Source organism: Panthera onca, chromosome B1, assembly GCF_046562875.1.
Source record: "Panthera onca isolate mPanOnc1 chromosome B1, mPanOnc1 haplotype 2, whole genome shotgun sequence".
NCBI lineage: Eukaryota > Metazoa > Chordata > Mammalia > Carnivora > Felidae > Panthera > Panthera onca.
The window spans coordinates 103,297,423-103,429,416 of NC_138342.1; the positions used below are offsets into that span (position 1 = coordinate 103,297,423).

At 35.5% G+C, this 131,994-nt stretch overlaps 2 protein-coding genes across 5 annotated transcripts; one reads left to right on the top strand and one right to left on the bottom strand.

The window, feature by feature from the left end:
• The first annotated feature begins 3,121 nt into the window (after positions 1 to 3,121).
• On the top strand, positions 3,122 to 106,033 carry ADAD1 (adenosine deaminase domain containing 1). Of its 4 annotated transcripts, none has more exons than XM_078445775.2 (13): positions 3,123 to 3,210; positions 3,769 to 3,948; positions 4,678 to 4,866; positions 7,891 to 8,058; positions 13,959 to 14,027; positions 18,241 to 18,366; positions 25,864 to 25,987; positions 28,326 to 28,496; positions 30,297 to 30,526; positions 38,084 to 38,321; positions 43,052 to 43,184; positions 52,340 to 52,445; positions 105,695 to 106,033. In XM_078445775.2, the coding sequence occupies exons 1-13, from the start codon at positions 3,159 to 3,161 to the stop codon at positions 105,793 to 105,795; spliced, it is 1,887 nt and encodes a 628-aa protein (XP_078301901.1). In that variant the 5' UTR covers positions 3,123 to 3,158; the 3' UTR covers positions 105,796 to 106,033. The 4 variants fall into 4 exon arrangements, with proteins under 4 accessions (XP_078301904.1, XP_078301901.1, XP_078301903.1 ...); XM_078445776.2 differs by lacking the exon at positions 3,123 to 3,210 and adding an exon at positions 3,243 to 3,422; XM_078445778.2 differs by lacking the exon at positions 52,340 to 52,445 and having other exon boundaries at positions 3,122 to 3,210.
• Positions 75,462 to 79,992, bottom strand: IL2 (interleukin 2). The gene is made up of 4 exons (XM_060654254.2): positions 79,846 to 79,992; positions 79,696 to 79,755; positions 77,423 to 77,569; positions 75,462 to 75,572 (listed from the first exon to the last, which is right to left on the bottom strand). Exons 1-4 carry the CDS (start codon positions 79,990 to 79,992, stop codon positions 75,462 to 75,464), a joined length of 465 nt encoding a protein of 154 aa, XP_060510237.1.
• Positions 106,034 to 131,994: the final 25,961 nt, after the last annotated feature.

Sequence of the window (131,994 nt, forward strand, 5' to 3'; positions counted from 1 at the left end):
AAGAAATTGCCACATCCACTCAAACTTCAGCAAGGCCATCCTGATCAGTCAGCAGCTATCAATATCAATGCAAAACTCTCCACCAGCAAAAAGATTACTACTCAGATGATGGTAGCATTTTTTTTTTTAATTTTTTTTTTCAACGTTTTTTATTTATTTTTGGGACAGAGAGAGACAGAGCATGAACGGGGGAGGGGCAGAGAGAGAGGGAGACACAGAATTGGAAACAGGCTCCAGGCTCCGAGCCATCAGCCCAGAGCCTGACACAGGGCTCGAACTCACGGACTGCGAGATCGTGACCTTGGCTGAAGTCGGATGCTTAACCGACTGCGCCACCCAGGCTCCCCGAATGGTAGCATTTTTTTTTAGCAACAAAGTATTTTTAAGTTTGTACATTGTGTTTTTAGACATATTGCTATTGCACATTTAATAGACTACAGTATAGTATTAACATTACTTTTATATGCACTGGAAACCAAAAAACTCATTTGACTTTCTGTATTGTGACATTTGCATTATCACAGTGGTCTAGAACTAAACCTGCTACATCTCTGAAATACACTAAAAGTTGCTAAGAAAGTATATCAAAGTATATCTCAAAAGTTTTTACCACAAAAAAAGAAAAAAGATTTGGGGGATGGATTTTAAATCGTCTTATTGTGGTGATCAATTCATAGTATATACAGATAATAAATCATTACACTGTACACCTGAAACTAATTTATGTCAATAGTATCTCAATAAAAAGGAAATTTAACTGAGAAAGCATATTTAAAAAAAAAAAACACCAGTGATAACTGCTTGAGGCAAGATCCAAAGATGAATGAAAATTAGTGAAACTCCAGGGTGAAACAAGATATTTGCATAACCTCAAAATATCCCCTTCAAAATGTTTATTAATATGGTGGTTTTAATATATGTCCACAAATTCTGTGATACTCTTCTCTCTGGGATGGAATCCTTCTAACAAAGAGTACAGAAAAGGAAAAATGGTAACTTTACAGAAGAGAAACCGGAGACACAACCTTAACCAAGTCATCAAAGTTAATATCAGCAATAGCTGCTAACATCATGTACTCCCAAATATGCTATGAGAAGTGAACTTCACCTAGTCATCTCCCCAAATACTCTTAACTCTTGCATAACCATGAGAAAACATTAGGCAAACCCAAATTTAGGGCCATTCTACAAAGTATTCAATCACTACTCTTCAAAAGTGTCAAGGTCATGAAAAAAAGCAAAAACTGAAAACTATCACAGGCCACAGAAGACGGGACCACTAAGTGCAATGTAATATCCTGGATTGAATCACGGAACAGAAAATGGACATTAATTGAAAAACTAGTGAAATCCTAATGAAGTGTATAGTATAGTTAGTAGTGTTGTATTAATACCAATTTCTTAGGTTTGAAAATTGTGCTATTGTTACATATAATGTTAACAATAAGGAGGGGCACCTGGTGGCTCAGGTTAAGCGACTGACTTTGGGCTCAGGTCATGATCTCACGGTCTGTGAGTTCAAGCCTGTGTTGAGCTCTGTGCTGACAGCTTGGAGCCTGGAGCCTGCTTCGGATTCTTTGTTTCCCTCTCTACCTCTGCCCCCTCTCCTGCTTGCCCTCTCTCTCAAAAGTAAGTAAACATTAAAAAAATAATGTTGACAATAAGGAAAACTGAATGGAAGAGTATAAGGAAACTCTGTGTTATCTTTACAATTCTTCTGTAAATCTAAAATTATTTCAAAATAAAACATTATATACACTTTAAGAGTAATTTTTATGCATTCCTTTAACTTCTTGGCCCTCTATTTCCATTCCATGTCCCTCCTCAAATTTGATCCTAATGTAATTACATGTTTTTGTACTCAGAAGTTTTATTCATCCCTATCATACTTCTTGGCAACACCATTTGAATTTTTTAATTTCCTGTAAGCAAAAGTCTCTAAATGTTAAGGCAAAAGAATTCTGCTTTGAATTATCATTACAATTATTAATGGGCATTTGATCAAAGCGACATATCAATACATTTTGGTAATCACTAAAGAAAAATATGCCTTTACTGAAAATGCATTACTTATAAGAGGAATTAAGGTTTTTTTTTTTCTTCCAATTAGCCCACGTATTTGTGGACGGATATTACTCCTTGCTATAATGAGGTAGAATACCATCAATTATATTGTTCTTTTTCTTTTAAAATGATTTAACCCTTGAGAAATCTTGCCTATATAAAAAAAATAGGGGAGCATTTATATATTGTAATAATGCTATCACTCAATTCTTCAATTCCTTCTGCGTTACATGCCAAACTCCATTGGTAATTTACTAAAGAAAAATAGAGCCAGGCATTAGCCAGAAGGTAAATTAAGTAGTCACAGGTATAGTGTGGTCTTAATATTCTCCTTAGGAAAGAGGGGAGGGCTTGAGTCTTTACAAGGTGATTCTTTTAAGGTTATTTCATTAAAAAAAAAAAAAAAAATCAGCTCCCTTGGATTTGGGCCAAAATGGATTTAGCATACATCAAAATCCTATCTACAACACCATAATGTATATAGATTAAAAAACAAATTGCCTTCATGGGTAAATTTATTTAATTTACCATCTGTCAGCTAACACCTCCATTAGGGTCTCCTTCAACCTTCACGAGTGCAAAGAATTGAAGAAAACACCCACAATGGGTTTATCACTCAGATATTACAGCCATTAGCTTTCAATGTCCCCACCTGTTTTCATGATTGTTCATTGTTTGGTACCAGCAGTGAAACTAATGCAAAGTCCAAAGTTTTTTTTTCCTGTAAACAGTAAAGGCACTGTTGAGGCCAATCCTTGTCCACAGGGGCCTTCTCAGCATAACCAGAGATAAAACGAAAAGTTTCTTTGAAACCATCCACACATTGATACCCCAGGGACACCCCCAAGCACCCCGGCTCTAACACAGTGCTTCATGAAAATGGTAGCGCCAGGTGTGTGGAGGGCATTGGGTACGACAGTAGAAAGGCCTGGCTGCGCAGCTTTACCTGACTTCCGTGGTTGTGAGGGCCCCTTAGGGGGTACTGGGTACCCACGCTCAGAGAGAACAAGGTCGGCATCACAGGACGTCGAACGCGTGACGCCCTACGTCTCTCCGTTTGTTGACGCAGGCCGCACAGCCCAGAGGGCACCGCCATGGCGCTGGCGCAGGCGCGAGCGCGGGGGCGGGAGCACAGCCCCGCAGACGGTTGGTGATTGGATGAGGAGGGTTGTGGGGTGTTAGCCTGCGTACTGCTGGGACGCCACCAGGCAGCTTTTGAAAGATGCAATTCTGGCCTCGTGAGCCTTGAAGCCCGAGATCGAACCGGGAGGAGGAAGCAACGGCGGCGGCAGCTGCGGCTGGCGAGCCTCCGGCCTGCCACTAGGTCTCCGACCTACAGGGCAGGAAGGACAATTTTGGTGGGTGGGAGTTGGGCTGGAATCGGCCTTTGAGAGTCTTATGTTTTTATGTTTTCTTTTCTGTTTTTCTCTGACCCCCGGGTAGATGTAAGGGCTTTTCCGGCCAACTGTTTTGACTCTTCGTTACCCTTTTGTAGCAGCACTTAGGGAAGGGCTGTAGGGGGGACGAGCCCCGTGCCTGTTAAAACTCTAGTTACAAAGCAGTCATGACATAAGTTAACGAGATTTAGTTCTATGTCGTGTGTGTTCAAGCCATTTATGGGAATATACATTATTTTTAATTTCAGATTATTTTTATCTAGTACTTTGTTTTTTTGTTCTCTGCCAATTTTCGTATGATTTATAGGCGAGAAAATGTCTGGCAACAATGACTGGTTTCAGAGTTCCCGGGTCCCTAGCTTTGCTCAGATGCTGAAAAAGAACTTGCCAGTTCAGCCATCAGCCCAGACGGTAGCTACACCCACAGGATATTCTTCAGAAAGTTACAGCCTGTCGAATATGGCATCCAAAGTTACGCAAGTGACGGGTATGACTTCTTTTTCATTTGCAATAATGTCTGAGTTAAGAATCCGGGATGGCCAGTAAGTATTGTTGAGCCTCCAGTTTAAATGTTCCCTGACTATATATCCATATACCAGTGGCTGTGTCCCATCTGGAACTCAGATTTGACTCTGAACACTGAAGGAGGCCTGTAGAAATCCTTCCCCTTGCTATGCAATTAATTATTTTACTATTTAACCACTCAAAGGGTGTCTTGCTTTTTTGAGGTGCAGTTGTGTTAGCCCCTTCAGGGAAGAGACTGAACTTACACTGGTTTCTATTCCATATATCACTGAGATTAAGTATAAAGCAGGGACAAACACCTAAAGTCAATTGAATTCGAAGTGAAAAGTAATATAAAACAGTGAATGGGAAACAAACTTGTCTTAGTCCCAGGACTATGTCCTCAGTCTAGGTCTTAGTGACATCATGTGTAAAAAAATGACTTTTGAGAGACTCTGAAAACCTTGACCTCACTTAATGTTATGACAATGATAGTACTTCTTTGCAAATAGTTTGAGTACTCCAAAAGGTATTTGCTTCAACAGGTTGCACTTGTCATGTGTGCCAAAATTTTTTAGTAGAAACTTACCTGTAATGAAAAACAATTAGATATATCAGGGACAATCTTCCATTTTAGTGGAGGATTTAGTGCTTTTACTTTTTTTATTATTATTATTTTACAGAACTGACCACTGTAAACATTTATTTTTAGGTAATTTTCCAGAACCATTGCTTTCCAAAGGTCTTTCATCTACTTCAAATCCTGTCCTTCCTCCAAAAAAAATACCCAAGGAATTTATAATGAAATACAAACGTGGAGAGATAAATCCTGTGTCAGCTTTGCACCAATTTGCACAAATGCAACGAGTTCACCTTGACCTTAAGGAAACAGTAACAACAGGCAAGTGGAAAGTTGTATCTGGTTATTGCAGTACTGGAAAATACTTTCCTATGAAAAGCATAGCAAACGGGCGCCTAGATGGCTCAGTGGATTAAGTGTCCAACTTCAGCTCAGGTCATGATCTCATAGTTCATGGGTTTGAGCCCCATGTTGGGCTCTGTGCTGACAGCTCAGAGCCTAGAGCCTGCTTCAGATTCTATATCTCCCTCTTTCTCCACACCTCCCCTGTTCGTGCTCTGTCTCTCAAAAATGTTAAAAGAACATTTTTTTTAAAAGCAGAGAGTACAAGTGGTACTAAATTTGGTTATTTTCTATATTCATGTAATGTTGGGGTTAGGTAACTAGTATGTTTTGACAAATATACTTCAGAAATTTTTATATTCATACTTTTCTGCAAATAACGTACATGTACAAAATTTTTCTAATCACTGAATTTTAATTTTTTGTGTGTGGCTAGTTGAACTGAAATCCCGTTAGTGAAATTCAAGTGAAATGAACTGAAATTCAAATGAAATTCTGAATTTCACTTCTAAAAGTGAAACTAGGACTTGGATAGTATATCGAAAATAGTATATGATGGATACCCTTTCTGCAGATGTGTGTGACTATTTTCTCCATTCTCGCTTAAACCACCTCCCAACCAGAAGGATCTTTTACCACATTGTGCCTGTGGAAGGCTGCAGGAGTAAAGATCAAATAAAATGCAAACAGCAGCCCCTGCTCTCTTTACCTTATGACCAATGATTAGATAGAACTTTCGGAAAGTAGAGGGATAAGAAAATCAATGCTCTTGGGGTGCCTGGGTGGCTCAGTTGGTTGAGTGTCTGACTTCGGCTCAGGTCATGATCTCGCAGTTCATGAGTTCAAGCCCCACGTCGGGCTCTGTGCTGGCAGGTCAGAGCCTGGAGCCTGCTTCAGATTCTGTGTCTCCCTCTCTCTCTGCCCCTTCCCCATTCATGCTCTGTCTCTCTCTGTCTCTCAAAAATGAATAAATGTAAAAAAACTTTTTTTAAGAAAATAAATGCTCTTAACAGGTATTGACAGGCTAAAAGTATGAGTCAAACACAATCCTTAAAAATATATATATATGTGTACACATATGTGTGGATTCCTATGGGTATTTGTATATAAAAACATTATTAAGTAGCTTGGTTTTTAAATTTTCTCTTACTAACTTTTGCCAACATGGGTCTCAAGGTATCTTTGCAAAAGGATTTAAAGTTTTTGAGATTTTAGCAAAGATTGTCATAGTGAAGTCAAGTTTCCAGTCTGTTGTTTTGAATGAAATAACTGGTAAACATGTGACAAAAATAGTCTTAATATCGCAGGTGGGAGTTTTCCAAGGTCTAGTCACTGTAGGTGGGATTACTTCATGACTGGTACTGTGGACTTAATTTTTGTGTCACCAGTTGTGTTTCCCTCCATTCTTCTCAGAATGCTCTTGGAAAATGTAAGCTGTTGGTCATAGTAAGAAAAAAAATGTGAGAGCAAATCTTCATTGAACTTAGTAAAAGCTGCTCACAACTACAACCCATTGATAAGTAATGATATTTACTTTATGTGTATACTACTAGTTGAATAATCTGAATGAGTAGGTTTAGTAATGACACCAGAGTATATTTTAACAACTCTACAGGTGATTTAGATACATACTAAAGTTTGAGAACCTGAAGCATGATGGGATGAAGCTTAAAGGCTCAGTACTCTGACACAGAGGTCTTATTCACAAATTTGGTGGGTCATATCTCACACATAATAATCTCACCCTTGTTAAATAAATATACAAAATATTACAAGGTTTAGTAAGTTGGGACGGGAACCTAGGTGATCATAATGAAGGAATTTGGGAAACTGAAGTCATAGATGGTGGGAGGAAAGCAATTTACTCAAATGTAGTCAAGAGTTACTTGTAAAACTTTGATATATATGGAAACCCAGAAGTTAGTGTAATATGTAAGGAAGTAATAATAACAGTGATGATGAGGCTTATGTGGAGTGACGCTGTACCTAGCCATCCATAACGAGTAGAGACTTGCATTAACTAGAGAACTTCTAAAGTCTGAATACCAACAAGTAAAACTTGAGCTGGAAAAATCTTTGGCCTATAAATTTAGATGATTCCACTTCAGTTTTCATTAGGCAAATATGAAAACTAGGTAAAAGTAATTGTGTAAAACTAATCCTTCTAGGAATTTTGGATGACTGGACATTCAGTATAAAACTGTTGTTTGTTTTGGTTTTCCTCGTGAATTCTCTCCCCTCCACTTGCCTTTAAAGTTAAGGTGGTTTGAATTGCTTACCATGACACCCTGATTGTTTCACAGGATTTCTTCAAAGGGATATTTTTGTTCTGGGGCTTACAAGAGTATCAGAGTACTCAGAAGGTGGGAGAAGAGAGATGTTGCCAGAGGCTCCACATTTTACCTCTTGTTGGTCATTCAGTAGATATTTGGGTGCTTGCTATTGCCAGGTATTTCTTTATACAAGACCCTGTCCCTCCATGTATGATCTATACTCTAAAGCTGGCCCTACTGTTCATGCTGAATTTGGAGCTAACCTGGCTGCTTGATGAATTCCTCAGAACTGGTTCAGGGGTTCATCCAGCTTTGCTTTTAACCTGCATTGGCTGTGGGGCGTCTGGGCGTCTCAGTCAGTTAAGCGTCCGACTTGAGCTCAGGCCACGATCTCACTGTCCATGGGTTTGAGCCCCGCATCAGGCTCTGTGCTGACAGCTCAGAGCCTGGAGCCTGCTTCGGATTCTGTGTCTCCCTCTCTCTCTGCCTGTCCCTCTGCTTTGCATGCTCTCTCCTTTGCACTCTCTCTCTCTCTCTCTCAAAAATAAAGAACATAAAAAAAATATTTAACCTGCATTGGCTGTAATAAATAAAATAAAATAAAACACAAAACTAATAGGCCAAGATAGTTTTCCACAGTGTTTGTACTAGGATATTTTTCTTTATAAAATGTCATTTGCAAGAACATATTATGAATTGTTTCAGCATTCATTCTGACTTCTTTTTCAAGGTAACGTTATGGGACCATATTTTGCTTTTTGTGCTGTGGTGGATGGTATTCAATATAAGACTGGACTGGGACAAAATAAAAAGGAGTCTAGATCCAATGCAGCAAAATTAGCTCTTGATGAGCTTCTACAATTGGATGAACCTGAGCCAAGAATTTTAGAAACATCAGGTAAATACTCTTGATTATAAAGTGTTTGTAAAATTAATCTTTTTCCAGAAGGAATCACCGAAGGATTTGTTAATGAAGAATTATTTGGCAACTACAGGAGAGAAATGGCAGAATTTATTTTCTTCCATTGCTGATTGCTGACATATTTAATATTAGTTAAAATGCTCCTGTATAGGGGATTGAGTACACCCGTTGTGATGAGTACTGCGTAACAAACGTATAGAATTGTTGAATCACTATATCATACACCTGAAATTAATATAATGCTGTATATTAATTATACTTGAATTAAAAACAAAATAAAAATAATAGCAAAGGAAAGAATACAAAGATTTTATATAAAAGAAAAAAATACTCTTGTATATTTCAGCACCAAATTATATGAACATGTTGGCTGAATTATCTGATAATTTGTCAGATTCTCAAGAGCTTCATATCCAGAAACTTGATTTTCTCTGTAGTTCATTGGATTCTTATTATGCACTTTAATACTGTGCATTTAATGCTTAGAGTTTTTAAATGCAATTTTTGTGAAGTTGGCTTATATTAAATTCAGTGATGGTAGAGTTATTGGAGAAAATAATGGCCTAAAGTAACACAGCAAATAGGTTAAGTGTAAATTCCAGAATTAATTGCTGAAGTTGGAATATTGACTCTGAACAGACAAGTTATTTGCCCTCTAAATGCAAGCTTCATCATTTAAAAAGGGAGGACATTAAAAAAAAGAATAAATAAAAAATAAAAAAAACATAAAAAGTGGGGGCACCAATAGTAACTGCCTCCTATGCTGTTATTAGAATTAACTAAGTAATGTATGCAAAGCCCTTACCTAGTGTTTAGTGAATAATTTGTAATAAAATGATGGTAGCTTTTATTACTATTAATCAATTTGAGGAATATGTTACCATGTTATATATGCTAGCATAGTAAGCAAATTTTGTCATAGTGAGCAATTTTTGCTCATTTAACGGTAGATTACATTTTGGTTCATCTGTAAATGATAACTTTAAAAAAAGAAAAATCTGATTTAAACAGTGATCATAAACTCATTCTTTTTAAATACAAATCATCACTTTATTTATTTTACTACTGGGCTTTTTTTTGGTTTTTAGTCTATTCATTTTGTCTTTCTTAATACTTAAACTTTTTGTTCTATGTTCTTCTTTCATGTATCTTTATTTTTGTTGTTTAAAACTAATAATTAAAAATGATTTATTTTGCCACATCTTGTGAGTTTTGATGTGTGGTTTTTTTCGTTGTTTTCAAATAGTTTGTCATACTTTGGATTTATTAAGTACTTAAGAACGTACTTTGTTAATTTTTACGTTATTTTCTCTTCACTATTTTTCAGGTTTATTAATTAAAGGGCTAGGTATGATGATTCTGGTATATGTCTTATACATGCTGGCACTATAAATGTCATTATCCTTATTTTATTGAAATGCTTTCATTTTTACATGTTATTTGACCTATAGAGCAGTGATGCAGTGATTTCATGTTGTTACAGTGTATATTTTTTAAATTCAATATAAAATAACTTTTTTATCTTGTATATTTTATGTTATATATGTTTTGGTCTTGAATTTTTTAAAATTCTCAGATTGATACTTTGTTACATTTTGTATTGGTCCAGTGTCTTTATCCTGTTGTTTTGTTTTTAATGATTTTCTTTTGTGCATAAAATTAGATTTTTTGACCTAGTCAATAAATATTTCAATAAAAAGCTTTAACATTTGCACTTATTATGAATGTCTGATGTCATGTTATGCATTTTTTTCCTTTTGTCCTGTGGATAATGTTTTGACTTTTTTTCTTTTAAATATTTAGAAGGTACTGATTTTAACCTAGAAATTCCTTCCTAATATTAAATCACTTTTGATAATTTTGAGTTCTGATTTTATCATTTGATAATTTTGTCATCTTTACTAGTATTAGTTTTTGTCCATCATTCATTTATCCATTCTCACACTGCTTTATGCCCTGAGTGAACAAATTTTACTCACCTAGAGCTTAGTGTGACAAGTGATTTATTTAGATTTATTTTTTTATAGATATGCCTTTGCCTTTCCAGAGTCTTTAACAAATTAATGTAAAATGTAGAACCTGTGACAAATAATATTCTTAAGACATTCTTTCAGTTTATTTATTGAAATCCTTTATATGTGATTATTTTATCAGCTATCAACCCATCTAGGTACGTCCCCAGCAATATTTTGCCAGTTTCCTTCCAATAGTAGCATGCAGCAGAATGAATAAATAAATCAATAAATGTTTTCAGGATGTACTATGTTCCAGGGCCTGTGGTAGGTGCTGAGGATCTAGAATTACATAAGACCTGTCCTCTACTCTCAGGGAGCTAAGATGTAAAATGCTTTGTTGAAATTAAGTTAAAATCTATCTACACAATTTCCCAAGCATCTAACTTAATCATCGGAAAATGTTTATGGTTAGCTTCTAATGATAAATACTTCAAAATGCTTATTTAGGGCTAGCAAATGTTTTGCCTGGTGGGATACAATTTTTAGTTTTTAAATATTTATCTTTTCCGTTTTTTGTGAAAATTAAAACATTTTCCCATCTCCACTGGTACCACTTTTATTTTCAATACCATTGTTTTCTCAAAAAGTGCCAATAGTGCCTTAATTATGACTAAAAGTTTTTAATAATGTATTTTCTGTGGTCACAGAGCCTGGTAAAAATTTAATTAAGTCACCTTTTTCTTTACAGTGAGTTACATTTTCTTTAAAATGTCCTAAACATTTAAAAACCGTATTTTTAATTTTTTCAAAATTCTGAGCTCAAAAAAATTATTTTCCACGTATTGCTTCTTTCATATTTTGTACATGGTGTTTTTTAAGTATAATCATAATTGTTAATTAACTGTATAATGTTGCTCTAAGTTTTTTCAAGGACAGTGTTATTAATAATACTCTGTTAGGTTTTGAAAATCTTAACACTTTTTATACAATGATTTAAGAATCTGGTTCTAAGTTTAGCTTATTTCAATACTGCTTTTTTAAAAAATTGAGGTTTTTAGTGTGGTAAAATAAAATTTTGTACTGCATATATATAAAATATAAATTTTAGTATCGTAATTAAGTGTACACTTTCGTGTTAAATATATTCACTTTGTTGTGTATCCAATATCCAGAGCTCTTTTCATCTTGAAAAACTGAAATTCTATACCCATTAAAAAATTACTCATTCCTTCCCCACCCCCACTCCACACCAAGCTCATGGCAATTACCGTTCTATTTTCTATGTGAATTTTTCTAGGTACCTCAAATGGAATCATACAGTATTTGTCTTTCATTGCTGGCTTCTTTCACTTATCATTATGTCCTCAAAGTTTTTATTGTAGCATGTATCAAAATTTCCTTCCTTTTTAAGGCTGAATAATATTCTCTTGTATGTATATACCACATTTTGTTTATCCATTCATCAGTTGATACATACTTGGGTTGCCTCAAATTTGGCTATTGTGACTAATGCTGGTATGAACATAGGTGTACGAATATATCTTTGACATTCTGGTTCCAATTCTTTGGGATTTATACCCAGAAGTGGAACTGCTAGGTCATATGATAATTTTATATTTAAATTTTTAAGAGCTGCTGTACTGTTCTTTATAATGGCTGCACTATTTGACATTCCTGCCTACAGTGTGGAAAAGTTCCAGTTTTTCCACATCCTCACCAATGCTTGTTATTTTCTGGGTTTTTTAAATAGTAGCCATCCTTTTGGGTGTGATGTGGCATCTCATTGTGACTTTGATTTGCATTTTCCTACTGACTAGTGATGGTGAGCATTTTTCATGTGCCACTTTGTATATCTTCTTCAGACATATGTCATTCTCCATTCTTTTGCCCATTTTTGAATTGGGTCATTGGTCTTTTTGTTGAGTTTTAGGAGTCCTCTATCCAGTAGTTCCCTTCTTATTCACAGTTTTACTTTCTGTGGCTTCACTTACCTGTGGTCAACTGTGGTCTGGAAGCAGATGATTCTTCTTCTGACATGTCATCAGAAGGTCAATAGTAGCCTAACACTACATCACAATGCCTGTGTCATTCACTTTACTTCATCTCATCACATTTTATCATCTCCCGTTGCAAGAAAGGTGAGTACAGTACAATAAGATATTTTGAGAGAGAGGACTATATTCACATAATTCTTATTACTGTATGTATATTCTATTATTAATTTCTTACTATTATTAATTTTTTTCTAGTTTATAAATTAAACTTTATCATAGGGATGTGCGTATAATATACATATTAAAACATAGTGTGTTTGTGTGTGTATATATATATATGTATATATATATATAGGGTTCAGTATTATTTGCAGTGGAACTAATCACCTCAGATAAGGGGAGGACTGCTGTATATTCTGGATGTCAATGCCTTATCAGATATGTGAGGTACCTATGTTTTCTCCCTTTTTGTGATTTACATTTTACTCTGTTATTAGTGGTTTTTGATTCACAAAAGTATTTAATTTTGATAAAATCGCAGGTTTTTATTGCCTGTACTTTTAGGGTCATATCCAGGGAATTATTGCCAAATCCAATGTCATCATCAAGCTTTTCTCTTTGTTTTCTTCTAAGAGCTTCATGGCTTTTGGCCTTATGTTTGGGTCTTTGATCCATACTGACTTAATTTCTGTTATGTAGTGTTAGGTAGGTGTCCATCTTTAATCTTTTGCATGTGAATATCCAGTTTTTCCAGCATCATTGAAAAGATTGCCTTTTCTGTTTTTGAATGATACTGGCACCCTTGTCAAGAATCATTTGACAAAATAAGTGAGAATTTATTTCTGCATTCCCTGTTCCATTGGTCTGTATGTCTTTATGCCATTACCATACTGTTTTTATTTACTGTCACTTTGTATTAAGTTTTGATATAGGGAAGTGTGAGTCTTCCACCTTTGTTCTTTTTCAAGACTATTTTGCTTATTTATACAGTGCCTCTTAAGATCCAGTGCAACTGGTACAGTCACATTTTCTTTATTGAAATTATTTGTGCTTGATAAATAGGATTTAATATCTGTGTTTTTCACTCCACTTGTGCCTAGTGCACTAGTAAATGGAAAAAAATCATCTTTCTTTGAGTTTTTAAGGTTCTGCTTTTCTAAAGTCCAGAGTGTATATATCTATAGTTAGCCTTTGCTTAACTAACAAGATGACATCGCCAATCTTTCCTTGCTAACTTTTATGTATTTGGCCAGTATTTCATTTTAGTCAAAATGAAGTCCAGGGGAGCAGCTTTTTTGCTTCCTTTGTCTTTATGAATGATTCTTGAGAGATCTAATATCTTGAACCTTTGCTCCTGGAGCCTCTTCATTTAAACTTTTATAATCTTTTTTTGTTTCTTTGATTTAGTGTTCTTTTTTGGTTTGTTTTTCCTAGATTCCCTAACTTGGGAAACAAATTGGAAAGCCATTGCAAAGAATGAGACTAACAGCTTTGAAAACTTTGAATGAAGTATCCCCCTAGGAAAAATGATAATTCTCACATATTAAATTTTTGATAGGATAATAATTTTAAGTATTTTGCGTAGTATTACTGTAAATAGAGAATTGTTCATGGGCATCTAAAACAAGGTTTCATTTTAAATGTTTTTCAGAACATTGCATCTATTACAACACCAACTATATAGTAGGAATTATGCTTGTGCTGATAAATTAGGAAATCCAGAAATGTGTTTGTATAATTTCAGTAAGGCAGGACATTTACTAAGGCTGAGCTAATAGAGATTTGATGGCCTAGAGTTGGCAGAACTATACAGAAAAAATAATCATTTTTAGATAATAATCTAATATGTGTGTTACATAATAGTAAGGTACCTGCTTTTTGGAACATGGAAGCTTCACGTTTCTTTACATTTTTATTTTATTTACAGGGCCTCCTCCTATCCCTGCAGAACCTGTTGTTTCACCTGAACCAGTCTATGTCTCAAAAATACATTATGGTAAGAAAGTCCTTCATAATGATATTTTTTTAGAAGGGGAGCCCAATTAAAAAGTTATAACAACATATAATTAAAATATGCTCAGGTGGGGTGCTTGGATGGCTCAGTCAGTTAAGTGTCCGACTCTTGATTTCAGCTCAGGTCATGATCTGACGGTTCATGAGTTCAAGCCTGACATCGGGCTCCATGCTGACAGCATGTAGCCTGCTTGGGATTCTCTCTCCCTTCTCTCTCTGCCCCTCCCACACATGAGCTCTATCTCAAAATAAACTTTAAGATAGTTTAGGTATGAAAATACATTAGTATTTTATCATTCAAACCTTTCAGACTTCTACAAGGAGAAGAATTTCCTTCTATATTGTGCTAAAAATGAGAAATGAGGAATGGAGAGGAAAAATTGAAGAAATGGCTTTTTTCATATGAGGAGATGGTTCATCAATTTCATATATCTTCTCTTTTGAGAACGCTTTTCTTTGGTAGGCTTGTCATTAATGAAAACCAACAGCTTTCTGGTAGCGCTTAATGGTTGGGCATTCATTTTAAATAATCAGTTTCTTAATGGCAGTTATTTGTCACACAAGCTCAGGAAAACTATGACTGCAATTGCAGTTACTAATTACATGACCAAAGATCAACTACTTCTCCATGCACCTTAATTTTTCCATTTGTAAAATGTCCATAATAATAATTACCTTATAGGGTAATTGCGAGGATTCCGTGTAATCATATATGTAAAATACTTAAAGCAGTGCCAGTAGATGCTTCCTAAATAGTAACGTTTTATTATAATACTTTGTCATATTCAATACTGTGTGGTAGTTATTGTATACTTTTCCCATTCATTGGTTTATGAATCCTCTGAAAGTCAGGGAATTACTCTTTACTTCTTCATTGCCTACATAGTGGTAACATTTCAGACTTCAAAGTTTAGAGTATTTATAGAATTAAAATGAAAAAGAGCCTACCTTTCTCTTTTCTATATCTGCAGATTAGGATTTGAAAAATGGGTTTTATGCTTAGTCAAACTTGTTTTCTGTTGTCTTTTTTTTCTCATTGTTATTGTTATATCTCTTTCTCTAAAACAGAGAAAGACCCTGCACATTTATGAGTTTGTTTGCAGTAAAAGGACCAGACCAGGGAAAGTAGGCACATTCAAATGGCAAAGTCTACCAACAGTTTAATATAGTCACTTGATCTAACAATCATAAGAATTGATGAAGAGAAGGGAAGTGAGGGATCAATCCAGCAATAGTCATCTCTTAATATGGGAAAGGGCTCTGGTCTGTCTTTTCAGCCTCTGTGGGCAATTTTAATGAATAGTGGGAATGAATCTCCAGTCAATGATTGACAAATAACACAGATTATGATTACCCTGAGAAAACAGATCAGTCTGTGGGAAAGAAAGAACATATGTTAACAGTATGTTTAAAGAAATACAAGATTAGGGTCAGCTTTGGTAGGCTCAGACAGGAGTCAAGTGTCAGAAAAAGGAGAGCAAACATCATCCTTCAAACACAGGAGTTGGATGTTATTGCCTTTGAAGAAAAAAGATTTGAGACTCACAATAATTTCCGAAACAGATTCTGCTATGCCAGTTATAGAAGATACCACTATTTCACAGCCTGTTTGCTCTGCCATATCTCTGACTGGACCATATCTTCATTAAAAACAGTGATATTTTGGGAGGCACCTGGGTGGCTCAGTCTGTTGAGCATCCAACTTCAGCTTAGGTCATGATCTCACGGTTTGTGAGTTCAAGCCCTACATCAAACTCTGCTGACAGCTCAGAGCCTGGAGCCTGCTTCAGATTTTGTGTCTCCCTCTCTCTCTGCTCCTCCCCTGCTCACTCTCTGTCTCTGTCTCTCAAAAATGAATAAATGTTAAAAAAATGATATTTTGGCTTTGAAGATAAGTTCAGGTTACACATGATACTAAAAACATGACACTTGAAATTGGCAACTTGAAATCAAAGAAATGGTGTTACTTGGCATTATGTATGTCATGTTCTTATTCTTCATTTTCAGTCATTTGTGAAATCATTTTATTTCCTCAATAGCTGGAACACATGTATAAGGAAAATGATACTACTTATTTTTTTACATGCATGGTACGAAGAGATACAATTTAATACCTAAGATTTGATTATATTCACGATATTATTTCCTTCAACACTGAATGAAGATCAAGAGGATTACTGATACGTTGTTAAGACCCAAGGGTTCTTTATGATATTTAGGTGCAATCATTTAATGGGTAGCAAAACATTCTCTTGCCCCATACACGATTCTTACTCTAGCAGTACTAATTGCAGTGTGGTTTTCTACTCCATATCGTAATACAAAATAATTGCTAACTACATGTGGTATAATTAAACAAATTATAGTACATTTATTCTATAGATCCATTAGGAAGGATGTGGTAATTACTATGTCTATCCTTGAGTGATGGCCAAGACCAAGTAAATGCAAAGGGTGCATTTCAGCATGTCCCAGTTTTTATATTTTGAAGTGATACATGTTTATAGATTCTAAAAATTTCTGTTAAGAACTGAAATAGTGCCCACATTTGGTGAGGGAACCTCTGAATGTATATCTTTATATTGCTGTTTCAGTTTAAAAAAACAGTAAAATTTTAAAATATCCTTAAATGAATACTGCTTCTGTATGATGAGTTTTTGGTGATAAGCAGAGCCAAGATGCTGAGAATTTCTCATTTATATTTTTACTGCATAAGGACCAAAAACTAATTTATACACCACACATTGATGGTTTTGACCAATTTTAGGTAAATGTATGCTAGCATGCAATTATAATAATTTTTATCTCCACATTGTATGCTTTGTGATGAGATAAAAGAATATAGCCGTTACTTTATTCTTTTTTCTCTCAGAGCTTCATTTTGTGATTAATTTTATGATTGTTCTCATTCTTCTTGATAATGTGAATTTGGAGTTTATTTTGGCCAATAAAATAGCATTAACAGTATTAACAGAAAAATTAAATATTAACAAATATAAACAAAAACATGCAAATGACCTAACTACAATGTGTTGTATCCAGTTAGCAGAATGTTAGCTGAGACCAACATCAAATTTTTATTACTTGTGTGCTTTTAATGTAATTTATTATTGAGCAGGTCAAAAGAATTTCTATGAAAATTATAATCACTTATTCATTTCGTATATGCATAATGCATGATAGAAAAGTTCTTTCATTGCTTTTTTTCCTCTGAAAACATGAAATGGGCTACAGACTACTTGGTAGACTGCTTAGCAGCCATCATGAAACATGAGGAACCGTCAGCGTCTTACAACTAAACTTTGAGAAACACTGTATGGTATCAGGTGATTCTGCAACCTCTCATTCTCTAAAACAAGGGTCCTTCAGTAGGGATACACAAAGCAACAAATGGCCAGGGCCCTACCCCAGAATCTTAAGTTCTGTCATGTTTTTAAAAATTTTTTTAAATATTTTTATTTGAGAGAGAGAGGGAGAGGGGAGAGGCAGAGAGAGAATATGAAGTGGTCTCCACACTAAGAGTAGAGAACCATATGTGGGGCTCGAGCTTATGAACCATGAGATCATGGCCTGAACTAAAGTTGGACGCTTAAGCAGCTGAGCCACCCAGGTATCCCTCTGTCATGTTTAAAAAAAAATCCATGGGTAACTTCTGATGTATATTCTTGATTATAAACTGTTCTTTGGTAATCCTGGTTACTTAACACTGTCTTTATCCCCTTTCAAAGTTTAGGACTTTTTAGTAGGAACATGGAACTATATCAAGGGTCTAAGTGCTCCGTGTTTTTCAGTGGTTCTCAGTGGGGCAAATACTAAGGAATGTATTTCAATTATCACAATGATGAGGGAAGACTACTGGCTTTCAGTGAGATGTTGGTTGTCTGGCAATGTAGAATAATCCTATACAACAAAGAAGTGTGTCTTATAGGACTTTTGAATATTTCAACAAATATAGATCAGTAACTCTCTAGTGTGTAATATGAAGACATTAAGAGAAATTTTCTATAAAGCTCAACAACGTGTTTTATTTGGAATGGAATGCTTTAAAATATCAGTCATGATGTAAGTTATAATTTGTTTACACATCTGTAAGTTACAAACTCAGTTGTTAAGGTTGTAATTGGAATAATAGAGGTCTCTGCAAGAAAGCACAGTGTTTTTCAAATTCATACTCCATTTGATTTTTTTTTTTCCAGAAGGGAGACATATTCAGTGTGGAAAGATATCACAAATTGTTAAAGAAACATTTAATCAACTAATATCCAATCATTCAGAATATCTGAAATGTAGCAATTCATTGGCTGCTTTTATAATTGAAAGAGGTAAGTCCAAATACATGGGATGTGTTGGTTTGTAGAAAAGCTATTAAATATCCTAATTTTAAGATGTGTATAGTAGTATTTTAATTAAATAACTTTGACCCTTTTTACAGTGGTATTGCATTGATTTGAAGTGGCCTTTTCTAGTGGGTGTGTATCATTTTTTTAAATATAATTTATTGCCAAATTGGCTAACATATAGGGTGTAAAGTGTGCTCTTGAGTTTTGGGGTAGCTTCCCATGGTTCATCGCTTACATACATAGTGGGTGTATATCATTAAACACAAAGGCTCTCAAAGTTAAAATATACTGACCAGAAACTAATAGAGAACTGCAGAATGGTAAAATGCCTAACATTTTAAACAATAACTCTATTAGAACCACTACCAAACTGAATTCTAATTTCCATTATGACAAAGAGAAAGACTCTATATAATAAATGACCAAATTTTCATTTTAAAGTAAGAAAAGATTACTATGGAAAATCATGAGCTTCTGGTTTTTCTTGTGGATATTATGATGATTCCAACTACATTTTATCTTTTATTTACCCTTTAATGTTCTATGTTGATCATTAAAAGTATTTAAATCTTATACTTATTTCAGTTAAGAGATTATAGATGATATAAAACAAATTTGAGGTTTGGTTCCTGGTCTTAAAGAGTTTTTATAATTTAAATGGGGAGAGAAGATATATATACTGTTGTGAAAGTCTAAGATGATAAAAGTTAATTATTTTCTATGATCAAAAGATGTATGAAAAATTCATAGACAATAGAAACCTGATAGAGTTAAAATCTTTGGGAACAAGTGGGACTTAAGCTGAAACTTTAAGGATTAATAAGGCTTATTTAAATAGAGGAAAAGAAGACACTTCTGCAGAAAGATATGAGGGAAGAAAGCAGCAGTGAGAAAACTTTTTATGGAACAATGAAAGAAATTTATTACTAGTGTGGAAGAGATATACATATATACATATACATAATGTATATATGCACACACGTGCATGCGCGCACACACACAGGAGTAATACAAAATGTTGTTAGGTTGATAAGATGTTACCAGATTATGGAGTCATTTATTTATTTATTTAAAAAAATTTTTTTGATATTTATTTTGAAGGAGAAAGAGAGACAGTATGAGTGGGGAAGGGGCAGAGAGAGGGAGGCAGAATCTGAAGCAGGCTCCAGGCTTCAAGCTGTCAGCACAGAGCCCCATGTGGGGCTCGAACCCATGAACTGTGAGATCATGACCTCCAATCAGGAAACAAACGAAAATGAAAATACAACAATCCAAACGCTTTGGGATGCAGCGAAGGCAGTCCTGAGAGGAAAATACATTGCAATCCAGGCCTATCTCAAGAAACAAGAAAAATCCCAAATACAAAATCTAACAGCACACCTAAAGGAAATAGAAGCAGAACAGCAAAGGCAGCCTAAACCCAGCAGAAGAAGAGAAATAATAAAGATCAGAGCAGAAATAAACAATATAGAATCTAAAAAAACTGTAGAGCAGATCAACGAAACCAAGAGTTGGTTTTTTGAAAAAATAAACAAAATTGACAAACCTCTAGCCAGGCTTCTCAAAAAGAAAAGGGAGATGACCCAAATAGATAAAATCATGAATGAAAATGGAATGATTACAACCAATCCCTCAGAGATACAAACAATTATCAGGGAACACTATGAAAAATTATATGCCAACAAATTGGACAACCTGGAAGAAATGGACAAATTCCTAAACACCCACACTCTTCCAAAACTCAATCAGGAGGAAATAGAAAGCTTGAACAGACCCATAACCAGCGAAGAAATTGAATCGGTTATCAAAAATCTCCCAACAAATAAGAGTCCAGGACCAGATGGCTTCCTAGGGGAGTTCTACCAGACGTTTAAAGCAGAAATAATACCTATCCTTCTCAAGCTATTCCAAGAAATAGAAAGGGAAGGAAAACTTCCAGACTCGTTCTATGAAGCCAGTATTACTTTGATTCCTAAACCAGACAGAGACCCAGTAAAAAAAGAGAACTACAGGCCAATATCCCTGATGAATATGGATGCAAAAATTCTCAATAAGATACTAGCAAATCGAATTCAACAGCATATAAAAAGAATTACTCACCATGATCAAGTAGGATTCAGTCCTGGGATGCAGGGCTGGTTCAACATTCGCAAATCAATCAACATGATACATCACATTAATAAAAGATAAGAACCATATGATCCTGTCAATCGATGCAGAAAAGGCCTTTGACAAAATTCAGCACCCTTTCTTAATAAAAACCCTTGAGAAAGTCGGGATAGAAGGAACATACTTAAATATCATAAAAGCCATTTATGAAAAGCCCACAGCTAACATCATCCTCAATGGGGAAAAACTGAGAGCTTTTTCCCTGAGATCAGGAACACGACAGGGATGCCCACTCTCACCGCTGTTGTTTAACATACTGTTGGAAGTTCTAGCATCAGCAATCAGACAACAAAAGGAAATCAAAGGCATCAAAATTGGCAAAGATGAAGTCAAGCTTTCACTTTTTGCACATGGCATGATACTATACATGGAAAATCCGATAGACTCCACCAAAAGTCTGCTAGAACTGATACATGAATTCAGCAAAGTTGCAGGATACAAAATCAATGTACGGAAATCAGTTGCATTCTTATACACTAACAATGAAGCAATAGAAAGACAAATAAAGAAACTGATCCCATTCACAATTGCACCAAGAAGCATAAAATACCTAGGAATAAATCTAACCAAAGATGTAAAAGATCTGTATGCTGAAAACTATAGAAAGCTTATGAAGGTAATTGAAGAAGATATAAAGAAATGGAAAGGCATTCCCTGCTCATGTATTGGAAGAATAAATATTGTCAAAATGTCAATACTACCCAAAGCTATCTACACATTCGATGCAATCCCAATCAAAATTGCACCAGCATTCTTCTCGAAACTAGAACAAGCAATCCTAAAATTCATATGGAACCACAAAAGGCCCCGAATAGCCAAAGTAATTTTGAAGAAGAAGACCAAAGCAGGAGGCATCACAATCCCAGACTTTAGCCTCTACTACAAAGCTGTCATCATCAAGACAGCATGGTATTGGCGCAAAAACAGACACATAGACCAATGGAATAGAATAGAAACCCCAGAACTAGACCCACAAACGTATGGCCAACTCATCTTTGACAAAGCAGGAAAGAACATCCAATGGAAAAAAGACAGTCTTTAACAAATGGTGCTGGGAGAACTGGACAGCAACATGCAGAAGGTTGAAACTAGACCACTTTCTCACACCATTCACAAAAATAAACTCAAAATGGATAAAGGACCTGAATGTGAGACAGGAAACCATCCAAACCCTAGAGGAGAAAGCAGGAAAAGACCTCTCTGACCTCAGCCGTAGCAATCTCTTACTCGACACATCCCCAAAGGCAAGGGAATTAAAAGCAAAAATGAATTACTGGGACCTTATGAAGATAAAAAGCTTCTGCACAGCAAAGGAAACAACCAACAAAACTAAAAGGCAACCAACGGAATGGGAAAAGATATTTGCAAATGACATATCAGACAAAGGGCTAGTATCCAAAATCTATAAAGAGCTCACCAAACTCCACACTCGAAAAACAAATAACCCAGTGAAGAAATGGGCAGAAAACATGAATAGATACTTCTCTAAAGAAGACATCCGGATGGCCAACAGGCACATGAAAAGATGTTCAACGTCGCTCCTTATCAGGGAAATACAAATCAAAACCACACTCAGATACCACCTCACGCCAGTCAGAGTGGCCAAAATGAAGAAATCAGGAGACTATAGATGCTGGAGAGGATGTGGAGAAACGGGAACCCTCTTGCACTGTTGGTGGGAATGCAAATTGGTGCAGCCACTCTGGAAAACAGTGTGGAGGTTCCTCAGAAAATTAAAAATAGACCTACCCTATGACCCAGCAGTAGCACTGCTAGGAATTTACCCAAGGGATACAGGAGTACTGATGCATAGGGGCACTTGTACCCCAAGTTTATAGCAGCACTCTCAACAATAGCCAAATTATGGAAAGAGCCTAAATGTCCATCAACTGATGAATGGGTAAAGAAATTGTGGTTTATATACACAATGGAGTACTACAGGGCAATGAGAAAGAATGAAATATGGCCCTTTGTAGCAACGTGGATGGAACTGGAGAGTGTGATGCTAAGTGAAATAAGCCATACAGAGAAAGACAGATACCATATGTTTTCACTCTTATGTGGATCCTGAGAAACTTAACAGAAACCCATGGGGGAGGGGAAGAAAAAAAAAAAAAAGGTTAGAGTGGGAGATAGCCAAAGCATAAGAGACTCTTAAAAACTGAGAACAGGGGCACCTGGGTGGCTCAGTCGGTTAAGTGTCCGACTTCGGCTCAGGTCACGATCTCATGGTCTGTGAGTTCGAGCCCCACGTCGGGCTCTTGGCTGATGGCTCAGATTCTGGAGCCTGCTTCCGATTCTGTGTCTAACCTCTCTCCCTGCCCCTCCCCATTCATGCTCTGTCTCTCTCTGTCTCAAAAATAAATAAAAACGTTAAAAAAAAACAAACCTGAGAACAAACTGAGGGTTGATGGGGGGTGGGAGGGAGGGGAGGGTGGGTGATGGGTATTGAGGAGGGCACCTTTTGGGATGAGCACTGGGTGTTGTATGGAAACCAATTTGACAATAAATTTCATATATTGAAAAAAAAATAAATAAAATCCAATCAGAAGTTGGATTTAATGAGATGTAGATAGTAAGTGGTGAAAGATTTTTGGTCATGGATTGATACTGTACTATAATTGTTGGAAACAGCATCAGACGTAGCTCTGAGACTTAAATGACTTGGGCACATTTTGTACTTAACATCTCTCTGCTTTAGTTTTCTTTTAATTAAAAGTAGAAGTTATAACAATCTCTACTTCATAGAGTTATTAGGATTAGGTATAATACTGTAAACTATTTGGCAAAGTACTTGGTATTTAAGAAAACATTGATTTATATTTGTGATAATTAAAATAAGTTGATGTCTAAGCAATAATTGCCAACAACTTTTTAAAAATACTACACAGGTTGTACCTGAATTAGGGAATCATAAATTAGATGGTTATGATGGAGGTGCTTAGAGTTGAGATAAGTATGAACAGGGAAAGAAAATAATATTTTTTTAGAAATTGATGCGATAAGATGGAGTGACAAATGATAAATGAAGTGAGATGAGTAAAACATTTCAAGTTTACATAAGGGGAATGGTGTTTCCACATACACGGGAATCTGGAAGCTGATGTGAAGTTGAGCGAATAGCATGAATGAGAATAATAAGTCTGGTTAGAAATATGATTACAAATATGGGTTGGGGAAAGCCTAAGTAAAATTAAGTACCTGTTGCTGGAGTAACTTGTACAGTCAGTACCTACTTAAAAGGTATTAGAAAATCTAATTGGTGTTCCTCGCTGCCCAGCCAGCCTGTGTCTCCAGTAGGGTGTGTCACACACTCCCTGGAATGGCTGTTTCATACTTTTCTTTGTCCTCAAGTACCCTACATCCTCTTTTCCATCCTTGCTTTCAGCTTTTGGCCTTGCCTCATAATTTTTAATTTTGTTTGTAAGAAGCTTTCAAATCCAAACTTCCTTCCATCCTCTTCCACCAACTCTGTGCACTTCCTTGCAATTGTGCTCATATTCTCTACTGTGAGAGTGGAGGCAGGCTCTCTCATAAAACCAATTCCTTCACTTAAATTTTGGTTTCATTCCCTCGCACATCTTAATGAATACCTTCTTTGGGTTATTCCCTTCTTTTTCCTGCATTATCAAACTAGCATCTCCCTGAAATATGGCAGGTCAAGTTAGAGTTGCAATAGAAACTGACTTCTTGGCTACCCTATTGCCCTTTATAACTCAAAACTTAACATCACCATCCCAGAACTTACACTGACTCTATATAATTCACTTTTCCCACCACCATCCACTCCTTCCTGGAGCAGCTACATTTATGATAATGGAACTTTTTATTTTTATTGTCTTATTTTCTTTTCTCCAGCTTTCTCCATCTCAGTAAATGACTTAAGACAGACTGAAAATCTAAGTGCTTTCCCTAAGACCCAAAATTTTTCTCTAAGTTCTATTGTATCCCCAAACTTTATCTCAGATCTGATTATTCTTTTTCCAACTACCCTTCATTATTTGAGTCTTAAGTCATGATCTCTGGTTTCTTGGACCCTACATATAGCATTTTCCAAATAAAGGAGTGATCTTAAAATGTAACCCAATACGATTTTCACTCCCTTACCTCAGTAACTTCACCACAGCTCCTGGGTAAAATCCACAAATCCTTAGCATGTTTTATGATGCCTCTTTCTCTAACCTCATCTTATGCCATTCCCTTCACTCTTTACTGGAGCAGCTGTACTGGTCTGTCTTTTAACTCCAGTACCTTTTACCTCCTCATGTTGCTCACTCCTCATACTGAAACTTAAATTTCAGTTTCATAGGGAGGGATTCTGCAACTAGTTTGCATAGGGTAACCTCTCCCCCCTCCCCCCGAAACGCACTTTTTCTTACAATAAGAATGTAATCATTCTTTGCATTTGCCCCATATTTTTTCTCCTCAAAGCACATATCACAGTTTGTGGTTTGTCTTTTTTCTGTCTCTCCTATTAGAAGCTTCATGAGGGCATATCTTGCTCAATATTTTATTCTTACCATCAACCTCAGCACCTGGAACTTGGTAGGATCTCAGCTGCTTTTGTTGAATTAATGAAAGTCCTTTAGGTATTTGCAAATGTGAAATTGAACTTTCTCTGAAAGACTAAGACTAGAGATTTTTTTAAATCATCAACAGAGGTAAAAGATTTAAAAGGCACAATGTTCAGAAGAGAGTATCGAGAGAAAAGAGCTAGTGACTAGGCTATAGAAAGGCCTCATAGGATGTGAAAGGAAAAAAGAATTGTGTAATTTGAGCATAGAGTTTCAAGGAAATCTCAAATGAGGTACAGCAAAAAGTAAATGGAGAAAAACTGTTAGAAAAAGCATAAGGTGCTTGTTTCTCTAAAAAAGCAGTTTTAGTAGAACAGAAACTATAATTTTATTTGTAGAGAGTTTGAGTATATTAAGAAAAAAGGAGCCACTATGTGTAGATAACTTGTTTAAGGCAGAAATAGAATGGCCAGTGAAATCTCTAGTAAGCCAAACAAATCTAGATGTAGAAGAAATAAATGGAAGTTTTCAACCTAGGATATCTAATGATTCTGTTGATTGTAGTAAAAGTTCAGATGAACTATCATAAAATATCTGAATTTTTAATTGAAATTATTGAACTTTTAAAAAATTAGTTCTTAGAAGACTCTCAAACTCTTACTTGAAATTGAAATTGTGTAAGTTTTGCATCTCTTTGGTCAATATATTTTAGTAACTTTAAAATGGTAAGGTAGAGGTTGAACATAGTTAAGATGGAGGTGAAAATAACCTACTATTCTTAACCTTTTCCTTTCAGCTGGACAGCATGAAGTTGTAGCTATAGGCACAGGTGAATACAATTATAGCCAGTGCATTAAGCCAAATGGAAGAGTGTTGCACGATACTCATGCTGTTGTTACAGCAAGAAGGTCTCTCCTTAGGTAAGGTGACAAATATATTTAATGCTATCAAACATTAATGCTTTCAGCCCAAAGTAACCACATATCAGTGTCTTTATTTACAAATCACTGAGCCATGGATATGACATTCTTTTCCTTATGCAGGTCATCTGATTATTTCCATGTCATTTTTGAAAACCTTACTGTAACTGCAGTGTCTATAATCTGTGGATTTTAGTGGCTTCTATTATCAAGACCTTATGAGCTCCATTTTAAGTCCTGCAACTTTTTTAATATGACATGTTTATCACTGATCAAAGTAATTAAGAGTATATAGCTTTAGATCTGGACCAAGTTGGCTTGGTAATATTTCACCCCTAAATTAGCCATATTTACCCAAAGTATTGCCAGAAAACAATGTTTCCATTCATGAAGTCTATGTAAAGTTTACTATATAGCAGAATATAGATAAGGTATTCTTTTTTTAAGTTGTAATATAGTTGACATGTACAGTATTATACTATTTGCATGTTAGTTTACAACACTCATGCACCCACCACCACCATAGCAAATATGGTTACCATCTGTCACCATACAAAATTATTACAATATTATTGACTCTGTTCCCTATGCTATATTTTCATCCCCTGACCTATGTATTTTATAACTATAAGTTTGTATAGGCTGGCAGATCTTAAAGAGAAATAAGGGGAACTTGGATGGCTCAGTCAGTTTATCGTCCAACTCTTGATTTTGGCTCAGGTCATGATCTCAAGGTTCGTGAGATTGAACCCCACATCAGGCTTTGTGCTAACAGCACAGAGCCTGCTTGCGATTCTCTCTCCCTGCCCCTCCCCAACTCATGCTGTCTCTCTGTGTCTCAAAATAAATAAATAAACATTTTTTAAAAGAGAGAAGGAAAAGGGCTGAGGTGAGGAGGCCTACTTTCTTCTTCCAAACTCATCAGTCACTCTGCTCCTTGTGAAAGGAGTTAGTAGCAGGTAGGAGGGAGAAGTCAGGAAGGTTACTCGTTGGAAGTCCCTTCATATGAAAACATTAAGAAATGTGTTACTTTCTCCAGTGTCTGCCAGATTTTGGTTCCATTAAGACATTAAGCTTACTTTTTATAAAACTTTTTTGTGGAAATATTCAAACCCTAGGGAGAATAGGATAATGAGTTCCATCATTCAGTTATCAGCATTCTCATACCAATATCCAATGATCAGCATATCCAGTTATAAGCTTCCTTTTTATTAATTAAAAAAAAAACTTTTTAAAATGTTTATTTATTTTTGGGAGAGAGAGAGAAACAGAACATGGGTGGGAGAGGGGCAGAGAGAGGGAGACACAGGATCTGAAGCGGGCTCCGGGCTCTGAGCTGTCAGCACAGAGCCCCACGCAGGGCTCAAACCCACAAGCCGTGAGATCGTGACCTAAGCTGAAGGACACTTAACCAACTGAGCCACCCAGGGGCCCCCAGTTATCACCATTCTGCATTTAATCTCTGCATCCTCATTTTTTGTTGGTGGTATTTTCTCTGCTAGAGTATTTGAAAACATATTTAGACATTAGTTTGTCTAAAAAACTTAAGCACGTATCTCTAATTATAAGGAAAGAATCCTATAATCTTAAAAGATAAGTTTTAGGGAAGTCCGTGAAGGTAATGTAACTCATTGTTCTCTAATCCCCATTGGTGCTTATTGAATTATTTGACCTCTTTAAAATTATCTGATATGTGTATTTCTTCCCATGCTTGGCCTTGTTATATACTGGTGCTTAATTTTTCATTATTTCTGAAGAAAGTACTAAAATCATGTTTTTTATTTAATAAGCAAAATAATATCTGTCTCCTGATTTGATTAGTATTAGTTTTTCAGGAGATCGTTTCACTTCTATAACTTATGGTCTTCATTGTGCTGTTCTGTACTCTTGTGTTTTTGTCTTCACAACCGCTAAGAAACAGGAACCACAGTTGTTTGTCTGTTTTGACAGGAAGAGGAAATAGAAATAAGACAGAATATTGACACCTCATGCAGGAGGCTGAGAACAGAACTTGTGAGAAAAGGAGGAATCAGTGGAGAAATGTGTATTTTGCAGGATATGACAGATGCAGACTCAAATGTGAAATGAGTGGAGTGGTAATCAAGGAATGGTGCTTTAAGGCAAATCACATGGCAGACTGGGCTCCAGCTGAGGAGTTCCCATACAGTTTAACTCTTCATTAAATAAGACTAAAGTTATTTTAGGAGCTCTTATCAGGTATCAAAACTTTCAACACATAGGGAGAGACATTGCTCACAACACATGTATAGATATGATACTTAAGATATATAATTTAAAAATTCTATTACTTGATAAAGTTATAACCCCTTTATTTTAGGTACTTTTATAGACAACTTCTGCTCTTCTACAGCAAAAATCCTGCTATGATGGAAAAATCAGTATTTTGTACAGAGGCAGCTTCTAATCTACTCACTCTCAAACAGAATGTCAACATTTATCTCTATATGAACCAGTTGCCTAAAGGGTCAGCCCAGATTAAGTCACAATTGTAAGTATTATGGAAGTTATTTTTCAAAGCAGTGAGGATGTCTATGTCATATATTCTGTATACATAACAGCAATAGAACAAGTAACTTCATATCTATCCTTGTTCTCCCTCTGTCTTGAGGTGTTATTTGTGGCTAGCTAGAGGCCACAGATTCTTTCTCCCTCCCCTCCACTTAATCTCCTCTACCTTACCACTTTCTTTCTATGATGTTGAAAATTTCCTTTCAAGTTTGAAGACTTCATAAACGGTAGGGAAGCATGGATTTATGCACTCTTCACATGTTATTACAGAATCAAGAAATGCAGTTTGCTTTTCTGGTCGATCTGTGGCCAAAACTTCATTATCTTGATGAATGGGTAGCATCAGAAATTTAAACAGTACAGACACGCACAAAGGAGAAAGCAAAATTCACTTCAAGTCTCACCATATAGAGAGAATAATGGTTAATATTTTGTTAAAAATTCTTACAGTTATACCTTTGAAAACGAGGGCAAGGAGTATTCCTGGAGGGAAAATTCAAGAAAAACTATTTTACATTTTTTAACATATTTTATTGGAAAAGATCTTGAACACAAATTGTCAGGATTTTTTTTTTTTCATTCTCTTTGTAGTTTAAAAAAATACTCATACAGAGAAAGAAAATAGCTTAGGAACTGTGGTAGGAACAAAAATTAGGTATTCATTTGATTTTAAGGGACACAAAGATAGTAAAAAGAATTTATCTTTGCCAGAAGCTCTAAATATGGTTAATTTATGTTTGGTATTAATCTTGTAGAACTATGTTACTCCATTCCTACCTTGCTTTGGTTTTGCATCTATTTCTGTTCGTGAAATTAAATGAACACTGGCAAGTTAAACATGTCTGAAAAAAATTCTATTATTTTAAATAATAAAATTTATTATTTTGAGACATAGCATGCATGTGCGAAAGGGGAGGGGCAGAGAGAGAGAGACAGAATCCCAAGTAGGCTCCACGATGTCAGCACAGAGCCCGATGTGGGCTTGAACTCACAAACTGTGAGATCATGACCTGAGCCAAAATCAAGAGTCAGATGCTTAACTGACTGAGCCACCCAGATGCCCCCCGTTCTTTTTTTATTTTTTTATCTTTTAATGTTTGTTTATTTTTGAGAGAGAGAGAGAGAGACATAGAGCACTAGTGGGGGAGGGGCAGAGAGAGGGAGACACAGAATCCAAAGCAGGCTGTCAGCACAGAGCCCTGTGTGGGGTTTGAACTCATGGACTACAAGATCATGACCCAAGCCAAAGTCAGATGCTCAACCAACTGAGCCACCCAGGCACCCCACCCCCAGTTCTTAAGTACATAAAGATTTTTACTTTGTCAACTTTTTAAAAACATTTTTTAAAGTTTTAATTTAAATTCCAGTGTAATATTAGTTTCTGGGGTGCAGTATAGTGATTCACAATTTCCGTTCAGCGTGCAGTGTTCATCACAAGTGCACTTCTTAATCCCTATCACCTATTTATTCCATCCCCCCATCCACCTACACTCTGGTAACCATCATTCTCTACAGTTAACATTCTGTTTCTTTGTTTGCCCCCCCCCCCCCCGACCTTTTCTCGCCTTTGCTCATTTGTTTTGCTAAAACACTAACTGAGCTTAAATTCCACATCTGAGTGAGATCACCTGGTATTTTTCTTTTTCTGACTGACTTTCACTTAGCATAATACTCTCTAGCTCCATCTGTGTTGCTGCAAATGGCAAGATTTTGTTCTTCTTTATGGCTGAGTAATATTCCACTATTTTTTTTTAAAGGGATAAAACTTTTCTTTTTCTAGGCGTCTTAATCCACATTCTATATCTGCATTTGAAGCCAATGAAGAGCTGAGTCTCCATGTGGCTGTTGAAGGCAAAATTTATCTGACTATCTACTGTCCTGCAGATGTTGTTAATAGAGTAAGCAGTATGTCTTCAAGTGACAAATTGACAAGATGGGAAGTGCTTGGTGTACAGGGAGCATTGCTGAGTCACTTTATACAGCCAGTTTATATCAGCAGTATACTTGTTGGTGAGTGGGATTTCAGTACCTCCTGACCTCTTTTACTAAGTAAATATATTAATTAGTGTAAAACCAGATTTTTGCACTCTTGAGCCTTTATTTAAGGTAAAAAACACATTCACTGTTTTGTTGAGATTTTCATTTCATGGTAGCTTGTAATCATACTTAGTATAATATGACTTCTGCTTTCTTATCAGGAGGAGAAAAATTAATATTTTAAATTAGCCATTTAGATATATTATACCTTAGATACATTATACCTTGAACTTACACTTTTGTTTGCACAATATTTAATTTTTTTTCCTTTTCTTTTGGAAAAAGGTGTTTCCTTAAACTTCTCAAATCTAAAAGTTTGTCTTTAGTTATCCTTGAAATAAGAAAAAATATTAAGTGCCCATTTTGGTTTTTTTCCTACCTTTTTCATACATTTGGTTATGATCTGGATCCTTTAAATTGGTCAAATGAGTAGGAAGTAGCTAGAGCACAAGATAAATAACGTGAATTAGCAATTTACTTCTTTCTGTGGTGGGAGGTATTACAGAATGCTGTATTTATATTTGAATGGTTATTTCAGGCATTATTTCAATAAACAGTTTTGGGGCTCAGTTTTATAGTTTTCATAAAGCCCTAGGTATTGTAAAACTTTAATTCCCTTGTGAAACACTTTAAATTATACTGTTACTTGGTTCTTCTTTGCTTACCATTTTTAATAACAGTTGCATGTACAAGCTTTAGATCCTCACATGGGTAAAATTTTTGTTTTTAGGTGGTACTATTTCTTATATTTTTTTCTTGTTTTTTTTGTTTGTTTGTTTGTTAGATATACCATTTCTTAGAAATTTCTCTTATAGGTAAAACTTTTTCAGTTCCATGTGTATATAAGATTCTGTATTTTCTTCCTATTTTTGTTTGGCTTTAATAAATTGTAAAAAGGAAAATGGTTATTTATTTTCTTTTTTTTTAATTTTCTAATATTAACCTTATTTTCTTTGTATAGGAAATACATTATTTGATTCACAATTCAAAAGATTCAGGAGGGTTTTCAGTAAAGCTTCCCTCCCATCCTAGAGCCCCAGGCACCCAATTTACTTCTGTGGCATTCATTGTTACTAGTTTTTTGTTTTTCTTTCCAAAGATAGTTTATGCTTATAGAAATAAATGAATACATTCTTTCCCTTCTCTTTTCTTTTCTATTCTGTATTTTATGTGAATAGATGATAACAGCTCATATTGTTTGCATCTTTTTTCATTTAATAATGTATCTTGGAAGTTTTTCCATGTTGAGTATGTAAAGAATTTCCTCATTATTCGTGGCTCACTGTAATATTTCTTTGTATAAATGTATCATAATTTATTTAACCATTTTTAGGTTGTGGTAATTTTAGGTTGTTTGTAGGGTGTTTTTTTGGTTTGTTTTTTTTTTTTTTTTTTTTTTTTTTTTTTTGCCACTGCCAAAATGCTACAGTGAATGACCTTTTTATATTTATTATTTATGCATGTAAAAGTATATTACTAAGATGAATTCCTGGAAGTAGAATTGCAGGCAAAGAAGTATGCATTAGCAGTTTTGAAAAATATTACTAAGTTAACCCTCCAAATCATATTGCCCCTGGTAAATATGGCAGTGCCTGCTATTCTTACCCTCAAAAGTGCTTACTTCTAAATCTACTTTTTCCAAATACATATTCATATAGATGATACATTTCTTAGATTTAATTTAGTTTCCAAGGTTCTTTGCAATATTTTCTTTTAGTCATGTCAGATACTCTCTCAGACACTTAAACTTTCCTCAATCTCCTTTAAGAAAGGCTCTTTTTCTTTTTGAATGTCTATTAAGTATCTAAGAATTATCTATGCTTTCTCTAGAATCACAGCTTTCTTTGACTCTGGTGAAGAAGGTATTTTAAAATATGTCATTTATATGACATAACTCCATACTGTGGTTTCTCAAAAGGATGGATATAGGTTCTTGTAAAATTACTTGGAATTTAGCTAGTGGTTGGGGCGCCTGGGTGGCTCAGTCTGTTGGGCGTCTGACTTTGGCTCAGGTCATGATCTCACAGCTTGTGAGTTTGAGCCCCACGTCGGGCTCTGTGCTGACAGCTCAGAGCCTGGAGCCTGCTTTGGATTCTGTGTTTCCCTCTCTCTGTCTACCCCTCCTCCGCTCACGCTCTCTGTCTCAAAAATAAATAAACATTAAAAAACATTTTTTTAATTAAAAAAAAGAATTTAGCTAGTGGTTTAGGATAGGAACTTAAAAATTAAATCTTGTCATTTTGAGTTCATCTTGCACCTAGCAATGGGGAACACCAGGTAACGATAAAACACTATATAAGACTTTGTAAAATTGTTTCTGCTCTCTTTTCTTGGCATCTTTGTGAGACACATCTAAAGCTAACTGATGTTCTGTCTGGTATAGTCTAAATGATTTTAATGCGTATACATTTGTAACAAAGGCACATTTTTGGACTTCTTATGATCTCTATTTTGTGTCTGGTGGAGGAGGTAGGAAGTTTTGAGGCAGAGAAATATACATTTTAAAAGAGCACCACTGGGTGATTCTTATACAGATGATGTGAATGGCTCTTTGAGAAATACTCATTTAAAGTGTCCGTACACTAAAAGAATGTGATTTGGAGAGCTAAAAGAATCCTGAGTTCACTGAACTGTATTAGTAGTCTAGTATAGCTGCTCATTTAATAATAAACTCTTTTTATGTCATTCCTGATAGAGGATCATCTGACCTTAGTTTAAAAGCATCTAGTAATGTGGAGCATAGGATTTAAAGCCAATCTATTCTATTAATTGAATAGCTCCAATTGTTTTAAAGACGAATTTCTCTGTATTTAGAATTGAAATTTACTTCCCTTTAATTAAATCTAGTTCTTTGAGAATAGTGACCTCATCCCATTCTCTTTTAATAAGTCTCATGAAAGTTTTTACAGTTCTTTATTTTGATTCTTAAAAACCTAATTTACTAGATCAGTTACCAATGGAGAGTATTATATTTTAAGACTTATTTAACATTTTAAAAAGTTTACGGAAACAAATTTTATGTTCTAGATATTGTCAGATATTTATCACTTTATGGTAGTATTCTTTTTCTTTTTTAGGAAAAAGTCTTAGACTTGCATTTAAAAATACATTTACTATTATTTTAATAGAAAGCAATCCAGACTAATATGGAAGAAATTTCACTTTGCTTAGGTACTTAAAAACAGCTGGATTTATATTTTCAAGGTTTTTAAGATATATTTTGCAAATTTGGTATTCTGGTAAGGTAAGGTCATCTGTCTAAACATTTCAAGAGTGTTTGTCCAGAGGTATTTCCATCCAGGAGTGCTTTTCATATGCTGATTTGAATTGTACATTTGGATTGTAAAGAATACTAATTGCTGATTCCCTCCTAGTGAAACTGTTTTAAACATAGATTTACACATTTCATAACCTTAGAGATTATGTTACCCCCCCCTTTTTTTTTTTTAAGATCAGTGATTGGAGGTTCACAATGTTAATAAAAGACTTGCCCAAAATCATTCAGTTTGCCTATTGGCAGAGCCAAGACTCAAACCTAGTCTTATAACTTCTCATGCTGGTGCTTTTTTTTATTAAATTGAGCTCTGACAGCTTTGTCTGAGCATAGCCAGTGACTAGAATTTCACTGCTATGTCTCTTAAACTTGACGGTCTTGAAGGCAGATGCTATGCCACACTCATCTTGGTCTGGATTATGTTCCCTAGCACAAATGTAAATGTTTCATGAATAAATGGTTTGAGTCAGCATGTTTTATTGTTGAAAGTGCTTTTATTTTTCTACTTAAAACGTATTCTGTCTGGAACAGTTAAAAAATAAATTTTTTTTTTAAATTCTTTGCTCTTGTTACATTTGATGATCATCTGGGAAGCTTTTAAAATAGTATGGGAATTAAGCATTGGTATTAATATTCCAATCCCTAGTGATTCTAATGTGCATCTAGAATTGATAATTATTGCTTTCTGGTAATCTAATCTTTTATATTCCTTTTTCATCAGATATTTATTGAGCCATCTACTAAATGCTAGGTGCTGTGTACTGTTGTGTTACCCTCAGGGGTGCCCTTTGTGTAAAATACAGAGTGAGTGTTATGAATATACACACAGGATGCTTCTTGCCTTATGTCTTCTTCTAGCCACACATTTGTGTTTCACAGGAACATGATTTGTTTTCTCCAGATGTTCTGTGGTATATGGGTGGTGGTGGTAACAATGTAATGCTTCAGACTAATTACAATGTTCCAGATGTGGTAGGACCAGTGCACAGTTCTCTAATGTTTGATTTAGATACTTCGTTCTTATTCATGCAGCTTCAGTTTTTATTAGCTATTTCAGGAACTATTTCCTTTTTTTTAAAATATATGTAATTTATTGTCAAATTGGCTTCCATACAACACCCAGTGTTCATCCCAAAAGATGCCCTCTTCAATGCCCATCACCTACCCTTCCCTCTCTCCCACCCCCCCCCCATCAACCCTCAGTTTGTTCTCAGTTTTTAACAGTCTCTTATGCTTTGGCTCTCTCCCACTCTAACCTCTATTTTTTTTTCCTTCCCCTCCCCCATGGGTTTCTATTAAGTTTCTCAGGATCCACATAAGAGTGAAAACATATGGTATCTGTCTTTCTCTGTATGGCTTATTTCACTTAGCATCACACTCTCCAGTTCCATTCACATTGCTACAAAGGGCCATATTTCATTCTTTCTCATTGCCCTGTAGTACTCCATTGTGTATATAAACCACAATTTCTTTACCCATTCATCAGTTGATGGACATTTAGGCTTTTTCCATAATTTGGCTATTGTTGAGAGTGCTGCTATAAACTTGGGGTACAAGTGCCCCTATGCATCAGTACTCCTGTATCCCTTGGGTAAATTCCTAGCAGTGCTACTGCTGGGTCATAGGGTAGGTCTATTTTTAATTTTTTGAGGAACCTCCACACTGTTTTCAGGAACCATTTCTATTGACTTACATTACACTTATGGTAGATTACGCTCCTGAGAATCTTTTCTGTATAAAAAGCTGTCAAGTTGGGGTGCCTGAGTGGCTCAGTCGGTTGAGTATCTGACTTTGGCTCAGGTCATGATCTCACGGTCTGTGGGTTCAAGCCCCGTGTCAGGCTCTGTGTCTCCTTCTCTCTGCCCCTCCCCTACTCATGCTCTGTCTCTCTCTCTCTCTGTCAAAAATAAATAAAAATTTAAAAAAAAGCTGTCAAGTCAGGTCTGCTTCAGTCTTTGATTAGATTTATTTTTTGACTTACCTTTCAAGTTTTATGTTGTTATTTTAGATGATTTTAAATAAATCAAACTTTTCCTATTATATGACATAATTTTAGAGCCGTATTTTTCCAGGAACAAGATTTAGTTTCAAGATAGAACCAAAACCACACCTCAGATTTAGTTAATAGTTAAAGCATACATATATAAGGGGGAAAAATAAAATTTCTAGTATCAATATCCTTGATTTTTTCTATTAAATTATTGCTTTTATACCACCCTATTAAAACATCTAGTTGAAACAATTTGGTATTTAAGGAATCTTACATGGAATTTGACTTGCAGTGTTGTTGGGTTCTTGGGTTTTTTTTGTTTTTTCCAAAATATGTCTTGGTACCTTGGGCACAAATAGTATCCTTATCTTATTACAGTATGTCTTACTCTGTTTGGGCTACTACTCTGTTTGTGGCTACCCACTACAGATTGGGTGTCTTAAGCACCTAAACATATATTTCTCACACTTCTGGAGGCTAGAAATTCTAGGATCATGGTGCTGACAGATTCACTCTCTGGTGAGGGCCTGTCTCCTGATTCATGGTTGACTGTTTTCTTACTGTGTCCTGATACTGTAGCAGGGGTGAGAGCCTCTTTTATGAGGGCACCTCACAAAGGCCCACCTCCAACTACCATCACATTGGGAATTAGGTTTCAACATATTAATTTTGTCGGAATACATTTAGTTTGTAGCACAGTATGTAATATATAACATTTTCTTTTGAATCTATGTCTTCTGTCCATTATAGATACAGTGACTATTCCACAGACCACAGACCTTCCTTCTTACCAATGTTTTATGTCCAAGCATCTTTTTTTTTTGTGCCCAGCATATCTTTATCCTAGACTTAATTTGTCAGTATTTCTTAATTTGGAATATTCAGAGGAGTGCTCAGTGTCTATCAGTAGATGAATAAAGAAGATGTGGTGTATACATACATTGGAATATTATTCAGCCATTAAAAAGAATGAAATCTTGCCATTTGCAGCAACATGGGTTAGATCTAGAGGGTATAGGCTGAGCAAAATAAGTCATAGAAAGACAAATATCATATGAGTTTACTCCTGTGGAATTTAAGAAACAAGCAGGAAAAAAAAAAAGACAAACCAGAAAACAGACTCCTAACTATAGAGAAGGTACATTGGAGGGAGTGTGAGTGAAATAGGTGATGGGGATTTTAAGAGTACACCTCTTGATGAGTGCCAAGTAATACACAGAATTGTTGAATCACTATGTTAAATACCTGTAACTAATTTAACACTGTGTGTTAACTATACCAGAATTAAAATGAAACACACACACACACATACACAGACACAGACACACACACACACACACACACACACACACACACACAAAGGAGTGCTTAGAAAAAGGGTGACAAAAGCAACTCATGCTCTCTTTACATCATTTTCTAGTTTCCAAGTAGTCATAATGAGTGTAAGACCAGTAGCCATCCATCTCAACAATTTCAGTGATACGGAAACAACTTTTTTCTGAAGTATTATCTAGTAGTTTATAAAATTTCTCTTGTGAGAACCTCCGACCCACTAAGGAGAAAAGAGATCTACTTTAGAATTCTTAATTTTTAAATAGGAATGACTTGTTTAACTTCTGTTTTAAGTTTGCAGCCCATTATTTTATACCTTACTAATGACATTGCATCTCTTTGAGCTCTCTTTCAACAGTTATTTTAACCAAGAACTCTAAAGGTTTGATATTGGTCAAAATTTTAACCAGAAATGGCCATTCTTTAAATTACTTTGTGTTGTGAAACTGGACTATTACAGTACTAGAATAGTTGTAATTTGTGGTCCTTAGATATAGAAAAGTAACTTACTCTCACCAACTATTTCTCAGCCACATTTATCTCATGTATTAGGTGTTGGTTTCATGCTGTCATCTGAGAAATCAAGACGAGTCAATTGTCTTTGGCAGAAACCTGTATAAAGTACTGGGATTTTTTTCTTTGTTTGCTTGCTTGTTGTTTTTTTTTTTTTTTTTCTGGGTCAGTTCTGGCTCTTCACTGGAATTTCAATTTTTTTTACTTTCTGTATTTTCTGTAGATTCTTTTTTGAATAGAAATCATGACCTTGATACCTTGTCCTAATTCTGGTAAAGAATATGGAAACAGGTGCTAAGAGAGAAGTAGGAAAGGAAAAGTAGCAAGATAAAAGATAGACTTTAGACTCTTTCCAATTTTTTTTTGGTGTATAGTCTTTTAATATTGAACTTCTTCTGAGTGTTTTGTTTTTACTTTTTAGGTAATGGGAATTGCAGCGATACTAGAGGTTTAGAAATTGCTATAAAGCAACGTGTTGATGATGCACTGACTTCAAAACTTCCAATGTTTTACTTGGTCAACAGACCTCATGTTAGTTTAGTACCTTCTGCATATCCACTTCAAACAAACTTGGAATATAAATCCCTGAGTCTGAATTGGGCACAGGGGGACATTTCTTTGGAGATTGTGGATGGCCTAAGTGGAAAGATCACTGAAAGGTTAGCATTTCTAATTTCTTTTAAAACCGCATATTAAGCAGGGCACTTGTGATGAGTACCGGGTATTATATGTAAGTGATGAATCACTAAATTGTATACCTAAAACTAATATTACACTGTGTCAACTAACTGGAATTTAAATAAAAATGAAAAAATAGAAAAAGAAAATTGTAAGAGAAAATACTGTATTTATTAGAAAAGAACATCTGTACATAAATCTGTACATAAAAAGAAAAACTGTACATACAGTTTAAACCTGTGTTGTTCAAGGATCAGCTGTATTTAGAAGTGCAAGTGTAAGGGGCCCAGAAGTTAAACTTCACAGTAAATCTTCCTCTGTCTATGCTATAATAATAACAAAGTCCCTCCCAAAAGCACATATAAGCAAAATAATACATTTTAATACAGTTTTTAAAATTATTGTAACTTTTTTAGGTAAAAAATTTTAAATTATGAACAGTAATGAGTGTGTTATCATTGAGTGTGGCTATACTAATTTAAGGAGAAAAAAAACCATTTTTTTTTTTCTGATGAGAAAACAGACCTGGCGAAGTTCTATAACTTACTGAAGTTACACAGTAAGTTGAATGGAGCCAGCATTCAAAATCAGTCTCCAGAACCTATATTTTTCTAAGTATCATTTCATGATTTTAAATACTTAAATTTTTTTTAAACATTTATTCATTTTTGAGAGACAGCATGAGCGGGAGAGCGGCAGAGAGAGAGGGAGACACAGAATCCGAAGCAGGCTCCAGGCTCTGAGCTGTTAGCATGGAGCCCAACCCAAGGCTCAAACTCATGAATTGTGAGATCATGATCTAAGCTGAAGTCAGATGCTTAACCAACTGAGCCACCCAGGCACACCTCATTTCATGATTTTAATTAGCACTGGAATCATATAATGTGTTTGTATTAAAAATTCATTTTCTCTTACTGAAGCTGAATTTCTGGATCTAAGACTCAAGAATCTGTATATTTGATATGTGTTTTCAAATATTGCTTACTTACACTTAATTTTTTATTTTTTTACTTTTTATTTTTGAGAGTGAGAGAGACAGAGCATGAGCCAGGGAGAGCAGAGAGAGAGAGGGAGACACAGAATACAAAGTAGGCTCCAGGCTCTGAGCTTGTCCACATAGAGCCCTACACGGGGCTTGAATTCACGAACCACAAGATCATGACCTGAACTGAAGTCGGATGCTGAACCGACTGAGCCACTCAGGCGCCCCTATTACTTACTTACACTTAAATGTGAGAACTAATGTACTGTGTTATACTACCTTCTTGTAATAACCCTGTAGATTAGGTTGTATTGTTGCTCTTTTACAGGTAAACTGTCAAGTAGGTTAAATATCTTGTTTAAAGTCATCCAAATAGTAAGTGACACAGCTGGGATTCTGATCTGGACATTGTATTTCCAAAGCCCTTGTCTTTAGACACTATGCCTTTAGACATTTCTTTGTAACATCCCTGCCACTGATTGTCAAGCAAAGCTAAAACCCTTCTTTTCGTGTGACCATAGGTTTATAATGAAGTAATGAATAATGTTAAAAGTTTAAATGCTTAATCTTGCTTTCTTTGTGAAAGATGGATTTAAATCAAGACCACATACAAACATTTCTTGGTATGAACTCAGTCAAGCATTCTGTTGATTACTTCAACTAATGTGAATTAAACCATTGCTTTGCATCATCAAAAAGTAATATCACTGTTAATTATGAACAAACTATACACATAAAAACAAAACAAATCTTCGATGAAAGACATTTAAAAATCTTTTACTGAAAACAGAAAATAACGCAACAAGACTAAAATCAATAGATACAAAATGAGCCTAATTCTTTTATTGTAGCTATATCCTTGCCAGGTGATTACAAATGGAGAGAGCAGATGTGATCTAAATATTAGACAAAGTATAGTTCAGCCTCAAAGCATTACGTAAGGCAAAGGATACTTTATCATTGAAAGGTATAATTTACAAGGAAGACAAAAACAGTTAATGGATATCTATGCAACAAATAACATAGTATCAAGGTTCATATAGCAGAAGTTACAGAAAAGGAGGAAAAATTAAGATCCACCACTAGTTGAGACCATAATTGACCTCTTTCATTAGCAAATAGACAATAAGCAAGGTTATAGTGGTTTTTAATAACAAAAAGGTAGATTTGCTTAACTTACGAAACTTTGCACCATAAAAATGTAAAATATACCTACTTTTCAAGAACCTGTAGAATATTGAAAAAAATTCATCCTATGTTAGGCCACAAAGAAAATTTCAAATTCTAAAAGAAGCAATGTGTAGATAGTATTTGTAATATAGTAAATCTATAAATACTAAAATCAGGATACTAGAAATTTATTGGGAAAAATACTCTTAACTTTTGGCTCAAAGAGGAAATGTAAAATGAAACTTCAGAATATTTAGAAAACAAGGATATTGACAGCATTTCATGTAAGAACTTGTAGGATATAGCTAAAGCAAAGCTGAATAGAAAATCAGTACTTTAAATGCTTATATCAACAAATAATGGAAATCAAGCAGAATGAAAAAGTCAATAAGAGAAATGTAAATTAAAGAGCTAGAGCACAAACAAGTTGTAAGTAATCATAAAAAGCTGATTCTGGTAAATGTCATTTATTAATCTCATTTAACAAAAAGGGAGTAATTAACAAAAATAGAAGATTGAAAGAATCCTAAAAAACTTCTTTGGTCAACCATGTAAATATATTTGAAAATCTTGTGAAATGCATACATTTCTAGGAAAAAATTATTTCTATAACTGGTACAGAAGAGGGAAAAATCTAAACACTGTTTTCATAATAAAAGTTATCAAGAAGATGCCCTAACTATTCTCAAAGAAGGCACCATTCTGCGGTGGTTCAGAGGAATTTTTTAAATCTTAAATAGTAGAAATTTCCAGTGCTATCTAAAGATAGAAAACTTCAAAATCCTTTTATGAAGCAGGTATACCACTGTACTTAAATAAGATAGAAGATTGATGCCCTCCCCTCACAAAAGTTACAGGCTAAACTTTCTTTTATATCTGAGTAAAATTTATGTATAAAATATTAGGAAGCAGAATGTAGTAGTATATTAAAAATATATATATATTTTATACAGCAATACCAATTGGTATTTTTCTAGGAATTTGAGGATAGTGCTAACATAATAGAAATAATACCACATTAGAAATTCTTATTAAAATAATTTGTCATATTAATTGATCTAGGGAAATACCCCAAATATTCCTCTCTATAAATTCTAAGAAGGCACATAATACAGATATTCAACTATCTAGATAAAGATAATAAAAAAGGAATATTTTGATACTTTTGTTAAAGATAAAATGTGTCTTTATTAAAAGTATCATCATGATTGATGAGGAAATCTCAGAAGCATTTCCAGTAACATCCAGAACAAGACATTATTGTTTACTGTTACTGCTATTTAATCTTTTACTGAAAGCATTTGGACAAGAGAAAGAAGTGAGAGCCTATAAAATATTGAAAAGAAGGAGGTAAAATTACCTTTATTTGCATATGGTATCATTTATACCTGAAAAGCTGAAGAATCATTGGAAAAAACTACAACAAAAGGTTATCTTGGTGAAAATATTAATAAAGATATCACACAATAGATTTCATACACCAGAGGGTACTACCGTTAACTATTGCTTTATATAAACTACCTCAAAACGTGGTTAAAACTACCTCAAAACTTAAAATAACCATTTATTACTGCTCACAAGTTTTTAGGTCACCTGAGCTGGATTTGGTTAGACTCCCTCATTCGTCTGGAGTTAGCTCTAGGTCAATTGAAAGTCAATTTGGCTGATCTTAGAGGGATGACGGGACTCTGGTCCATGTGTTATCTCAACCTCTTGTAGATTAGTCCCAGCTGGCTCATTTGGCAGAGGATTCCCTAGAGAATGAGAACACAAACCTATGAGGCCCAGGCTCAGAACTGACACATCATCTATTCTGTTCACCAAAATAAGTCACAAAGGTAGACCAAATTCAAGGGGAGGAGAAATTAACCACAGTTATTGGGAGGAGAATTTGAAAAGTCACATTATAAAGAGCATGAACACAGGGAGGAAGAAAGGATTTGGGCAATTTTTGTAATCACAAGAACAGCTAGTGTGAGAAGATACAACGAAGAGAGAGTTACAATAGCAAAAACTTTCATAGTCTGTGGACCCGCTTTTATTAGAAACAAAAAATATATCTACATGCATGTATGCAAATATGGGAGGTCATGAGAAGGGGTGTAGATATTTTACTTTTTAGTGAGTTAAATTTACATACAGTGAAATGCACTGCACAGTTTCATGATTTTTGATATATGTATATACCTGTGTAACCATCACTCCAAAGTGCAGGACATTTTCATCAGTTCCAGAAAATATTTCTCTGCTTTTTTCCAGTCAATTCTGGTAAAACCGTTGTTTTAGTTTGGATCAAAATAGATTAATTTTGCTTTAAACAATAAAATGCTCCAATGTCCATCTTCTTTAATTTTTAATGCAACACTATAGTAACTAAAACTGCAATTTAATAAAAGAAATAAGCTTCAGAAAGTAATTAAATATTCAGGACAATTTTCATGTAAATTGCATTGTACATAACTGAGAAAAATATTTGTAGATTCTGTGTTGATTTTACTCTCTACAGTGTCAACATATATCCTTGAATAATGATGAATGTTTCATTCCTTCCTACTTTAGTTCCCCATTTAAAAGTGGTGTGTCAATGGCAAGTCGGCTTTGTAAGGCTGCAATGTTAAGTCGATTTAACCTGCTTGCCAAAGAAGCTAAAAAAGAAGATTTACTTGAAGCTAGTACATACCATGCAGCAAAGGTAAGTCCTTCAAGGAATGAAAATGATTATAGAAATCAAATTTAAGACAACAAAAATGTAATTTTATGATGATGATACACAGCAGAAGTTAGTTGAATAGTACCTGACAATAAGGTATTGCCATGTACTGGTAAAATTCATTTTTAAATGAATATGCCAGAAATTGGATGTGTAAATGAGTGTTGCCACTTAAAGTAGTGACCTTAGTTGGTAGGTACATACTTTGATGATATCAATCAAAACCTGCTTTCATATCCAGAGAAACAAAATGGTAATGAATTTTTTTTCTGTAGGTGTTAACTGTGTTAACTTTAGAGGTTATGTATTTTAAAATAGTACATTAAAATACCCATATAAATTAATTTTCCTATTTCAAAGTTGTGAAATAGCTTTAATTTCAGCATGTGACTTGGACCTGATTAGGTTGGTGATTCACAGAGCCTTTTTCTCTCTTTAAAAATATTCTGTTTTTAGTATTACAAATGTAACATATAGAGAATTTGCCAATGTTTTTAAATACAAAGGAAAAATACTACTTGTAATCATTCCTACTATTCAAATTATAATGTTCTTAATCTTTTATAAGATTAAGAGCTATTGCATGTTATAAGCACATTATTTCAGTTTTTGTCACCTGTGTCACGCATATATGTGTGTGTGTGTGTGTGTGTGTGTGTGTGTGTGTGTGTGTGTGTATATATTTGCATAAATTTTAAAATATTAAGTTCATACTGGATGTTTTTGAATCTGCTTTTTTCATTCGGAATAGTCTGACATGAACCATGTTATCATAATGTGACATACCCATGACATCAAGTTATTAAATACAGATTGTTTCTGATGGCCTAATTCAGTTAATAATCTAGTATTGTATGAAAGTCCCTTAATTTCACCAATATCTTAATGCTCACACTATAAATCCCCACCTGTGAAACAAATTATAATAACTACAGATTTGTGGGTATGTATACACATTTTTAAGTATAAAGGCTTATCTACACAATTTTTGGGTTTGGTGGCAAGAAGAAATTGCAGATCATTTTTATAAAAGGAAGTATGAAACTGGACAAAATTCTCAAAAAACCACCTTTCACAACTCTGGGAATCAAAGACAGAAAAACAGCAGAAAGTGTATATTCTTGAAAAACTGCTAGAACTTTGGATAAGAATAACAGGAGTTTGTGGTGCCTTCACCAGAGCTGTCCCTCTTCTTTCTCCCTCTCCTCTGCTAGTTTGAATGGCAAAAACCGTAGTTTTTACTAGAGGGAGGATGCCACTGGAAGTAGTTGATTTGCTACTTAAGAGTGGACTTGATTTGGTGCAGGGGGTGAAAATTTGAGGCTTTTTCAGCTAAAAGTGACAAACCTAGTAACAAACAGATGAGGAAAATCAACAACTTTTCTGGCCCAAGATTGCAGTCCTGGTTGGGGCAAGTGATGCACCAACTAGTAACTTAATAGGTAGGCTTTGGAAATGAAAGAGTCATAGAAGAGCTGAGATAAATTCTCCATATATCCTTGGCTGAATGAGAAACTACATTTGTGCAGGGAAGATCCCAGAGAACCCAGTAAAGAGTGAAACTGTAAAAGAGAACTGGCTATGGCATTAAATTCAGTAGTCCCTCCTTATGCATGGGGGATACTTCAGTAACCCCAGTGGATGCCTAAAACGGCAGATTGTACTGAACCCTATATATACTGTTGTTTTCTTATACATACATACCTGTGATAAAGTGTTTTATAAATTAGGCACAATAAGAGATTAACAACAATATTAAATAGAACAATTATAATATACTGTAATAAAAGTTGTGTGGTCTCTTTCTCAAAATATTTTATTGTGCTGTACTCACCTTTCTTTTTCTTGGGAAATGATAAAATGCTTATGTGATGAAATGAAGTAAGGTGAATGTTGTAGGCATTGTGACATAGCATGAAGGCTACTACTGACCTCCTGATACCTCAGAAGGAGGATCATCTGCTTCCGGAACGCGGTTAACTACGGGTAACTGAAACCAGGGAAAGCAAAACCATGGATAAGGTGGGGGGAACTGTGGACATAATCTCAATCTCTCTCTCTCTCTCTCTCTCTCTCTCTCTCTCTCTCTCTCTCTCACACACACACACACACACACGCACACACACACACACACAAATTGATCAGAAGAATGTAAATGCCTTGTAGGTTTAAGGTGTTTGAGCAGTATCAACCGAAATTATTTGTTTATCATTAAGCTATGTAGATAGAGGGTAAGCATTCAGAAGCCAGGCTAAAACACAAATATAAGAATAAAAAAACTTGGGAGAGATAGCAGCAGTTGCACACCATGGAGCAAACAGATGTCACAATTTAAGCAAGGTAAATTAAAAAAAAAAGCTTTAGAAAAACTAAAACTATATCCAGATTTGCTACAATATATTATTTAAAAAGTTTAAGTTTAAGCCAAAAGTTCTGGGATATGTAAAAAAAACACAAAAGTGAAACCTATACTCAGGAAAAAATAACAGTCCATAGAAACTGATTTTGTTGAGTCTAGCAAATGTTGGGTATAGCAAACTTCAAAGTAGCTATTATAAATATGTTTGGAGAATTAATGGAATATATAAGTGTATTAATAAATAGGCAATCTCAGTGGAGAAATAGAAATGGTAAAACAACAAATGAAAATTCCAGAATTGAAATAATATGTAATAAATGAAAAATTATTTAGATGGGCTCAACAGTACATTTGAGATGACAGATAAAAATCAATAAACTTTGAAGATAATTGAAAGTTTTTTTGAAAGACAGAATGAAAACAAATGGAAGAATGAAAAACAGCATCAGAGATCTGTGGAAAAATATTAAGCTCACCAACATATGTGTATTAGGAATTTCAGAGGGAAAGAAATAAAAAGGGCTGGGAAAAATATTTGAAGAAATAATTACTGAAAAAATCCCCAAACTGGATGAAAAACATTAACAGATCCAGGAAACTCAGCAGACTCCCAAGAAAGGAAAAACTATTTTAAAAGATCCATGCCCTCTAAATCCAACCATACGTCAGAGAAAGACAAATACCATATGATTTCACTCATATGTGGAATTTATGAAGCAAGGCAAATGAACAAAATAAAAAGACAGACTCTTAAATATAGAGAACAAACCAATGGTTGCCAGAGAAAAGGTGGGTGGGGATGGGTCGAAAAAGTAAGGGGATTAAGATTTATCTAATGATGAACACTGAGTAATGTACAGAATTGTTGAATCACTATATTGCACACCTGAAACTAATATAACACTGTAATTGGAATTTTAAAAATAAAATTTTAAAAAAGATTTATATCTAGATATGTCATATTCAGACTGCTTAAGACGAAGACAAAGAGAAAATCTTGAAAACCGCAAAAAAGTTGCCAACCAAAGAGCAGTACATCTAAAGGCTGACTCCTCATTAGCAACAATGGAGGCCAACCTAAAATAACCAGAACAGTCTTGAATAAGAATAGAGTTTGACAGTTCACACTTCCTGATTTCAAAGCTTACCAGAAAGTCACAGTAATCACTGTAATACTGGCATAAGGATAAACATATAGATCAATAGGATATAATTGATAGTTGAGAAATAAATCCTGGCATTTATGGTCAGTTGATTTTAACAAGAGCACCAAGATAATTCAGTGGGAAAAAAATTGTCTTTTTGGCAAATAGTCTTGGGACAACTTGAAATCTACATGGAAAAGAATGAACTTGGACCTCTACCTCACACTATATACAAAAATTAACTCAAAATGGATGATCTATGTAAGAGTTAAAACTACAAAACTCTTAGGAGAAAACATAGAAGAAAATATATGTATTCTTAAGTTAGAGAAAGGTTTCTTAGATCTACCAAAAATATCCATAAGAGAAAAAATTCGTATTTTAGACTTTATTATAATAACAACTTTTGCATTTTAAGAATTATTAAGAAAATGAAAGGGCAAGCTACATACTAGCAGAAAGTATTTGCGAATTATATACCTGATAAGGGACTTGTGTCTACAATATACAAAGAACCCTTGCAACTCAATAATAGATGACTCCTTTATAAAATGACCAAAGTTTAAATAGACATTTCTATAAAGAAGATAAACGAATGGCCAATAAGAATATGAAAAGATGTTCAGCATCATTAATCATTAGGGAAATGTAAATGAAAACCACAGTGGTTTGCTGCTTTACATATACTAGGATATATCTATAGTAAAAAAGACACTAATTAGCAAGTGTTGGCAAGGATGTGAAGAAATTGGAATCATCACACATTGCTGGTAGGAATGTAAGATGCAGCTCCTTTGGGAAATAATTTAACAGTTCCTCAAAAAGTTAAATACAGAGTTAGCATGTAGCCCAGGAATTCCCCACCTAGATACATGCATAAGAGAATTGAAAACATATATTCACAGAAAAACGTGTATATGAATGTTCATAGCAGCAGTGTTCATAATGTACAAAAGGTGGAAACAACCCAAATGTTCATCAGCTGATGAATGGATAAACAAAATATGGCATATCTCTTTAATCATCCATAAGCAACATGGATCAATCTTGAAAACATGATATTAAATGAAAGAAGCCAGACACAAAGGCCACAGATAATATGATTCCATTTATATGAAAATAGTCAAATTCATAGACACAGAAAGTGGATTAGTGGTTTCCAGGGGCTGGTGGGGAGGAGAGAATAAGGATTGACTACTAATGGGTATAGGATTCCTTTTTAGAGTGATGAAAAATTTCTGGAATCTGTGGTAATGGTTGTACAACTTTGTGAATATACTGAAAGTCATTGAAACATACACTTTAAAAGAGTGAGTTTTATGATACATGAATTACATCTTAAAGCTGTTAGAAAAGAAATAATGGAGACCAGAATGCAGTGAAATGCAGTGAAAAGTGCTGAAAGAAAAACCTAGCAACCAAGAATTCTATAGAATTACAGCAAAATAATTCTTCAAAAATAAAAGCTATGGCATTTATAATTATGTAACAATTGTATGTGTTAGTAACAAAAGAACTCCAAAATATATAAGCAAAAACTGACAGTATTGAAAGGTGAAATAGATAATTCTACAATTATAGTAGATTTTAATATTACTGCTTTAGCAGTTGATAGAACAACTAGACAAAAATAAGACTATGTAGAAGGCTTAAATAAGAGTGCCAACCAAACTGGCCTATACAAAACACTCTACACAATGGTAGAATATATGTTCTTTTTAAGTACACATGGGACATTATCTAGTATAGGCAATAAAGCAAGTCTCAATAAGTTTAAAAGGATTAAAATCATGCAAAGTATGTTCTTACCACTTTGGAATTAAATTAGAGATCAACAATGGAATGAAATCTTAGAAGTTACACATTTGAGAATTATAACAACTTCTGAATAATCCAGGAGTCAAAGAAATTATAAGGCAAGTTAAATATCTTGAACTGAATGAAAATACAACATAATAAAATGTATGGAATATAAATCAAAGAAGTGGTTAGAAATTTATAGTTTAAACCCTTACATTAGAAAGAAAGAGAATTGTAAAAAAAAAAAAAATGTTATTTGAGCTTCCACCTTGAGAAATTAGAAGAAGAGCAAATTAAAAGTAGGAGGGAGGAAATAATATAGTATGGAAATCAGAGAAATAGAAAACAAAAAAAACAAAAACTCTGAAATCAAATGTTGGTACATTGAAAAAAATTGACATTGATAATCCTTTACAGTAACCAATAAGAGAGAACACAAGTGATCAAAATTTGTAATGAAAGAAAGGTCATCACTATAGACCACAAAGAGCTAAAATAATTGTAAGGGAATATCATGAACAAACTTTTGTCAAAAAATTAGACAAATTAGATGAACACATTCCTAGAAAGACAAAAACTATAAAACTTGACTAAAGAGAATATCCAAATTGAACTAAAGAAGTTGAGTTATTAAAATTGTTTTCCTAAGAAGAGAGACAAACCAAGAAATAGACTCTTATAGAGAACAAACTGATTGTCACCAAAGGGGTTGGAGTGAGGGATGGGTTAAATAGGTGGTGGGGATTAGGGAGTGCACCTGTCTCCATGAGCACTTGGTGATGTATGGAATTGTTGAATTGCTATATCGTACACCTGAAACTAATATAACACTGTATATTAATTGGAGTTAAGATAAAAACTAAAAAAAAAAAAATCTATCCCTAAAGAATAGCAGAGTGAATTCTATCAAACATATATGCAAAAAAAGAAAAAAGACAGAAAAATACAAATCCTACAAAAACTCTTTCATGAAATGGAGGAGAGAACACTCGCCAATTCCTTTTATGAGGTCACTATAACCCTGATACTGAAACTGGATAAAAACATCACAAAAAATGAAGACTACAAACCAGTATCTCTTAGGAACATAAATGCAGAATTAAGATATTGGCAGACTAAATCCAGCAACCCATAAAAAGGATTATACACCATCACAAAGGAGGTTTATTCCAGGAATGCAAGGTTGATTTAGTATCAGAAAATTATTTGATGTAATGCATTATATGAATAGATTCATGTTTAAAACCCACATAATTACCTCAAAAGATGTACAATATGTATGTACATGTATGTATGTACAATATGTACAATTAAATATGTATTTGACAAAATGAACAGCTGATGTTCATGATAGAAACACTAAGAAATAGAAGTAAACTTCCTCAAATGAAAAACCTACCATTGACATCATGCTTAGTGGTGAAAGAATACTTTTCTCCCTACCTTCCCAAGATTATGGAAGAAAACAAGAATGTCTGCTGTCATCATTTCTGTTCCACATTATTCTGTAGGTCCTGGCAAGTGCAGCAAGTCAAGAAAAAGAAATAAAACCCATCGAGACTGGAAGAGAGAAGAAAAACTGTTCTTATTTGTAAATGATATAATCTTGTATGTAAAATATCCTGTGGAATCTACCAAAACAAACAATTATATGATGTGTAAATTTAGTACACAGTATAAGGACAGTGTAGAAAAATAAGCTGTGTATTTTTGTACTAGGAATGAACACTCTAAAATTAAAATTGGGAGAACTGTTGGGGCGCCTGCGTGGTTAAGCATCCGTCCAACTTTGGCTCAGGTCATGATCTCACAGTTCATGAGTTTGAGCCCCACATTGGGCTCTGTGCTGACAGCTCAGCACCTAACGCCTGCTTTGGATTCTGTGTCTCCCTCCCCTGCTCACACTCTGTCTCTCTTGGTCTCTCAAAAATAAATAAATGTTAAAAAAAAATTAGAAAAAAATTAGGAAAACTGTTTCATCTAAAATAATACAAAATATACTTAGCAGTGAATTTAACAAAGTAAGTGCAAGATCTGTACACTGAGAATGAAGATGTTGCTGAGAGTAATTAAAGAAGACATAATTCTGGGCTCCAGAATTAAAAACTTGCTTTTCAAAAGTCATCATTAAGAAAATGAAAATACAAGCCATACAGTGGAAGAAAATACTGGCAAATCATACATCTGATGAAAGGTCTTGGATCTGTGATACACAATGAACTCTTTACAACTTAGTATTAACAGGGCAAACAACCCAGTTTTTTTTTTTTAATTTTGGGGGGTATTTTTTAGAGACCGAGCAGAGGAGAGTGGCAGAACGGGAGAGAGAGAGATCCTTTTTTTTTTTTTTAATGTTTATTATTGAAAGAGACTGCATGCAAGCAGGGGAGGGGCAGAAAGAGAGGGGTCCAGAGGATCTGAAGGGGGCTTCATGCTGACAGCAGCATAATGCTGGGCTCAAGCTCACAAACCTAAACTGTGAGATGGTGACCTGAGCCAAAAGTGGATGCTCAACCACCTGAGCCACCCAAGCGCCCCAGGAGGGAGACTCTTACGCAGGCTCCATGCCCAGTGCAGAGCCCAACATGGGGCTTGATCCCACGACCCTGGGATCATGACCTAGCTGAAATCAAGAATCAGATGCCCAACTGACTGAGCCACCCTGGCATTCCAACCCAGTGCATATATAGCAAAGAATATAGCCTAGTACATAGATAAAAGATGCTCAGCTTCACTGGTCATTAGGGAGATGCAAAATCAGACCACAGTTTGATACTGTAGCACATCCACTAAAATACAAAATAAATACTAGGTATTATTGCAGAGAAACCGGAGACCTCTTACACTGCCAATGAGAATGTAAAATAGTACAGTCACATTGGAAAACATTTTGACTGTTTCTTGCAAAGGTAAACCTATAGTTAACCATGTGATCCAACACTTCCACTAGTATCTGTCCAGGAGAAACAAAAACTTATACCCACATAAAACTTGTACATAAATGTTTACAGCAACATTATTCATGATAGGCAAAAACTGGAAACATTCAAATGTTTATCAGCTTGTGAATGCATATACAATATGATAAACCCATATTATGGAATCCTAATCAGCAATAAAACAGAACCAACTGTAAATACATGAAACAACATGAATTAATCTGAAAACATGGTAACTGAAAGAAGCATGACACAAAAGAGTTTGTATTGTGTTAATTACATTTTATGAAATTTCTAGAAAAACCAAAACTTTAAATACAAACTAGCTAGATTCATGGTTGGCTGGCGCTGGGAATACAGATTGACTGCAAATGAGCACAGTGGAACTTTTCGCAGATGATGGGATTGTTTTACCACTGGACTATAAGATGGTTGCATGCCTGTATAAATTTACAAAAAATCATCGTAACTGTATACTTGCAGTGACTCCATTTATGGTATGTAAATTATACTTCAGTAAAGCTTTTTTAAAAGTATCAATACTTTTAATCAATATGTTCATTTATAAAAAATTAAAGGAAATAAACCAAAATAATAATGGTGGTTATCTATAGTTTGGGGAATACAGGTGGTTTTTATTTTCTTTTTAATATTTTCTCTACTTTTCAAGTTTTCTGTAATGAGTATGATTATTTTAATAAAAAATGTTTAAAAGATGTCTTTAAGGAATGTTGGAAAGGAAAATGTTTAGTTTCAAAAATAACGAGAAAAATAGGAATGCAAAAACATTTTCAGTAGTTTTTAAAATGTCAAAGAAACAAGATTAGGGCTACTTACTTTTCATAAGCCAAATTCTGCCTATATCCTATAATTCAATTTTTTTTCTTTCTATAGTGTATGTCTGGATCCTATCAAGAAGCTAAAACTTTGTTGAAATCCTACTTGCAGCAACATGGCTATGGCTCCTGGATTGTGAAATCTCCCTGTATAGAGCAATTTAGTATGTGATTTAGGCAATCCATTGTCATATTAAAAATCTTTTATTTTTTGGTGTCTTTGACTAGTAAAAATATTTAAAAATTTTTGGTGGATTTCAGCTTTCAAAACCAGAGTCTTTGCAAAAGCAATGTCCAGAGATTGCTTGAAAATAATAATTTACATGAAAGCATTGGGGTTCTTAATTTTTTTTTTTAATTTTGGAAAAATTACTACCTGATTAATTATGCAGCCATTTTGTATTTATTTTCACAGGCATTATAAGGCCATTACCCTTTTCATAGTTTAAAAGAAAATTCTATTTCTTTTAAGTTTTTGTTTTAAAGTTATCCATGTAGCAGATATATTCAACATTGTGACCTGGTATTTCACTCCTGTTGTTTCTTTTTCAATTAAAAATTAGAATACAGGAATACAAATAATAGTCCTTGCTCATTTGTTGATTAATTCAACAAACATTTGAGTGCCTAATATTTGCTAATCACCATGCTTGTGTAATAGTAAAAATCAGTAACTGTCATTCCTCACATCAAAGAAGTTTATGAATGCAAACTGCACATATACATGCAGAAAAATGTTAAGCATGTTAGAGAATAGTTTCATAAATTAGTTATTCTGATTAATAGTATCATCATAAATACTTTAAAGAGTGCCCATTTTCCAGTGTTCTGTAATTCCATCCAAATGTGATTTAATACCTTGTAATTTAGATAAGTAGGGATTTCTGATAATCAACCAAAGATTATTTAGCTTTACATTTATATTTGTTTATAATATGATTGGATCAAAAGGAAAAGTTTAGTTACCACCTGAGTTAGGATATCTATCGTTAGTGAAATTGTGAGTTTGTTCTGTAGTTCAACCTATTTCTTAGTTTCAGTCACAGATGAATTAAGCATTATTGGTTCTCACACTCTGTTCCTCCTAGCTTGGATCTTTATAATCTCTGATGATGTTGATAATGTTTTTTTTAAATTTGTTTTATCTATTCTAAAAATATCTTTTCAAGATTGCAGTTGATACCAGTAATTGTCATTCTTTGTTCAGAGATAGAAGCTTCATCGAAAGGACTCTAAACTGCCCTACATCAAAAGCAGCAATACTTATTGCCTCTTTTATGTACTCTGTGTTATGATTATATAAGATACTTTGCTTGAAGAAAATCAGACTTCTAAATCCAAACTTACGAACTTCAATTTTAAAAATTCTTCAAAAACTAAACTAGTTGCATCTAAGTCCTCTTATAGCTCTAAGGTTCTGTTATCTGAGATAAACATTAAAGGATAGATAAAAGTGAGAAGGCCGAAATGGAAGAGAGAATATATTCCAGTTGGAAATAATAAAACAAAAGATTAGATGGGAAATGTTACAGTGTTTGCACCTAGAGAATAGAACACTGGATGGAAAGTTGAGGGTTGAGTCTAGCAGATGTTCTGATTTGGGTAGGCAGAAGGGAACCCTTGAAGGGTTTTGTGTAGGGAAGTGACATACATTAAGACACCATCCACAACATTTTTATGTTCACTTACTATGGAAATTTCTAAACATACGAAAATAGAATAGTAAGTGACTCCCATGTACCCATCACCCAGCTTCAATAATTATTAAAACATAGCAATCTTCTTTCATATATACTTCCCCAAGCTGGATTATGTTAGAACAAATACCAGACATATTATTTCTTTTTTTTTAAGTTTTAAATTACAGTTAACATACAGTGTAATATTAGTTTCAGGTGTACAGCATAGTGAATTCATTACTTCCATATATCACCTGGCGCTCATCACAGCAAGTGCGTCCCTTAATCCTTATCATCTATTTAACCACTCCCTTCTCTCCCCCCCCCCCCATAACCATCAGTTTGTTCTCTAGGAAGAGGCTGTTTCTTGGTTTCTCTCTCTCATCTGAAAATACTTTCATGCACATCTGTGAAATATGAGAACTCTTTAATACACACATGTGTATAACCACAATCCATTTAGCAACACCTTAAAAATTAGTAGTAGTTCTCTAAATATCTCATAAGTGTTATATAGATTGTTGGAATCAAGATCAAAATTACATTATATTGGAATTTGTGTGTTAATTATCAATCTATAGATTTCCTCTCACTTCTTTTTCTGTTAACTTAGTTCTTGAAGAAACTGTTTTTAGTGGAGTTTGCCATAATCTCATTTTTGCTACTTACATCTCCATGATATTATTTAATGTGTTCCTCTGTCTTATTTATTTCCTGAAATCAATGGTTAAATCTAGAGGCTTTCAAATAGAGGTTCGTTATTTTTTATTTTTGTTTTTGTTTTTGTTTTTGTTTTGTTTTAGCAACAATACTTCATAAGTAGTACTTACGAAGTAGTACATATGAAGTAGTACTTCATCACAAGACACAATGTCTGGGTTCTTTTATTTTTGTGATATTAGCGGTCAGTGATCATTGCCTTATTTTGTTAGGGGTTGCAGAGTTTGATAATCACATTCTCTCATTAGCTGGAATGTTATTAAATGTTTGCTTATAAATGGTCTGATTACCTGGGGCGTACTTGATAACAAAGCCTGGATTATTTCTCTGTCTTTATGTTTTTCAAATAGCAGGTTCCCTGTCATTTTTTAAAGTTCACCAATGAGAATTTTTTTCATTATCATTATGAATTTACATATTTGGGTTTCAGTCCTTAAAATTCATATTGATATTATTCTTTTGTGTTAGTAGAAGCCTATTCTAGGGGTGCCTGGGAGGCTCAGTCAGTTGAGCGTCCAACTTCAGCTCAGGTCATGATCTCACGGTTTATGGGTTTGAGCCCCACGTTGGGCTCTGTACTGACTGCTCAGAGCCTGGAGCCTGCTTCGGATGCTGTGCCTCCCTCTCTCTCTGCCCCTCCCCCGTTCACGCTTTGCGTCTTTCTCTCTCTCTCTCTCTCTCTCTGTCTCTCAAAAATAAATAAAAGTGTTTAAAAAAATTTCTTAAAAAGAAGCCTATTCTAAACCTCTCAGTGGTTTTCTTCTAATTGATATTTCTAATGCTCTTTTAAGTAATATCATTTTGTATATTTTATTTTCTATTTGTTGCTGATATATAGACATAAAACTAGTTGTGTTTTGTTTGTTTTTTTTTTTTATGTTGGCCTTCTATCTAGTACCCTTGCTAAGTTAATTCTAATTGTTTAGAGCTTTTTGGATCTTCTTCATACACAGTTGTGTCATATGTGAATAATGACAGATGTATTTCTTCTGTCCCAGTCTTTAACTTCAAATGTCTTTTTCTTGCTTTTTTGTACTGGCTGTAATTTCCTAGTACAATGTGAACAGAAGTAATGAGCAGTGTCCTTGTCTCATGTGAGAACCTTGTCATGTTTGTGCCTTTGTCTTCTGATCATGATCCCAATAGTCTTTGTGAGCTTCTCTTAGAACAGAATGTTCTTGCCTCATCTTGTGCATTTGTTGCCCCATACTTGGAAATGGCCATTTCTCTCTTAAAAAGCTCTATTTCCTTTTTGTAGAAAGTGGTTAGAAATTATAATCTGGATGCTAAGGGTACCTATTAATACTGAGGTTTTTCCCCTCAAGGTCTTTTCAGAGAAAAATACCTTAGAAATATGTACATTAAGGTAAAATAATATGTTTATTCGTTCCTATTGATTATTTTAGTTCAAATTCAGGTCCACAGAGTTTTTTTAATCAACCTCTTAAATCTTACATTTGTATCTCCTTCCTCTCACACCAAAATCCTGATTCCTAGTGATAGCAATATAACTTCTTATTCACTTTTTTCTACAACTCATACATAGTAGTCTCAGAATAACAATACCATCACTACCATCAATAGAATGATTGCTGAAAACAAATTTTTTTGATGTTATTTATTTTGAGAGAGCACAAGCAGGGGAGGGTCGGAGAAAGAGGGAGACACAGAATATGAAGCAGGCTCCAGGCTCTGAGCTGCCAGCACAGAGCTCCATGCAGGGCTTGAACCCACGAACTGCAAGATCATGACCTGAGCCAAAGCTGGACGCTTAACCAACTGAGCCACCCAGGTGCCCCTGATTGCTGAAAACAATTTAAAATTGTTTTTGTCCTCCGGACGTATTCTACCAGATATGTACAACCAGTTTGAACTTCTTTATATGAGTTGTGCCTCCAGCCTATGACACACTTCAAATTATTCATTTAATTTAGCTCTTGATATTTAAAATTGAGATTTAAAAAATTATTACATAAAAGTATAACAAATCTGTAATTCATGGTATATGCAGAAACGTCTAGCATTTATCCCTGTTCCTTCCTGAGAGTGTGTGTGCATGTGTACGCCCTCTGTCTTTATATAAATACACATAAGTATAATAGATGTGTACACACATATACATGTATATATATATATATATATATATATATATATATACACACACACACACACATATATATAATTATTAGGTTTTTCATTTATCCTTTATTTTCAATGCAATCACATACCTGCATAAACATATGGATAGACATTTGGGTTGTTTTCTATTCTTTTGCTATTATAACGTATATTGTAGTGGCAGGTTTTTTAGGTTGTTCAGAATAGAAGAGCCTAAAAGGTCAGGAGGCCATGACAATAGCCTAATAAGTAATAATGATTCCAGTCAGGGTTGTGACTGGTTATTAAGGGGAAGACAAATTCAAGCAATGGTGGGGAAATAGGACCAAAAAATAGAATATATAAGACAAAGGAGATAGACAAGTTGAAAATGATACCATGGGTTTGAGCTAGAAACTGGAAGTACTATAAATGTAAGTAGAGTCAAGAATGGAATCTGATTTGGCTGAAAATATTTGAAGCTTTGACATATTTTTAAGGTGGTAATAAGATTATAAAGTAGAGATATTCAACAATTAGAAATACAGTAAGAGACTTGGAGAAAGTTTTGGAGTAAAGGTAAAAAACTAGGAATCACTTTCAAAGAGGCAGTTTTCAAATTGTGAGAAAAGGTGTTTGCCTCTTTTTGAGGAGTATAAAAAATATATTAGGACTAGATCCCCAAGGAACACTTATATTTTGCATTAGGAAAAATAAGAGGAAGCAATATTTGGAGTTGTTTGACAGGTGGGTGAAGAGTAAGGTTGGCAGAAAGAGGAATTTCAAAGAATAGAATAAGCATTCTCAAGTGTTCTACAGGTCAAGGAGAATAAGAACTACAAAAATACTGCTGAATTGGCAACCAGGAGTCTACAGATGACTAAAATAGCATTTCCCCAAACTGATTGCTCAGAAGGGGCAACACTGAAGGGTACACTGATTGAGCAGATCTGGGAAAAGCCCCCAAATCTGTATTTTAACAAGTTATTGCAGATGATTTGATGTGGGTAGTACTTTGACCACACAAAACACCACCCTGTAAAGTAATAAAAATTTGCTGGTAGCGGAAGGATTGACCACAATTAAGTAAATGAGAGATGCAGATTTGGAGTCAGTGACTGAATTCCATTCTTTCTAGAAGCTTAATGGAGGGCCTAATATAGCTGTGGTTGGTTTTTTGTTTGTTTGTTTGCTTATAAGATGAGGGAGACTTCATCAATGTGCATGAATTTTTAGTGGAGCCAGCTAATGTGACGTTTATGACTTGTTTTAGGGAATAGTTGGCAGTCAGGTCAGATAATTGGCCTAGTTGGAGTCAGATCAACTCTCCCTAGGGAATTTTGGGTGCTATGAATGAAATGCTCAAGCCAAAATGGGGAAAATAAACTGTGAGTAAATAGAATTAAGTGAGTAAATAGAATTAAGTGGAAGTGAAGCAGTTTCACTGAGAGGGAAAATATGAGATGACAGGGGATTGTGTTCAGGGTATTTTCAAAGTTGAAATTCTTAGATATTTAACTCTGGCCTGTATTTTGTCAGGTTCCCTTCACCTTCAGTCTAACTCAGTTATTAGGAGAAATAATACAATAGTTGAAATCTAGTTGAAAAGATGTCTTATGAATGGAAATTTAGTGTTCATTATATTCAGTCTTTGAGGGATCTATCTGCATGGTGCCAGGGACAGCTGGAGCCCAGGACAGTCAATTCTGACCTTTGACAGTCTATTATTTACCCACATGTTCAGGAATGCTGTTTTCTTATCTGTGCCACGATGTGACAAAGGTTAGAAAACAATATTCCAAACTTTTTAATAAAAAAAAAAATGCAGTGGTGATGATCATGTATGTATTCAGGCAGTACCTATAGAGTTGGAAAGGACATTTAATTATATCTGTGTTAGAGTTTCTTGGTTGGTTGGTACTTTTAGATAAATATATTTCATTTTGCACATAAGGTGAAGTGAGATGACTGAGCACTATTTTAAGGAAGCCTTAGATGAAACTTGTGAAAAATAATTTGAGTACAATATGTATATTAAATATGTACAAATACTTTGAAAATATTGATGGGGACTGGATATGAATGTTGTCAAGCTTCAGTAACAACAGTTAATGAAGAATCACTGTTACTTTGAAATGCAAGTTTTTATTTTTTTGAAAATGAGCTCTATTTGATGGTTCCTAGATAAAGAGAATTGTTCTTTGATGTGAGAAGGGAAAAAGAATATTGTTAAGTAAACAGGAAGCATGAGAATTTCCTCTTTAGAAATCTTTTGATCCTGACACCATCCTATAAATTGACTTGAAATACAACTTATTCTGTCACTTCTTGTGTTACAATAAATGTCAAAAATATCTGATTTTCTTTAGTTTAATAGTTTTAGTACTACTAAAGGAACATCATTACTACCAAAACAGGATTTGTTTTTGGAAATAACATGTTTCTCTTTAAAATTCTACTGAGCCTGAATTGCCTTTCTTTATTGGTATTTTAAGTATGGATTGTTTTCTGTTTTCATAGAAGCTATAATTTTCATTTGTTACATGATCGTAGAGGTAAAAAGGTATGCTAATCCTAGTAGGCTGGTGTTATCATTTAAAACTTTAAAATGAAGTATTTCCTGGGAGTTATAGTTTTATCTACATATATTAATGTATTTGTCAAAGTTTTGCTTTGAACTTTGACTATAATATAGAGGAAATTCACTATTGTAGAAGCTTTCTAAAATGTTATTTGTTTGGATAGATGATGTGGTAAGATAATTAAACTACATCTGTGGGTGCTTTTCCAAAATTTTAGTGATTTTAAAGTTTTTTCTATCCACTCTTTTTGAGTTGTTCCATTAATAGAAAAATATTTACAGTACAGTTTTATATCATTTTCAAATTAAATTTTGAATATCTTAGCTCTGAGACTGTCAAACTTTACTATATTTGAGAATTGACAAATATGATGGTGACATTGTCTGCAGAGTTCATAGGAAAATCCATGATTTTGCTTTTTGGAGTCTACCGTAATCATTCTTTCAGTTTATTCACTGCTCCCTACTTCTTTAATAATATCCTGGTTTTTAGCCAATTAGAATAATTCTGTGTGGGTTTTTTTTTAAGTATAATCTGTCTTTCCTGCTGTATTGTCATACTCTCTTCTCGCAACTCTATGAGACCAATATTTCCAGTTCATCTTACATGTAACAACTTTTTATAGCAGTCTCTTTTAAATTGATAACAATATAAGTTTGAATGCATTCTGAAGCTCTACATTTTTACTCCCCACCCCATATTTTATGTCTTTGATGTCACAACTTACATCTTTTCTTCTTGTTTAGCCCTTAATTATTGAAGTTAGCAGTTATTTTTACTACTTTTGTCTTCATATTATCTTTAAAACTGATCCACTACCTTTATTATACATTTACCTTTACCAGTGAGATTTATACTTTCATATCCTGTTACTAATTAGTGTCCTTTCATTTCAGCTTTAACAAATCCCTTTAACCTTTCTTATAAGGTGTTTAGTGGTGATGAACTCCTTTAGCTTTTGCTTATCTGGAAAACTCTTTATCTCTCCTTCAATTCTGAAGAACAATTTGCCAAGCAGGGTATTTTTGGTAGACAGGTTGGGTTTTTTTTTGTTTTTTGTTTTTTTTCTTTGAGCACCTGGACTGTATCATGCTACTCTCTTCTGGCCTGTAGAATTTCTGTTGAAAAATCTGCTGATAATCTTATGGGTGTTTCCTTGTACATAACAAGTTGTTCTTCTCCTGCTGCTTTTAAGATTCCCCCACTGCCTTTAAGTTTTGACATTTTAATTATAACATGTCTTCATGTGGGTCTCTTTTGGTTCATCTTAGCTGGAACTCCTTGGGCTTCTTGGATCTGGATGTCTGTTTCTTTCCCCAGGTTAGGGAAGTTTGCAACCATTATTCTTCAAATAAGTTTTCTTCCCCTTTCTCTCTTTCTTCTCCTTCTGGAACCCCTTCAATACAAATATTGGTCTGCTTAATACTGTTCCATAAGTCTCAATCTGTCTTCATCTTTTCCACTTTTTTCTTTTTCTTGCTCTCATTGGGTGAGTTCCACTGCCCTGTGTTCAAGTTCACTGATGGTTTCTTCTGCTTCATCTAGTCTGTATTGAGCCCCTCTGTTGTAATTTTTAATTCACTTATTGTAGTCTTCAGTTCTCTGACTTCTTGTTGGTATTTTCTTACATTTTTCTGCCTCTTTCTTAAAACTCCCACTTTGTTTATGCATTCTTCTCCTGAGATCAGTAAGCTCCTTCATGCCCATTGCTTTGTACTTTATCAGGTAAATAACTTATCCCCATTTCATTAAGGACTTTTTTGGGTTTTATTTTGTGCTTTCATTTAAAACATATTCCTTTGTTTCTTCATTTTCCTTGACTCTGTGGTTGATTTCTATGTGTTAGTTTTAAAACAGCTACCAGTGTGGTAGAAATGGCCTCAAGTGGAAGATGAACCTTACTGTTTAGCCTTGCCTTAGTTCTTGTTATCTCTTAAGTTTTGGTTATTGTTCAAGCAGTCTATTTGATTTTTTTTTAAGTTTTTATTTAGAATCCAGTTAGTGGTACACCCTCAACTACTGGGAGCTATTCAATATTTTTTATATATATATTATATATATATATATTTGTTTATATATATATATAAATATATAAATATATATTTATATATTTATAAATATATATTTATATATTTATATATATATATAAACAAATATATATATATATATATATAATATATATATATATTATAGTATAGTACTGAAAGTCTATTTTATTTTTATTAGCTCCCAGTAACTGAGGGTGTGCTAAGACCTCTCAGTGTCCCAGAGGGGAGGATGTCAGTCAGATCTGACTGGAAGCCAGTCCCTCAGGCAGCAGCTTTTAAAGTTTGCATGCTTGGGACACCTGAATGGCTCAGTCAGTTAAGCGTCCGACTTCAGCTCAGGTCATGATCTCGTGGTTCGTGGGTTCGAGCTCCCTTTGGGCTCTGTCTGACAGCTCAGAGCCTGGAGCCTGCTTTGGATTCTGTGTCTCCCTGTCTCCCTACCCCTTCCCTGTTCGTGCTCTGTGTGTCTCTCTCAAAAATAAACAAACATTAAAAAAAAAATTAAAGTATGTATGCTTATGAGCAGCCATCATAAAAATTGGGGCTCCAGACAAGTGTATAAGCTCCTTTCAGGGAGATACTTGTGACCTGAAGTAAGGGAATGGGAGACTGCAAAGATGGTGTCCCCCAACCTGTGCTCCCTGAGATGACCTCTGTAGTTTCTAGATATATACCAAACCTGAAGCTGCTACTAAGGCTGAAACTCCAGGACTAGCAAGTAGGCCTCTTTCACAGAAAGCTTGGAGGTAGAATTTAGTCTACTATCTGTGTAGTGCCCTGGGAGTGGTAGCCTCCCAAGAACTCTTTCCCTGATTGTTACAGTCCCAGAGGACCCAGGAATGCAAATTCTCCCTAACCCCCACTGGCCACCAGAGTCAGGTGAGCAAGGAGCGGCATCTCCTGGGTAGCAGCCACAAAAACTGCTACCAGATATAAATATCAGGATACCAGATGTATAGAAGCTCCCCTCCAGCAGACCTGGCAATCTGGAGTGTTGTAGAGGGAGAACACAAAGATGGCACCCTCTGGCTGGAGTGAGGCAGAAAGGGAGTACAAAGATGATGGTCACTGCAGAAAAAACAAGAAAAAGAAGAAGAAGAAGGAAAAAAGATGATACTCATTGCCTTTAGCAAGGCAGTGGGAGGGCAGGAAGATGACACCCACTAGCCTCTGTCTTTAAGAGTATTGCAGCAGGCCCCTGGCCCTCAGACCAATGCGTTAAAATTAAGAAATAAGTCTTCTTTCACATAAAGTCTGGGAACTTTTCAAAAGGTTGCTTCTGTGCTGGGCCTGGGAGCAGCTGAAGGTGTGCATGAGCCCTTTAAGAACTGTTCCTCATTTGGCCACTGGCCCCACAGGTCTCATGGGCAAGAGTCCTATTGGTCTTTAAAGCCAGACATTTTAGGGGCTTGTCTCTCAGATGCTGATCTTAAAAGTTGGAGTGCCTGATAATGGGGTATAGACTCTCTGCTCCTCAGGGAGAAGCTCTAGGTTTTGAGTTCCCTTCCAGTTGTGAGTCACTGTGCTGGGAATGGGGTAATGGTGAGATTGTGTCTCAGCTTTTCCCTACTTTGATATGGTTTCCCTCCCACTTGCCCAATATGAGGGAATTGACCTGCCAATCTTTAGTTTTCTTCCGGGGAAAATTATTCTATACATATATTTGTAGGTTCAGTGTATCTGTAGGAAGAAGTGAATTAAGGATCTGTGTTGCCGTATTGAACTGGAAACTCTCCAATCTTTTTATCCAAATTCTTCCCATTTTAGCTACAGCTTATAACAGTTATATAAATATAACTGCCCATGAAATTTTTCTGAAACCTTTTAGTTTTAAATATCTCTGTCTCTAACTCTTATATATCCTATCCCTATCTTATTACATTTATTTATACATATTTACTGCTAAATAGTAAATATATTCAATATTTACTCGTTGCCTCCTGGACAATGACTTTTCTGTAGTAATTTGTTTATAAATACTTATTTATTGAAAACTATAATCAATTTTTAAAAAATTTTCCCAAGAATGAAAGGTATAGCTATCCTCATGTCTAGCAGCAATGAAATTTACTACTACAGAAATTTGGAGCATTTCTGGCCCCCTTATATATATATTCTTATAGATGAATTGTCTTGTTTGATCATTTACTGCTAGAATTTAATGACTGCACCTCCTGTATAACTGCACTTACCAACATAACTTTTATTTTTAAAAACCAAGAATTTTTTAAATTTGGGTATATGACACCAGATTTAATGTGTGTTTTTTTAATTTTTTTAGTTTTTTTTTGTTTGTTTGTTTGTTTTTGAGAGAGAGAGAGCATGAGTGAGAGAGAGAGAGGTGGAGACACAGAATCCGAAGCAGGCTCCAGACTCGGAGCTATCAGCACAGAGCCCGGTGCGGGGCTCAAACTCAGGAGCAGTGAGATCATGACCTGAGCTGAAGTCGGACGCTTAACCGACTGAGCCACCCAGGTGCCCCTAATGTGTTTGTTTTTAAATAAAGGAATTATTTTTCCTCTCATAATTTTAAAACTTCTTTTTTGAAATAATTATAGGCTCCTCAGAAGTTAGTTGCAAAATTAATACAGAAGGATCTGTGTACCCATTACCCACTTTCCTTTAATGGTGCATTTAAATAATTATAGAGCATTATCAAAACCAGGAAATTGACATAGGCACAATACAATTAACTAGACCACAGAGTTTACTCAGATATCATCGGTTTTTATATATACTCCTTTTTCATGTGTATAGTTTTATGAAATATTTTCATATGTATATATGAATAAATATGACCACAAAAGACCAATTTTACATCCCACAAAAGAACTCTCTCAGACTTTATAGCAAGCCTTCTCCCCCAAACTCTGACAACCTTTGTTTCTTCAATATATATATTTGTTTCTCTATATATATAATGTTTTCATTTTGAGAGTATTATAAGAATGGAATCCTATAGTATAATGTGAGGAAATTGGCTTTTTTCACTCATGATGATGACCTTGAGATCAATTTTACCAATTTAATCTTTTTTAGGTGTACAATTTAATGGTACTAAGTACATTCACAGTGCTGTGCAACCATCACCATTATTCATTTCTGGAACTTTTTAAATCATCCCAAACAGAAGTTTTGTACCCATTAAACAATAACTCCCTACTCCCTCCTTCCCCCAACCCCCAGGTGAGCACCAATCTATTTTCTGTCTTTATGAGTTTGCCAGTTCTAGGTACCTCATATAAGTGGAATCATACAATATTTGTCCTTCTGTGTTTGGCTTATTTCACATAGTGTTTTCAGGGTTTGTTATGCTGTTGCATGTATCAGAATTTCCTGTTTCAGCCTGAATAATATTTCACTGCATTTTTTGTTTTTGTTTATCTGTCTGTGGCTTGCTTCCATATTTGGGCTATTGTAGATCATGCTGCTATAAACATTAGTGTGTAAGTGTGTTTGAGTCTCTGCCTTCAGTTCTTTTGTGCATATACCTAAAAGTGGGCTTGCTTGATCAAATGGTAATTCTGTGTTTAACTTTTTAGGAACTACCACTGTTCTCCACAGTAGCTGCACCATTTTGCTTTCTCACAAGCAGTGAACTGGGGTGTCAATTTTTCCACATTCTTGTCAACCCTTGCAATTTTTCTTTTTTTTTTTCTTTTTGACATAGTGTTCAAAGACTTTCTTAAAAATTTGTCTATTCAGTTGACCTGGCAGTATTTATTGAAAAGACTATTCTTTCCTCACTGAATTATGGTTGCACATCTCATGTAATGTTATATATGTTGGTCTTTTTCTTCTCCACTGCTCTGTCCTTAAATCAGTGCTACACTCTCTTATTTACTAAGTAGCTTTTTAATGTTTTGATATTTGGTAATGTGAACCTTCCAGCTTTGTTTTTCTTCAATACTGTCTTGGCTATTTTATTTTTTATTGTGTATTTTTATAAATTTTAATTATGAAATCAGGGGATTATCTGTTTGATGCTGGCATATAAAAACATAATTGAATTTTTGCATGTTAACCTTATTACTAGTAATTTTACTACGTTCATCCATTAACTCTAATAATTTGTAGTTGCAGATTCTCTTGGATATTCTATTTATACAATCACATCTATGAGAAATGATAATTTTAGTTCTTCCTTTCTAATACTTCTTTTTCTTGTCTTATTAAATTTGTTAGAACCTCTACTACACTACTGAATAGAAATGGTGATACACATCCTTGTCTTAGTCTCAAACTTAGAAGGAGAGTTTTCCATATTTCATCATTAACATATTAGCTATGGTTTTTGTGACAAAGATACTCAGATTAAGAAAATCCCCTTCTAGTCTTAGTTTTCTGACCACCGTTAATTTTTATTTCAGTTTTCTTAAATGATATTTATACATCAATTTAACTGATACATGTAGTCTATCTAAGTTTATATATTTTTTGTATGCAATGCATTGCATTTTATTTTTTAGCATCAAGCCAGTCTTACATTCCTAATTTGGATATGTATATTACTCTTCAGTATAACCTTGATTTTTATTTGCTAATATTTTGTTAAAGCTTTTTGAATCTGTGTTTATCAGAGATATTGGCTAATACTTCATTTTTTTTTGTAATGTCATTTGGTATTAAGGTTATGCTAGCCTTATAGAATGATTTTTGAATGCTTTTGAATCTCTTTCAGATTGCTTGTGTAGAATTGCTTGTATTTATTCCTTTAATATTTGTAAAAATAAAACAAATGCCATTAGACCTGAGGTTTTATTCATGGTAAAATTTTTAATTGCAGTATCATTTTCCATTATTTTTTATTATTTTTTCAAACTTTTTTTGCTCTCCTATTTTTCTGGTATTCCTATTTCCTATATGTTAAATCATTTGATATTCTTCAACAAGTCATTGAGTTTCTAGTCACTTTTTATTCAACCTTTTTTTTTCCTTTGTGCATTAGTTTCATAGTTTCTCTGGAATTTATTTCAGAGTATAAGTTCATTGATCTTCAGTGTCCAGTTTTTAAACTCATCCAGTGAATTTTTCATCTGTTTTTCAGTTATAAAATTTCTGTTCTAGAACTTTGGTTTATTTTTGTAGCCTTTTAAATAGTTCCATTTTTTACAGTTTTCATTTCTCTGTCGGATTCTCAGTTGGTCCCATCACTGTGTTATGCTTGTCCTTTAAATCCTGAACTTATTTATAATAGTGACTTCCATCTTCTCTGTCATTTTTTTTTTGTTTCTATTGAGTGATGCTTTTTTCTCCTTATCACATTTTCATGCTTCTTCACGTGCCTGTTCATTTTTTATTTATGCTGGAGTGGGTTTTGTTATTTTAGTTTTCATTGTTTTGCTTCAAGTTTTTATTTAAATTCCACTTAGTTAACATATAGTGTAATATTAGTTTCAGGAGTAGAACTTAGTGATTCATCACTTACATGTAACACCCATTGCTCATCACAACCAGTGCCCTCCTTAAATATCCATAACCCATTTAACCCATCCCCCTTCCCACCTCCTCTTCCCACCTCCCCTCCAGAAACCCTCAGTTTGTTCTCTATAAGTAAGAGAACTGTTTTATGGTTTTGCTTCTCTTTTTCCCCCCATGTTCATCTTTTTTTGTTTCTTAAATTCCATATATGAGTGCAATCATATGGTATTTGTCTTTCTCTGACTGACTTATTTTCCTTAGCGTAATACACTCTAGCTCCATCCATGTCATTCTCTTATTTCAGACAATGTTAAATTTGATTCTGGAATGGAAGTAACTTGTGGATTATTTGAGTCTTTCAAGACTTGCTTTTTTTATTTTTTTTAAATGTTTATTTATTTTTGAGAGAGACAGTGTGTGAGCAGGGGAGGGGCAGAAAGAGAGGGAATCTGAAGCAGGCTCCAGGCTCTGAGCTGTCAGCATAGAGCCGGACATGGGGCTTGAACTCACAAACCATAAGATCAAACCATGACCTCAGCTGAAGTCAGATGCTTAACCAACTGAGTCACCCAGGTGCCCCTTTCAAGACTTGCTTTTAAGCTTCGTTAGGGCATGTCTTGAGTGGTCTTTACAGTAAGCCTGAATTGGTCCAACCTCTAATGCATAGTCTTTTTAGTGTTTCTATGAAATTTCCAGAGGATTCAGCTTCTTAGAATTTGAGCATCTTCTAATCTTATACAAACTTCAGTGGCTGTTTAGACTACAATTTTTAAGGATACATACTTTCCCTCTTAATTGTTCTTTGTCCAGCCTCGCAGAATCACACCCCTAAATAGCCACAGCTTATTATTCAGTTTGCGAGTTGGAGCCCCTCATCGGGCTCTGTGCTGAGAGCTCAGAGCCTGGAGCCTCCTTAGGATTCTGTGTCTCCCTCTCCCTCTGCCCCTGCCCCGCTCATGCTCTGTCTCTTTCTCTCTCGAATATAAACATTAAAAAATAATAATAAAGAATAAAAATGTTTATTTATTTTGGCGGGGGGAGGGGCAGAGAGAGACAGAGTAGGCTCAATGCTGCCAGCACAAGATCCTGACACAGGGTTCTGTCTCCCAAATTGTGAGATCATGCTGAGCCAAAATCAACAGTCTGATGCTTAACCAACTGAACCACCCAGGCACCCCTTCATTCTTTACTTTTAATCCTTCCTTGTCTATTTAAAGTATATTTTATATAAACAATGTAATATTTATTTAAAAATATTTAATTCAAGTTTTTATTTTTATTTAATGAGATTATTGTGATGGCGTTTGGTTTAAGTCTCTCTTCTTGCTATTTATTTTGTCTCATTTGTTCTTTCTTCCTTTAGTTTCCCTTTGTCCTTCATTTCTTACCTTTTCTTTTTTAGGTTAAATGTTTCTAATATTTTGTTTCCTGCTATATTACTTTTTAGTTATACTGTTCTTTTAGAGGTTACTTATAATATGAAAATTTGACACATGTCAAAAGCTGAGAAATAACAGAAATAAAACTATAAATCACCAAAGTAGTAATAAATATATTTTGCACACATCAGAAAGACAGTTTGCAAACTGGAAACACTCAACCAAAACAAACCAAAACATGGAATGAGGCTTAGGGGTGTATTGTTATAAATCACTTTGGGTATTTTTTTATTGGCCTGTCTTTGGATCACTAATCCAGTCTTATGCTATGTCTAGTATGCTGATATACACATCTAGTAATTTCTTAATTTCAGATACTATATTTCTCAGTTGTAGAATGTCTCACTCGATTTTTTCAAACAGATTTCAGTTCTTTGCAGAAATCTATATTTTCATCTATATGTGCCAAGTTCTTTTCTTAAACATATTAGTTACTTTAAATAACTTCTAACTATCTGAATTCTGTACTGGAGATTTTTTTTTACTGGTTTTGCCTCTTAATTTTGAGTATGTGTGTGTGTTAGCAGGTATGCCTCATAATTTTTTAAGTAATGCCACATGTAAGTGAAATATTATAGAGAGTCCGGATGATAATATCTTTAAAATTTTATTCAGGGAGGCAAGTAGGATCTGGCAGATGCTTTTGATCCTTTTGAAGTTTGGTTTTAGGCTTTATTAGAGCTGTTATATTTTAGATTCATCCTCATTTCAAGGCTTGTTTACTTAGAACATTGTACCTTCTTTTTTCTCATCTTAAATCCTTACTTACATGCTTACTAGACCTTTTCCCCGTGGCAGAGCTTAAATTCCAACCTGTGTCTCCTCAGCACAACACAGCTCTATACACAGCTCATTTGCCCCCTACATGTTCTTTTCTGCCATTTTTTAGTGGTCAAGTGGTTAGTTGTGCATGTGCAGCTGATGGATCAGCCATTGGAAAGAATTTGTATTTGGATGTAGTGGCTCCTTATCCACAGTTGCCTTTGCTTCTCAAATCCCATCTACTTTGACAACCCTGAATTCCTACTTTTATTTCCTTGTGGAACTACCATTTGAATTCCATTTCTCTGTGCCATAATTTGAAACATACCCTCAGATAAAAATCCAGGATGTCTCCTGTGTACATTCTTTCTCTTAAGGAATGTAATCTGTAAGACCTGCCTGTATTGGTTGCTGTCCTCACATAGAGAAAGTGCTACCACGCTTAGGCCTGAGGGAGGAGGATGAATAGATTACTAAAACTTAAGGACAGGATCATAAAGGACCACTTTGAGAGGAGAATGACCTTTGGTCTAGTGATGTAGCCATCCTGAGGTGATCCTTCATCCAGCTCTTACCAGGGATCCCCTTTGGCCAAACTCAACTAGATACCATAAAGCAAGAAAATGCCTTAATGTAGCCTACGCAAGCCAGCTTAGGAGAGTGGGAAGAGATGTAGAGTTGTCAAGAGGAAAAGGAAGATATCTGGCACAGTTTACCTCTTTATTCTTCAACATGTACTCTCTTCATTTGGGAGAAAAGTGTCCCAAGCAAAGGGGACACATGAAGTTCTACCAATTCTGATATCATTGTGAATATCAATTCAGGAATACGTTTCCTGAAATTACAATGGTGGACACCACCAGTATTTTTCACATGAAGAAAGTGAGACTATGTGAAGTCTTATTTCACATGATGTGGGACAAGAAGAGAGAAAAACAGGTAAAATAAATGTACTTGAGTCTCTGCTCAATAGCTAGTCATGAGAGTTGATAATCATAGTTACCTTCTTCCAATATCCTTTGCATATTCTTCTTTACCCTCTGCCATTACTTTGGCTGAAATTCTTTACCTAGTGATGGACTATAAATCTCAATTCTGGGGAATCTGAGTCTTTGGTATTCTTGAATTTGGGGGATTGGTACAGTTTTCCATTGACCAGTACTATTGGAAAGAGAGTCCAAAAAATGCCCTGCTGGATTTCCTGGGTTCCAAATATAGTGCTACTTATTGTGTAGCTGTTGCATCTATTCTATAGCAGGAACTCAATTTCCCCTTGTCATCAAAATCAATCACTCTGGACAGTACAGTAGTCTGTCATATACCTGTTAGTTCAGCTGCATGGAAAGTCCCCACATGGCCAAAGCATAGTCTTGGTTTCCATTTAATCAATTTTCTGGTAGTAGTCAAGATTCCTGGTAGAAACATGCCTACTTGAGCACTAGGACCTTAAAAATAACAAAGCTAAGGTCTTGTTGACTGGAGGTAAAAATTCTCAAGTGGGTCGTTAAGTATAATAATGAGAGGGACTACGTTTACTTCTGCCTCTTGATTGCCAGACCTGTGCAATTTGTGGAGGGAGATTATCATATTTTGGCTGTGGTTTAACACAAATAGTGCATCCTGTAGGACCACATGTCCTCTTCACAATATTGTTTTCAAACAAATATGGTAGCTGAACCTTTATCAGGCCATTTCACTCTCTTTTCAAGCCCCTTCTGAATGATGGAGTATATAGTGAGGTCAGTGAAATCCATGAGCGTGTTGCCATTGCCACACTTCTTTTGTCATAACTATATTCTTTGTTTGGAGGCAGTGTTGTGATAGATAAGGCATTCCATAAATCTAAAAGTCATGCTGCACTACATGAGGCAGAGAAAGAACATAAGAATTAGAACACAGATCTATCCTTTAGAGGACAAAACAGTGTTCACTCCATAGGGATAGGGATCCATATAATCAATCTACTATCAGATAGCCAAGTGGTTCTTCTGGGGAATTGTGCCATATTGAAAGCTGAGCATTGGCTTATGCTTTTGGGAGGCTGAGTACTCAACAGTGGCAGTAGTCAGATCAGCATTTGTGAGTGAAAGACCATATTGGGCTCATACACACTCTCCATCCTTGTGGCCATAGTCACTTTGTACATGGGTCTATTGAGTAAGCACTGGATTATCCCGGGAAAGAGGCTGGGAAAGAGTCCTCTTCCCCACTTGAATAATGATAGCCTTTTTTACAGTGTATGTTAATATTTTTATATTCTCTGCCCATTTAAGAGGTCCATTCTCATACCTCTTCCCCAGACCTCTTTTTCATCATTTTCCCATTTTCTTTTACAAATCTCTGATCATTTACCAAACTCATTTTGTCACTTCTCATAAGTCAGTCTATTCTAGATCTGTATCTCTGTCCATTTATCCTTCCACATGGTATAGACAAATACACAATTTTGAATAGGGTTATAGTTTTGGGATCATCCATCTTCTGGCTGATCACAACATCGATTGCAAATCCATTTTTAAACTAGGATCTTACTCCTTTCTTTGAATTTGTATTAAGGAAGTTCGCCAGTAAACCAAAGGAGAGGACTGAGGAAGAGGGGTTAAATCAGGTACCATGAGATTCTAAGCTGCCTGATTAGGAAGTTTAGTTATCCCTCCTGGACCTGTTCAAACCTACTCCCTTCCATTATACGATGAAATGCTGCTTTGTTTGCCCACTATTATGTTTCAGAACATCAGTTAGTAACTAGTTCATGATGTGAAGTTCAGGTTGCATAATCATTTGGTGTTCTGTGGTCAGGCATTTTTCTCTACCAGGGTTTTGTCACAAGCCAGGTGATGTTTTTAAATGAAGTATTACCTGCACAGTAGGGCATGGTCTTTTTTGAAAACTATCCAGGGACTTTCTAGAGACTTTAACAGTATCTGTGTCACAATACTTTGAATATCCCTGGATCTCCTGGTCATAAAGCCCATTTGGCTGGGGAATTTGAATTGAGGCCTATACCTGTTATAGAGCCCTTTCTTACTGTAGGTCAGATTGAAAACTGACAGACTAATGGGTTACCTCCCCTGACCAAGTGGGTCAGACTAACGTATGTAGGGTATTTCCAAATTGTAGAGGCCCACCAAGATTTGTACCTCTTTGTAGTGGGCTGTTCAGGCCCACAACATCTCATCCTCCACTTTAGAAGAATTTCTTAATTTGTATGAAACTACTCAACCCCTAGAAACTTCATTTTCCTGTTACACCCTTGAACTTCCGCAGGACTTCTCTCCCTTCTTCTACCAAACATGTTCCTTGCTCAGGCACTACCACTATTCTCATCAGATCCAGTTGGCATAACATTACCCATGTAATGGGCCAGCATGATATTCTGTGCAATAATAAAATGATCAAGTACTCTCCAGACTAATTATAAAGGAGCAAGAACTGATTATATCCTTGGGACTAGACAGTTAAGGTATTCTGTTGCTCATTCATGTAAATGCAAATGGCAATAGCTAAAGACTACCAGTCAACTATGCCATCTTGAAGGTAGTTCTGAACAGTGTGCCTCCCTAGCCACTACAGAGGTATGGCATAGATAATATCTGTGATCCCTTTAGACCCTCTTGAGATGGATTCAGGGTAATGTTGCATTGTTCACTTGATCCTCCATAAGCTCTCTGACTGGAGGCTGTCAGTGGAGTTTCAGAATTACTGGGTACATTCAGAGCCATTAACTAATAACCACCAGAACATCTAGACATTACCCATTTCTCAGTGAATGATCTCCCTGGAAAATATCTCTTCCAGCATGGTTTAGGGGAAAATTTCACAGTATATATCTGTGGCCATATTATGGGGTACTTCCTTAAAGAGATCCAGCCTCCTTGGAGACCAGGTCTATGAAATGGCTCAAGTCTGGGAACTGAAAACAGGTCATGAATCCCAATTATGATTTTCATTCACTTTTTGCCCAGCAGAATTAGAATCTTCTAATTTGGGGGGATCTTGTAATCAGTCACCATTAAGGATCATTTTGAATCAAAATGCTTTGATTGGCACTTTGCCCTATTGTTTATTTAGTGATTGCTTCCACCTTGTCTCTGAGGGCTAAATGCTGTCATCTGGCCTGTAACAGTCCAGGATTCCATTATTCTCAGATCAGGGAAACCAATTCTATTGCAGCACCATCTGTCACTTCTGGCTTAAGAAAGAAAAACCACTACAGAACTGTGGTGGGTGCTAGTGTACCCCTTACCAATGAATTTCTTAATGTCTTGCTAGGCAAGAGGAGAAGATTGCACATAATAGGTCCATTCCAATATTTCTAATTCCCTGATTCTTTGGACTCTTTCTTCCAGAGAAGCCTGGCATTTAAATGTCACTTTAAAAGGCCACTGTGGAGTCCAAGAATTTACTCAACCAACTATTAATGCCATTTGCAAGTTCTCATTAAATTCTGAATCCCAGGGAATTTGCACTTCTCTAAATTGTATCAGCCCAGACATGACTTAATTTTACCCCTGTTGGTTTAAACACTTTTTATCTCACTGCCCCAGCAATGTTGAGATCTTAACTTTCATTTCAGGCCTAGAGGCAATTAAAGGTGGTAGAAGTGAGTTCTAAGGAAAATTTCCCTTAATTCATGAGTCATTGAAAAGTTTTTATGCAGAGGAATGATTTTTCCTCAGAAAGTCTACTACTAAAGAAAAGGTATTGTGTCTGCCAATAGGATGCTTAAAATTCTCAGCTTCTATGTCTGGCAAAATGTCCACATCCCATATCTCAGGGTCTCACTTCTCCATTCATAGTATAAGAAACCTGGAAGGCTTAAGCTTTTTTTTTTTTTTTAAATTTTTTAAGTTTATTTATTTTGAGAGAGAGAGAGAGAGAGCACGAGTAGGGTAGGGGGCAGAGAGAGAGGGAGAGAGAACTCCAAGCAGGCTCTGCACTGTCAGTGCAGAGCCCAACACAGGGCTGGAACTCACGAACTGTGAGATCAGGACCTGAGCCAAGATTAAGAGTCAGACGCTTAACCAACTGAACCACCCAGGAGCCCCTGGAAGACTTAAATTTTAATTGGCACTATATCTTTGCAGACCTTACATCAGACTCTTGGCTGTGTCTTCCGTCATAGATGTTCTGTGACTACAGGGGATGAGGGACTTCTTCAAAACTGCCAACAAAAACTTCTGGTTGTTCATGCATGTTTTAAATTGTATATTTATGATGTTATTTTTAACTCCTCTTTGAGACCATCAGAAGAATCTAGGTAATAATCACAATTTTTATAACTCTTGCTACTCTCACAATTAAATGTCATGGCCATTTGATCTCACACCTTGCCCTTCATCTGCATTTCATCCTGTGCTGCCATTGATAATTGAGTAATCAGGATGTTAGTACATCTCAGAGATTATTGTGTTCCTAGTGAATCCAGTCCCAGATCTCATTTTGATGGTCTATTTGTTGGAGCTATTTCTGGTATAATTACTGTCTTTGAGCCAGGAAAGAGATAGCATATCAAAACAAGTCAAGGAGGATCTACTAGAGACACTTACCAAGCTGTGGTCATGGTACAGGGAAGCTGTGAGAGAGAATGCAGTACCCTGGGTCTAGTGACAATAGAAGTGTTACTATCCCTAGCATTGAAGGTAGGAATGGATGGAAGAATTAGCAGAACCCAGAAGGAAAAAGTCTTGAGAGAAACTGGGTTCTTTGAGAAGTTACTTCACTTGGAGAATCAGGGAATCTCTTCTGTCCCTCAGACATCCTACCAGAGCTCCCCAGTGGCAGGACCTAATGAAAAGCCAGAGGACAGGGGAGAACTTTGATATATATGCCATACAAGTGAGCCTCCTGAGGGCAGAGTGCAAGTGGTAAGACGTTGGAGAATAGATAGGGAGGTGCACCAATTGTATGAAGAGTTTCAGTGTGTTTGACATCTTCTCTGAGGCATGTAGGTAATTTGATAAGGTTTTCACAGACTAGAACTAAGGATCTGACTACCTGGGGAAAGGAGAAAGAAAGAATTTTGAGAAGCCCATTTCCCTATTCCACATATATCTTCAAGGGAAGAATGACTCTTATAAGCATCTTAAACATTTTATGAGTTCACATGAGTAATTCAGAAATCTTTTACTTTGTGCTATTCCCAGGATAATAAATGGCTAGGCTTGTATTATTTTTATTAAATAATTTTATTAATTGATCTACAGAGACATTATATGTAACAATTCAATATAAAAAATAAATACTTTGGGATAAATAATTTAAGTGAATTTTTAGAGCCCCTAGGGCTTACAAAAAGAATCTTAAAAGATCCATGTTTATCATAAGAATAATAATTACAAAAGGTAACAAACCATACATCAAAAAATAAATATAAATTTTAAATATTTAAATAAATAACCTGATACATTTTAAATAGGAGACACTCAATTATCAAGTCAGTGTTGAGAAGATGCTTTGACAAAAGGTAATCCATTTGTTCAGAAATTCTACAATGGTTGCTGTCTCATCATCATATTTACATGTGAATCTTGTTTCAGATCCCTGTAAGAGAAAAATTTAATTTTTTTAGTTCAAGGTAGTTTCCCTTATATATAGTTATTCTCCATTGAAATCTTACAGGCTTATGGCCTTTATTTTCAAGTATGCTAAACATATTAATCATTCACATTTTCTTGAGATAGTCAAAATGGCCTACCAAAAAATTGTATGTTATGATACCAAGTGATAGTAAAATGAAAACTAGGATTTTCTTCATTTGTCAATTCTGTCAATCTCAGTGAATACAAGAATTTTTTTCCTGAATTGTATAAAAATAAACATTTTAAGTAAAAACAGTTCCAGACAAATATTTTATTAAATGCTGCATGCAAAAGAAAGTTATTAAACCTCTTTTTCTGTGGGCATATGTCTGTATCCTTATCTAAGTGTAGGTTACAGGTATGCAGTCATATGCACATTAAACTTTTTCAAACCATAAGTCTTCTCTTAACTTTAGTGAATCTCCTTATTGTTCCCCAAAGAAAGATTAGAGCCAGCCCAGAATAAGTTAGGATAAGCTTTTGTTTGGGGAAAATTTGTGTGAAGAACACTTTCATAAATACTCATACCCACTCCACCTTAGTATCAACGCAGGTGAGTTTCCCAATTTTAAAAGTCTAAACATTAGAAATTTTGTTCTATGGACTGAGTTTTTAGAAATTAACCTCCTCTGCTCATAGGAGCTGTTTCAACTCTGCCTCTAGCTGAGAAAGAAAATACTTTAAAATATAGCAAGATAGAAGAGAAGGCTTTTTTAAATTGAGGTAATTCCTATCCTGGAAACATATTTCCTTTAAAGATAAGATAAATATTTCCTTTAAATAAATTGTTTCAGTGTTATATATCTTCTTACATATAATTATTTAAATTTTAACATTTTAATTATTTAAATATTAAATATTAAATAAACCTCCCCTCTTGGGAAGGTTTAAATTTTTAACAATAGATTGCTTTTGAAATACATTTCCTGAATTTCACATAATTTTATATTAATTTTGCATCAAGAACTGAGAATGAGTTTTCTGATGGTCAGAAATTTCAGAGCAAACCTCTTGACATAGATGTCAGTCCATCAATGTCTAGATGGCATTGATCTCAATGTATTTTTTTTAATTAGTTGGAAAGAAACAGTCTACTGTTTCTTATTTGGAAACAACTAGAGTTACATAATTTTATAAACTTGGTTCTACTGTAATTAAAATTATGCTATTTCTTTAGGATTCCTGTTAACTCATGAAGTTTGTACTTTTGGCAGATGAAAAAAGAGAGCCATGAATCTCTACACATCCCAAGTCCCTTGTATATTTAATATTTCCTGTGCATTTAAAAATACTTAAGTCCCTGAAAGTATTACCTCTAAATAAAGTTACGTATCTAGCCCATTGGCCTAAATTTTAGCGATTACCATTTTTTAGGTAAATCTCTTAGTCCTTCAACCAAATAATAGGGAAACCCCATTTTAAAAGCCTTTCAGGTAATCAGTATTGGTTGTTCTGAAAAACAATCTAAAAGAATTTTAAAATATGTAACAAAACCTGTTTTCTTTCTGTGAAATTTAATTGTCTTCTCCCACTCCCAGTTTTGTGTTAATGTGAGAGAGAGCTTAAAAAAAAAATGTGAGAGAGAGATGACAGAGTGCCAGGGTAGGGGCTTGTTAGTGGCTGGATGGTGGGCAGAAACCCTTTAGCTTTTACTTCTTAGCTCCACAATGTATCATCTACCATAAAAATGATTCATGTTCATAGTGGTCTTAAAATGCATGAGTACTTCACAAATAACAAAACCGTTATATCACTTTAAAATGCGATTCCATTTGTTTTATTTTCAGGAGAGCAAATACAATAATGCCTTACCTTTAGTTTCAGAACTGTTACATTGATATTGCTCATTAATTCCTTGATGTGATTCAAGTGAAAGTTTTTGCTTTGAGCTAAATATAGCACTTCCTCCAGAGGTTTGAGTTCTTCTACTAGACACTGAAGATGTGTCAATTCTGTGGCCTTGAATAATAATAAAAATAATTATTGGATCATTTTTCCCTAAAGGTCAGAATCAGAAATTAATCTCAAGTTTATTTTATTAGGAGTAGCAGTATAGTTCTTAGTATTATCCCTGTTCTCAGCATTACTGTAAAGATGGACCAATATAACTTACATTATAAGATTGGAAGAACTTTAGTTCAACTACCCATGTTTTGCCTTAACTGTGAGCAAATAATGAATCATTAACTTCAGTTTAATTTGGCCTTGCCAAAAGTTAGCATTTCTGCACCCGAATGCAAATCACAGATATAGGCATAATTCTTTTCCAGTCTGTGTAGAAATTATTAGAACCAGAGTAGTCACAACATGGAAGTATAGGATCACATTATATGATTCTAGTATTTAATAATCTAAGAGTTGAGAATCATAGAAAGTTAAGGACAGAGGAGCTCTTGGATATGCTGTGATAGTCCCAACATTTTATAGATTAGGCAGTTGGAACTATATAGTTAAGATTCTCAATACAGCAAAGTCATATAACTGCGTCAATTTTTTATTTTTCTATAATAAGTACATTAAGAAGCACTTTTTAAAAAATTATGTGTCCCAACCAAATAAAAGGTTAGAATTTTTGAAGGACTTTTGGGTGGCCCTCCACACTTAGACATATACACCCACCCATCTACTTACGTGGTCTACTACATTGATAGTATTTCACACTTCTGTGGTACATTATAATTTTAAAGTGTCTTCTCCCAAATAAACCCATTTAAGTCTCACAGCCACTTTTTGAGATACCAATTCAGCATTGTTATTTCCATTTTACAAATAATGAAATTAAATCTCAGAATTTAAGTGTTTTTCCCAAGGTCACATGACTAGGTGGAGCCAAGATTAAATTTTATTTATTTTTCTTTATGGCATTAACATAGCATCCTTTGACGTAATTTTTTATCCCTTCCTAAAAAATTTTTTTTGCAAATATAGACTGGTGGTAAAATGGACAAATGAATGGAATTTATCACATTACTTCGGGTTTCAAATAGATTTTGAGCTGTCATTTAGAAACTGTTAGATTTCAAAGAATTTCACCACCTTCTAACTTATGCACATAATCTTATCTTACCTTTCTAACAATTTCTAAAAAGAGAGAGGACTACACCACACACATTTTATGACATTTCCATCCATTGCCCTTTCAACTTGCTACTACAAATGCAGGGCTTAACGTTTTTGGCATGAGCAACTTGGAGCTATTTCCTTCAAAAACCAGTCTAGTGTCGTTATGTTGCTCTAGTTACATGGCTCTAATTAAATTGGAGAAGCATCTCTAAGTTATTTTCATTTTTCAGAAGAGTAGTTTGAAGCATACCATGACCTTTAAAAAGTTTTGAATCTTGGAAACCAAGTCATATAGCATCGTAAGTCTCTAGGTCTATTGGCATAAAAGATGTGTAAGTCCAAATTTTTACTTTATACTCCCCAGGCAGAATTTTGTTTTTACTATAACTAATAGCTAATCCTTATATGTTATTTATTCTATGTTAGACACTGTTATGAGTACTTTACATCTGCTCGTTAATCCTCACAAAACTATATGAAGTATATATATAATTATCATTCACATAAGTAGATTAGAAACTGAGCCACAGAGTAGGTAATTTGCCCAGGGTCACAAAAGCTAAGACATGGCAGAGCTGGGATTTTAGTTTGGATAATCTGGCTCTAGAGACTGTGCTATTGGTCACTGTTATGTTGCAGCTCAAAGGTAGACCCTTAGGAATCTTTCCCAAAACAATAAAGGATTTTTTAAAATAGACTTCTCTGAAATCAATTTTGATAATTTGTATGGTAAAGTGATATAATCAAATATCTCTCAAGTTTTACATTTTTCAATAAAAGTCAACATAATCTTTTAAAACTGTCTTCTTCCCACTGCCTCTGTCCCAAAACACAAATACACATAAAAAATATATAGGCAAAGCTATTTTCCAGAAGCTTCATTACAAAATTGGTTTAAAAAATATTGAAGTTATTAATTTCTTTTCCTCAGATGAGGTGCTACTAATCTAATCAGCATGCAGATTTTCATATCGTTTTGAATTTTATTAAGACATAAATTGAACATAGAAAGTTGTACTTACCTTCTTGGGCACGTAAAATTTAAATGTGAGCATCCTGGAGAGTTTGGGGTTCTCAGGATTCTGAGAAAGCATAATATATTTTCATTAAAAAATGATCTCCAGTTCAAAACTTATATGTAATAATTTTGATAAGAAAGAAAGTATACTTACATTAACTCCATTCAAAAGCAACCGTAAATCCAGCAGTAATTGCTCCAGCTGTTGCTGTGTTTCCTTTGTAGAGCTTGAAGCAGGTGCACTGTTTGTGACGAGTATAAGAGTCAGTGCAATGCAAGACAAGAGTTGAATTTTGTACATTGTGGCAGGAGTTGAGGTTACTGTGAGTAGTGGTTAGAGAGGCTGATAGAAAGCTCTTGAACGAGAGAAGCAATTTATACTGTTAATTCTGGAAAAATCTTATGGGGGTGTCAAAATGTTTTACATATTACACATATTTTCAAAGATTCTACCTGTGTGGCAAAAAGCATTACCTTTATTTTTCCTCTTCTGATGACTCTTTGGAATTTCTTTAAACCCCCATAAACTGACTGAATGGATGTAGGTAAAATCCCTGTTGGTTACATTAGCCCACACTTAGGTGGCAGTTGTAATTCAGACAACTAACGCCTTCTGTATGAAACAATTTTTCCTCCCTCTTTCTTTAAGGGGGTGGGGATACAAAAGTGGCTCATGAAAATTTTCTCTTTGTCATAAAACTGTGTTGAACATGTGGAGCACTGTGGTATGGTGGACAAGAGTAAATAGTTGCAAAGAATAAATTTTTAGATTTGTTGATTACACAGGAAGAATATTGGTTTCCTGTTCAGGATGGTTTTACCTTTTGATCTACACAATGACTGAGCTAATGCATATGTGATAGATTACTTCTTAAACAATCAGCTAGAGAAATATTAAGACTAGAATACATAAAATGCTCATTGAGCTTAAGGTGCTGTCTTAGTTTTAATGTTTCTTGTATCTGTTTTAATCTCTTAATATCTGTTGCACATTTTTAATGGATATGATGTTCAGCAAATAAATACCCAGGAAAGGATTTGCATGCAAGAGTACTAATGCTGCTTTTGGGGAGGGGGTTTTGGACAAATATATTTTTGCTGCTTTATGATTTTTCCTGGGCATCAAGGGGATGTAAGGTGAGTTGGAATGTCACCAGAACCAAGGATGCTTTTTCTTCCTCTTATTCTCAAGGACCACCTGAGCTATTAGATCTTTTCCTTCAGTTTATGTCCATTTCATTTCTCTCTCTCTTTATTGAACAGATTGCTTATATTTCTTTAACTATAAGGCAGAAAATGAGAATAATAGGGATCCCCAAGTTTATTTGTTTGTAGAAAGCCACTAACTAAAATTTCTGGACATTATTTAGGAGAAAGATAATATGATCTGGCAAGCATGAGGTGTACCAATCCTGGCCTAAGTAGTGGGGCTGGGGCTGAGAAAGGGATGGTAGTAAAATAGCCCAGGAGGCTGTGGTGGGTCATAGGGTAGGGGTGTTTGTGTGTGCATGCTCCTTGTGGAATAAGAGCTGTCCTCAGAGCAGGGATATCAGGACTCATTTATTCCAAGATGATTCTTATTATACAGAGGTCAGAATTGAATCAACAGAAGTTACTAAGAAGGGGTATCCATTACAATTTTGGAGTGCCTTTTATGAAAAAAAATAAAGTACTACAAACAACTCATGACAAACAAATATTCAGAAAAGGGTTTGCATCCAAGAGTACTGATGCTAGTTTTATAATAGACTTTATATGCGCTGTATGTAAACCAATCCTTAAGTTTGTACTTGTTATGTTTTCACCTCTCTAATAGATTTGGGTTTCTCCACTACAGCATCTAGGGCACTATGAGTGTAACAATAGTAGTTCTGAAATAAGATCAGATCGATATGTTTAAAGTTAGTAGAATGGGTAGGATACTTAGGATATGTGTTAATGTGTCCTCAGTATAATGCACTAACTGCCCCAGTATGATGGTAGAGGCATAAAGTTCTGACTTAAATTGGAGATAATTGAGAAAATTCTTCCTCAAAGAGTTGCTGGTGACTCCTCCAATTTTACTAATTCATTTTGTGTCTAGTCTTTAAAAAGACATTTATCTAGCACTTCAGGTATATAGAAAGGGAGAAAAAAGAACATTGTGAAAACACATAGCCTAGTTTAAGCCTTACAGCAAACCTGTGACGGGATGGTTCCCATTTTGCAGATTAGAAAACTGAATCTCAGATATGTTAACTAATTTATTATAGGTCATGAAGCCCTGACTGCCAATCAGGGGCAGAACAAGGATTTGAAACCAGAATATTCTGACTCTATAGCCCACTCTTCTCACTTGTATTCTTTCTTAAGGAACCTGATGTGCCATAGGGAATAATGTACACAGACCAGTGTAATCCTGGGTAAAAGGTAAAATTTCCACCTCAAGAGAGATAGATATAAAGAATTTTGAAGAAGGAACATGACTTGAAACTGGATTTTGACATGTTTAAACTATAGATATGTAAATTTAGGATTAGGAAGAAGGTGGTGGGCAGAAACGGTTAACCATTCTTAGGAACATTTATACCTACAAAAAGCAGAGAAAAATGGCTTAGGACTATTTATGTGGTAGACAACATTCTGAAGAACGTAAAACAACTTAACATTTAAAAATAAGCATTATAGTTCCTCGGGTGGAAAAAAATGAAGGAAAAGCCAGATTAGCGATCAGTGATCTTTTAGGAAACATTAGAGACAAGTTAGAGACAAATGATCATGATCTTTTCTTTTTATTACTAAAAAATGCAAAGTGCCTCTCTCTACCTCTCAAATCAAAACCACAAAGTGAGCATTAGTTCTAAGGGAAAGGCTATTTAATGATCTGTGTGTCAACTTTATAATACTTGTTTTGCTCTCTAAAGACTTCGGTGTTTCATCCCAGCATCATCAGCTCAGGCCTTTACCCTTCCAGAATGGAAGAATTCAGGCCCACACATTTTTCTGTGTGGGGGCTTTTCCAATGAGGCTTTTGATGTTCTCATAGTCTTGGTATTTCTATTTCTCCAGCTATTTCCATTAGAGAATGGGTCAATATATGCTACATTTTTGGGACCCTGTAGAAAATTCGTTCCTAAGCTCCTGGCTTATCCCTATTAGCACATAACAGACACCATTATGGAAGTTGGTCTTATAATTTCTTTCTTGAAATGCCTGAGGATAAAGCTACCATACGCTGTGGCATACTTTCACTTTTTAACATGTCTGACACATCAGCTGGCTTTTTTGGCTATAGTGGTGGTAAAGTCAGTAGTAGACTGCTAGCTACTGCATGTGTCACACCCCCTACTTCCCCTTTGAAAATAAAATTCTACTATTCAATAAGCTGTTTTCATTGCTTAGCATTGTTTGTGACTCAGCCTCTTAGACTCGAGTAGCCCAAGTTCTTTAAAAAGGGAAGCCTCAGCAGTGCTTAAGTTGGTTAAGCATCTGACTGTTGATTTTGGCTCAGGTCATGATATCACAGTTCATGAGTTCAAGCCCCACATCGGGCTCTGTGCTAACAGCTTGGAACCTGCTTGGGATTCTTTCTCTATCCTCTCTCTCTGCCTCTCCCCTGCTCTCTCTCTCTCTCCCTGTCTCTCAAAATAAATAAATAAACTTAAAAAAAGGGAACCTTCAATCCCTGAAGCTGTCTACCGAAGAGACTGGTCAGTCAGTTGCACACATTGTCCATCCAGCAAAGCTGACTTTCAAGGACTCCAAGTCCTGTGAGAATTTTCTCTTTCTCACCCTTTCCCATCACTTTGTAAAACTTAAAAATGTTTTTTTAGTGTTTATTTAATTTTGAGAGAAAGCGCAAATGAGAGAGAGGCTGAGAGAGGGGGAGACACAGAATCTGAAGCAAGCTCCAGGCTCTGAGCTCCCAGTGCAGAACCCGACGTGGGGCTCAAACTCACAAACTGTAGGATCATGACCTGAGCCAAAGTCCAACGCCCAACTGAGCCACCTAGGTGCCCCCACTTTGTAAAACTTTAATTTGGACTGGAGCTTGATGCCCATATTAATGTGTCTCTTGTTAGTTTCTCTACAGGCCTCTTGGCTTTTCAAGATACAGTTATCTCCCTGTATTTAGGGACATATTATTGAATTCTCTCTATACCACCTAGAGAGTATTCAGCTATGATCTCTGTGTTTTCCATGAGAAACTGAATTTCCTCAGGCATAGGTTGGTACCCAGTCTTTGTCTTTATCAGACCTATAGTCCTCCATGATAGATTTACCTCTGTAAATCTATCTGTGGATCACAGTTAAGTCTCACTCTTGTACTCTTCCATGTGGTAAATTTTAATGATGTTCATAATCTTTTGGGATGGAAGAATTATTTCCATGGTACTTTTAATTTTGCAAAGTATTTTCAAATTCATTATCTCATTGAGTCATATTTTACTGATAAGAAATTTGATGTTTGTGCAGGTTAAGTGACTTTCCCAAGATCACATTCTTAAGTTAGTGGTGAAGTTAGAGCAAAACCCCAAGACTTCCTGGCCCCTAATGATCTTACATATTTCCGGTGTAAAATAGTGAGATGCCAAATTCTAGGTACATTAGACTACACAGAGAAGGTTGAATTAGAGTGTGCCTACTATTCCATCTCACTTCACTCTATCAGTGATAGCTGATGAGTCAGGCAAGGCATCATCCACCTTCGCCTACCCAACACCTTGTCTGAGAAATTTCAGGATTTCTAAGAAGTTAGAGCAGCTGAATTCACACAGCTACAGAAGCTAGGTTTTACTCATGTTTTTCATTTCTTTCTGGGCCTTTTAAAAGCACCAGAGCATTTGATGTTTCCTAACAATTTTATCATGTCTGAAGAAAGAAAGTGATTGCATCCACTGTGAATTTAAGTTGAATTGGACATTCAGAGTACGGTGTTTTAAGGCTGACATGGGAGTATCACACTAGGCATTTGTCTGCATTTGGCAACCAAGAGGCACCTCACTGCCTAAATGTAACAATAATGGGAGTATCTTACAAACCCTTGGAACTTTACTTTTTGTGTAAATATAAGACCCATGTCAAGTCACACAGCAGTTACCAGAAGTAGAATGGAACAGTCTGACAGTAATAGCAATAGATTTGCAAGGCATTTCATATTTATAAAGCACTTTCACATCCATTTATCTCCTCTTACGGCAAAACAGGTAAGGAAATTTTTTTCTGGTTATATGTATTTCACTAAGGACTTTATTTTCTTTGTACATTAAAAATTAAGCCTTGCAACTTACACATAAATATTAGCTTTCTTCTCTTCAATATAAGTGCTTTAATTAAAATCTTGTAAAAATATATTATTTACATTTATCTTCATCTTTCCTGCCTAACTTTGTTTCTAAGCTCTCTGTTAATCATTTGTTCTTCCCTCTTCTACAGTAGCTTTGAGTGTATCATTCATTTACAGTCCATTGTCCCATCATTCATAATGTTAAAAGATAAACTGAGGCATATTTTAAAATTTAAGAGTTTATTTGAGCAAAAATCTATTTGAATTGGACAGCATCCCATCTAGCAAATAGAAGGGAGCTCTGGGGAATTGTACAAAATGAAAAACTGATATCCAGAGAAAGCAAGAACAAGGAAGGTATACTATGCAAAACAAAACAAAACAAAACAAAAAAATGTGTTGGTTATTACAAAGCTACTTTCTTTTAGGGATGGCACTGGTCTATCAGGTAGATTATCTGGTGCTGATCAGACAGTTCCTGATTGACTGGTTTAAGATTCCATTCCTGGGAGAAATGAAGCTAGAATTAAGTCTTGGTTTAATGACTTTATTTTGGGCCTGTTGTTTTGTTTTTAAAACTAAATGATAATTTTTTAAAGAGTATAGCCTGATTTAGATTTAGATTGTGTGGTACTGTTTCCTAAGGAATTCAAGTGCCACACCCCACCGGTGAGAATAGAACCACACCAGGGCCCCCATTGGCTGGGGCATCAGAGCCTAACTAAAGGAAGAACAAGCTCCATATCCATCCAGTCAGTCCTGTAGGGGCAGCTACAAGACACTGAATCACCTCAGAGCTTCCTAAATCCCTCACTTTCCTCAGATCCAAAGGGGTTGTGAAAAGCTATTCTTCTATTTTTGTTGTAGAAAATTCTAATTTCATCCTAATATCTATTCTTCCCTCCTGCTTAGAAAAAGAATCCTGATTTTTAGCTAGATATATTGCTGCTCCTCATAAAGACCACGTTTCCTACTTTCCCTTTGCAATGAAGTGTGGCCATGTAGCTATAATGGCTGGAGCTCTAGTAACACTTCTGGACCTTAAGGACAGGGGACCATACTCTCGGGATGTTAAAGCTGAGAGCTGTGATAGTGAATATTTTATGTAGCTGCCAAATCAACTCTGATTTCCTAGTTTCTGACGGCTTTTATGTACAAGAGAAGCAAGTATATCTTGTTTAAGCCACTGTTATTTTGGGTTTCTCATTACAGTTGACCCTTGAACAATGTGGGGGGTTAGAGGCACTGACCCCTGCACAGTTGAAAATCCATGTATAACTTTTGATTGCCCCCAAATTTAACTAATAGCCTGCTACTGACTGGAAACCTTACTGATAACTTAAATAGCCCATTAACATACATACTCTATATGTGTTGTATGCCATATTCTTACAATAAAATAAGCTAAAGAAAAGACAGTGTTGTTAAGAAAATCATAAGGAAGATAAAATACCTTTACAGTATAATACTGTATTTATTTTTAAAATCTTTATATAAGTGGACCTGTGCAGTTCAAACCAATATTGTTTAAGGGTCAACTGGATATGCAGTTAACAACACTGTATAAGTACATTAGGCCATGTTCTTTTTAGACAATCCTATTTAGTATTTGTTTTATTTTACTACAAAATATTTAAGGTACATTGTTGAACAACATCATGGGCTATGGGAGTACAAAAATAAGTAGCTATCCCTAGCCTACAAAATTTTACATTTTAGTAGGAAAGACAATATAAAACTGTGAATGCAAAGGGTGGGTGGGTAAGTTAATTGGTAAGTGTACAATTTGCTAACCTCTACTGTCATAAGAATAGACTTATAGACTAATGGAATAGAATTGAGACTCTAGAAATAAACCCTGTAATTTATGATCAGTTGGTTTTGGCAAGGGTGCCAAGACAGTTCAATGGACAAAGAATAGTCTTTTCAACAGCTGGTGCTGGGACAACTGCATATCTATTTGCAAAAGAATGAAGTTGGACCCCTACTTCATGTGATATACCAACATTAACCAAAAATAAATCATAGAAATGAATTTTAGACCTAAAATAACAAAACTTGTAGAATAAAACATAGAAGTAAATATTCTTGGCTTTGAATTAGTCAAGGTTTCTTTAATATGTCACTAAAAAAAGCAAAATCAACAAAAAAATGAGACTTCATTAAAATCTACAACTTTTGTCCTTCAAAGGACACCATAAAGAAAGTGAAAAGATAACCCACAGAATGGAATAAAATATTTGCAAATCACGATTCTTATAAGTGATTTGTATCCATAATGTATAAAGAATTTTTGTAACTCAACAATAAAAAGGCAACTCTTTTAAAAATGGAAAAATTATTTGAATAGACATTTCTCCAAAAAATATGTACACATGGCCAAAAAGCACATGAAAAGATGTTCAATATCATTAATAGGTAAAAACAAACCAAAATCATAATGAGCTGCCACTTCATACCCATTAAGGTAAGTAAAATAAAAAAGACAATAGCAAATGTTGACAAGGATGTGAAGAAATAGGACCGTAATGTATTGCTGGGGAGAATGTAAATTAATGGTGCAGCTTCTTTGGAAAGGAATTTGGTAGTTGGGTTTATATATATATATATATATATATATATATATATATATATATATATGTATATACATATGTATATATGTATATGTATATATACATGTGTATATACATATGTATATGTGTATATACATATACACATATACGTATATGTGTATATACATATACACATACACATATACACATATACGTATATGTGTATATGTATACACATATACATATGTATGTACGTATGTATATATGTATATGTACTCCCATACATATATATATACATATACATATATATGTATATATATACACATATGTATATATATATGTGTGTGTGTATATATAATATATATATATATATATATATATATGTGTATATATATATATATATATATATATTAAACTTGGAGTACTGTATGACCCAGCAGTTCCACTCTTAGATATATGCCCAAGAAAATGAAAGCACATCGAAAAGCTTGTAAACAAATGTTAGCACCAACATTAATTAAAATAGCCAGAAAGTGGATAAATAAAATGTAGCATATCCATACAATGGAATATTATTTGGCAATAAAAATACTGAAGTACTGATATATTCTGCCACGGGTGAACCTTGAAAACATAATGCAAATTTCAAAAAGCTGATTGTATGATTCTGTTTATATAAAATGTCCAGAAAAACAAACCCATCGTGGCAGAAAGTAATTCATTCATTTCCAGAGTTTGGGATAAGAGAGAATAGGAAGTGAGTGCTAGTGGGTATGGGGTTTCTTTTTGGGGTGATGAAAATGTTCTCAAATTAGATAGTAGTGAGTTTCCTAAGTTCATGAATATACTAAAAACCACTGAATTGTACATTTATGGTGTGTAGATTATATCTCAAAGTTGTTACTTTGTTTTGCAGGTTTCATAATTGTGGTTGAAACACATGCAGTATGCTTTTGGTTTGTGGCTGTACTGAAGTAATGTCCCTATATGAAGCTATATTTATCTCTAAGAATTGCATATATAACCAGCATATATAAAACAACTGTATTATTACAGTTAAGAATGAAATCAATAGATTAAAATTTTAAATTTTCATTTAAATAGTAAAAGATACCACATGGCATTCAATCACTACTCTTGCTGCCAATTATCATCACCAAATTAAGGTCCAAACACTGAAGAAGCAGTAATGCTTTTTCTTTCAGTAGCAAATTAAAATGGTATTCAACACTTCGGTATATTTGAATGTTTAAAAAATATATTTAAGATAAATAACTGTACCAACAAATACTGTAGAGATGTGGCAATGGTTCCAGAAAAGGTGGTTCCACAGGTCTTCCCTGTCACTCATTATTAGGAATTCCATAGTCTACTAACTGCTCAAAACAAAAATCTATGCAATCATCTTTGTTTTCTTTCTTTCTTTTGTACACCATATTCAATCTGTCAAAAAATCTTACTGGTTCTAGCTTCAGAATTGATCTTTAATCAAGCACTTCTAACCATAGCTATCTCTACCATTCTAGTCTAAGGCATGTTCAACATTTGTTTTAATATTTCAATCATTTTCTTAAATGGTGCTCCTTCCCTCAGTTCTTGTTCCACTAAAAGCCTCTTTTCACACAGGAGATGGAATGATCATTCTAAAATATAAATCAATTTATGTCATGCTTATCAGAATCTTCAAGTGGCTTCCTATCTCCCCAAAAGTAAAAGCCAAAGTCATTAATTGGCTTACAAGACCCCTCTCATCTGACCTCAATAATGTGATTTCTCACTACTCTTCTCTCTTACCTCCAATTCACACTGGCTTCCTTACTGCTCCTTGAACAAAACAGCATGTGACAGCCTCAGGGCCATTGCATTTGGTATTCTGCGTGAAATGATGTCTACTCCAATATCCACTTGACTTATTCCTTCACCTTCTTCAATTCTTTGCTCAAATGTTTTTCTTTGAAAGACTTTTTCTGATCACCTTATTAGTATTGACCTCTGAAGAACTAGCTACCTTCCTTCCCTGCTTTTTCCCCCCTATAGCTTATTGTCACCTTCTAATTACACTGCATAATTTCTTATTTATTCTTTAATTGTCTGAGTCCTCCCACATTAATATATACTCTGTGAAGCCAGGGATTTTATGTGTTTTGCCCATTGCATTCCTACCAGCCGTGCAAAAGGGTTCCTCTTTCTCCACATCCTTACCAACATCTGTTGTTGCCTGAATTGTTAATTTTAGCCATTCTGACTGGTGTGAGTTGGTATCTCATTGTGATTTTGATTTGTATTTCCCTGATGATGAGTGATGTTGAGCAGTTTTTCATTTGTCTGTTAGCCATCTGGGTGTCTTATTTGGAAAGGTGTCTACTCATGTCTTTTGCTTATTTCTTCACTGGATTATTTGTTTTTTGGGTGTTTGATAAATTCTTTGTAGATTTTGGATACTAACCCTTTATCTGATATGTCACTTGCAAATATCTTCTCCCATTCTATAGGTTGCCTTTTAGTTTTGCTGACTGTTTCCTTCACTGTGCAGAAGTTTTTTATCTTGACAAAGTCCCAATAGTTGATTTTTGTTTTTGTTTTCCTTGCCTCTGGAGACTTGTCAAATAAGAAGTTGCTGCAGCTGAGGTCAAAGAGGTTGTTACCTGTATATTTCTATAGGATTTTGATGGCGTCCTGTCTTACGTTTAGGTCTTTCATCCATTTTGAGTTTATTTTTGTGTTTGGTGTAAGAAAGTGGTCCAGGCTCATTCTTCTGCATGTCGCTGTCCAGTTTTCCCAGCACCATTTGCTGAAGAGACTGTCTTTTTTCCATTGGATACTCTTTTCCTGCTTTATAAAGATTAGTTGGCCATATGTTTGTATGTCCACTTCCGAGTCCTTTATTCTGTTCCATTGATCTATGTGTCTGTTTTTGTGCCAAATACCATACTGCTTTGGTGATTACAGCTTGTAATACAGCTTGAAGTGTGGAATTGTGATGCCTCAAACTTTGGTTTTCTTTTTTAGGATTACTTTGGCTATTTGGGGTCTTTTCTCATTCCATACAAATTTTAGGACTGTTTGTTCTAGCTCTGTGAAGAATGCTGGTGTTATTTTGATAGGGATTGCATTGAATATGTAGATTGCTTTGGGTAGTATTGACATTTTAACAATATTTGTTCTTCTAATCCATGAGCATGGAATGTTTTTCCATTTTTGTGTGTGTGTCTTCAATTTCTTTCATAAGTTTTTTATAGTTTTCAGTGTATAGATTTTTTCACCTCTTGGGTTAGGTTTATGCCTAGGTATTTTATGGTTTTTTGTGTAATTGTCAATGGGATTGATTCCTTGATTTCTCTTTCTGCTTCATTATTGGTGTATCAGAATGCAACCGATTTCTGTACATTGATTTTATATCCTGTGACTCTGCTGAATTCATGTATCAGTTCTAGCAATTTTTTGGTGGAGTTTTTTGGGTTTTCCACATAGAGTATCATGTCATCTGTGAAGAGTGAGTTTGACCTTCTTCTTGCTGATTTGGATGCCTTTTATTTCTTTGTGTTGTCTGATTGCTGAGGCTAGGACTTCCAACACTGTGTTGGATAACATTGGTGAGAATGGACATCTCTTTTGTGTTTTTGACCGTAGGGGGAGAGCTTTCAGTTTTTCTCCTTTGAAGATGATATGAGCTGTTGGTCTTTCATATATCGCCTTTATAATCTTTAGGAATGATCCTTCTACCCCTACTTTCTTGAGGGATTTTATCAAGAAAGGATGCTGTATTTTGTCAAATGCTTCTTCTGCATCTATTGAAAGGCTCATGTAGTTCTTATCCTTTCTTTCATTAATGTGATTTATCACATTGATTTGCAGATATTGAACCAGCCCTGCATCCCAGGTATAAATCCTACTTGATCGTGGTGAATAATTCTTTTAATGTATTATTGGATCCAGTTTGCTAGAATCTTGTTGAGAATTTTTGCATCCATGTTCGCCAGGGAAATTGGTCTATAGTTCTCCTTTTTAGTGGAGTCTTCATCTGGTTTTGCAATCATGGTAATGCTGGCCTCATAGAATGAGTTTGGAAGTTTTCCTTCCACTTCTATTTTTTGGAACAGCTTCCAAAGAATAGGTGTTAGTTCTTCCTTAAATGTTTGGTAGAATTCCCCTGGAAAGCCTTCCAGCCCTGAACTCTTGTTTGTTGGGAGATTTTTGATTACTGATCCAATTCTTACTGGTTATGGGTCTGTTCAAGTTATCTATTTCTTTCTGTTTCAGTTTTTCTAGTTTATATATTTCTAGTAATTTGTCCATTTCTTCCAGATTGCCCTATTTGTTGGGATATAATTGCTAATAATATTCTCTTATTATTGTTGGTATTTCTGTGGTGTTGATTATGATCTCTCCTCTTTCATTTGTGATTGTATTTATTTGTGTTTTTTTAATTTTTGATCAAACTGGCTAGAGGTTTGTCAATTTTTTTAATTCTTGCAAAGAATCAGCTCCTGGTTTCATTGATCTGTTCTACTATTTTGTTTTATTTCGATATCATTGATTTCTGGTCTAATATTTATTATTTCCCTTCTTTTGCTAGTTTTGAGATTTATTTCCTGTTCTTTTTCCAGATTTTTTAGGTCTAAGTTTAGATTGTATATCTGAGACTTTTCTTCCTTCTTTAGGAAGTCCTGTATTGCTATATATTTCCCTGTTATGACCACCTTTGCTGCGTCTCAGAGGTTTTGCACTGTTGTGCTTTCATTTTCATTGGCTTCCATGTACTTTTTAATTTCCTCTTTAATTTCTTGATTACCCCTTCCGTTATTTAGTAGAATGTTATTTAATCTCCAAGTATTCATGGTATTTCCAAATTTTTTCTTGTGGTTGATTTCATGTTTCATAGTGTTGTGGTCTGAAAATATGCTAGGTATGATCTTGATCTTTTTGTACTTGTTAAGGACTGATTTGTGACCCAGTATGTGATCTATTCTGGAAAATGTTCCATGTGCACTGCAGAAGAATGTGTATTCTGCTTTTGGATGAAATATTCTGAATATATCTGTTAAGTCCATTCAGTCCAGTGTGTCATTCAAAGCCCTTGTCTCCTTGTTGATTTTCTGCTTAGATGATCTGTCCATTGCTTTAAGTGGGGTGTTGAAGTCCCCTACTATTATGGTATTATTATCAATAAGTTTCTTTATGCTTGTGATTAAATGATTTATATATTTGGGCATTTCACATTGGGGGCATAAATATTTACAATTGTTGGATCTTCTTGATGGATAGGCCCCTTAATTATGATACAATGCCCCTTTTCATCTCTTGTTACAGTATTTATTCCAAAATCTAGTTTAGGAGCACCTGGGTGGCTCAGTAGGTTAAGAGGCATGACTCAGGTCATGATCTCATGGTTCATGAGTTTGAGCCCCACGTCGGTCTCCGTACTGACAGCTTGGAGCCTGGAACCTGCTTCCGATTCTGTGTCTCCCTCTCTCTGCCCCTTCCCCACTCGCTGTCTGTCTCTCTCTCAAAAATAAATAAGCATTAAAAAAATTTTTTTAAATCTAGTTTAATATTGGTATGGCTACTCCAGCTTCCTTTTGATGACCATAGCATAATAGTTGGCTCTCCATCCCCTTACTTTCAAACTGAAGGTGTCTTTAGGTGTAAAATGAGTCTCTTGTAAGCAGCATATAGATGTGTCTTATTTTCTTATCCATTGGGATACCCTATGTCTTTTGATTGGAGCATTTAGTCCATTGACATTTTTTTTTTAATTTTTAATGTTTGTTTATTTTGAGAGAGAGACAGCATGAGTGAGGAAGTGGCAGAGAAGTAAGAAGAGAAAGAGAATCTCAAGCAGACTCCACACTGTCAGCACAGAGCCCGATGTGGGGCTCGAACTCACAAAACCATGAGATCATGACCTGAGCCGAGATCTAGAGTCAGATGCTTAACTGACTGAGCCACCCACACACCCCTAGTCCATTGACATTTAGAGTGAGTACTGAAAGTATGAATTTAGTGCCATTATGTTGCCCATAGACTTTGTGTTTCTGGTGATGTTCTCTGGTCCTCTCTAGTCTTTTTGCTTTTGGTCTTTTTTTGTTTTGTTTTGTTCTGTCTTTTCTCCAGATAGTCTCCCTTAAAATTTTTTGCAGAGCTGGTTTAGTGGTCAAAACTCCTTTGGTTTTTGTTTATCTGGCAAACTCTTTATCTCTCCTTCTGTTTTAAATGACAGTCTTGCTGGATAAAGAATTCTTGACTGCATATTTTTCCAATTCAGCATGTTGGCTATATCTTGCCACTCCTTTCTGGCCTTCTATGTTTCTGTGAATAGGTCTGCCGTGAACCTGATCTCTCTTCCCTTATTGGTTAACGACTTTTTTTCCTTGCTGCTTTTATAATTCTTTCCTTGTCTGTGTATTTTATGAATTTGACTATGATATGCCTTGGTGATGGTCAGTTTTTGTTGAATCTAGTGGGAGTTCTCTGTACTTCCTGGATTTTGATGTCTGTGTCCTTCCCCAGATTAGGAAGGTTTTCCAACATAGTTTGCTCACATCAACCTTCTGCCCTTCTTTCTCTCTCTTCATCTTCTGGGACTCCTCTATGATTCAGTTGTTATTCCTTTTTAATAAATAACTGAGTTCTCTGAGTCTTGTATCGTGATCTTTTTCCTTTGTTTCCCTCCTTTTTTCTGCTTTATTATTCTCCATAATTTTACCATCTATATCGCTGATTCACTGCTCTGCTTCATCCATCCTTGCCTTCGTGAAACCTATTTGAGATTGTGTGTAGTTTATAGCATTTTTAATTTCATCCTGACTAGATTTTATTTTTTTATCTCCACTGAAAGGGATTCTATGGTTTTTTTCAACCCTAGCTAGTATTCCTGGTCATATGGTTCTAAATTCTAGTTCAGATATCTTGCTTATATCTGTGTTGATTAAGCCCCTGGCTGTCATTTCTTCCTGTTCTTTTTGGGGTGAATTCCTTCATTTTGTCATTTTGGAGGAAGAAAAAAATAAAAAATAAGGACTTAAAAACAAATCAAAAAAATCAAATAAAGGATGCTAGATCCTAGGTGTGTCTTGGTCAGCATGTCGAAAGAAGCTTGATAGAATAGAGCAGAAAGGGGGGAAAAGGTAAGAAAAAATTTAAAAACTAAAAAATATTACATAATAAAATAAAAAAATGAAATAGAATAAAAATTTAAAAATAAAGTAAAAGTAAAAAAAAACAAAATAAATTTTTCTCTTTCTGTATCTGAGAAAGAGGAAGAGAAGAAAGAAAAAGAAAACAATTTAAAAATAGAAGCAAAGAAAACAAATAAATAACCCAGCAAACAGAGTGAAACCTGAATGAAGTTACATCCAGTTTCCTCTAGAAGTGAAACTATGAAGACTTACACTAAGCAGGTGGAGTGACTTGTGCTGGTCTTCTAGGGGATGTCCTTCTACGGTGCAGTTGGGTGGGGCTTGGTGTAATGGCTCCATTCTCCCCTAGGTGGTGCTGCTTAGCTTAGCTTACTGGGGTGGATTATTGTGTTGCGCATTTCCGTGCACCAACATGCTCATATGTGGGAGAGGTGGAAATGGCTTCACCCAGCTCCCTAGTCTCTGTTACAGGAATTTGGTGCACTCACCCACCTGTGATCAAGCCCCACTCCTTTGTCTCAAGCCTCCATCCACTCCTTGCCTCTACCCTGTCCATGTCCAAGCTGTCCACCTACCAGGCAGCACCTCCCTCCAGAGTTTTATCTCAGATGGGTTTGTGTTCAAAACCCCATGCTTCAGAGATCCCTGAGGCTTGGACCTGCACCAACTCTCTGGGGGAGGGTCTTGCTGAGCAATAGCCAGGTGCTGGCTTGCCCCAGAAAATGTTTGTGTGATCGTGCAATGTCAGATGTTCAGAGATTATGGCAAATCACAACATAGCCAGCTCTAGGTTTCACCACCCTCTCGTGTCTTTGTCCCAATACCAGCAAATGTGGCTGCTCTCTGGGGTCCACCTGGTACCCTTGCCTGTGGGGAGGCTTTATGGCCTCTACAAAATGCACTCCAAACAGGGGAACCACTTTTCCCTGTGTGGCACACGGATCCCTCAGACACTGCTGCCAGCTCTGGGGAATTTACCCTGCTTCCCCACCAGAACACTGCCAGACACCGAGCTCCAAAACTTCAGACTCTGCACTCCACTGTTTATAGAATCCTGATGGTATTAAAACCCTCTCCTTTCTGCCTGTCAATGGTTTGGGGGAAGAAATTTCTTGTTCAGCCCCTTGTGAGTGTTTTCACTCTTTCTCTCCAGCTACTTTTGGGGGAGTGCTTTTCTTGCACGATCCCAATGTGCTGCACTCTCCCCCTTTCTCTCTCTGTCTCTCTCCAAAAAACAGCTCCCTACCCTCCGTGGCTTTTTTCTCATCCAGTTCACCTCTCTGCACCACGTACCTGGAAAGTTCTGGGGCCCAAGTTATTAAGATTGTTGTGTTAATTCTCAGATCAATTTCTTAGGTGTTCAAAATGGTTTGGTGCTGATCTAGCTGCTTTTCAGGGACAAGACAAGCTCAGGGTCTCCATGCTGCTCCACCATATTAACTCCTTTCCCTGATTTTTTTTTATATTTATATATAATCTGAAATGAAAAGTTGACCTTTCCATGAAACTTTTCCGTCTTAATACTACTATTCATAGTTAAATGACATGCTTTTATGATGTTCTCTTTGTGATTATGCTATATATTTTGAGAGAATTATGATGTGTATTTAAACTGGGATAGATAAAGTTTGTATTTCACAGTTACCATAACCATTTAGTGTGATATGTAGTTCATTCCCTAACATTGAACTTTCTATTAATCTACATATTGCTAATTTTCTGGCTAAAAAGAACTGAAGAGTTGTCTTAGATAGCTGAGTGAAAGACTATTTCTTCTGCCCCACTGAGCAGATAACAATCAAAGAAAAACTTAGTCACCCCATTTGTCATATTTCTTCTTGTGCTTATTTTTTCATACATGTTCCTTCTTGGATTCATGTAGTTTAGAATTTAAAAAACATTACAAACATCTTTAATTTTGTAAAACATGAATGCCATGATGGTAAGAGTAGATTCATGGATGAAAGGAAATAATGTTTATTAATTGAAGGTTGTGTTAACATGACTGAGAGACACCTATTTTCATATTGCCTGAGTTATGTGGACTGAAGTTTGCGCTTTCAATCACACAAAAGAATGATAACTGCAGAGAGAAATCTCATTTTCTACCTTCCCTTTTCTGTGGAATAGTGTATTTCTGGGTTGAAGCGTTATCTCCATTTCATCAAATAGAGGCAAACCAATCTTTTTATCATCTACTTTTACCTGTGAGTATCTGCAGTTTTTGTAGAATTTTGGAAGAAAATAGCCATACTAAAATCTTTAACATTCTTTCAAATATCCACCCCATAACCATTCTACTGGCTTTCAGTGTTTGCTTGGCAATATATAGCAGGCTTAAAATTTCTATCCAAGTAATAAATAGTAAGTAGGCATTGTATGAAATTTATTAAATTAAGTTAGTGGGAAATGGTTGACCTCCCACTGTCTCCAAATTTACTATTCAATCTAAATTATCAAACAAGATATTTCTTTTGTGTCTCCAGATAGACAATAAGAAAGCTTGCAGGGAAAATTGGCATCAGTGTGCTTGGATTCCCCGTACTCAATTGTTCCCAATTGCTTCTATTCAAATGTTCATCCTCTGAGAGAATCACTTTCTGAGAAAAAGTAACTCTTTCCTGTTTTAAGTCAGTATGAGATTTACAATGGGAAAACAAAGATAAAACCACAAACCCATGGTATACAAGAGAGATTTAGATATTCTATGAATGAGCAGTCATAGAAACAACCATTATATCTTAATTCTGTCAGTAATATGTGTGTGAATAAAATATTTCATGGACAGGCACTTCATTAAGTTGGAAATTTTTCCCACATTTTATGATTAACCACACTAAAGAGATAGCTCAACCATATCTAATTTCTAACCTAATTTCAACCATATCTAATTTCTAACCTAATTTCTAAGAATGCAAATGCTTTTAGACTTTATAAACTGTTTTCCCCACAACTTTATTGAGGTATAATTGATACACAAAAAAATGCATATATTTAATGTACAAAATTTGATGAGTTTGGACATAGGCATACCCATGAAACTATTACCACAATTAAGGTAATAAACGTATCTATCTTTGTACTCTCCCTGCTTTTTGTAGTAATAACACTTAATATGAGATATGCCCTGTTAACAATTTGAGCATACAATATCATATATTAATCATATTATTAATCATATTAATCATATTGTTAACAGTGGGCACTATATCTTACAGCAGATCCCTAGAACCTATTCATCTTGCACATATGAAATGCTATACTAATTCAACAACAGCTTTCCATTTCCCCTGCTCCCCTAGACCCAGGCAACCACCATTCTACTCTTGGTTTCTATAAGTTGAACTATTTTAGGTACCTCACATAAGTGGAATAACGCAGTGTTTACCTCTCTGTGATGGACTTATTTCAATTAGCAAAATGTCCTCCAAGTTTGTCCATGTTATTGCATATGGTGGATATCCTTCTTTTTTAAGGCTGAATAATACTCTGAAATATATATATATATATATATATATATATATATATATATATATATATATATAATATTTTCTTTATCCATTCATTCATTGATGGATATTTAGGTTGTTTCCGTATCTCGGCTATTGTGAATAATGCTGCCGTGAACATAAGAATTCATATATCTCTTTGAGATCCTGATTTCAATTCTTTTGACTATACCCAGAAGTGGAATTGCTAGTTCATATGATAGTTCAATTTTTAATTTTCTAATGAACCACCATATTCTTTTCCATAGCTGCTGCACCATTTTACATTTCCACCAACAGTGTACGAGTGTTCCAATTTCTCCACATTCTTACCAATACTTGTTATCTTTTGGATTTAAAAAAAAAGCCATTCTAGCAAGTGTGAGGTGATACCTCATTGTAGTTTTGATTTGCATTTCCCTAATAATTAGTGATGTTGAGCTTCTTTTCACATATATGTTGTCATTTGTATGTCTTCTCTGGAAAAATGTCTATTCAAGCCCTTGCTCATTTCTTAATTAGGTAATTTAATGTTGGTTTCAGCAATTGAGTTATAGCAGTTCTTTAATGTATTTCAGATACTAATCCCTTATCAGATATATGGTTTGCAAATATTTTCTCCCATTCTGTGGATTGCCTTTTATTCTGTTTACTGTTCTTTGTTGTGCAAATGTTGTTTAGTTTTGATGTCGTCCTACTTGTGGATTTTTGCTTTTGTTGACTGTGCTATTGGTATCATATCCAAGAAATCATTGCTAAGACCAATGTCAAGATTTTCCCTTATGTTTTCTGCTAGGAACTTTACAGTTTCATGTCTTTTTCTTAAACTTTTTGTATTTATTTTGAGAGAGAGAACATGTGCACAAGTCGGGGAGGGGCAGAGAGAGAGGGAAAGAGAGAATCCCAAGCAGGCTCTGAGCTGTCAGCACAGAGCCCGACACAGGGCTTGAACTCACGAACTGTGAGATTATGACCTGAGCCAAAATCAAGAGTTGGAAGCCTAACTGACTCAGCCATCCAGGTACCCCTGCAGTTTCATGTCTTACATTTAAGTCTTTAAGCCATTTAGAATTGATTTTTGTGTATGGCATAAGATAAGGGTCTAATTTCATTCTTTTCCATGTGGATACCCAGTTTTCCCTACACAGTTTGTTAAAAAGATTATACTTTCCCCATTGTGTATTATTGGCATTTTTGCTGAAAATTAATTGACTATATATGCATTCGTTAATTTCCAGGCCCTCTATTCTGTTCCGTTGGTCTATATGTCTGTCTTTATACCAGAATCATACTGTTTTAATTGCTGTAGATTTGTAATATATTTTGAAATCAAGAAGTATAATGGCTTCAGCTTTGTTTTTCTTTCTCAAGATTGTCTTGACTATTTGGGAACCTCCGTCGTTCCAAATGAGTTTTAGGATATTTTTTTCTATTTCTGTAAAAATGTAAAAAATGTCAGGGCACCTAGGTGGCTCAGTCAGTTAAGTGTCCAGCTTCAGCTCAGATCATGATCTCATGGTTCATGGGTTCAAGCCCTGCATTGGGCTCTATGCTGACTGCTCGGAGCCTGGAGCCTGCTTCAGATTCTGTGCCTCCCTCTCTCTCTGCCCCTCGCCTGGTCATGCTCTGTCTCTTTCTCTAAAAAAATAATAAGGAAACATTTAAAAAAATGTTTTTAATATAAAAAATGTCATTGGAATTTTGAGGAGGATAACATGGAATCTATAGATTTCTTTGGGTGGTATGGATATTAAATAATATTATCTTCCCATCTGTGATTGGCATGTTTCCATTTATTTTTGTCTTCTTTAATTTCTTTTACCAGTGTTTTGTAGTTTTCAGTGTGTAAGTCTTTCACCTCTTTGGTTAAGTTTATTCCTAAGTAATTCTTTTTGATACAATTGTAAATAGAATTGTTTTCTTAATTTCTTTTTCAAATAGCTCATTGATAGTTATAGAAACACATCTGATTTTTGTATGTTAATTTTGTATCCCACAACTTTACTGATTTTGCTTATTAGTTTAACGTGTGTGTGTGTGTGTGTGTGTGTGTGTGTGTATACACTTTAGAGTTTTCTGCCTATAAGATCATGTCATCTGCAAAGAGAGACACCTTTAAATCTTTTTTTCTTACTCAAATGCCTTTTACTTCTTTTTCTTGTCTAATTTCCCTAACTAGGACTTTTAGTACTGTGCTGAATAGATGTGGCAAGAATGGGCATCCTTTTCTTGTTACTGATCTTAGAGGAAAAGCTTTTATTGTTCACTAGTATGATGTTAGCTATCGCTTATCATAGATGGTCTTTATTGTGTTGAAATAAATTCCTTTATTATTTCTTTAAATAAGCTTTCTGTCCCTATTTCTCTCTCCTTCTTTAATGTGCATATTGGTAAATTTGATGGTGTCCCATAATTCCCTGAGGGTTTCTTACACGCTTTCTCATTATTTTTATTTTTTGTGCCTCTGGCTAAATAATCTCAAGTGACTTGTCCTCAAGTTCGCCGGTTCTTTCTTTTGCCTGGTCGAGTTAAATGTTGAAGTTCTCTATTGAATTTTTCAGTTCAATTGTTAAATTCTTGAGCTCCAGAATTTGTTTGGTTCTTTTTTATAATTTCCATTTCTTTGTTAACTTCTTTTTTTTTCATATATTGGTTTTCTAATTTCATTTAGTTATCTGTGTTCTTTTGTGGCTCACTGAACTTATTTAAGATGATTGTTTTGAATTCTTTATCAGTAAATACATAGATACCCATTTCTTTAGGGCTGGTTTATTTTGTTCTTTTGATTGTGTCATATTTCCCTGAATCTTTATGTTCCTTGTGGCTTTGCATTGGTGTCTGCACATTTGAAGAAACAACCACCTCTCCCAGTCTTTATGGATTGGCTTCAGCAAGGAAGCTGATCTTCACCAATCATCGTGGTTAGAGTTTCTGGGAGCCCCTCAAACCTTGTCTATGGATATTTACACTCCACTCCTCTTCCTCCCTCTTGGGAGAAAACACTTGGGTGGTTTTGTTTGTTTGTTTGTTTGTTTGTTTGTTTTTTGGTTTGTCTGTTTGTTTTCAGCATGCAAGGGTCAAAATTATTGGACTCTCAAAAAACTTAGAATATGGGTTATAGACATAAAAGGTCTCTCTTGGAAAAGATGTGTATTCTCTTCTTTTCTGCTATCAGATGAACCACCTTTAGTTCCATAGGCAGCAAGAAGCAGCTGATCTTCTTGATTTTTCCCATCATTTCCTCAAATACTACAGCTTTAGTGGCATATATCTGTCCCCCAGGTGAAATAGTTTTACTAACCGTTTCTCAAGCAAGTTTCTAGAACTTTTCAACTAGGAATAATAGCATAGTGCCCATTGTTACTGGTCCCACTTTTCTCCATTCAGCAAATTCCACATCACATTTTAGGGTCTGAGATTTGTAGCACATCAGTTTCAGGGACCAAATTCCATGTCAGATAGAATACCCCCAGTCATGTGCTCGCTTCGGCAGCACATATACTAGAATACCCCCAGTCATAAGTAACAGAAGGGCTGCTTTAGATTGGTCTGAACACCAAAGACATTTATTTCATATATTAGGAATTCTAAAAGTCAGGTAGACTCCAGGGCCAATTGATTTAGCAGCTTAGAGATGTCATTAGGGACCCCAATTCTCTGCTGCCACAGAGTTGGCTTCCTGCTAAAACTGGTCACTCTCATGGTCATAATATGGCTGCTAGCATAATATACTAGAATAATATTCTTCTTTGATTATTTCTAGCAGGAGACTGAAACTAGCCCTTTTTCCCGGGAACTCCAGTAGGTCCTTGATCCATATTGGCTTTGGTCTACTCATCCCCCAATTAGCCAGTTAAAAGGGGGCATAGTCTTATCATAATTGGCTTACACTAATTTACTGAGGTAAAATGAATGTTGGAACATTATCTCCAAGATCCTCTATAGACAAGCCTTTGCCAGGGTACACTGATATGCAAATGAAAGTTCTAACTTCCTAATACCTTTTCTCTAGCCAACTTTCTTTTTTCTTTTTTCTTTTTCTTTTTATTTAAGTACAGTTGACACACAATGTTACATTCGTTTCAGGTGTAGAACTGAGTGGTTTGACAAGTTTATGCATTATGCTGTGTTCACCACAAGTATAACTACTATCCGTCCCATTACATAGCTATGACAATATCATTGACTGTTCTTTATGTTCTGCTTTTTTATTGCTGTGACTTTATCATTCCATAATGGAAGGCCTGTATTTCTCTCTCCCCTTCACTCATTTTGCCCTACCGCCACCCCCACCCTCCTCCAATCTGGCAACCATCAGTTTGTCTCTGTATTTATAGTTCTGATCTGCTTTTTGTTTATCCTTTTTTTTAAAAATTCCATTTATGAGTTCTAGCCAACTTGCTCCCTGTGCTCTGCTACTTCAAAAGTCTGAGTAGGGACTGACAGAAAAATTATTTGACAAAGCTATGCATTTGTCATTTTGCTTTTGGCTTAAGTCATTGTCAGCAACCAACACTTTATTTATTTTTAATATTTATTTTAATTCCAGTTTAGTTAATGTACAGTTCTATACATTACTCAGTGCTCATCATGATAAGTGTACTCTTAAACCCTTTCACTGTTTCACCCATCCACCCTATCTACTTCCCCTGTGGTAACTATCAGTTTGTTCTCTATAGTTGAGTCTTTTTTTTTTTTTTTTTTTTTGGTTTGTCTCTTTATCCCTTTGTTCGTTTATTTTGTTTCTTAAATTCCACGTACAAATAAAATCATATGGCATTTGTCTTTCTCTGACTAACTTATTTCACTTAGCATTATATTCTCAAAATGTGTCCATGTTGCTACACATGGCAAGATTTCATTCTTTTTCATTATGTATATATACCACATCTTCTTTATCCATCTAATCATCTGTGGACACTTCAGATGCTTCTGTGATTTGGCTATGTAAATAATGCTGCAATAAACATAAGGATGCATATATCTTTTCAAATTAGTGTTTTCATATTCTTTTGCAAATGCCAGTAGTGGGATTACTGAATCATATCGTGATTCTATTTTTAATTTTTTGAGGAACACTTTTCCACAGTGGCTGCAGTTTGCATTCCCACCAACACTGCAAGAGGGTTACTTTTTCTCCATATCCTCACCAACTTGTTGTTTCTTGTGTTTTGATTTTAGCCATTCTGACAGGTATGAGGTGATATCTCATTGTAGTTTTGATTTTCATTTCCTTGATGATGAATGATGTTGAGCATCTTTTCATATGTCTCTTGGCCATCTGTATGTCTTTGGAGAAACGTCTATTCATGTCTTCTGCCCATTTTTATTTGGATTCTTTGGGGTTTTTTGGTGTTCAGTTATATAAATTCTTTATATATGTTTGATACTAACCTCTTAATGGACATTTGCAAATTATCTTCTCCTATTCAGTAGGTTATGTTTTAGTTTTGTTGGTTGTGTCCTTTGCCATGCAAAAGACTTTTATTTTAATGTAATACCAATAGTTTATGTTTGCTTTTGTTTCCCTTGCCTCAGGAGACATATCTAGAAAGATGTCATAGCTGATGTCAGAGAAAATAAAGGCCATGTGTGAAAAACCGCCTGTGCTCTTTTCTAGGATTTTTATGGTTTCAGGTCTCACATTTAGATCTTTAATCCATTTTGAGTTTGTTTTTGTGTATGGTGTAAGAAAGTGGTTCAGCTTTTATTCCTTTGGAAACTGGAGAGTTTCCAGTTCTGTTAAAAATGATGTTGGTATTTTTTTAGGAATTGCATTGAATCTGTAGGTCGCTTTGGGTAGTATGGACATTTTAACAATATTTATTCTTCTAATCCATGAACATAGAATATCTTTCCATTTGCTTGTGAGTTCTTAAATTTCTTTCATCATTGTTTTATAGTTTTCAGAGTATAGGTCTTTTACGTCCTTGGTTAAATTTATTCTGAGGTATTTGCTTATTTTTGATGCATTTGTACATAGGATTATTTTCTTAATTTGTCTTTCTGCTACCTCACTACTAGTACATAGAAATGCAAAGGATTTCTGTATATTGATTTTGTGTCCTGCGGCCTTACTGAATTCATTTATCAATTCTAATGTTTTCTGGTGGAGTCTTTAGGGTTTTCGATATATAGTATCATGCCATTTGCAAATAGTGAAAGCTTTACTTCTTCCTTGCCAATTTGGATACCTTTTATTTCTTTTCTCTGATTGCTGTGGCTAGGACTTTAGTACTAAGTTAAATAACAGTGGTGAAGGCAGACATCTCTGTCTTGTTCCTGACAGTAGAGAAAAAGCTCTTGGTTGTTCCCCATTTAGGATATTAGCTGTGGGTTTTTCATATATGGCCTTTATTATGTTGAGGTATGCTCCCTCCAAACCTACTTTCTTGAGGGTTTTTTGTTTTTTGTTTTTTGTTTTTATCAAGAATGGATGTTGAACTTTGTCAGATGTTTTTTTCTCATCTACAGAAATGATCATATGGTTTTTATACTTTCTCTTGTCATCAGCCAACACTAATAATTCTGGACTCCCTGGATCATTTAGGAAGTCTTTAAGGTTGAAAGTAACATAACCCCAAAGTAGTGGCGTAAGCAAATAGACTTGTATTTGTGTCACATAAGAAATCTTGACATATGTATTTACTTGTATTGGCTCAGTAACATGACAATATCAAGGTTATCGTCTATGATTATCTGTCTTTTTATATATGTCTCCCACCTCAGGGTGACAAAATGGCTGCTGCAATTTCAGTTATTAAGTTTATATTTTAATCCAGAAGGGGGAATGGTGACCCATATAATTAGCTAGAATTCATGACCCATGGCAACGCCTGACTGGTGGGTGTCCAAAGAGAATGGGTCTGCATAAAGCAAACATCTTATCTTCTGCACACTGCAAACTGGATAATGTATGTAAGCATTTAGACTTCAGTGCAGAGTAATTTACTTTCTTCCAGCATATGGAAATGAGTTAATAGGTGATGATAGGCATAAGGATCTAAATATGTCCAATCAGCTACCCTGTTCTGTAGGAATGCTTCAGGCTGTCTACTTGTAGCAACTCTCCTAGACATGGGAGACCCAGTGCTATCCATAGCCCCTTGTTTCAGGTTTTCAGCCCAACTTCCTGGGTTTCTATCCAAAAGACCCCAGTTGGTTTGGTGAATCAAATCACAATTGAGGCTGCAGGAAGTTGTGGCTGACCTGTTTTTTTGTTACCCACAAATAGCCTGTATGATCTATTCTCATAACTTCTTCACAGTGTCCATGTGAGGAATAAGGGATTCCTTGAATCTATCTTTCTTCTTCTGTCTCCCAAAGTGGCCTTTGCCATTTTGGATTGGCAAGCTCTGGCAGACTGTGGAGATGACTTTGTCTCCTTGCCTAAGCCTCAAGAGTTGTCCTGTTCTTTGCTTCAACTCTCTTGTCTTCCCTCTTCATCTCTTATAACTCACTGGACAGAGGGTGTGAAGAGGCTATAGTAGAGGTAGAAAGGATTATAGCAAAAGGGACTTCATTTTGGCCTTCATTAAGTCCTGCTTTGTTCCCACAGCATCTAGGAGCTGGATGCAGAATAGGGCAAGACTAGAGGATCTACTTCCCCCACCTCCACCATTCTCAGACTCGTCCTACTCTGAACAAAGAAAAGACTGAAGCCCTCCTGATGACGCCTTGGAATCTCAGACCTACTTGGAACCAAGGCAGCAAGTAGGAGGTAATTGTCTTCTGTTGCCTCCAGTTCCTACTCTCTTCACTGTTAGAACAGAGCATCACTCTCCTCCATATGAACTTCCCTTCTGAGCCTGCTTCCTAAATCCTGTCACGGAACTCTCCCCTCCCACACTGGTGGTTCTGTTCTAAGGCAAACAGAAATAAAAAAAATTACTCTAGATTTCTGAGTCTAGGGAACTGGCTAATGGTTTTTCACAACTGGCGCTTGAAGGAATATGATACGTATTTTCACTTTTTGATGGATACTGGGCATTCATATATATAGAAGTGATATACATGTAGAAAGTCAACACCAGAGACCCAAATACAACTCATGAACAGATGTGGCTTCCCAGGCAATGAAGATTAGGTAGTAGGAAGTGTTCAGATCCAAAGAAGCTAAGTAGTGACAGCATTTTATATGTATCCAGGATTCCCTGTGCTCCTCTTTTCCAGACACTTCAGGTTTTGGCAAAAGGTTCAAGGTAAAATAGGCACTGATTGTTTGGAAGGGCAGAATTTTTATAGGGTTTTTTGTTTGTTTGTTTGTGTGTTTTTTTATTTGTTTTGGTTTGTTTGTTTTTGGGTTTTTTCCAAGCATATTATTGTTAGCAATACTCAAAAGCAGCCATGTGTTTTCCTAGATCCTTCACTTGCTGTTGTGTCCTAGCAGGCTCTCAGTGCTATCTACTTTGGGAGAGGTGTATAGTATCCTTGGCTCTAAAACACATCCCTGGTTCCCTGATTAGGTTATTGGCTACTCAAGAATGACTCTTAAAGATGCTATAAAGGGAAAAGTGAAGGAAATCATGGGCTTTTGGTAAAAGGAAGTCACTAAAATGTTTTAAGTAGAGAAATATAATAGAATTTCCTACTTCATGTGTAAAATACAAGTTTTAAGGTAGCAGAACTAGCAGTATATTAACTGGTTAGGAAGCTATCAAAATAGCCATGCAAGAGACAGTGAGGGAAGTGGGGTGTACAGATGGAGAACAGGGTACAGGTTTGAGGAATGTTTGGAAGAAAAACTGATAATTGAATTGATATAGAAAATGAGTGTCAGGAATGAGTTCAGAATGACTGTCAGGTTTGTGTAATGGGTAACCTATGAATTCTGTCCTTTTAACTGAAGTTTAAGGACTTAGGACAAAAGACAGGTTTGAGAGAAAGAGGTGTTTTGAGTTTCAAGTACTGACAAGTACACATCTATGAATATATGCATCCACGTTCAAGTGTCATTTCTTTTTTTTTTTTTTTTTTTTTTTTAATGTTTATTTATTTTTGAGAGAGACAGAGACAGAATGTGAGTGGGTTAGGGGCAGAGAGAGAGGGAGACACAGAAGCAGAAGCAGGCTCCAGGCTCTGAGCTGTCAGCACAGAGCCCGACGCGGGGCTTGAACTCATGAGCTGTGAGATCATGATCTGAGCCGAAGTCGGACGCTCAACCGACTGAGCCACCCAGGCGCCCCCAAGTGTCATTTCTTTAAGAAAAGCTCCTGTGACCAGTTACAGGGTATGGGTCTCTATCTCATAACATCCTGTGCTTTTCTGTTGTGCTAATCTCAGTTTAAGGAAGTAACCAATTGTTCAGTTAACCGTTTAGTATAATCTTCAGCAGGACAGCCTCTATTTCCCTGGCCTATGCCAGAGCCCTTGTCATAGTAGACACTCAGTAATATCTAATGAGTGAATTCTAGGTGCTTTTCAGTCACCTAAGAATTAGTTATTGTTATCTCACACTTTACATATGTAGAGCTGGAGATTCTGAGAAATAAAGTAACTTGTATGTGGTCATACATGGAGTGAGTGTAGGGATGCCAGATTTAGCAAATAAAAATACAGGATGAACAGTCAAAATTGCATTTCAGATAAACAATAAATTATTCTTTAGTGTAAATATTTCCCAAATATTGCATGCGATATATAATATACACCCTTAAGTGAGTGGCATTTGACTCAGAACTATGTGACTCCAAAGTCCAACTCTTTCTACTCTCTCACTGAGAGGGAACACCACTCCTATACTGAAAACCATGTGAGGGATTATACCAGCATCAGTCCTCTTTCCCTGTTAATAAAAATTTTTGTTTTATATCAGGTTATGTTGTTTTTAAATTCTTGCTTTGATGAAGGTAACCCAGTTTACACCTGTCAGAATAGCAAAAATTAACAACACAGGAAAACAAGAGACTGGTGAAGATACAGAGTAAGAGGAACACTTTTACACTGTTGGTGGGAATGCAAACTAGTGCAGCTACTCTGGAGAAGAGTAATTTTTGGTCCCCCCAAAATTAAAAATAAAACTACCCTATGATCCAGCAATTCCACTTCTGGCATTTACCCCAAGGATACAAAAATACAGTTTGAAGGGGCATATGCACCCTGATATTTATAGCAGCATTATCAACAATAGCCAAACTATGGAAAGATCCCAAAAGTCCATTGACTGATGAATGGATAAAGAAGATGTGGCATATATATACATGGACTATTACTGACTGAGCTATCAAAAAGAATGAAATCTTAAAAAAGGAGAAAAAGAATGAAATCTTGCCATTTGCAACGATGTGGATGGAGCTAGAGTGTATTATGCTAAGTGAAATAAATCAAAGAAAGACTAATACCGTATGATTTCACTCATATGTGGAATTAAAGAAACAAAGCAGATGAGCATATGGGAAGGACAAAAAGAGACAAAGAAGCAAACCATAAGGGACTATAAAGAACAAACCGAGGGTTGATGGAGAGAAGGTGTGCAGAGGATGGGCTAAATGTGCAATGGGTATTAAGGAGGGCACTTGTGATGAGCTCTGGATTCTTTAATATGTATGTGCTGAATCACTAAGTTCTACACCAGAAACCAATTTTACCATATATGTTAACTAACTAGAATTTAAATAAAAACTTGGGAAAGAAAGAAAGAGAAAGAGAGAAAGAAAGAAAGAAAGAAAGAAAGAAAGAAAGAAAGAAAGAGGAAAGAAAAAAGAAAAGAAGGAAAAGAAAAGAGGAAAGGAAAGAAAAGAAAAGAAAGAAAAAAACGAAAAGAAAAAAAGAAAAGAAAAAAGAAAGAAAGTTTATCCTGGGTGCAAAGCAGCAACTAATGGATTCCAAATGTTTTGTTAGAGTCCTTCTGGAATGCCTTCTCCAATTATAAAGGTAAACTAAAACTACTTGGACTTTCTGCAGTATCAGACACAGGGAAATGAGGTTAAAGGACTCTCCCTGAGTAGAAGCACTCCCCACCCACTTTTGTGGTATTTTGAGCCACTCAAGAGTTGTGGCCTCTATCAGATGACTATGTACGTCAAAGACAATGCTTTATAGTTTATGAGTTTCCTCATAGACGTTCTGTAACGCTCTGGAAACAAGATAACAGTGTGGTTCTAGCAATTTTCCTGAGTGATCTTTAGGGCTGTCCTGTGTGGTTAATTTGATCTGTGGAGCTGCTATGTTATGGGTAATTTTGAAACACGGGGTTTGCTTATCTGTCTTTCTTCCCTAGGTGACAACATTAAGGCACTGGTTCAAAGGGTAGTACCAGGTTTTTCTCAAAGGACCTAGAAAGGCTCTTGCATACATTTTCTCTCTCCCTGTCTTTTTTTCTGTCTGTCTGTATATACACGGAGAGACAACATGTAAATTCTATACTAGAACATTAATACTGGTTCTCTTCTGAATAGTGTGATTTCAAAATAATTTTTACTTTTTCTTTACGTCTTTCTATATTTTTTGAATTTTTGACAAAAGCAGCATCACCTTTAAAATAACAATAAACACTATTCTGTCCCTGGGAGAAAAAGTCTCAGCTTTCCCTTTATCAAGCATGGATTATCCTCATAACTGATACTCTCCTGTTTGTTTCTCTTCTCCTCTTATGAAAGAAAGATAAAAGAGAAATAAGATAAAGAAAAAGAATCTTCTGACAGTTTATTCAATTAAAAGGCAAAAAAAATCAAAAAAGCTCGTGAAAAAAGAAAATAAAATATTGGTCTTAACACAGAGAGACAGTTACCTTTGGTTTAAATTATAAGCAATGAAATCATGTAAGGTCAGAATTTGATGTACAAGTTCTATTCAAAAGAAATTTGCAAGCAGATATTCCTAAAATTGACATTTCTAAGCAGTAAAAAATTTCAGGACAGAGAGCACCTGTTAGAACTTTGAGCCTCAGGCACGAATAGGTATTACCACTGACAACACAAAGCAATCTTCATCATCAGTTCCTAACAGTTGATTCTTACCCAACAATATAAGCCCATTGTTCAAATTGATTTCTTCTCCCTGCAGCCCCCAGAAGCTGCTACCATTAAGAAGGGTTCTTCTCAAATAGTTTTTGAAACATTTTTGTCTGTAGAAAACCACTGGAATGCAGAAGAACTGGTGAGGTTCCATGGAACAAACATTGAAGCTTCAATTATATTTTAGGCTTTGTGTCACCAGCCCCAACTCTGTGGTACAAGCAGAGGCACAGTAACCGTCCCCAAACAGTATTTTTCTTGCTTTTCTTCTACCTGCTTTGCAGATATCCCTCCCAGCTAATTCTGAAAAGGCTGGTGGGAGGTCACTAGTGTTTGCTAACTCACTCTGCTCCCACCTAGCACTTACCATACCTGCTCTCTTCTTCATCTCACTGTGATGATATCCTGAAGCTGCCAATAATGTATTGCTTCTGACAAAACTCCCTTCTCCTGATTTTCCTCTGAAAAGCACAGCCTTGGGTTTCTTAAGGTCTATAAAGGTTAGTGAAACAACTCTTTAGTTTTTCATACTTTATTGTAGCCCCTGCTGTAACCCCTAGACAATCTGAGTAGTAAACACCTTGGTCTACTTCCTCCCTTGACTTTCTTCCTTCCCCACTGCCCACCTTGATCCTTTGTTCTTGAACTAAACTTGAGATGTGGACACTTGTGATTGTTTGAATAAATTTTTTTCTTTCCTGAAAGGTTCTTCAGTCCTATGGTCAAATAAGCCCATTGTGGGCCACCCTTGGCTGGCCTTCTAGATTTGCCCAGATATCCCTGCATTCTAAGATGAATGTGGCATAAGCTATCCAACGCACTCTATTTACCATGAATTTATATTTGTGGTTCCAAATATAACAAAGTGCTATGGGATAGAAATGTTAAGAATTCCAGCCAGTACTTGAAGTTGCCAGGACTTATAAGCAAGCACTCCAGATCTTCTTTTTCAAGATAGCCATGTGAGTGATGCCACATAGTTATGTAAGCAAAAAGCACACAGATACCCATTGCCCCAGGAGAAGGGTGAAACAGAATCTCAATATGGCCTGATCATAAGACCTCTCTTAAAACCTTTTGATGTGCATGGCTGGTTGCTGGAAAAGAGGCAGACAGATTTGTATAGATGCCAAGCAACCTCCTGGGAGAAAAAGGGGGTGGAAAGCCTTTTAAATAAAGCTCAGTTAATTAGAGGCACCTCTGTGGCTCGGTCAGTTAAGCATCCAACTTCAGCTCAAGTCATGATCTCACAGCTCGTGAGTTCAAGCCTCTTGTCAGGCTCTGAGCTGACAGCCTGGAGCCTGCGTCAGATTCTGTGTCTCCGTCTCTCTCTTGCCTCTCCCCTGCTCATGCTCTGTCTGTCTCTCTCTCAAAAATAAATAAACACTAAAAAAGATTTTTTTTTAAAAGAAACCTCAGTTAATTGGAACCTTTCTGATGAATCAGGATGGTTCTAATTGAGATTCTTCTGCAGTTTGAAAGGATGACAGGTTCCAGTGGAAAGCATACCATATGGGTTGTGGAACCTGGTCTGAAGGGTTCATGGGGCAGGGAGATCTATACCACATAGCTGAGGCTGGAAGGCCTCCCCAGGGAACCCCTCTGGCCTAGAACTCAGTCTTTAGAACAAAGACTGTGGACATGTGGACTGGCTGGCTCTCTCCTTAGAGCCCAGTGTGGCAGCACTTCAGCCTGGGCATGCTCTAGGACAGCAAGAACATCATTTCACCAGGAGGTAGTGTCCATTGGCCTCTGTGGAACCCACAGCAGCAAACTAAAGCAAGAGTTTCTTCTACCTGGTGCTTAAGAGTCAAGATGGACCTTTCTGAACTGAGTAGGCACCTAGCTTTCATGGTGATTCATGTGGGTTGGGGGTTGAGGAACTGGGAAGGGCTCAAGACTCAGATATTGGACTTGTTGATGAATTGCAGGTGAAGCTAAAGTAATTAGTGGCTAAAATTAGAGCTTTATGAGAGCTTTAAGAAAGGGCTTACCTACTTGTTGTTAGTTTTACTAACAGAGAGAGGGCTCACTCATTTCCATTTTTGTTGGTTTTGGGGCATCTTGGTAGCTCAGTCAGTTAAGCATCTGACTTCCGCTCAGGTCATGATCTCACAGATTGTGAGTTCAAGCCCCTCATTGGGTTCTGTGCTAACAACTCAGAGCCTGGAGCCTTGCTTCGGTTTCTGTGTCTCCCTCTCTCTCTGCCCCTGCCCCTCTGCTCTGTCTCTCTCAAAAAATAAATCAATATTAAAAAACAATTTTTTTGTTAGTTTTAAAATTATTGTCCACTGTAAGTCAGTGAGATTGCAGATGTATACTTTTAACTTTAATTTCTAAAATATTAAATAATTCTGGGTTTTAAAATTATAAGTTAATATGGTTGTTTGACCTACCCTGGTCTCTTTAATAAGCTGGACCCATCCCACACAGGTTTTTGGAATTAATCTGGATTGCCTCCTCTTTGGCTGGTTCTACTTGCCAGTTCTTGCCCTGTGATTCCTGGCTCTTTGATTTGAATCCATCTCCAAAACTTAGCCCTCCCTGTGTGCCCAGCCCTCCCAGACTGATTCCCTGTTCCAGGTCAGGTTTTTTAGGCTGACAGAGATATACTCTCTTTCCAGCCAGGACTTTAGCAAATACCCACCTTTCTCCTGTCCTCAGCTTCCACTCCCAAGCTGCCTCCTTGTTAGTGGAGAAGTAGGAGCACTGGGAAACAGAAGCCACAGTTCACCCCAACACTGTGTGTGTCTGTGCTGCAGCCTTGTCTTTTCAAGCTATGTCACACACTGATGCTTCATTTATGAATGGCAAGGACTAAGCTAGAGGGTCCCACTGTGCATTATGAATTAAGGAACAAACATTATTTTTTGTGTAATAACTTTGAGATGCATGTAAAAAATGTTTCCTTCAAATCAAATGTGAATTTTGGCCTTGGAGTACTACTCACAGTGCATTCATAGCTCTCAGTTTTTGACAGAATCATGATGATGCAAAGTTTTATAAAAGTTAAAGCCTTGAAAAAAATGGAAATTTTTAACAAGTAACAAAGCATTGTATCAAACATTGGTATGTATTTCCCCTTCTGAGGAGGGAAAGATGGAGGTTGATTAGAGTTGATATAATGGAAAGAAATGCTGAAATCCTGGCATTAATTTTACCTTAAAAATCTGGAGTTTTTATTCACATCAACTTGGTAATATAAGCATAGCAATGGAGAAATTTGCCCAAGACTTGGTCTTCCCACCTTTATTCAAATTACCATCTTTATTACTTTCCATATCTTAACAAGGGAAAAACTGAAAGTAAGAGAGGTGTGTGCACCACAATGACTGCAGTCATACCTTCCATCACTGAAAATGAGAATGAGCAAGCAATTTGTTTTTCCACATTCAGAATTTTATTTTTTTAAAAAGCGCAATTTTCAATGCCATTAAGATGAAAAGCAATCAACAAAGGTAAGAAAATTCACTGTGGAGGAAATGAAATTCCTTCTTAAATCACAAACCCAAGGTTTGATCGTATCAGGAATCCCCTGCCCATACTCAAAAACAATCTTTTTTCCCTGTAACATATCCTTTTTAGTCACGCATGATGGTGTGTCTCATGCACACAATCATGAACAGATTTTTTTAAATCAAATTCTTAAGAGACTTGTTAAGTTAGGACTGCTTGTATCTTTCTTTGAGGTTCTTTGGCAAAAATGATCAAATTACAAAAGCTTTCTAAGATTTCAAACCTAAAAAGATTGTGTTTTAATTTGGGGTGGGGAGGGGTAGTAAGGAAAGACAGGTCTAGTTTTTATCTTTAGCGAAATCAAGATGAGCAAACTGAAAGGAAGATTGGGTTGGGGTTTATGCAAACAGTCTCTTCCTCTCTACCCCCTTCCCTGCCCTGCCTGCAGAGAAATTCACCTGTGCATTTCTATATTTTATCCCTTCATTCCCAGGGTGCTGCTAGTCAGTCCTGGACAATTCTAGAATTTTATATAAGTCTTAGATTGAATGAACAAGGTCAATATTTCTTAGGGTCAACTTCTAAAAGCAGAGTCCAAATTGAAAAACATAACAAGACTCACTATTCATTCAAACTGACATGAACAGAAATCATTTGGAACCATGTGGCCATAACTGTCCAGAGATATTTATTAGGGACCCATTTATATCTAAAACTGAACTAAGTAAAATGTACAGTCCTAACCTAACAAGCATGGTTAATAACAATAGTGATGATAACTACTTAACAAGTAATTACCATATGCCAGGCATTTATATTCTCATTCAATCCCTATAGCCATTCTAATAATTAGATATTATTGTGACTGGTTTATGGAGAGGGAAACTGAAGTTAAGAACCATTAAGCAATTTGCCTGAGTCTGCACACATGCACTGTCCTGGTCTCTGAAAAACATACTACTAAATTGTATTCTTCTTAAGCCTAAGATTGAACATGTAGGACTGGAGACAGCCTCTTCCCACTTATTTGCTTGATCGTAAATGTGTTAAGTGCATGGGGTCCTTGGATGGAGGAGGAATTAGAGAAAATAAAAAAAATCTCTTCTTCAGATAGCCCAAGATACTAGCTTCCTAGAATGACTTTCTAGAGAGAAATAAGGAGGAAGCAGAAACTAAAGGAACCATAAAATATGTATATTGCTTTTTATCCCCCAGATGACCAAAGTTGACAGAAGAAATATACTCTAGTTAAAAATTGAACAAAGAAATGTATAAAATAATCCCACCAGAGAAAATTGCTGTTAATGGTTTGTGTATACTTTCCTGGATTTCTCCTACATATAAATATATAATTATTTTAAAATAAGATCATTATAGGGGTGCCTGGGTGGCTCAGTCAGTTAAGCATCTGACTTTGGCTCAGGCCATGATCTCCTAGTTCATGAGTTCCAGCCCCACACTGGGCCCTGTGCTAACAGCTCAGAGCCTGGAGCCTGCTTCGGATTCTGTGCCGTCCTCTCTCTCTGCCCCTCCCCAGCTCACACTCTGTCTCTCTCTCAAAAATAAACATTTTTAAAAATTTTTAAATAAGATCATTATGTACACACATACTTTTCATTTAATAATATGTTACATCATTTTTTAAATATTTTTATTTTTTCCTGGGAGTTCTTGGTATTACATTGTATGGATCTACAATAATTTATTTATCTAATATTTGTATTGATTTGGACATTTAAATTAGTTTTAAATTTTTCATTCTAACAAATATTCTACAATAAATATTTTTATGGAAACATTTTTCAATGTGTATAAAATAAATCTAGAAATGCAACTGTGCAAGTCAAAGGAAAGGCATATTTAAATTTTTAAGAACTATTGTCAAATACCCTGTGTTTTCTATTTCTAACCCAACACTGTACAAAAGTGCCTATTCCCTTCATATTTTTGCCAATACTGGGTATTATTAATCTTTTTAACATTTGCCAGTGTGATGAGTGAATTGTATCTTATTATTTTTTATTTAACTGTTAAGTTAGTAAACATCTTTTCATTTGTTTATTTGGCCACTTATATTTTTTTCCTGTGAATTCCTAAATCTATTGTCTTTTTCTATTGGTAATTTAATAATTTTCTTATTAATTTTTATGAAGTTCTTAGATATTAGAGATACTTTCGCATTTGTCTGCTATACATATTGCAAATTTGGTTTCCTAATTTATCTTTTGACAAATTTTTCTTCTCCTCCTCCTTCTGCTCTTTTTTTCTCCTTTTCTGTCTCCTCCTTTTCATCCTCTTGTCTCTTTCTCTCACTCTCTCTGCCATATAGATGTTTATAATTCTTGTGTCAAAAGTTTATGACCTTTGGACTTCATGTATTTATTAGAAAGGGCTTTGGTAGTCCCAAGAGTATACAAATACCAATTCATGTTTTCTTCTAGTACTTTAATTTTTTTTTCAAAATAAAATATTTAATCTAAGTTGATTTCATTCAAATTTAGCTAGGAATCTAGGTTTTCATGTAAAATCATCTGTTTTAAAATGTCTGCTTTAAAAATATATGTGTTACTGTATGAGTCAAATAAAACAACCTTGGTGGCCAGATTTGGCCATAGAATGACAGTTTGTGACTTTTCATTATAAAAATTCCACATAAGAAATTAAACAAGACCAGACTGTTTTTGTTACATTGCTGACAGATAAAAGGAGTGCATACAGTCTGTAATTAAATGCAGGAAAAACTGTGTAACTGCCACTTTGAAAGTAATGACCTTCAAGCTCCATCTCCTGAGGAAAATTACTTAAACTCTCTCTTACTTAACTCATCTGCAAAATGGAGATAATAGTTTTCAGAAGGCATTAATTGTACTTTGACCTTGTATGGGGTCTAGCACATGGGATAAGTCATTAAGTAGTTATTATGAAAACACAAATAAGGATGCTATAATTAAGTACTAAACTGATATAGAGATATGTTTTAGGTCATGAAGATAAAGTTGTAAGAGGGATGGAATTGAAGGCCTTGAAGAATGCATAGGATTTGTCCGTGCAAATAAAAGGGCATTCCAGGTTTGGGAAACAGCATGAACAAAGCCATAGATATAGGATTCTTGTGTGTCAGTTGTGCATCTCTGCAGAGGAGGGGTGTGAATGAGGAGAGAAAGGAGGGGACATGGCTTGGGCAGAATTGTTGGGAATATTAGGGCTGTATTAGACCTGTTGAACTCAGTAAACAAGGGTTACAGCTGTGGGCTAAGTACTTTGGAGACAGACCACAGGAGTCTATGACAGTATGAAGTTTGGTAACAATGGCTGAGCAGTAACTGGGAACTCGGAACATTCACATGGAAGTTGCTGTGACTATGGATAAGAATGTAAAATTATTAATGCCTAATATTTATTGTCACTAACATTATCAATAATATGTCACTAATATAAAACATACTTTCAAGAGGTTTTTAAATCTTGTCATTTAAGCTTCCTTATCACTTAACATTACAACAACTGTAATAAGGTAGGTGCCATCCTTATTCTTGTTTAACAGATGAAAACACTGAGGTATAGAGAGGTTAAGATACTTAGAAAGAGAGATGTCTTCAATAACACTAACAGGTCTGCCACTTTGGGATCTTTAGAAAAACTACTCATGAAATCAATCCAAAGGCCACCTTTCAAGGATAAACACCAAGCTCTCACCCTCTTCTGAATGCCCCTCAGGACATAGATCAATAGGCAAGATGAAGATGGGGTCACAGTGTCTTGGTGACATCTGCACCCTCGGAGTGTGATGTATCCAACAGCCTTTCAGATTAGAAATTAGTGAAAAAGTAAGGCTCCCAGACCAGAGAAGGTCTATTCAGGTAAAAAAAAAAATGTTCATTTTTGACTCATTGATTTTCTCTGCTCATTGAGTCATGATTGCTTAATGTTGCCAGTTGCTTCAATAATTCCCTCTTTCCTCTTTTGACTATTAGGTACTTTCTCTCACTTTTCCTTTTCAGTTTTGGGGATTTTTCAGATTGTAATTTGCTACTAAGAAGCGGGGGAAGAGAAAACCATTGATTTTTATAACTATTTAACATTTAGGTAAACCAAGTCTCAGAATAATCAAGAATCTTGTCCAAAAAAACAAAGTTAATCTCTGTTAGCAATAGAACTCAGTTGTCTTAACATTCCCCTTAGGATCTTTATCATCCAAACATTTTTTAAGTTATCAGCTTATAGGATGTTGTGCTAATTTCATTCCTGACATCCAGTAAGTTCAGCTTTAATTTTTCAAGCCCCTAAAAGCAAAGCAAGTCACTCTCTTGATATCCCTAGGTGAGTTAAATGACCACTCAGTAAAAAGTGGAGAAGACAGGAAGTCTTGACAGATAATTAGTCCTGAAGCTTATATATTCAAAGGGCAATTATGGGAAAGTTCTTTCATATAATGAGCAGAAATCTGTTTTCCTGGAATATCAACTCACAAATCTAAGGCTGAATCAAACTAATGTTTTATAATGTGAACCCAGAATGAGCCTGGGATCCACTGTTCTATTCCAGGGAGCAGAGAGCATAGCCCCAGTGACTGTTTTAGATTACCCTTCTTTTTAATTCATGTTTTCAGAATACACAGTGCCAGATGTTTCAAATCTGAAATATGAACAGCTACCTCCTATCAGTGCAAACAGAAACTCTGCTACATGTTGGGTTTCTTTTGAATTTTAAAAGACAACAAAAAATCTTATTTATTTGATGTGCCTATGGTTTGCATGAAAATACCTCTCTCTGGTTTGTGAGAATTCATGAATAGATGCATATTTTTTGATAGATGGTATATCAGCAAACTTTTGTTAGCATCTCCATAATATATCTCAAATTTATCAACTTATCTTCAGCTCTACTACAGCCACCCAGGTCCAAGTTACTCATTACCATCTTTTTTCCTGAACCACTACAATTTCCTCCTGGCTTGGTTTCTAGCAGCCAGAATATTTTTAAAATATTTTCTACTCTTGCCCTGGCCCTCTGGCCTCTGGTTTTAAAACAACCTAGGTTATTCTCCCTAATGTTGTTGCAGAATTGGTTTCCTCTTCCTGGAAGACTGTCTTCCTTGTTTGGTATGGCAACCTCTTTTTTTTCTTTAGATCTCAGCTTGATGTCAGTACCAGAGAGAAACCTTACCTTACTACCCTATCTGAGTAAGACCCACCATTTTTACTCCATTTCCTTATCTTGTTTGTTTTATAACAATTGTATTAATTTGAAAGCTCTTTGATAGCAGGAGCCATCTCTTTTCAATACCATACACCTAGCACTTGGTACTGTGCAAGGAATACAGTGGGTTTTACTACATTTTGATTTCCTTGTGTTCCAAAGAGGAACTGCAATGCATTTTTGCTAGTCATTTTTTTTTAAATAAAAGAATAGTTTGTGATTTGATTCTTGTCAACAAGCTTGACTTTGAGAAGACAGCTAAGACTGGACTGGTGATGTAGACCCTCCCCCCCCAAAAAAAAGACATACCTGTGTGTCATTTGAGATACTGGTCTCTAGGCTAAAATGTTAAAGTACCCTGATTAATCAACAGCTACTTGTATTGGTAATATTCCGGTGATACTTCCATATCCATAAAGGACTGTGGCAAACTCAGGTGTCTTTGGAAGAAGACAGCCTAGAGGAGGAAGGATCTATAAACCTTGGAGTTAAAGTAGAAGATGAACAGTGAAGGAGGAACAGAAGATGAAGATTTTAATATCAGCTGGGGATAGAATTGGGGATAGAATTTTTAAAAATTTAAATGAGATGAACACCAAAGGATTGTTATATGGAAGAAATATTAGATTTATTCTAAATTGTTCCAGAAACAGAATTAAGATCAGAAAAACATACTTTATATCATCATAAAAAAGAACTTTCACAGCTGTCCAAAACTAATATAAACCTTCTTGTGAAGAACTAAGCTTTTATGACAGATATTCAGGTTGAAGAACTTCTTCAACCTCTTCAAATATATTAATGTGAAAAATTTTACTCATATTGGCTTATACAAAATAAACCCTCAATTCATATCGGTAAATGATTGCAACTATGTGAAGTGAGATATGTTAATTAGCTTGATTGTAGTAATCATTTCACAATTTATTCATATGTCAAAACATCACATTATGCACCTTGAATATACACAATTTTTATTTGCCAATTATATCTTCAATAAAGCTAGGAAAAATTTATGTTTGGTAAATAAATGAGTGTATTACTACTATACAAAATTAGACTCAATGGCCGCAGAAGTCTAGAACAGTGCTGATATTCCTTGATTTTTCTAGTATCTACTCTGCACCATGTGAGAGATACAAAGACAAGTCAACCCTGATTCCTTCCCTTAAAAGTTGCTGAAAAAATAAAGGAAATGCTTGAAACAATGGTTGTAATAAACAATAATTGTAATAAAGTGTTTTTACCAAGGATGTTAGAGAAGGTAAAACCACCTGAGCTGCTGTAGTTTTCTTAGAGAAGGTATATGAGTTGGTTCTTGAAGGGCTAAGAAAAACAGAATAAAGAAGATATAGCATTTTAGAGAATTAGTTCAAAGGTCTAGAAATAAAATTGAGCATGACCTAAGGGACAGATAGTGAGCAAATAAGCTGGTTAAAGTGATGTGTTCACCTGGGGAGGAAAAATGAGACAGTGGGCGCATAGAAGCCAGAAAAAGAGATGAGACATGATTAGAACGTGTCTGAGAAACACTCACCTGATAGATGCATGCTGGACAAAATAAAAGTGTGCTTTTCAAACTGGGGTATATACTACCCCCTCACATTCACACACCAAACTGTTCATGAGCATTAATTTTACTTGAAGATTTTGTGGTAAAGATAATTTAGCCTTTAAGTAATTGAAAACATTATTTTATATCAAACAAATATGATAAAACCTGATTTCCAAGAAATGGCATTCTTGTTGCAGAATGGCCATGGGTTCTGCTCAAGGGTCCTGGGAGCTCCATGGCAGGTGGTCCTCAGATGGGGAAGTCTGAGCAGCTTGTGAGAGAAGGCAAAGGAACAGAAGACAATGCCTAATTAATAAACACTGAGAACATGCTGCTCCAGACACTTAGGTGCTAAATTCTGCGGGAAGGCAGGTAAAGATAATGCTGCCCTGGAGTAGATGTTCATCTCCTGGAGGAGGAGATAGATACATAAGATGGTAACTTAAATATATTTTGGAAACAAAAACTGGTTATGCACAGAATGAGGCCCTGGGTAAATTAGAGGAAACAAGTGGAGAATATAATGGCAAACAATGCAGAAGCTAAAGGCGGATGAAACAAAGACCAGACCAAGATTTCTGTCCTGGGATGCTCAAAGGATGAAGCTGTTTCTAACAGATATGTGATTAGGTACCCAAAGTGGTAACGGTTACTAAATGATATCTGTTTAAGTACAACAGACAACTCATGCCTGGGAAGAAAATTGCACATGAAAAAGACAAACACCCACTGAAAGAACTTGTTGTTTGAGCCCACACTGTCTTACCTCGTTGTACAGCTCTCCCACCTACCTGTGTACATGAGTTCATTTCCATCAATGGTTCTAAGACACAAGTTCTGATATTTTCCAATTTTTAACCTACCCTCCTACTGAGAATAAAACGAATTGAAAACTCCAGAATAAACTTTTCAGTAAAGAACCCAGAATCTTCCAGCTCTTAGTAACAATTACTATATAGATCTAACTTACAGAAATAGAATAATATACCTTATTGAGGTTGGTACTTGAACTGTACACATGACTTAGATTTTTAGTTTCATTAAAGAAAAAACTTGTAGCAAATTCAAAACACACAGTTTCTACCTGTCTCATAGAATATGGTTTATATTCATTGAATTGAATTGAATACCAATGGCACCCAGGTAAATGAACTCATTTGTTACGAATAATAGTTTTAAAATAATCATCACAAGTAATTAGCTACTGCTAGTAACTAACAATTATTGAATGTTTAGTATATTTCTCACACAACCAAATTTGGTAGGTGTCATTACTATCTGTGTTTTATGGATAAGGTAAAATGAAGCAGAAGGGTTGAAGATATTTGTCCAAGTTAAAATCATTAGAAAGTAGAAGTTGGGTTGTTTAAGAACTCCAGAGCTCAAATGCTTAAGCACTGTACTTCACTCTCTTAACAATAATAGAACTCATTTCGTGTGTGTGTGTGTGTGTGTGTGTGTGTGTGTGTGCAGTTATCCCTTTGTGGCTCTCTAGTAGACATTCTCTTGAGTAAGAGAAAGAGGGAGTGGGAGAGAAGGAACAGGTTATTTCGAGTACACCAGGGGTTGAACCCCATCTCAGGGAAGTCCATGGGAATATATGATGCCCTGGTATACCATCTGGGTATGCATCTTAGTAGAAAAAAACATTTCAGACTTCTGCCATAGATAATGAATTGATGTTCAGTTAAAGTCTACTCCATGCAATATTTGAGAAAACTCAGCACCTTTTTGTGTATTGCCAATAAATAGCATATGAAACATTTTTCAGAAAATTATCCCAAAGGATTTTTAAAAACATGGGCCAAATGTTAGATGGGTATTTCAAACTGTCGGCAGATTACCCACAGCAATTACTCCTTTGGAAACTGCATCAGACCTGATTTATGCACCTCTCCAGATTTACTCAGGCCCAGCTGCCCTCTGGGTTTTTGCTGGTCACTAGAGTGCTCTGGCCACCATTACAGTCACTTGGGAAGTCATTGCCTAACACCACCAGCTGTCACCACTTCCTCAGGGTGATTGCTGGGCTCCAATATGGTCTCTGTTGTGCCTTTTGAGGACACAGATGTGATCTGACCAAACCTACTGAGAATCTGGCTCCTCCTCTTACTCTGGTCTCAAATGAAGCATCTAAGTGTAAGGCATAGTATCTGACTTTTCCAGCAGCAGCTGCCTGAACAAGCGGGACAGGACAAGAAGTTCAGAGGAGTTAATGTATTATGTATGTGCCAAACTTTGACTGTTGAGGCATAGAAGATGGAAAGTGGTTGGCTGATAATTCCTCTCCTCAATGGATTATTTGAAAGCACTATGATTCCAAAGAGCCTGTTTGGAATATGTCCTATGTGACTGAGCAGTCATCTGTGTTTTCTTGTGAAACTGGTCAGCTTGTTAATACAATAGCTTGTATTTGCTTTCTCTCTTTCCATGCCTCATATTATCTTTTCCCCTAACTCATTCTGCCCTAATATTGTACCTCCAAATAGTCTTTACATAGAAACTTTTCCTCACCCTCCATTTTCTAGGAAATGTAGGCTAGATCAAACTAATTATCCAGTATATAAATGGCTATTGATCTTATGCACACATGTGTGTTTAGATAACCCCTTTCCTCAAGAAACTCCTTGCTCCTGAAATTCTGTTTTATTTTTCTATTTCAGCCTTTACCAAAATGTGGTTGTACAGGAGTTATGAAGCAATGACACAAATTTTTAAGATAGCTGGGAAATGAATGAAGTTTGGGAAACACTTAGGTCTTTAAGAACCTGTTAAAATATGAAAAGAAGTGGTAAAGGTGGACATCCTTGCCTTGTTTCAGATCTTAGGGAGAAGGTATTCAGTCTTCTATCATCAAGTATGATATTAGATGTAAGTTTTTCATACATGCCTTTTATCAACATGAGGATGTTCTCATCTATTTCTGAGTTATCTGGGTTGTTTTCATGAATGGGTATTGAATTTTATCGTGCTTTTCCTGTATCTGTTGGAATGATTATATGATTTATTACTTTAGTCATTTATTAATTTTTGAATGTTAAGCCAACCTTGCATTCATAGGCTAAAACTCACTTATTCATAATGTATTTTTGTTTTTATATTATTACTAGATTTGATTTGCTAATATTTTGTTCAGGGTTTTTGTATTTATGTTCATGATAGATATTGATCTATAATTTTTCTTTTCTTGTGATGTCTGACTGGTATTGGTATCAGTAATACTGGCCTTGTAAAATGAGTTTGGAAGTGTTCCCTTATCCTTAATTTTCTGAAAGAGATTCTATTAAATGTTTTATAGAATTCTCCAGTGAAAAAATTGGACCTGAGGCACCTGGGTGGCTCTGTCAGTTAAGTGTCTGACTTCAGTTCAGGTCATGATCTCGTGGTTTGTGGGTTGGAGCCCCACATCAGGCTCTGTGCTGACAGCTAGGAGCCTGGAGCCTACTTCAGATTCTGTGTCTCCCTCTCTGTCCCTTGCTGTCTCACACTCTGTCTCTCTATATATATCAAAAATAAATAAACATTTAACAAATTATTTTTAAAAAAGGAAAAATTGGGGCTAAATATTTTTTATTGGAAGGTTTATAATTATGAATTCAATCTCTTTAGTAGATATAAGACTGTTAAGTTTCCTATTTCTTCTTACAAGGTAATTTTAATAATTTCTGTCTTTAAAATAGTTTATCCATTTCATCTGGTTGTCACTTTTTGGCATAAAGTTATTTGTAACATTTTCTAATTATCCTTTTAATATCTGTAGGATCTGTATTGGTATCTCCTTTTTCATTCCTGATTTTGGTAGCTTGAATACCCTTTCTTGTCTTAATCATTATAGTTAGAGGTTTATAAATTTTATTGATTATTTTTTACAGAATCAGCTCTTGGTTTCATTGATTTTATCTATATAGTTTGTCTCTTTCATATTTGACTAATTTCTGCTCTGATATTTATTACTTCTTTTCTTGTACTGAGTAGCCAGTAAGGAAACAGTTTTCAGAAGAGAAACTAGATACTATTTGTATCTCTGAGGAAAGTCCACCAAACTATCTCTAATATTACTTGGGCTTTTATGATAACAGATGGTACAGTCTTTTGAAAATAAACTGAGAAATTTCTGTCCAATTACTTGAGGAACTATTGTTCTGATCACTTTAAGGACAGTATAAATGCTGTTTTCTTATGTCAGTTTTAAATTTTTCCCAGCTTTATTGTAATATGATTGATATAACATTGTATAAATATAAAGTGTACAACATGATGATTTGACATACATATATATTGCAAAATTATTAACCACAGTAAGGTTAGTTAACACATCCATCACCTCAGATAGTTACTGTGTGTGTGTGTGTATGTAAGTGGTGAGAACACTGAAGATCTACTGTACTGTCTTAGCAACTTTCAAGTATACAATACAGTGTTCACTATAGTTACTATAGTGTATAGTATATAGTATATACTGTATACTATAGTATAGTATATACTATACTATACTATAGTATACAGTATATACTATATACTATACACTATAGTATAGTATAGTGTACTATACTATACTATAGTATACTATATACTATACTATACACTATAGTATAGTATATACTATACTTTCCAACACTTTTTTTAAGTCCTTTGGGTTTTAGGGTGAAAAATAAATAGTACTCCTTCTAAAAATCCTGTGTCTACAACAGGAAAAGACCTAAGTCACTTTCTCTGTTATTGATAATTTTTAGAATAATTTAACTTGACTAAATACCATTTAACTGAAGTATCTTTTGGATATATAGCTTGCTTCCTCTCCTCACTCTTTGTCATACAATCATCCCTTTCTAGTAAGGTGAAACAGAAATTTTTTTTAATTGTTTTTTCAACGTTTATTTTTATTTTTGAGACAGAGAGAGACAGAGCATGAACGGGGGAGGGTCAGAGAGAGGGATACACAGAATCTGAAACAGGCTCCAGGCTCCGAGCTGTCAGCACAGAGCCCGACGTGGGGCTTGAACTCACGGACTGCGAGATCATGACCTGAGCTGAAGTCGGCCGCTTAACCGACTGAGCCACCCAGGCGCCCCAAGGTGAAACAGAAATTTGCTAAAAATAATGGCAAGGCTAAAAAGAGAGATCTGCAACATTTGCCCCGTGGGATTTTAGAAAATATTGTATGGCATGTTTGTCAAAGGGAGATGTTGGTGTTAGACTGTTTGGCATCATAGCCTAACTCCAGCCAAATGATCCTGGGCAAGGTATTGCCCATTCTGTGCTTCAGCTTCCTCGAAATGGAAATGAAAATGAAAACGGAAATAATGATACCCACCTCAAGGTAATTGTGAGTTCATGAATATAAAGTGCTTAATAAAGTGATCATGGAGAATTCCTCATGAGGCCATAGGTGCAAGCTGGGAGAGAAACAGCAGTGTAGCAGGAGTGGAAACTATGGGCATTTGGGCACTTCTTCATATAACTTGTGCCTTCAGGGCCAGATCAGACTTGATCACATATATACCACTTCCATCTGATGAAGGAATTCTGCTGTTCATGTCGAACTCTCTGGTTTGGTGGGTCAGATAATACCAGTTCATGAGAGGCAGCTCATGTTACATGGGTCAGTGGTCCATGGTTAAGCATTCAGTTTCTATGAAGCCTCAGTAGCAGGCAGTCCAAGAGCTGTTTCTCAGAAGAGAAGTCGCTATCTGCAGAGGACTGCAGGATTCTGCTCCAAAATCACTGTAAGTCACCTATAGGGATCTTCCAAAGGCTCCAAACAGCATCCCTGTCTACCACTGACACTTCAGGCACCATTAGATCTACTGAACCTTATGATCCAAGTGGCAGAGCAGGCTTGCATAGCAGCCTAGACCTATTTCAGAGCCTTCTGTTTTGAGTCCCACACAAAACTAGTGGCTTTTGTGGTAACCTGATAAATGGGCCAGAGGAACAAATCCAAATGAGTGATATGTTTCCTCCAAAATCCAAAGAGGTCCATTAGGCATTGTGCCTCTTTTTTGGTTGTAGGAGGACCTAGATCCATCCTTCACTTAGAAGTGATATCTCAACATGCCCCACACCACTGGACCCCTAGAAATTTGACTGAGGCCTCTAAACTTTTGTCATATTTATTTCTCACACTCTAGCATGCAAATATTTTACTAAATCTAGAGTAATTTCTACTTCTTACTCACTAGGTCCAATCAGCCTAATGCCATCAATGTATTGGACCTGTGTGATATCTTGTATAAGTGAAATGTGATCAAGATCCCTGAAAACTGAATTATGACATAGGGTTGGAGAGTTAATATACCCCTTAGGTAAGACAGTGAAGGTATATTGCTGGCCCTGCCAGCTGAAAACAAGGTGGTCCTTATTGACAGGGCTAGAGAAAAAGGCATTTGCTAGATCAATAGCTGCATACTGAGTACCAGAGGATGTGTTAATTTGTTCAAGCAATGAAACCAAATCTGGTACAGAACCTTCAGCTGGAGTCACCACCTGGTTAAATTTAGGATAATCCTATGTCATCTTCCAAGATCTATCTGCTTCTAAAGAGCTAGATAGGCTAGTTGAATGGTGATGTATTGGGAATCATCACCATCTCTCCAGTCCTTGATGGCACTAGTCTCTGCAAGTTAGTACTCAATGTAGTATTGCTTTAAGTTTATATTCTTCTAGGTAAAGACAGTTCTCGTGGTTTCCACTGGTCCTTTCCCACAATACTAGCCCTCACTCCATAGGTCAAAAACCAGTATGGGGATTCTGGCAACTGCTGAGAATATCAACCCGAAATATGAATTCTGGAACTGGGAAAATAACCACAGGATGCATTTGGGGACCCAATGGTCCCACTGTGAGACAGACCTGAGCTAAAACTTGATCAGTCACCTCGCCTCTATAAGCTCCTACTCTGACTGAACAAAAATGATGTTTGAGGTCTTATTTAGAATTGTTATCAGTTCAGAGCCAATATATGTAGTCCCTGAAAGGTCTGATTATTTCCTGTTCCCCCATGCACAGTTACTCTGGTAAAAGGCCATAAATCCCTTTGGGGAGGGTGGGGAGGAAGACTGACAGTATAAATTTTTGGTAGTGTACCAGGGTTCTTCCTTAGGGGACCCAGCCTGCCCTTCATGTAAGGAGTTTTGGTAAGTAAACTGCCTCAAGTCTAGAAACTAATTGAGGGGCTATGACTCTCTGTTTTTATAATTCAAGCTAGACTTTGTTCACTTGACCTAGAACTTCTCTGCTTATACAGATCACGGAAGAATTTAATAGGCTTTCTGTGTATTTTACTTCTGGAACACCAAGGTCAACTAACTAGCCACCTTCATAAGTCTATGCTAATGAGACTGTTTGATTGCTGTTCTGACTCTGCTGTCTATTATGGCAACCACACCCACCTTACCTTTGGTGATTGAGTGCTGCTACTTGGTTCCTGCCACCCCAGGATCTAGTTAGTCTCATTGCATTTAGGTTTCTTGATTCAGTAACTATAGTCCCACTGTAAGGTCTGGCCTAGAGAGAAGAGTGATCACATAGCTCTTAAGGATGCTGGAACTCCCATCATAGTTAGTCATTTATTTCGCACAATCATCATGAAAAGTATGTCTTCTGTATCTTCCCAGTGTGTCATCTAAATGACAAATCCACTCTAACATTTCAATCTCTTTAAGCCTTTGAATCCCTTCCTCTACATTAAACCAAGGGAGTTCTGATATTTCCAACTTGTTTGCTGTGGGCCACTTTTTGATCCATGTTTTAGCCAACCAACCAACCAACCTGTTAGAACCCTTTCTAGCTCCCTAAATTGCAGTGTTAAATGTAGAATCCCTGTTTAGTGAACCGATATGAATAAATTTGGCCTGATTAAACTTTATGTTCCTTCCACCATTATCCCACACTCTTAATATTCATTCTAATATATGTGTTCTGAATATCTGTCTGTATAAATTAGAAAACTCAAGTAGTTGTTTTAAAGTGTAGCATATTTCCTCATGGATCGCACTTTGTACCTTACCTTTAGGGACTTTCTGGTATAGGTCTGGAAGCAAGGATGGGTGGTAGAGGTAGTCCTGGGGAGGATCAGCATTGTCTCATACAGCAGTTGCCTCAAGAGAGGCCATTAGAGTTTCCACAGGCAATGCAGTATATTTTTGGTAGAGTACCAGTGTCCTTCTTTAGGGGACCCAGCCTCCCCTTCATTCAAGTCTACCCTCTCAGACAGGGGTAGAGACTATTTCCACTGGGAGTGGGGAGGCCTCTTCCACTGACAAAACTCATCAGAATTTAGATACTTAATGTCCCCAGCTTCATCAGAGTCTTCTTATAAATCTCTATTCCAGACCACACCATGGAATATCAGTGCTTTCTTTATTACTGGAAATAGAGCTAGTAGCATCTTTAAATCTAATCAGAATGGATAAACGATCCCAGAAACCCCAGAAACAATTCAGAAAACACATCCTTAACATTCTATGTTTCTAGAACCGGTGCAAAAAATATTAGCTCTCCAGAGAAACATAACCAATAGGAGATAGATAGATAGATAGATAGATAGATAGATAGATAGATAGACAGACAGACAGGCTGGTTGATCATAAGGAATTGGGTCATATAATTATGAAAGCTGAGAAGTACCAACATCTACATTTGACAAGCTGGAGGCCCAGGAGAGCCAATGTGTAAGTTCCAGTCTAAAGGCCAGAAAAGACCAATGTCCCAGCTCAGTCAGTCACCAATTCCCTCTTACTTAGCCTTTTTGTTTTATTTAAGTCTTCAATGGATTGGATGAGGCTCACCCATACTAGGGAGGGCAATCTGTTTTCCCTCAGTCTACTGATTGAAATGCTAATCTCATAAAGAAACACCCTACTGGACACACACAGAATGTTTGGCCATGTATCTGGGCACCTTCTGACCCAGTAAAGTTGACACATAAAATTAACCATCATAGACATTTTGTTATTTTCATAAATATTGTCTATAATTTTTGTAGAACAGATTCAAGTCCTTAACATTTCTCACCTGAACTAATGGAACAAACTTACAACTAATCTCATGATATTCAGCTTCTCTTCCTTGCATTCATCCCTTAAACTACTACCAACATTATATTACTTTTTTAACAACACAATTGGAGACTGTTTTATCCACCCCTCTCCCTTTGCCAGAATACTGTAGCAACCTTCAGTGGTTCTCCTGGGCTGCAGATTTCAATATTATCTCAATAGTATTGGCATGAGGAAATCTTCCTATCATCTTCCACTCTATCTCCTCATGGGAATGCCTGCTTATCCTTCTGAATATAAATCAGTGCAATACAATATAGTAACTATTAGGTTGAACCATATGAAATTGCTATTTTTGTAGGTAAAAGATGGTAAATTGGCAAACTGTGATCCAGTTTAATTTAGTAATGTAAAAGAAGGATTAGAGCCCTTGTCTCATTCATCTCCATTTATCTAGTGGCTAGCATGATTTTTGGCACATCACAGACTGTAAGGAAATGTTTACTAATTTAATCATTTTTATATTAAAGAACACTCAAGAAGTGAAAAGTTTAGAGTGAAAGTTTAGTTTTCATTATCTTAGATTTTACTCTGACTTTATACACATGACTTTACCTTTTTTAAAAAATTACATTTTTTAAATTGTAAATTTAAAAATTACAATTAAATTAAAAAATAACAATTACATTTAAAGATTCAAGTTTAAAACAGTTATTCTCATTGTTAAGAATTATTTCTAGTTTATCTAGACATTGTTCTTAGTCTGAATGGAGGAAAAAAAGAGACTACCTCAAATTTAACTTGAGCTAAGTTTTATTCCAATCACTTGAAAGGTAGCCCACTGCTTGTGGCAACAAACAAACAAACAAACAAACAAACAAAACAACTCCCTTTTGAAAATAGCACCTTGGGGTTTGTTCAGATTTTGGGGTGATTTTTTTTCTGGCTTCAGAAAAACTTAAAAAATATAACTTACTGAACTCATAGGAAAAGTGAACCATTGTGATCTGGTAGAGCCTGTTCAATCCATGCATGCACTGGAAACAGCTTTTAATTTGACAGGAAATAGAAAGCTAAATATAACCTGCATACAGAATTGGAGGACTGTTACAGACTTTGGGAAATCTGTCTGTTCTCTAGTAGTACAATGTTTAAACCTTCCCCAACAGGTAAGAATCTACCCTATTTTTAAAAGGTCTGTAAAGAAATGGAAATTTAAAATCGTAAAGGCTCTTCTAGACATTACTAGTCTATCCCCAAAGGGATTGTCAGTATTATAATTAATCTAACACATGAAGTATCTGGGACATAAGTGGTCAATAATTATTGGTTGTAATTAATTTTGCATAGTTAAGATGGCCAGAAAACATTAAGCATTTTCCTGAGAAAAAAAAGAAAGCTTCTCTTAATTAAAAAAAGTAAAGTATATACTTATGTACATAATTATTTTGGAACTGGATGGTACACATGAAACACTTGAAAACATGAGCTACAGAGCTCCTAGTAGGTATGGGCTTAGATTCCAGCTCTCCTAAACTTCTTCTTAAAATAGGGACAATTACACAAATCCACCTTGCAGGACTATTTTGGAGATTAATTATATTATTTGTAAAATGTTTTGTACAATGCCTGCCTATCATGGGCCCTTCACAGATAGTTCCTGTTAATAGTACCAGGACTCAGCTTAAGCATTAACACATGTTTGCAGAAAGACATTGACATTGATGAATGCACTATACAGTCTGTGAAGTGATAAATACAGCTCTACAGAGAAGGTCTCATTTCTTACAGCATTCCTACAAAAGCTGGATGTTCATATATCAAAAATGTTAAAGTAGATATTTCTCCATTTGAAGGAAGAGGGAACTGCATTAGTGTATCCCTGAGACCTAATCCTCTGAATCAACTAGGGAAACTTCTAAATATACATTCCTGAACTCCAAGTCAGACCTAGAAAATCAGCATTTCTGGGGGTGGGGAGAAGAAAGAAGGAATCTTGTATTTTAGAAAAACAAACAAACAAAAAAACAAAGAACAACCTAGGTAAGTCAGTGAGATGACCTCCCTATTCCCTTTAAGATTTAGATTCTGTGATTCTAATCAGCCCTTCTGAATGACTCAGAGCTCAGAGTTATGTAAAATGAGATAATTTGTGGCTTCCTGTCTTAAAATTATGGTAGAGGGATGTATCACATAATGAGTATTGTCTGATAAATTAAAGGAGATTTGTTACAACATAGAAAAATGAAAAATTGCCTGATTAAGCCCTTAAGCTTTCCAGCCCTAATAGTCTGACAAATAAAGTGAACAAAGCAAGCTGGATTTTAACATAATGGGTATATTATCTGTGCCATAAAAATCCCTGACAAAAAAAGGAAAAGACCCAGGGAATACTCAAGTAAGCCACAGTCAAGGGAGCAATGAAGAATTAAGTTGAAGGTAATAACAAACAGAGATATTTTGTTTTACCTCATAACTGAACAACTGAAGTCTTGAGGCTGACTCAATAAAGAAAGAATAAGCCTTTGTAGGAGTACCAGAGTGATATTTTTCATAGAATTGTGGAGCATGATTGCTGTCTGAGGCCCATATGGTCAAGGGAAATGTTGCTAAATTAGAGTTCACAAATGTGTTTGATTCAATCAAAGGAAGAAGTCTCATATAAATTTTGCAGTGTGTCACAGACTAATGCAGC

Excerpts from the sequence above, each read along its gene's own strand:
- ADAD1 (XM_078445775.2), top strand. The coding sequence starts at position 3,159 with ATGGCGCTGGCGCAGGCGCGAGCGCGGGGGCGGGAGCACAGCCCCGCA. Across the intron at positions 30,527-38,083 it reads TATCAGCAGTATACTTGTTG|GTAATGGGAATTGCAGCGAT; the intron begins GTGAGTGGGATT and ends TTTACTTTTTAG. Across the intron at positions 52,446-105,694 it reads TCCCTGTATAGAGCAATTTA|CATCTAGGAGCTGGATGCAG; the intron begins GTATGTGATTTA and ends TTGTTCCCACAG.
- IL2 (XM_060654254.2), bottom strand. The coding sequence starts at position 79,992 with ATGTACAAAATTCAACTCTTGTCTTGCATTGCACTGACTCTTATACTC. Across the intron at positions 79,756-79,845 it reads TGCTTTTGAATGGAGTTAAT|AATCCTGAGAACCCCAAACT; the intron begins GTAAGTATACTT and ends ATGCTTTCTCAG. Across the intron at positions 77,570-79,695 it reads AATTTTACGTGCCCAAGAAG|GCCACAGAATTGACACATCT; the intron begins GTAAGTACAACT and ends TTATTATTCAAG.